This window comes from Hyaena hyaena, unplaced genomic scaffold (assembly GCF_003009895.1).
Source record: "Hyaena hyaena isolate Hyena2069 unplaced genomic scaffold, ASM300989v1 scaffold_332, whole genome shotgun sequence".
NCBI classification, from domain to species: domain Eukaryota; kingdom Metazoa; phylum Chordata; class Mammalia; order Carnivora; family Hyaenidae; genus Hyaena; species Hyaena hyaena.
The window spans coordinates 204,685-338,270 of NW_024080964.1; the positions used below are offsets into that span (position 1 = coordinate 204,685).

General features: G+C 38.9%; 5 protein-coding genes and 1 pseudogene across 12 annotated transcripts in view; 3 read left to right on the plus strand and 3 right to left on the minus strand.

The window, feature by feature from the left end:
• CCDC88A (coiled-coil domain containing 88A) overlaps window positions 1–10,938 on the plus strand; it is a 141,801-nt gene extending 130,863 nt beyond the window's left edge. The window contains exons 29-33 of the mRNA XM_039249199.1: window positions 482–562; window positions 2,815–3,083; window positions 3,278–3,740; window positions 7,273–7,372; window positions 7,923–10,938. Of these exons, the coding sequence (XP_039105130.1) occupies window positions 482–562; window positions 2,815–3,083; window positions 3,278–3,740; window positions 7,273–7,337 (878 nt within the window). The 3' untranslated portion in view covers window positions 7,338–7,372; window positions 7,923–10,938. The remainder of the gene's footprint in view (window positions 1–481; window positions 563–2,814; window positions 3,084–3,277; window positions 3,741–7,272; window positions 7,373–7,922) is intronic.
• A 1,934-nt stretch (window positions 10,939–12,872) lies between these two features.
• On the minus strand, window positions 12,873–14,945 carry LOC120243158 (prolyl-tRNA synthetase associated domain-containing protein 1). The gene is made up of 2 exons (XM_039249200.1): window positions 14,715–14,945; window positions 12,873–13,393 (listed from the first exon to the last, which is right to left on the minus strand). Exons 1-2 carry the CDS (start codon window positions 14,796–14,798, stop codon window positions 12,962–12,964), a joined length of 516 nt encoding a protein of 171 aa, XP_039105131.1. The 5' UTR covers window positions 14,799–14,945; the 3' UTR covers window positions 12,873–12,961.
• An 11,460-nt stretch (window positions 14,946–26,405) lies between these two features.
• On the plus strand, window positions 26,406–54,976 carry MTIF2 (mitochondrial translational initiation factor 2). Of its 2 annotated transcripts, XM_039249205.1 has the most exons (16): window positions 26,406–26,494; window positions 26,787–26,947; window positions 28,727–28,952; window positions 29,323–29,434; window positions 34,760–34,931; window positions 35,359–35,519; window positions 36,655–36,831; window positions 38,638–38,777; window positions 40,663–40,787; window positions 42,791–42,995; window positions 48,639–48,891; window positions 49,683–49,823; window positions 52,204–52,368; window positions 53,761–53,901; window positions 54,531–54,717; window positions 54,940–54,976. In XM_039249205.1, the coding sequence occupies exons 3-15, from the start codon at window positions 28,734–28,736 to the stop codon at window positions 54,701–54,703; spliced, it is 2,184 nt and encodes a 727-aa protein (XP_039105136.1). In that variant the 5' UTR covers window positions 26,406–26,494; window positions 26,787–26,947; window positions 28,727–28,733; the 3' UTR covers window positions 54,704–54,717; window positions 54,940–54,976. The 2 variants fall into 2 exon arrangements, with proteins under 2 accessions (XP_039105136.1, XP_039105137.1); XM_039249206.1 differs by lacking the exons at window positions 26,406–26,494; window positions 26,787–26,947; window positions 28,727–28,952 and adding an exon at window positions 33,622–33,673 and having other exon boundaries at window positions 29,350–29,434.
• Window positions 54,977–55,928: 952 nt separating this feature from the next.
• Window positions 55,929–59,478, minus strand: RPS27A (ribosomal protein S27a). Its single transcript, XM_039249207.1, has 6 exons — window positions 59,404–59,478; window positions 59,240–59,304; window positions 58,484–58,538; window positions 58,000–58,085; window positions 56,692–56,823; window positions 55,929–56,117 (listed from the first exon to the last, which is right to left on the minus strand). The coding sequence occupies exons 2-6, from the start codon at window positions 59,285–59,287 to the stop codon at window positions 55,968–55,970; spliced, it is 471 nt and encodes a 156-aa protein (XP_039105138.1). The 5' UTR covers window positions 59,288–59,304; window positions 59,404–59,478; the 3' UTR covers window positions 55,929–55,967.
• A 279-nt stretch (window positions 59,479–59,757) lies between these two features.
• CLHC1 (clathrin heavy chain linker domain containing 1) lies at window positions 59,758–104,812 on the plus strand. 7 transcript variants are annotated; one of them, XM_039249183.1, is made up of 13 exons: window positions 62,884–62,947; window positions 63,231–63,474; window positions 65,866–66,113; window positions 70,365–70,552; window positions 73,931–74,064; window positions 75,522–75,723; window positions 75,823–75,935; window positions 76,751–76,835; window positions 78,910–79,016; window positions 86,032–86,206; window positions 93,428–93,630; window positions 102,709–102,888; window positions 104,496–104,812. In XM_039249183.1, exons 3-13 carry the CDS (start codon window positions 65,937–65,939, stop codon window positions 104,690–104,692), a joined length of 1,761 nt encoding a protein of 586 aa, XP_039105114.1. In that variant the 5' UTR covers window positions 62,884–62,947; window positions 63,231–63,474; window positions 65,866–65,936; the 3' UTR covers window positions 104,693–104,812. The 7 variants fall into 7 exon arrangements, with proteins under 7 accessions (XP_039105113.1, XP_039105118.1, XP_039105115.1 ...); XM_039249182.1 differs by lacking the exons at window positions 62,884–62,947; window positions 63,231–63,474 and adding an exon at window positions 59,758–59,876; XM_039249184.1 differs by lacking the exons at window positions 62,884–62,947; window positions 63,231–63,474 and adding an exon at window positions 59,883–60,017.
• A 5,570-nt stretch (window positions 104,813–110,382) lies between these two features.
• Window positions 110,383–110,824, minus strand: LOC120243168 (annotated as a pseudogene).
• Between the last annotated feature and the right edge of the window lie 22,762 nt (window positions 110,825–133,586).

A 133,586-nucleotide genomic window follows, 5' to 3' on the forward strand; every position in this document is an offset into this window, starting at 1 on the left:
GGTAGGGTTGTGTTAACTGTGCAGTTGTTTCCCTTTTGCGGGTAGGAATACAGGACATGAACTGTGCAGATGCTCATGTTCCTCCTGTTCATGGCATTTCTGCAGTGTGCAAGGTTCCTTGTCTGATGTGTTGTGAGTGACCTAATCACTAGCACTTTTTTTTTTTTTTTTTTTGCATGTCACCCTGTTCAAACCAAATAGTTCTGGTATCCAGAAATCATTTCCAAATCTAAATATCCACTTTCTTTTCTTTTCTTTTCAAATCTCAACTAGTGTCTTAGAAGTATCTTATTATAAAATGTCTAACTGAACTATCTGTAAATGTCTTTGTTCTCTAATGTGTTAAGATTCAGCTCTGTGGGCATGCTTAGCTTGTGAAAGTGTGCATGATTGCTTCCTCAAAGCATTCTGTGATCAGAATGTAAAGTTCAATGTCATTAGCTGGAGGTTTATCACACGGTCTCCTGATTTTTTCATTTAGCTTCAAGACCAGCCAGCCTTGATAGTAGCAGAACATCCACTAGCAATAGTAATAATAATGCCTCACTCCATGAAGTCAAAGGTACGCTGTAGGTAAATTTACTAATATTGTCCACCCATTTCCAGATTTTATAGTAGAAGCTCGGTGAAGTTTTTGGGGTAAAGTGTGAAATCCAAATCATCTATTTTTGAAACATAGCCCTTGGAACATTTTATACTTCTTAGCATTGTGATAAAATGTATACCATGTATATAAAAATGTAAAAACAGGAGCAGTTATTTTGGTTTCCATTTTTCATCTCCACAGATAAAATATTTTTAACTTTAAAAAAATATGTAGGTCCTTATTTTTCTTATGTTTTGTCTTTGTCATGAAAATCGTTGTCCTTAATTTTCTCATGATGCATGTACATTGAACTGACATTATAGAAAATGCTTTAGAAATACTTTTAGCTTTATTTATTCATGAAATAGGGGGAAATAGGTTTTTTTTAATTTAAGAAGACAATTGTGTGTGTGTAGAATAAGAGCCGAATGGATGCACATAGTTTACATAAAGAATTCAAGGTTTTTTAAATTAATTTCTTAATTTGCATTCCAAGGTGAGGTTTAATGTAAATGTCTAGAGGCTCTGACTAATTCTTTTTTTCTTAAAAGTGTATTGCCTACTCAGATTCTGGAATTGTTTAATCGATTATCAAAGTTGGTTAAAGTATTCTCTACAGTCCAGAATTGTCCCATTATAATCAATGCATGTGTTCTATTGCTTTTTTGTATTATAAGTTTTTTTAATGTTTGTTTATATTTATGAGAGAGAGAGACAGAGCATGAGTGGAGGAAGGGGAGGGAGAGACGGAGACAGAATCCGAAGCAGGCTTCAGGCTCTGAACTGTCAGCACAGTACCCGACGTGGGGCTTGAACACACGAGCCATGAGATCATGACCTGAGCCAAAGTCGGACGCTTAACTGACTGTGCTATGCAGGCACCCCTGCTTTTGTATTATAAAATCATTTTGTCTCAGTTTTAATTTTATTGTTAATGCTAGGACTGTTGTAGTGGTCTGAGAAATCTGATCTCAAGAAGGAATTATTTTTTCATTTTTATAATCATATTCTTATATCCAGTAGAAGAATACAGTCTGAAAATTAAAGTATTTCTTTTCTGATTTGAAAATTTAAGAAAATCTTCTTTTTATAAAATGTTATGTAACTTGAGCCAAATTCTTTCATGACCCACTTTACTCTGTATGATTAGGAAACCATGGAACGTTGTGTTGTTCATCTTGATACTATATCTATGCAGTTTGCTATCATTTAGAATCCAAGGAATAACGTAACACTAGGGATTTTTTTCCCCAGAACTGGTAATTTGCATTCTGTACAGTTACTTAACCTCAGTTGAATCTTTTTTTTTTTAATGTTTAATTTTTTTATTTTTGAGAGAGAGAGACAGAAACAGAGCGTGAGTTGGGGCAGGGGGTAGGGGGATGGCAGAGAGAGGGAGACACAGAATCTGAAGCAGGCTTCAGGCTCTGAGTTGTCAGCACAGAGCCGGAGGCGGGGCTCAAACCCACAAACTGTAAGATCATGACCCAAGCCAAAGTTAGATGCTTAACCAACAGAGCCACCCACGACGCACTCCTCATTTGAGTCTTTTAAGGATTTATAGCCACCATACCAACAGTGGAAAGTAGGAACAATCAGATGATTCAGAAATTAAAGAGTAAAATAAAACATATTTGATTTTATATTTTTACTGGAATTTGCTAAGTATATCATATCCCCATTGATTTTCCTGTTTCAATTTTTAAAAATTTATTTAAGGTTATTCATTTAGGATGCATAGAAGGAACCTTCAAGTAAAGAATGAAGATGTCATAGAGAGGCAAGGAATTAGAATTTTTAACCTCTGAATTTTTATTCTGGTTTTAACATTTTGATATGATTTAAATTCATATAATCCTGTTCTGCTCTAAATTGTGAAGTGTTTTACAGTTACTTGATCTGAGGGTTTTTTTTAATGTATTATTATTTTTATATTAATTTACTCATCAAATGTATTGAGTGCCTGCTTTGTATATTAACTCTGGATGTAGTGGTAAAGGAAGTATTTGCCTTTGTGGAACTGCTATCTGTCAGTCTGACAAAATAAGGAGACTATGGTAGACAGTGTTAGACTGTTGAAAGATGAACACGGTTTACTAAGCATATGTAAATGAAATTTGAAAGTCATTTTAGCTATTCATAAGAATTCAGTCCACAAATGTTATTGTTTATGTAGTTTTAATCTCATTTCTGTTACGAGACTCCTAACACAGCATTTACTCCAAAAGCAGGTCCAGTTAATATCCAAAGCAGGCCACAAAGCCACAGCAGTGGAGAATTTAGCCTGCTTCATGATCATGAAGCTTGGTCCAGCAGTGGTAGCAGCCCAATCCAGTACTTGAAAAGACAGACCAGATCAAGTCCAATGCTCCAGCACAAAATGCCTGAAACATTAGAGAGTCGAGTACATCACAAGATCAAAACTGGTTCTCCTGGAAGTGAAGTTGTTACTCTACAACAGTTTTTGGAAGAAAGCAACAAGCTTACCTCAATACAGGTTAGTTTTGTCTATGGTGACATTAATTTAGATGGACATTACGAGTAAAATTCTTTGAACTATAACTATAGAGCTTCTTTTTAGGTCGAGGCATGTTTAGAGATACTAGCAATTTTATATAACACAGTGTGATATATCAGGAAAGTAAAAGCTTGGCTATATTCACTAATCTGCTGTGGTATCTTTTTTAACAGATAAAGTCCTCAAGTCAAGAGAATCTTTTAGATGAAGTAATGAAAAGTTTGTCTGTCTCTTCTGACTTTTTGGGAAAAAACAAACCAGTTAGCTGTGGTCTGGCCAGGTCAGTAAGTGGAAAAACCCCAGGAGACTTCTACGATAGACGGACAAATAAGCCTGAACAATATATGAGACCCAGTCCTCGAAAGACTGAAGATGCCTACTTCATTAGCTCTCCAGGAAAACCTACCTTAGGCACTCAAGGAAAGATAAAATTAGTGAAAGAAACTTCTCTGTCACGACAATCAAAAGATAGTAATCCTTATGCCACTTTACCTCGTGCAAGCAGTGTGATCTCTACTGCTGAAGGAACTACTCGAAGGACAAGCATCCATGATTTTCTGACCAAGGACAGTAGACTACCTATATCCGTTGATTCACCACCAGCTACTGCTGATAGCAACATCACTACAGCACCTCGTGAGTACCATTTACACCAGTGGTCCTCTCATGCACCTCACAGTCCAACCCATGCTGTGGGTTCTCATGCACAAGACGATTCAGCTACAGATAAGCCCAAGTCTCTATATGCCCAGGCTAGAAACTCAAGAATAGAAAAGTCACATTTTCTAAACGAAACTTTTGCCATTGCTAATATGTCTGATGATGCATTTGGAATATCAGCTAAAGATAGCGTAGAGTCATTTACTCTGGCTCATCCATCTCAGCCATTTTTATCCCTGAATACAGAACTAGTTAGTAACATAAGTGGGTTACCTCCCCGGCCAGTCACCAGAGTAACTGACCAGGCTTCTGCCATTTTGGATAAAGCTGCAAAGAAAGATAATGAACAGTTTTCTGATAATCAGAGCCCTAGTAACAGTAACCCACAGTCTTCTGCAGATAGCAGTAATCTTATCACTACTGCATGCCTCTATCCTGATGACACAGAATCTGCATTGTTGGTTTCTGAGGATAATCAAACTGTTTGGTATGAATATGGTTGTGTGTGATCAAAACTGCACAATATAATACTGATGTTACTTGATATGCAATGTGCTTCTCTAATCTGTTTTGAAGAGCTGCTGTTGAAAAGTATCATTTGGCGAGGCTTAAATTTTTATTTTTAAATTGTGGCATAGTGTTCATTTGTACATGACAGCATGTATATAAATATGAATGTGTAACCACACCAAAGCCTGCATGAAATGATAATTGCATTGTACATTTTCTGCATGACCTTAAAAACCTTAACAGTACATGCTCCCCTTTCACATTTCTAGTCACCTGATAAGAGATTGTTACTTTGATACCTGGAAGCATATTAAAATAGTTGCATGCTATAGTTACCAAGAAGGCATTTCCAAGTCATACTTACTTTGTTGTTCCCAAAAAAGAATGCTGATTTTCTGCTTCCCTCTTTTTTGCTCATCTTCCCTCGCTCTCTTCCTTTCACTCCTTTTTCTCCCCCAAATGTGCATTCACATTGCCCATGTTCAGTATTAAGGAAAGTATGTAAAAAGATGTCATTTTCTTTTGCCACTTAACCAAGTCTTCTGTCCTATTTTATTTTCAAAGAAATAGTCATTTTGTTAACACTTTGTGTAGCAGATATTAACTACTGCCCATATTTATAAACTTGTTCAGATGTAAAACATTACTCATAAATTTAATTTTTTAAAAACCCCATCATATTTACATGTTATTTACACAGTAACTAGGAGCATTTATATTAATTCTGTTTCTTCTTCTTCACTTTCCTTCAACTGATAAATGTAAGAGCTTAAGAACCATCTTTCCTTCAAGATGACTTTTTTATTGGAATCAATTAATACATTAGTTTTGGCAGTTCTTTTTTTTATAGAGTCAAAGAGAAATAAATAATACTCCGTGTGTTGAAAATTTGCATTTTTACTTCCTGTTCAAAAAGGGTAGCAAGTTTACAAAATAGTAAAGGTTGTTGCTTCTATAATCTATTAATTAAATTATGTGTCCTTTAAAACAATTTTTTAAAAGTGTACATTGTGCTAAAATAAAGTTAACATTAGAATTTAAAACCATTTAAATAAACAAGTGTGTTTTTAGTGGAACCAATTTTAGAAGTAAAAATAAATATAAACTTTTAGCTAACAAAGTAACTATATAAAACAAAGAAAATATTTCCCAACTCTGACTCCAGTGACATAAACACTAAAATTACCTTGCTGTGGTCAAAGCACTTTTAAAGTAAAACCCACTAAACCTGAATGTCTCTAACTCTCAGCATTTTACAAACAAAACAAACCCATTATCTTGATTCACTTACTTCTGGAGAAGTATACTTTAGATCTTTCTCTGGAATGTTTTTGACATTTTGATTCAGCCTAAATACTACTGCTAATAACTCAGCCCGGCATCTGGAAGTAATGTTTGAAGTGTAACTTTCTAAATGGGGTGGGGGTTGCTATTTCATACATGTTATATATTAAGTTAATATGGTTATTAATTGGTCCGTGGAAATAGAATCTGTAGAGAATCTTTGCTTAATGAAATTTGTATCCTTCTAAATTAAGCCATTCTCTTGTACTTACAAAGTGGATTGGGAGGACTAGGTCCTCCCATTTATCTATTTTTGTGCTTCTTTTCTCACAGCCAGATATTAATAAAGATAGTTCTACTACAGATTATCACATAAACACAATCAGAAAATTTTCATATTTTTTAGTACCACTTAATATTCTTTCTCCATCCATACATCCATCTGTTTTATTGCTGGTTGCCTAATAATAAAACTTAATAATAATAAAACTTAATGCTAAATACAAGTGAGATTAGATTGGAGCCAAATAGATTAAAATGGAATAATTAGTGTTACTACTTTTCCACTTTGAGTCAAGAATTATTTCATAACCATTTCAACTCTTTAGATACTATATATCTGGCCATACACTTTAAATTTGGGATATTAAATTTATTTATCCAAAATACATTGAGAAATCATTGTATCATTTAAAAATTGTGTGATTATTTTACATAATTAGGCTACAGGAAAGAAGTATTTCCAACACAAATGGCTATGGTTTATAATTTATAGTATAACATGTTTTCAAAAGGAAATATACACTGTGCATGTAAGACAGATCTATACCATGTCCATGTGTCTTGAGGATTGTGAGAATATAGGCTACAGTTCCTCTAGAGACCATCACCAGCTGTGGAGTCCTATAATTTTTTTAAAACACTAATTTCTTACTTGTGTTTCTTCATAGCACTTGGAATCACATTTTTAGCCTGGGAAGTACCTAGAAGTCATATGCAGCCAGCATTTCCCAAGCTTTAAAAAACAACATACTACTTGCTATAAGTCTTACAAAAAAGCACCAGTATTTTAACTTTTTTACTACTTTTTTAAAGATAAAAATGAAGCAACTCTGACTCAGTTGAACAGCTGTACTTTTTTCCTTTAAAACATCTCCATAAATATCTTGTGACTTCATAGGGGATTATTTGGAAAACTATTTGAGATTCACTACCCTGATTGTAGATGAAACTGGGTAGCGTTCACATTCCTGGCCTGGGTTTCTAGAAATTATACCCTTATTATTTGTCTGACATTGTAAACTGACTTTGTTAGGTATTGGGTTCCCTTTGACCAAAATAATTTTAGCTGTAACAGTGTAAGTAGGTATATTATTTGCCTATAAAATTTGCCTTAAGACCTGGTTTTCTCAGTAAATAAATATTTCATTGTGGATATCTCTGTTGCTACATGCAAGATTATTTTCTTACTTTAAAACTATTTGTGACCTTTTGGTAAATAAACATAGTAAGAGGACATAAGTATATTAATTCTGGCTTTTAAACTGTAACAATCAGTCCTTAAGTAATAAGATGTCTGTAAGTTTAATAAATTTCCCAGAGTTAGATTCTTTCTCCTTGCCCTACTCAACAAGAGCTCATTAGTGTCTTATCTTCATGAATTATATTATGTCTAACCTTTGATTAAATAATATGAAATGCTTTTCTCCTGCAGATGTGGACAAAGTACAAGAAAGCAGAAATTCAAAAAGCAGGTCTAGGGAGCAACAAAGCTCCTAATTCTATTACCCACTACATGACATGTGGGCCACGTGGTGAGTTTCTTGCTTAAAATGTAAATGAGATTGGTCTCATTTATACAAACTAACCGTGTTACGTGTTAACGTATAAGAACAAGTGCACATTGCATTAACGGATGTAAATATTGCTTGCTTAATTCACGACTTTCTGTCCTACTTACTAGTCAAGCAAGATTTATTGATTGTTGTAAGTTTTTGCCTGTCAGTGCAGGAAACAAACCTTTAAAAATTCTATTTTTTTTCTTAATTTAAATTTAATTTTACTAGTGAATAATGATTTAGGAATTCCTTTTTTAATTTGAAGTCTTTTTTTTTTTTCGTCTTGTTCGGAATCCACTTTTTTTCCCCCACAGTGTTCTTGATAATTGAGAAGAGTAAATTAAATACCTATTTTGTGAAGAGCCACTCAAAGAAAAATTGTCTCTTTCTGTCACTCTCTCATTCCTATAGAAGACATACCTGGTGCATGTTGTTCTTATCGTGGCTGCTCTATATTTTGTATCTCTCTTATCTTCAAGCTTTTCTTATATTTTCTTTCTTCTTTCTACCTTCCAACTGAATACAGAGAGAAAAGTGTCCTTCAGTTTCTCAGTGTGAAGCCTTTATTTCTGAAGTAACAAGACACCCAACTATAGGAATCATTTTAAAAATCTTTAAGGAGACTTTAAACAATCCTTCGTGACTAGAGCAGGCAAGAAATACAAAACCTTCATTCCTTCCTTGAATCAAGGAGCACTACTGGAGTCAACTGCCAACATTTTTAGAAGGTTTTAGGACTTACTATACATTGTATTGTTGAGATCTACTGAACAAAGGATGTTCTCTCGCTAAGGACCAAGTGTTTTAAGGTTTCAAGAAGTACTCCAAGAACAATCTACTTCTTTCGTCATTTGTTTATGAATTTATCCATGTTTGCTTAATGCTTCTGCTAAGTATTAGCCAGAATCTAGCCATTTACATTTAGTTGTGTAAATCTAAATTAAATGCTGTATGTTGTGGAATGTACTATATATCAAGATACAGAGAACATTGTTTGGGCATGTCAGAGCCTTATTTGTTCAGCAGACTGCATGTGTTGGTATTCTTTTTTTCTAACCAATTAATTTGATGCACTGCAAAAGAAATTCAGTTTATAAGATAAATCTGAAAAATAGGAGTTATAAAAATTTACAGTAATATTAATATTTCCATATTCCTCATTAAGCAACACTAAGCATTCACACATGGATCCAAGGTAATTAAAAAGAGTGTTTTTCTGAAACTTTTTTAGTAAGGTGGTTTTCCAGCAAATTGCATTTCCAAGATAAAGCTGTTGTGTTTTAATTCATTTCCCTTCTTTAGTATTGGGTTATGTATGTGTGTTTGTTTTTTTTAACACGAGAGCTGACTGTTGCTTAAGAAGTTTTCTTACGGCAAAAAAAAAACACAAAACTGTAAATAATTTACTATGATCTGCATTTTGCCAGGAACTCATTTATTTTTAAGGTTATCACATATTAATAAGAACTTTTCTGTTTTTGTCCTTTATAATATTACATTAAAGTTGGTAACTGTTATTGGTACTTTTGAAATATTTGTATGCATTTGTTACCTTAAACATTTGAAAGAAGCACAAAAAAAGTAGATTTAGTTAACCCAGGGAAACATCAGTTTTTTTGTAGCTCCAATTTTATATCACAGTTTTATTTTCTTATAAAGTCGAAAAATGCATTGATACTTATTAATGCAAATTCATTATTTAACATAAGTATCAGAATAATCTTAAAGGTCTAAAATGAGGATAGTGACTTTTTTATTTTAACAGTATACTTCTTAGGCTCTCATTACCAGCTCTAAAAAATCTTTTTGGAATAATTCCATATTCATGGTGTGTGGTTTAGGAACTGTGTGTTTCATCACTAACCTAGTAACTAGGAGAAATGTGTGTGTTCTCTCTCCCTCCCCCCATTTCCTCCTTCTCTCTCTCTCTCTCTTTCCCTTTTTCTCTCTCTCTCTCCCTTTCCCTCTCTGTTTTTGGTAGGCCAGTAGCAGTATTGTGTTCATAGTCTACTTTCAGAAAGACTATTAATGAATGGAAAGAAAGACAGCATGTATAGTTGACCAGAAATTAAAAAGGAATTTAGAGAACTTGGACTTACTTAATACCACCATTAACTTAGGTTTTGCCGCCAAATAATGCTGTAAAGTTAAATCACTTTTAAACTCTTGGATGAAAGGTGCTATATAAATGTAAATACAAAGGATTCTTACTAAAATACAAATATTGCACAACAGACATATTTAAAATTTATTCTCTAGACTTTGAAACATCTCTCTCCATTGTGACTCCCTAGATTCAAGTATCAAATTGATAATGGACATCATGGCAGTCTAGAGATACTTGCATGTAAAAAATGTAAATTCATTTTTAGGTGGATAAATTGAAAGTAAATATAGAAGTTATGTTTTAGCTAAATACAGTAAGTGGGTAACTTAGATTTATATTAACTAGCATCTAATTTGCACAACTAGGACACATCCCAGGACAGTTACTAAAAGTTGGAATTAAATGAGTAGGAGGTTGCCCAATGAGAATGAATCATACCACAGCGTGACCTCTCCAGAACACTAATGTCCTAAAATAGAGAACCTGTTGACTTAAGCAGTACATTATTGCTTCACATAGAAAATGCTTAGGGGCAGCCTATATAGTACTGAGACTCAGTACGCTGACCCTGAGAAAGTGCAGTTAGAGACAACCAAGGGAATACTTCAGACCACAAAAGTAGGAATATTCTCAATTATATTCATCACCTTTTTCATACCATTTCAAGAAAGGCCTAGATAATAACCTTATGAATATTTTACTTTCTCCAAAAGATTCACAAGCAAACTTAGTAGGAAGTTACTCTTTTCCCTTAAACTGCTTTTACCAAACAAAATGTATGGCCAACTAGAACCTAATGGGGCCACTCTCCTGACTGGGGCTTCACATGCTTTTGTCTGGCTGTCTTCTAAATCAACACCTAACCCCTTAGGAAACTGAAGAATTAATATACAGGGTAATAGCTTCGGCAGAGAGCTCCAATAAAGTGCTTCAGATCTGGCCATGTGGAAATGTTTGGTCCACATTTTGAACTGGTGGTTACCAAAGAATTCACATAACAGGTTTGTATGTAGCACCTTTCATGCAAGGCATGGTTAGAGCCTATTAAAAAAAAAATCACTGTGCATATTACAGAATTGCAGCCACCTCACAAATGAAGTATTACAGCCTGCACTGTCTTAACAGTTTATGTCAGGAAGTGAAAAAGATACTGTACCAAATCTGGAATTACAATGAGGAGTAATAATGTATGCTAAATGACTTTGTGTTTTAAGTGACTTTTTTATGAGAAAAGTAAATTTTTGTGTTTTTTCTTTTCTGCTACCTTTAGTCCTGAGATGTATTTTTTTCTTTAAGCCTTGAATGAGTATACAAAAGGCACCCATTTTGTGATAAAAAACTTTGATGTACATGTTGAGATATTGGGACAACAATGAAAATGCCTTAAAAGGAATGCTTATGGATAAAGTTGCACTTATAACACCCTTTAACAAAACCTGACTTTAAATTGTCTTTTTCATTTCTAAGGGTTCTCTTTCAATGTTTGCCATTGTACTTACAACTGTTATTAAATACCAAATCAAATAATACAAAAGCTGTAACATTTCCTTTAAAAGTAATGCTACTAAGGGATTTGGAGTTGAATGGCAGTGATTACTTGGCAATACTATTATCAGCCACAGGAATTCAGTTAGCAACAAACCATCATTTGGTTGACTTGTCTTTTTAAAAACGTATCATTATTTTTTAGTTTTTATTACTCCTAAAAAAATTAAGTTGGTTTAACATTCACTTAAACTGGCAGTTATAAAAAGAAGTAAAACAAAGAGGTGATTTTTATAAAAGTGGTTAATAATCATTTAAAAACCATAAGATATAATTTAGCTAAGTATTATCTTTCCTTTCCCTTTGCCCTGGAAAACTGGTTTTCAGACTTACCCTATAACCTTGTTTAGATGATTCTGTCTAAATCTTTTAGGGATGAATATTGGAGGTTTAGGAAAAGAACCGAATCAATCAGTTCTGTCAGTCCCCACATAGGTGTAAATACAGTAATATATTGCAGGAAGCAGTCTCTCATTTTCACTTATGTAAGACTTTGGAAGGCAGAATGTTGGAGAAGGCTCTGATTTCTTGGGCAGGTTAGTCTTTCTGAGCCTGTGTTCACTGTAAGATGAGGAGAAGGCTATCTACCTTCCTCAGTGTCTCTGACTCTGTTATTCATTAAACCTTTATTTCATGTGCAAATCAACCAAAAATTTCCTCTTAGAGATGTAGTAAACAGCAGGTGAAAAGTAACATGGCACCTTAGAGTAAGTTATCATTTAGGGAAAATAGTTCTTCCATATCTCTTAAATCCATTCTTTATAGAAACTCTGCCAATAATAGACTTGTAGTTCTAATCATATATATCAAGAAATGATATTTTTACTCTCATTTTACCTTTTATTAACACAAACTGGTACAAAGTACACTGTCACTACCAGATGGAAATTTGAATGACCCAACAGGAAAACATGGTTGCCTCACGACTATCCCATTTGCCTGTACTGGAGGAAGGAAAGTGTGAAAATTTTCATGACAAGATCTCTAGACTACTTGTGTAGTCTAGTCTACCTGAGACCTTCAACTAATGAAGGTTTTAAGTGGAAAAGTATGTTTCTCCACAATTGAAGGGGGAAATGAGTAAAATACAGAACAGAAAAAATTTGTTCCAAGGATGTTCTCATTTCTAACCTCTCAAAGACAAAACAAATCTTTACTTAATCTTCATTCCTCAAAGATAACCACTATCAATAATATATTCCTTTTTTTCTCTATGTACAATATAATTTTATATATGCTGTTTTTCCAAGTTGCTCTTTTCAAGTACAGTAAACACCCTAAAGATGTAAGGTAGTTAATTTTAGTTAAACTAACCTTAATCTTAATTGTTAATCTATTCTTAATTGTGGAAGCCATTCCTCTATTGAGTAGTTGTCATGGGAGATGGAAGGTGGAATCTCTGAGCTGACTAAATAACCTCAATACATCTCTCTCTCTTTTTTTTTTTAAGCTTTAAGTTTTTATTTATTCATGGTGATGGTAGGAGCAGAAAGAGAGGGGAGAGAGAATCCCAAGCAGGCTCATGCTGTCAGCATGGAACCCAATGCGGGGCTCAAACCCACAAACCTTAAGACCGTGACCTGAGCTGAAGTCAAGAATCATACACTTAACTGACTGAGCCATTCAGGAACCACTCAAGCTTTCCAAAAGCAGCTCCTTTATAGGGCGCCTGGCTAGCTCAGTCAGTAGAACATTTGACTCTGGATCTCAAAGTTCTGAGTTTAAGCCCCACATTGGGTGTAGATTACTTTAAAAAATAATTTCAAAAAGCAGCTCCTTTTAGATGAAATGTCCCTCCTAAAATTAGTCACCAAACCAAGGTGCTAAATATTCTTACCACTTTTAATGTTTTCTATAAATTACAAATAAGAAAAACAGATTGCAGAAATAACGTATTCTAAGTATCAGTCCAGTTAGTTTTTATCAAAATTTAGTATTATGGGATCATGTCCTGTCTTCTTCACAAATGTGAGAAAGTCTTCAGGGCTCAATCCCATAGTTGCAGCATTGGTCATTGGATGAAAGTACACCTTTTCATGTCCACCTTCCAAAAAAGCAGAATCCAGAACAAATTTCACATCTCCATCATCACAGAAGAGTGCCAAAGGTGTGGCACAGCCTTGGCCAACTTTTAGTTTTTCTAGCATGGCTGTTTCATCAGCAAACCGAAGATTTCCACTTCCAACACCTAACTGCTTAGCAAGATCATTTAAATTGACTTGTCTATCATGAAGAACTGTCACCAGCCAATATCCTTTTTTCTTCTTGTCTTTAAGGAATAAGTTCTTACTATGTGCTCCTTTCAGATGCTGAATATGAGTCATCATTTCTTCAACTGTAAACACCTGTAAAATATCACACGAAAAGTTTTAAAATAATGCACGTACACACACTGCACACATACACAGCTCTACGTACTCTGCTTGATGGGTGAAAACAGCAATGTTAGGGAGTACTCAGTGCCATGGATTATCACTGGTAGAGACCCATTTCCAGCCCGTTACCAAATAACAGTACACCTTGCTACCTCAGTCCCTCTGAGGACATATTAGGCCAGTTCTCTATTCAGTGTGCTGGCCAAGCCCTCACATTCTTTAAGTGATTCTTTCTTTACTTTAAACTTCTGGGTACTACTGAAAGTTTTACAGCAGCTCTGAGCCTTCCACTACATCCAGACCATGTGACAACCTCCACTTTACAAATATATAACCACAATGAGGCTGAGAGAACAGGGAAGGGAATAAGACTCTGGACTAATAACCTCAGAAGAGCTGGCAATATGCACAGGTAAAGAAGGCAGAGTACAGGGGCGCCTGGGTGGCTTAGTTGGTTAAGCGTCCGACTTTCGCTTAGGTCATGATCTCGCGGTTCGTGGGTTCGAGCCCCGCATCAGGCTCTGTGCTGGCTGCCAGCTTGGAGCCTGGAGCCTGTTTCAGTCTGTGACTCCCTCTCTCTCTGGCCCTCCCCTGCTCATGCTGTCTCTCTCTCTCTCCTAGAAACGAATAAAAAAAAAAAAAAAAAAAAGAAGAAGGCAGAGTACACTTATAAGTCTAAGTGTACTTCTATAGGAGAGAAGGTCAGAGACAATGATAAAAGTTTTGATGTTAAATGTGTAAGGTTGAAGCACTGTATTTGTCTACCCTTCCAAGGTCACCATATTTAGTTATCATTAGCTGTCATTCAGGCCTTGGGTAAAAATTATGTATGTCCCTGTATCACTCAAGTTCCCCTGGCTGCGCGAAATGTTTGCAAATCTTCACATCAATGCACTAAATTATGTTAATATCAAACTCTCAAAGTTTGGTGTCCTGCTATATGCATGAGGCCTGATACGTGGTAGGCATTACAGAGACAGTTTACTGCCTGGTAACTTAGCTACACATAAAGTGGGCACACTGATGCAACTTTCAACACCAGTTTAAGATGCACTAGTTTTCAGAATGTGATCAAGTCGCTCCAAGAGAAAAACGTTTAAGTTTTCCCACAATAACATTTTAGTCCCGAGAGGCCTTTGATGTTCTGTCGCGTCCCTTTGATGCTCTGGAACCTGGGAAATGTCCTAGAACGGATGCTTCTGCGGCACATCCCCGCTGGTGCCTCTGGTCTTCACGGCCTCACCCGAGAGACCCCGCAGCGGAGCCCACCCCTCCGGCAGCAGCCCCTCACCTCTGGGTGCTCCACTACCTCTGTGCGGATGGCCAGGGCGCCGAGCCGCTCCTCCAGCGCCGCCCGCAACTCGGCACCAGCCATGCTGCTGTAGTGGCCTGCGGACGCTGCACGGACACGCGGTAACCCAGCGTGGCTTGCCGCGCGGCAGGCCGACTGAAGACGAGCGGAAGTGCCCGGAGGAGGCGGCCCCGGAAGCCCAGTGCGGCGCCTTCCGGAGGCGGAGTCGTGCAGTCCTCGCCCGCCCTTCCGACGGACGCCACGCGTTTTGGAAGTCTACAGAGACGGTACAGCGAAACCTGCGGCGTTTCTCGTCCAGCGTTCCACGGGAGGAAGGCACTTGCATTTCATACCCTTCCCCAACCCTTCTTCAGGTTCCGTTGGTGCAGCGTATCTTTCACTTAAACAATATCAGGACCACCTAGCAAAGTTAAGTGTAGGGAGTTTGGGAGAACATCAGGAGAGGATGTCACCGAGGGCTGGCGCCAGGCAGAGGAACTCCTTACCTGTTCCCCTGCCTTCGAAATGTACTTTCTGCCCAGTGTTCCAGTCCTGGGAGCCACTTAAAGGGCATTGACTTGGGAGAGTAATGTGTTATTGAAACCATCGGGAGAGTTTTGTGCCTGAATTCCCCGTAAGGCCTCTGTATAAACTCAAGATGCTGGCAGGTGCGTGCAGAGATCCCCGCTGCCCTGTGGCTACCCAAGTCAAGCCTCCTATTAAGTTCCGTTGCTTATTAAACTTGTCACTAATCAGTATAGAATGGGCTGACCCTTTCTCCGTCTTTCTCCGTGCCTTTACTGGGTGTGGGGAAGGGAGCAGTTTCAGGTTTTACCTGAGGAACTTAGGTTTTAAACCAACAGGGAGAGAGGGGGGCTCCAAAATGCCTATTCTTTCATAACTTTCCAACTTTTCATTCATAAATTACAATTTTACACTTGACCTTGTCTGAAGTTACTTTCTGTATGATTCAACACAAATAACTCACGATGGCAGCCACAACTCAGCTTTTTCAGAGGCAGTTTGCCAACCTCTTGGTGGGATGTTTTCCATTATCCTGTGAAACACCACTTTTTTCCACCAGGTTTCTTTCTAAGAATGAAATTAGAAAGTAGAATAGGAAAGATCACCCATTTGAAGACACGGCATATCCCAAATAATCGTTCTTAAATACTTGAAAATGTTCAAGAAACCCCAAATCCAATCATGGTGAACTAAGGAAACGTGAAAGAAGAGTTGGAATCTGATTGTAACTAAGATATGTAACTATGTCAAAAGTAGGAAAACTGTAACCAAGGGTTACTCCATGACAGCTACAAGAGAGGAACACACAAAGAACAAAAACTGGCATTTGCATCCCGCACATTGTCTAGGCAATTGAGTTTTCTCTCCTACAAGTCTCTTTGGAAATGAACTGCCACCCATCAGTTATGCAAGACAGGAATCTCCCTCCAACACACCACACAAACACACACACATTCTATAGCTAATCCATCACAGTTCAATTTCTAAAATCCTTCCACTTCTCACCACTTTCATCACCCCAGCCTAAACTACTATCATTTCCCCACTTGGTTGATATAATGTTCTCTCTCTCTAAGCGAGTCTTAACAACTGAAGCTTCATTTTATTATAAAATGAAGCTAAATCTGTATGGTAAAAGAATTTTATATCACTGCTTTAAAACTGTCCTAACCCAGGGTTAATGCAATATTTATCGTGCATTTATGCCAGCATTGTATTAAATACAAAAATGCTATCCTTGCCATAGTCCTTTGTCTTTAAAGCAAATATAATCTCAGGTTTATGTCAGAAACAACATGAAACAGGTTACATTCAAAATGATCAGCATGAGCTTGAGGAAATTGATATCTAGTCACAGAACTTGAATTTAAAAAAAGTTATAGAAATCTCACAATTCTAGGAGAGGGTTAATATCTGATAAATACAGTTTACTGAATTATTTTACAAACAAAGATTTAATAAGCAAGAAGTCTTGTGGTTGTCTACAAGAATGTATTGAGGGAAAGGCTCTTTTTGTCATTAGGAAGAGTGTGGTTATTTGACAGAAAAGGACAGAATCTGATATAGGGAGGTGGAAAATGGAATGATACTAGGATCCATGAAAACAGGGGCCCACTTATACGTCTGCTCAAAGAAGTAACTATAACTGTAGCCTATCTGACAGACAGGAAAATAAAGGAAATAAAAAAGCCCAAACATTTATCAGCACCATGGGGACTGGGTATCATTGCATTTATTAGATGCAGTATATTAGAAACCTCCATTATTGAGTGAAACAAAGAGCAGTTCCAGGGCAAGTAAGCTGAAAGCCTAAGAAGCAGTACATACTCCAAAAAAGTGAAACAATAGGGAAAAAAATGTTTACTGCAATCTATGTCTCTTGAACATACCTTTTGGAACATCTTCTGTGCCATGTTTTCTGCTCTCAAAGACCTTAAAATCTGGCAAAGAGGACTGAAACATTCACAGAGGATAAATCCAAAAATGTGTGACTTGTGCAACAATAGTAGCATAATGTGGATGCTTTAGGAGACCAGAGGAAGGGTGCTAAGAGTAGGCAGGTGCATCAAGGAAAGAATTAGGGAAAGATGACACCAGTTTGAAGAATAAGTAGGAATCTGAGGAGATGAGGGATGGCAGAGGAAAAGCGCACTATGTCCTGGGGTAGTATGTATGATTCATTGTACCAGCACAGCAGAAGGAGAAGCCTATCCATAGAAGACAAGGCTAGAAGTAGGCACGAAGAATCTACCTGCTACATTAAGGAACGAGGTATGTCCCGCCATAAAGGGCCATGCAAAGTAAATTAGGTGACATCTTCCTACGGAATTCCATATTCTCAATCATGCTCGCAATATTTGAAAATATAGGGGCGTCTGGGTGGCTCAGTCGGTTAAGCATCCGACTTCGGCTCAGGTCATGATCTCACGGTTCATGGGTTCGAGCCCTGCGTCAGGCTCTGTGCTGAACGCTTGCTCAGAGCCTGGAGCCTGCTTCAGATTCTGTGTCTCCTTCTCTCTCTGCCCCTCCCCCACTCACACTCTGTCTTACTCTGCCTCTCAAAAATAAATAAATTTAAAAAAGTTAGGAAAATCTTAGATATGAGAATAAAGTTTTAAAACATATTTGAAAATATAGGGAAACAATTTACTAAATGGGGAACATGAATTACAGATAGACAACACAGCCTCAATTTTGCTTCAAAATATACATACCTATATAACAGAGTAACTTAAAAAGTAATTAGTATTAGAATCTTTCCCTAAACCTATTTGACAAAAATTGGCTTCAAAAGGTCTATCGAAGATGATTCTTCCTAGATCAGGAGAAGATGGAGGTTAGTTGCTAGAATAAAAGAGGGTCTAGGAGGAAACTGAAGTTTCCTCAGTCAGAAGGGAAGGTGAGGACCAGAGTGGGGAAGGATGGGAGGGTAGAGAACAGTCCCTTTCTTGGCATTTTGTCCCGCCGGTGGGTAGCAAGATAGAAACCCACTGTCAGTGGAAGGCAGTCCACCTGGGCCAGCATTGCCTATGCAAATAAGGCACAAGTATGTCTGAGCATGTTGCTCAATGAGGAGCCATGACAAAAAAGACAAGAACCCCACAGTCCAGTCCCCTGGCTCCCCGAGTCTCAGGTTCCTGGATGATTCCATGAAGAAAAGACGAAATCTCAACTGATAGCCTCAGGTTAATGTTCGTTGCAGCTCCAACATGTGGGGATATGGGCCACATTATGTTCAACTCAAAATATGATTGAAGGTTAGCTACAGGCTAAAGGTTTAGTGATGAGCAAAACCAGGCAGAGCCTCTACCCTGGTGGAGCCAACAGTATATTGCAGGAGACAGATATTAGTCATAGAATCATAGAAACTGCTGGAGTCCAGCTCCAGCAGGTCAAGGGGTCCCTGAAGGAGGGACGGTGTCAGCGAGAGAGAGAGTAAGAGAGCCCTGAGATTCTTTCTGGTCCCCAGGCAGGCATCTCTGCTCTGAGACTTAGCTTTATTTTATAATTAAGTGTTTAGGAGACAGCACAAAAGTGGCATTTGCCTTAGACAATGATTTCTGGTGATAAATTCTTTGATATGTAAAAATTTCCCAGAACATAGATTTGTAGAAGACTCATGCATAGCCTTTATCAATAGTGATTGAGGTAGGTGATTTAGATGCGTATCCTAAGGGGAAGGAAGGTATCATTAGCATTCAAATACAAGCAAGACAGTGTTTTTAGCGTAGCAAAGGCAAAAGTTAGTTCTTTGTGAACAAGGGTCAATAGCCTGTTTGCTTAAGAGAAGTGTTAAGAAAAACAAGTTTTTCAGGAAGCACAATGTTTGCTCTCATAATCACAAAAGAAGTTCCTACAATAGGTGCCATCAGCATATCAAGGCCAGAATAAGTCACTCTGAATACCAATCAACAAGGTGCCTTAGGGTCTTTCACAAGGAGTTTTCTCAGCTAGTGAGTTCAGAATGACTCCCAACAAGAAACAAATGTTAAATTGCACAGGCAACAAGTGCTAAGAAGGACACAGGTGATGCTAAGAGTCCATAATCAGGGAATCTCACCTCATCTGGGAACTGAGGAACAGATCAAGGAAGGCCTCTTTGAGGAAGTGAAGATTAAACAAATCTGAAAGGTGAGTAGGAATTAAGAGGGCAGAGAGAGGAGAGAAGAGTGAATCAGGCAGAGGAAACAGACCCTGAGTGCAAGAATGAGAGGAAGCAAACCAAGGAAGAGGCACTGGAAGAGGGTCAATGGGATTGGCGTGCAACAGGTAAGGGGAGGAGGGTCACACACCGAGTCTGGGAACTAAAATTCTCACCTGCTAAAAACACGTTTCTCGAAGTGGTTATCTCTGGCTAACAGAACTGCAGGTATTGTAAAAATGTTTCTTTGTATTTTCTATCTCTGAAAATTCCTATGTTGAGCATATGTTGTTTTTATAATGGAGGGGGGAATCAATAAGTTATTAAAGATAAAGAAATGTAAACCACATTTCCACAAATAAGATCACACTTGTATTTTCAACAAAAATTTCAAAACAGAAGAAATTTACAGTGTAAAAAAAAATAAGTGGGCACACTGAATTGAATTACCCCTAAATTAAAATATTAAATCGGTGAAAACATTCAGTTTTCCTGCCTGGAAAAATATTGGTTTCATACAACATAAAACACATGTAGTAGATGACAGCCGAATAAGCAGAGAAGTAACATGATTCCTTTTTGTTCACTTTCAACACTCATTTTAAGTTGAGTGGTCATAAGGAAGCTGTGCTCTGGACACGGAACTGCTTCCAGAGACTCCTGTGAGCCCCAGGCCTGCTGCAAACACCTGGTGACTAAGCCCAGGTGCCTCCTGACCCGAGGCAGCAATTAGTGTCATTCAGCTAGCTCCGTGCTAGCTGCTCTTCGAACCATTTCTAACTCTCCGGACCTAGTGAACCTTAGATCACCAGATTAATGAGTGGAGATGAAAAGAGCTTTATATTCAGTGTTATTACATGGTCTGCAGGCAGTTCTCACAGCAAGCCAACAAAACGGACTTGTCTACAAGAGTACCATAACAGAGATTAGTTTTTCCTACTTTGTATAGGGACTTGGGATATTTTAAGTCTAGAATTTTAGAATAATTAATTTGATTGGATACAGTTTAAGAATTACTTTGGGATTTCTGTCCTAGCCTTACTGGCTAAAAAGAGAAATTTCCTGTAATTTTAATACACTAAATTAACTTGCAGGTGGGATATGTTTGCAAAAATTTCAGTAACATTGAAATATAACATTGAGACCAGAAATCACATATTATTCCTCTACTCCTGCTGATTTGATTTACCTATTTATGGTAAATGCTGATTTGAGTAAATATTAATAAATACATTTTTGAAATGGACTGGATGTAATGTAAGGGCTTAATTGTGCTGTAGGATAGTAACCAATTTTGAATCTAAGTTAGCAATCTTGGGGTGCCTGGGTGGCTCAGTTGGTTAAGCATCCCATGGCTCAGATCATGATCTCACGATTCATGAGTTTGAGCTCTGTGTCTGGCTCTGTGCTGACAGCTCAGAGCCTGGAGCCTACTTTGGATTCTGTGTGTGTCTCTCTCTCTGCCCCTTCCCTGTGCTCTCTTTTTCTTTCTATCTCAAAAATAAACAAACATTGAAAAAAAATTTAAAAGTAAACTAGCAATCTTCAAGCATTCATTCTTTTGGCCATTGTAAATATATGGCACTCCTCAATTCTCTTTGAATAAGGCTTGCCATCTTTCTGGTTTCCTCATTAATGAGTCAAATACATCCTTAGGCACATGATCTCTTTATAGTTATGTAATATTTTTAAACTCTTCAAAAATAATACCCGAAAGGTTTAACCTTCTTAATTTTATAATGAAGATACTGATCACCAGAAAGGTTAAATGTCTTATCCAAAGTCTTAATACTAGTTGGGGGAAGAGATGGGACAAGAATGTAGGAATAATAAATGTAAGTTGGGAAAAGGGCACTGAGCTGTCAGCACAGAGCCTGACATGGGGCTCAAACCCACAAACTGCAAGATCATAACCTGAGCTGAAGTTGGACATTCAACTGACTGAGCCACTAAGTATTTGTATAAATACTGTATTTGTAATTGAAATTTGCTAAGAGAGTGGAACTTAAATATTCCCACCAAAAAAGTAAATAAATAAAAGTAAATAAGTGAGGTGATGGATGTGTTAATTAACTCAATAGAGGGAGAATACTTTCACAATGTGTATGTAAATCAAATTATCTCCTTTTACATTTTATATATCTTACAGTTTTGTCAATTATACGTCATTAAAGCTGGAAAGAGTGAAATCAAATACCTTATAGCAAAAAAAAATTTTTTTAAGAGATGTAATTGTGCATATAAAGAAACAGTGAAGTTGATAAGACTCAAGAGGAAACCCACAGAAAAGCTTTATGTAATTTGGATGCTAGTGATAAAGAGAGAACTATCTCACTGTTGATGAAAATCCAATGCAGGTATTTTTAATGAGTACTGGCATAGCTCTTATTAAAGGTTACTGGAGACTAATATGTTTTCCACAAGAAATATACAAAACTGCTTCTCTTACTGTTTTCCATCAAGAGCTTTAGTAGCAGTGGTAATACTAATGGAAACACAAAGATTTACTACATATAATGGAGTACAGGTTGATATCAAATTAAACTAAAAAATGCTTATATTCATATGTTCAAAGGTAATATTTCAAGGCTGAATAAGACCCTAAAGATCTTCAATTCAAGTTCTTCGAAGATGGAAGTGGTTAAGAAACAGCATTGGAATCAAACAGACTTGAATTAAGGTCCCTCTGACCAATCACTAAGGATGTGACCTGGACAGGTTACTTAAGTTTCCCAGGGATAATGCACCGCCTCTGGTCTGTTAAAGTTGACATGCAAAAATAAGACATTCAATCTTGCAGCACTGAATCAGATGATGACATTAAACATTACGAACAATGCCTCATCCTGGGGTGTCTGGGTGGCTCAGTCGGTTAAGTGTCTGACTTCAGCTCAGGTCATGGTCTCACAGTTAGTGGGTAAGAGCCTAGCATTGAGCCCTGCATCTGACAGTCCAGAGCCTGCTTGGGATTCTCTATTTCTCTGCCCCTCCCCAACTTGTGCATGCTCTCTCTCACTAAAAACAAACAACTCTAAAACAAATAAACAAACAAAAAAACCCAAAGGATATGAGATGAAGTGAAGTGAGAATAGGACCCCTTCTGCATCCCTCCCCTTTTCCAACAATTTAGTTCTAAAGCCACTAGGGATGAGAGCAAGGCAGGCATATAAAGATGTAGGGCAATAATCGGGGGCGGGGGGGTTCGTCTGGTGACTCTGCATGTATATAAATAGATTACAGAAAAGTTGCAAAGACGGGAGAGGGTTCCTAAATGTCCTTCATTCAGTTTCCCCTAATGTTAACATTTTACATCCAACCAGGGAGAAGAGGATATCCACTTCAAGCAGGGATTGGCCTGGGACTCCAAGCTGAAGAGAGGTAAAGAGAACATAAGCTCAGGGGAGGGGAGCCAAATTGAAGATTGGTTTCATATAAGGAAATTGCTCAAATAATTAAATACGGTAAAGTTGATGAAAGTCAGTTTCTCACTGCCAAAAAAGGAAGTTACAAATGTGGAAAAGGAAAAAGACTAGAGTGAACCTGTGGTCTTAGATTGGAATTGGTGATAGAAGTCATGGCTTTCAATGCATATGAATGGAAATGTGTGCATATATGTGTGTATATTCTCTAGCTTTATCCACAGAGAAACCTTGAGAGCAGTGAAACCCAGGAACTCAGTAAGATAATGAACATATCTGACATCCAGAATTTAGATTGTAAATACCATTATCTGCTGAAAGGAAACGGAACTTCCAGTATTAAGCATTATTCTAGAGAAAGAATTGAACTGGCACAAGACTATTTACTGTGGGACACCTGGTGGCTCAGTCAGTAGAGACTACAATCTTCATTTGGGGGCTGTTAAGTTCGAGTCCTATATTGGGCGGAGATATTACTTAAAATAAAATCTCAAAAAAAAAAGAGTATTTCTTGCAATTTTGTTTATAAGTTAAATACTAAAAACAACCCATATATGTAGCTATGTAAGTACGGCACTTATAGACAATGGGATCTTTCACAGTCATTTAAAAAGAATGATATGGGGCTCCTGGGTGGCTCAGTTGGTTAAGTGTCTGAGTCTTCATTTCAGCTCAGGTAATATTCTCACAGTTGATGGGATCAAGCCCCGCATCAGGTTCTGTGCTGACAGCACGGTGCCTGCTTGGGATTTTCTCTTTCCCTCTCTCTCTCTGCTCCTGCTCCCAAAATACCCCCCCCAAAAAAAAACCTTTAAGAAGAATGATATGAACCTATGTTCATCAGCATGGAAGGTTTCCCTTATATACTGTTGTAAAGATAAAAAGCAGCATTTATAGTATGAATCTTATTTATATAAAATTGTACATGTACTTATACACAGAGATAAATGGAATGATGTTCAACAAAATAATAAAAGTGGTTACCTCTGGATAGGTGAGACTTAAGATTTGATTCACTTTCTTTTTAAAAAATTAAAAATCCCACGTAGGGGGCTCCTGGGTGGCTCAGTCAGTTGAGTGTCCAACTCTGGATTTAGGCTCAGGTCATGATCCCAGGGTTGCGGGACTGAGCCACATTGTGATTCTCTCTCTCTCTTCCCCTCTCCTCTGCTTGCACACAGGCTCTCTCTCTCTCTCTCTCTCTCTCTCTCTCTCTCTCTCAAAAACATAAATGAGATATTTACAAAATACTTTAAAATTTGGGGTAAATTAAGATTACAGAAAAGTTGCAAAGATAGTAGAGAATTCCCAAATGTCCTTCACCCAGTTTTCTCTAATGTTTACATGTTATACAAACTATGATACATTTGTGAACATTAAGAAGGTAACACTGGGATATTACAATTAACTAAACTACAGACTTTATTGAGATTTCACTATTCTTTTTTCCACTAATGTGCTTCTCTGTTCCAGGATTGTGTCCAGGATTCCACATCGCATTTGGTCATCATCATGTCTTCTTGGTCTCTTCCAGTCTGTGATAGCCTTTTCTTGCTTTTCATGACCTTGATAGTTTTAAGAGTTCTGCTCACTGTTTCAGATTCTGTGCCTCCCTCTCTCTCTGACCCTCCCCTGCTCACACTGTCTTTCTCTCTGAAATAAATAAAATGTTAAAAAAAAAAAAAGAGTTCTGCTCAGATATTTTGTATATTACTCTTCAATTTGGGTTTCTCTGATGTTTCCCCCATGATTACAGAGTTGTGGGTTTTTGGAAGGATACTACAGAGATGAATGTCCCCATCACATCATTTCAGGGGACATGTGGTATCAATATGACATCACTGCTGATGTTTATCTTGATCAGTTCATTAAGGTGATGTCTGCCAGTTACTGTTTTTCCCTTTCCACATTCTATTCTTTGGAAGGAAATCACTACCTTTAGCCCTCACTCAGGCGGAGAGGAATTAAGCTTAACCTCCAAGTGACAATTATATACATGTATTATATAGACTTCTTCTGTAGACAGGATTTGTCCCTTCTCCCCTATTTATTCATTCAGTCATTTATTTATATCTGCATGAATATATGTATACTTATTTGGTACTTTGGGTTATACTCTAATACTATTTTGTTGCTCAAATGTTTCCAGTTTTGCACATTGCGAGGTCTTTCAGGTTAGTTCCTCTGCACTTTTAACTGCCCTCATCCTTTTGTTTGCTTTTAGCCACTTTCTTTCCATATTTGGGGGCCATTGTGTGAGTTTTCTACCTTAGTGTTATCTTCATGATTAAAAAAATATCGATTATTTTCACTTAAAATTGGGGAAAAAAGATATGACCCCTACTTTGGTATTCTACCAACGAATTTCTGCTAGATTTTCAAGTGCTTGGTAAGGCAAATAAGAGAGCAAAGTACAATTCCTTGCAGAAATTGCACTGCAGTGGGTGTTTGTAAATATATGTAAAATGATAGAAAATGGAATGGACTTTAATAGTTTTCAAGTGTTTGGGTGTCAGTTTCATTTCAAGAAATTTCCAGGACAGAGGTTTCCACTTAATCATTCAGCCACTAGTTGCACACCTGTGGCAGACACTGGAAAGACAAAAATAAAAAAGGGGAGAAAGGGCATGAGTTAGGAGGCCAGATTTCGGGAGGGATATAACAGTAAGTATGCTTTTGAGTCAGAAACTCTTCTGTACCATATCATTAGCCTAGGGTAGTGTTAGACTTTGAGGACAGAGATAAAACAATACTTATACACTTGAGAAGTGGTGGAGGTTGTGGTCAAGGGGACAGGCCAGAAGACATAATGTCCAATCAAGGTGTGGAAATGCTCTGGGAGGAGGCTGTAATATTCGCAACAGCAAACACTTATTATGAACCAGGTGCTCTTCTGAACTTTACTGCTATTCTAGCTGCTGTCATTATCGTAGTGCAGAACCGAGGCACAGAGTTTACATAACGTCCCCAAAGCCTACCCAACTGGGAAGGAGCTGAGACTGGACCCAACTCTGGCTACCCATAAACGAGGTGACATTTGAAAGAGAAAGTGCCTAACTGAAAATACTACCTGGTTCTAACACCGCATTCCCTCGCATTTTCCCCTTTTTGTTTAAAAGCATATTGTTTCAACTTAACTGAGGAACAAGGGGGAGAAGAAGGGGGGAAATGGTGGGGGAATGGGAGAGAGGCAAACCATGAGAGACTCTTGAATGCTGACAAAAACTGAGGACTGATGGATGTGGGGGGGAGGGGGGATGGGCATGGAGGAGGGCACTTTGGGGATGAGCACTGGGTGTTATGCGGAAACTAATTTGACAATAAACTATTTGTAAAAAAAAAAAAAAAGCATATTGTTTCTACCACATTTCAGCACCAAGCGTACAAGCGACCAACGACGCGCGGCAGATGCGGGAGACTGCCACAGACTGAAGTAGCGCCTAGTCCCCACCCCCCGCCCCGCCCCGCCCCGCCCCCGGGCGCTCAGCGGGGCACCTCGGACAACCCCAGTCGTGGATGCCGTAGACGCTATTTCGGATTCTGACTTCCGAATTCCGGGAAGGACCTCTTCCGGCGGCACCGGAAGTTCGACGGGGACAGTTTCGGGGACGGACCGTCGGACTGCAGTCCGGATCCGCAAGGTGATCGCCGCCTTACTCAGAATCCGGACGCCCCCGACCTAATGTAGCAGCGAAGTGAGTGGGCTTCCTTGGCCGGGTCGTCCCCGGGGGCGTGTATTATTTGCCCTGAAGTGTCCGCGGCACCGATCGTAAACACAGAGCAATCGGAAGCCTTTCCGCGTTTCATTTAATCCCTGGTGACCCCGCCTGAGGTTTAGCGAAAGCGTTATTCGTCCAGAAGCGGCCGGCTGCCTCCCCCTCCTCGCGCGTTCTGCTTGCCCTGGGCCCAAGGTTTTCCAGGCCCGGTTCCAGGCGAAGCCACCCCAGAGCCGTCATTCTTCTACAATGACTTCTTTTTACCTTTCAGATAAGTTCCAAGGCCGACGGCTATTACATTCAGACGTTTCCACCAACGCACCAACATCTCTTTTCAGATTCCATGACAAGGATATCCTAGCTGCGAAAGAACACCGAATTGGGAGTCAGACTGACAGCCTGGGTTCTAGGCCTGACTGTCATTAACTGGTGGTATGACATTTGAGAAATCTTTTTGACCTCTCTGGACTCCCCATTTTTCCTTTTCTATAAAATGAGGAGCGTGGAATAAGTAGTAAGTAGGGTACCTTTCAGTTTTCACGCCTGGATTATTGCCACCAGTGTGTTTTCTAATTCCTGCCTCAGTTAGCTCTCTGTTTTTTGGTTAATCTCCGTGTAGGGCCTTTCTTCCCATTCCATCAATCTATGCCCTTGTCACGCCTGGGTTTAGATTCATTTTGAAAATGTTTCCTAAAGGAATCCCTTCTTAAATAAAAAAAAATTTTTTTAAATGTTTATTTCTGAGAGAGAGAGAGAGAGAGAGAGACAGCATGAGCAGGGGAGGGTCAGAGAGAGAGGGAGACACGGAATCTGAAACAGGCTCCAGGCTCCGAGCTAGCTGTCAGTACAGAGCCCGATGCAGGGTTCGAACCCATGAACCGCGAGGTCATGACCTGAGCCAAAGTCGGACGCTTAACCGACTGAGCCACCCGGGTACCCCTAAAATTTTTAAATGTGCCATTCTTTTTTTTTTTCTTAATTTTTTTTTTATAGTTTATTTATTTTTGAGACAGAGAGAGACAGAGCATGAGGGGCAGAGAGAGAGGAAGACACAGAATCTGAAACAGGCTCCAGGCTCTGAGTTGTCAGCACAGAACCTGATGCAGGGCTAGAACCCATGATCCATGAGATCTGACCTGAGCCGAAGTCGGACGCCCAACCAACTGAGCCACCCAGGCGCCCCTAAGTGTGCCATTCTTGAGGTGTTTAATGTGCCTGAGAAACATTATATTGGAAGAGTAAACTCTGAAGGAAGGGACGCTGGTTTATTAAACTTTGAATCAACATCCTCATATACAATGTCTGAAAGATGGTACTCGGGAAATGTTTGCTTAGGAGAAAATGTACACGACACATTATTTTAGTTGCTTCTTTCCTCAAAAATTGTAAAGCAACGCTGTAGAAATGCAGCCCTGAGAGCGGAAAGAATAGAAAATTCAAATAGAAAAGTAATTAAACTACCGACTTCTGAATTACACTAATTGAGTTCTGTTGCAGTTTTTTCTCAAGTCTTCTTTCATTCCAAGAATAATATTCAAAAAGCATTATTCAATAGATATTTAAGAAGTGTCTTCTACCCACTCTAAAGCATCTTTTTTTGGGGGAGGGGATGATAGGAAGAGGGAAAAATGGTGAGGGTTGAAAGAAGACAGTTTGAGGTAGAGAGACGACATGCAAAGGTTCAAAATTAGATGACAAGCCATTGAAGATTACCGGTGGCGGAGTGTCAGAATAACAGAAGCTTGGAGATAGGAGTGAGGGGTTATAAGGGTGTAAACAATGAAGTAAGAGGTTAGCAGAGGGCAGATAACGAGTCCTTACATAGCATGTATTGAAGTTGCACATGAAGTGGATAATGGCCTGCTACTGGAAGATGTTCAGCAAAGAGCTGATGAGTTCAAATTTGCATTTTAGAAAAATCAGTCTTGTTGTGATTTTGTTAGGTGATGTTTCAAGAATGAGAAAAAATCCCTTTATAAGTTGTATTTCAGTTTTATCAGAGTAGAGACATTAACAATAATGGTGGTTAACATCTAGAGAGAGTAGCTACTGTGGAATTCCACCTATTAGACTGGATTCTTTCAGAGCAGAAGCCCCGCTTTGCTCATTGTTGGAAGTCTAACGCAGTGTTTTCATGTAGTAGATTTCCAATTAATACTTGCTAACTTGACTTTAATATTAACCCAAGTACTATTTTAAAACTTTTTCCAGGGGAAACATGAACCAGAAGATACTGAAATTGGAGAACTTGATACGATTTCACACTGTCCTTAGGCAGCTGCACAGCCTGGGTCAAAGAAGAATGTTAGCACAGTGGAGTCCTGTGTTTTCATCTGCCTACCCAGTGTGGACAGCTCAGCTCTGCATCCGGCCCTGGCAAACAGACCCACTCGTTGGGGTGGCTTTATCTCAATATAGGCTTCTAGTAACAAAGAAGGTAGTTACAGATTTCCATTAGTTACTGTATTATTTGATCTGAAGTAAAAGTTCCTATAGCCTTGAGTAGAAATTTATTTTGACTTTTTTGTCTTTATTCCTTAATGCTACACTTGAGGCAGTAAGTCTTTGAGAAGAAAGGAAGTTTTAATTTCTTGTTCAGTAGTGTGGATGAATTTGATTACTTGGAAATTAGTATATTATAGTGAATTAAAGATGCAGGATTTTAAATTTTAGTCTAAGATTTAACTACTTATGGGAGTGTTAGTTGGTAGAAATAGAAACTGTTATTGTGGTAGATATGCCAGAATAAATCTACATTGTCACTTAAAGTTTTTTCCTCCTTCTGTTACATTTTGGATTTTTAATAGGGGGAAAAAGCACAGAGATCTCCGTTATCTTCATCAAAATCCAAAAAGGAAGTGGAGGTATGGATTGGAATGACTGTTGAGGAACTGGCCAGAGCAATGGAAAAAGACATAGGTGGGTTCTTTATAAGGAAAAATATGGGCACATGGGATACCTGGTGTCTTATTTTCATTGAGACAAAGGCATTCAAAGATGAAAATTAGACTGATGGTTTAAAAAGATATAAAATCATTCTACTAGTTTGCACTTTAGGTCACAAACTCTAATTAGTTTCTTCTGTTTTTGCCAAAAATAGATCTCTAAGATTTTGCTTTTAATAAAAGTAGAAAAGATTTTATCTGAACTAAGCCTTCTTTTTTAGAAATTCTGTAGGCTTTTCAGTTTCTTTCCTTATTTTAAGAAGAGAGTGCATGAACGAGGGAGGTATAGAAAGAGAGAGGGGAGAGAGAATCCCAAGCAGACGCCATGCTGTCAGCACTGCGCGGGGCTCAATCTCACGGACTTTCAGTTCATATCCTGAGCCCAGCTCAAGAGTTGGTCACTTACCTGACTGAGCACTCAGGTGTCTCAAACTATTTAGATGAATTAATTAAAAAAAAATTTTTTTAATGTTTTTTTTTTTTGAGACCGAGAGAAAGCACGAGCTGGGGAGGGGAGGAGAGAGAGGGAGACAGGAACTGAAGGAGGCTGCACTGACAGCACAGAGCCTGACAGCGGAGCTTGAACTCACAAGCCGAGAGATCATGACCCGAGCTGAAGTCAGAAGTTTAGCCAACTGAGCCATCCATGTGCCCTCAGTTTTTTTTCTTTTTTTTTTTTCTGAGAGAAAGAGCGTACGCACGCCTACGAGTCAGGGAAGGGCAGAGACAGAGGTGGGGGAGAGAGAGAATCTTAAGGAGGCTCATGCTGACCACAGAACAAGTCCAAAGAGTATTTTTGGACTGAAGTACTCTATACTTACTATCCTTTTGTTGTCTATAATTTTCTGATTTTCTTTTTCTTTTTTTTTTAATTGTTTATTTTTGAGAGAGAGAGAGAGAGAGAGAGAGAGAGAGACAGAGCCAGAGTGGGGGAGGGCCAGAGAGAGTGGGAGACACAGAATCTGAAGCTGAGCTCTCAGCACAGAGCCCGAAGCAAGGCTCAAACCCATGAGTTGTGAGATCATGACCTGAGATCATGACCTGAGGCAAAGTCAGTCACTTAACCAACTGAGCCACCAAGCACCCCTGATTTTCTCTTTTCACTCATTGTGAAAATGTCTGTAGTGCCAGCAGAAAAATATTTGTAGTAGTAAATTTTTTTTAAAGTTTGTTTATTTTGAGAGAGAATGGAAGAGAGAGAATTCCAAGCAGGCCCTGCACTGGCAGTGCACAAAGTTGTGAACCGTGAAATCAGGACCTGAGCCAAAAGAAGAGCTGGGCGCTTAACTGACTGAACACCCAGGTGCCCCTGTAGTAATAACTTCTGATGATACTGTTTTTGTTTGTAAATGTGTAGCATCATTGTCATTGTTTTTATTCCTTCATTGCACTCTTGTATTTATTATCAACTTAAGATTATTGGAACACAATTTGAGTTTTCATTATAAACTGACAATAAAATTCAGTAAATAAGAAATAGCCATTATTGTAGTGAAAAAAATGACAAGTGAAGCAGACTCTTGGCAAAAAGAAAAACAATTAATAATAATAATAACTCATTATTGAGCTATTACCATGTACCAGTACTTTATATATATTAACTCATATAATTCTCATACTGCACAAGAGGTAGTTTTAATTATTATCCCCATTTGTAGGTTGAGAAACTGAGGCATGGAGAGAATGAATAATTGCCACAGTTAGTATGTGGTAGAGTAGAGTTTGAACTCAGGGAGTATGGCTACAGAGATCATGCTCTTATTCACAGACCAAATTATCTCAGGAACTGTTGTTTTGTAAATTAGAGCAGAGCTGAACTTTAATCCGTTTCCAGCTTAAAAGTGCTGCCAGTCTTTGTACATGTGCATCCTCACAAAGAATAGAAAATTTGCCCAGCCTTGCATTTTTATAACTTTGCAGTTCCGTTATATAATCATTTTATTAGAAAACTTTAAGAGACAAATAGATGTGGCTGTATCATTAACATTTTTTCCAAGGAAAACTATATTGGTACGATTTTATAGGTAATGTTGATAATCTACTTGATTTTTAAAACTTTTTTTGTTGGCAGTTTTCATACATATATGAAAGCCGAGAGAATGGAGTATAAGCATAATGTATGCAGAAGCAGTGACGATTACTAACATATCATTTAATCTGTAAATATTTCTGTATTTATCACTAAAAGATGAGGATTCTGTTTTTTAAACATTCCCCTGCCCACACTCCCATCACTGTAATAATTCCTCTCTATTACCAAATAAATGGTATAATTGAAATACACATTTAATCCTACAAATCATTGTTCTAGACCCAAAGCTGATATGCCATGATTTAAATAAAAGTTCTCTGTTTGAAGCTTACTTAATATTATATTCACTTCTCATTTGAATTAAAGACGGTGAATATTTTAAACTATTAAATTAGCAATGTGAGTAGATTTTTTTTCCCCCCCTTGCATCAATTAAAATAACTTAGAATGTAATATCTGTGGTTGAAATGCTTTGGGTGCTTTTCTATTTGTAAATATTTAATCTTAGATAAAGATAAAATAATATGTTAATACTAAATGCATTTAATATAGAGGGAAAGAGATTATTTTTGTATAAGCTAACTTTCAAAAGTTTAGGATATCAGAGGCACCTGGGTGGTTTGGTTGGTTAAGTGTCTGACTTTTGATTTTGCCTCAAGTCATGAGTGTCCTGAGATTGATCCCTGCCTAGGGCTTTGTGCTGACAGTGCAGAGCCTTCTTGGAATTCTCCCTCTCCCTCTCTATTACTCTCCCCTGCTCGTGTGCATGCACACTTACTCACTCGCACGCTCAAAATAAAGAAATAAAAAACATTAAAAAAAAAGTTTAGGATATCATTTGGAAAATTGTAGTTACTGGTTTATTAGGGATTTTAGCATTATTAGAAACAGAATTGTACTCGTTATAATTTATTATGTTTAGGGTTTTATTGTTCTCTGAGATATCCACATAGAAAATTTGCATTGTATGATTTTTTTAAAGTTTTATTTATTTCAGTAATCTCTACACCCCATGTGGGGCTTGAACTCATGACCCCGAGATCAAGAGTTGTATACTCTTCTGACTGAGCCAGCCAGGCGCCCCTGTACCATTCTTTTAAAATCTATTTTCTTGGGAAAGGATGTTGTGGGGATTATATATAGGAAAGGGTTTCTTGGCATTATTACAGAGTAGGATCGGTCATATGTGGAGCTGGCTTGCACCAACTTTTGAGGCAGTTGCTAATTTATAAGGAAGTATGTGCGCTTCCATTAAAAAAATTAGATCATAAAGGTAATAAATACTCATTAAACCCCTTCACTCTTGGGGCACCTGGATGGCTCAGTTGGTTGAGCATCTGACTCTTGATTGTGGCTCAGGTTTGTGAGATTGAGCCCCATGTTTATGAGATTGAGCAACGTAGGGCTCTGTGCTGACAGCTTAGAGCCTGCGTGGGATTCTCTCCCTCTCTCTTTCTCTCTCTCTCTTTCTCTTTCTCTTTCTCTGTTCCTCCCCTCCTCTCAAAATATGTAAATAAACTTGAAAAAGAATAACTTCTCTTTTCTTATTTTACTGGATTTTGCTGTCTTCTATGTTTTTGAGGTGATTTGTGCTGATGTACATATATGGTGGAAATTCTGTATAATGGTATGCTACTGCACGTCTTTTTACATCTCTGTGTTCAGTGACTTCATATTGATAGCTGAAATCAACCATCATGGGAGTATTTGCCCTGTGGAAATTAGGAAATGCTATAATAATCAGGGATTTTTTTTTTTTAAGAGAGTCTTCTGAGTAAACATTTACCTGCACACTACTGAATAGGATATTCTTTTAGTATAATGTTTTTATTTCATATATGTCTCTCAAAATATATATTTAAAATGTTTTAGTGTATATTTATTTTTGAGAAAGAGAGACAGACAGACAGGCATGAGTGGGGAATGGGCAGAGAGAGAGGGAGATGCAGAATCTGCAGCCCAATGTGGGGCTCGCACTCAAGAGGTGTGAGATCATGACCTGAAGTCAGATGCTTACTTGACTGAGCCACCCAGGTGCCCCTCAAAATATATATTTAAAGGGTGATTGAAAGTCTAGAAACATAAAACTATTTATTTTGTTAACAGATACATTCATTTATTTTCCACAGGGAAATATGACTGAAATGGAAACAAAGTACACTGTATAACGTAGAATACCAAGTAAATCTTTTTCTTATATTTCAAGACCTTTGGAGACCCTCAATAAATAAATAAATAAATAATTTTGTGTGTGTGTGTGTGTGTGTGTGTGTGTGTGTGTACATAACAGTTGATCCTCGTTATTTGGGGATTTTGTATTGGTGGATTCTCTAAAATGTATTTATAGCCCCCAAATCAGTGTTCACAATGCTTTTGCAGTCATTCCTGGACATGTGTAGAGCAGTGAAAAATCTCAGTTGCCCAATCACACATTCCTAGCTGCGGTTCAACAAGGCAACATTGTGCCTTCTTGCTTTAGCTCTCATGCTGTAAACAGGTGTCGTTTTGTGGCTTATTTCATGCCACATTTTTACATTTTTATGCTTTTCGTTGATTTGCCTGATTAAAATGGCTCCTAAGCATAGTGATGAAGTGCTGTTTAGTGTTACTAACTGCAAGAAGGCTGTAGTGTGTTTCACAGGGAAAATACATGTGTTAGATAAGCTTTGTTCATGCACTGTTTTCAGTGCTTTTGGCTGTGCATTCAGTGTTAATGAGTCAACAGTACATATTAAGTAAGGTTTCTTAAAACAGAAACACATAAAAGAAGGTATGTATCGATCGGCTAATGAAGATGTGACCAGGGGTTGAAGGAACCTACTAAGCCTATATTTTCCCTTGGAGTGATGGTTTAGTAATTACTAATTCAGTATTCATGGCGAGTTTATAGAACAGAACCGCTGCAAATAATGAGAATCAACTATATATACATACACATTTGTTTAGGCATGACATATGTTACTACAAGTTTTCAAAGAACTGCTCAATATTAAATGTGTACAACATGCCTTGTAATGTTTTATTGGTGGCTCAGATCGTTCATTAGGTACATAAATACTGAAATATTTATGAATATGCAGAAATGTTAATATAAGTGAATCATATCTTAAAGATTATTTTCAGCTTGTTTGTGGTTAACATTAGAGGAACAGCTTACATAGTTATTCCTCTCATTGAGTGTACTGTTTATGTTGAGCTTTATTAATAGAGGTCACTTTTGTGAACGTGTAATTCATGATCCTAAAAGATGTTTTGTGTCCCACCCAGATTGTGTGTATGAAGCTTTAATGAACACTGCTATTGACATAGATTCACTAGAAGCACACTCACATTTAGATGAAGTCTGGATCAAAGAAGTGATAAAGAAGACGGGGATGAAATTAAAATGGAGCAAATTAAAACAGGACAAAGTCAGAGAAAATAAAGATGCTGTAAGAAGGTAAAACTTAAATGTATACTGGAGAAAGGAGACCACTGGGTTTATTTACACTTTATATTGGAAAGATTTGCCTTAAAAAATTTTTTTTTGCAATTAAAATGATGTGGGAGTATTGATTATACTTCAAAGTGTCATAGTGTTTAAGTATATTCGGGTTATAAGACTCTTAAGGGTTATTTTTTTTAGTTTGCTGAGTGTATATATTGATTCTGAATTAAAAATTTTTATTCCCTTTTTGTTGTTTTGAAGATGCCAACTGTACATGGGCAGTCATTATATGTTTTGTCATAGGTTATTGTATGTGTGGAACGGGAAGATAATTATAGCTAATCAAAACTGAATGTTGGGTTTTATTGTTAGAGGTAGTTGACAGAGATGACTGCAAACCAGTTCATAAGAAATGAAACTCCTTTGCTGTTAATTGTAGGCCTCAGGCAGATCCAGCTTTATTAACCCCAAGGTCCCCAGTTGTTACTGTAATGGGCCATGTTGATCATGGGAAAACGACGTTACTTGACAAACTGCGAAAAACTCAAGTGGCAGCAATGGAAGCTGGAGGCATCACTCAGCACATTGGTGCCTTTCTTGGTATGACACAAATTACCTTACAATGTGCTTGGGAATCCCACATACTGCTTTCTTAAACCAAGTGTCCTAGCATGAGATATGCAAATTCAAAGTAAAAGGGAAGTGTAAAGGGTATTGGTCTGATGAAATATAGAGCCAGGTGGTTAATAAAGCTTATTTTGTACCATTCTATAAGAAGAAAATTATATTACTTTTTTTATTCTGGCTCATTCTTAGTTTGGTTTAATGAGCTTCAAAGTCTTCAATGCCTGGTTACACTAATGTTGCTAATAATAATTAAGTAACAGCTGCCATTACTGAGCACCTAGCATGTGCCCAGCACTGTGGTGTGTGGTGTGGTGAGCGCCTTATTTATATGCTTTATCTTCACAACAACATCACGAGGTAGGTATTAATACCCCTATTTACAGATAAGGAGGCTGAGGCTTGGATGGGTTATTTGTTCAAGACCTACAGCTAATAAGTGGCAATGCCAGGATTTACACCCAAGGCTGGGTTTGGGCTCAAATCCTGAGTTACTAACCATGTACTAAATTGCCTTTTGCTTAAGGCAAGTTGTACAGCTGATGTTTGCTAAGGAAGGAGAGACTGCCTGTATAACTATCAGTCTGTTCTCTCTCCAGAAGAGGTACCAGTTGGTACATTTATGAAAATATATTCTAAGAATATAAAGAGTTCTACTTTGAAATTATAACATGAAAAGAAACACTAAAGTCTTCACTGCTTTGTTATTATTTTTCATTGTGAAATGATGATTTGTATTGTTCACAATTAAGATTAATGGGAGGAATAAATTATTTTAAAGAATTATTGATTCTATTTGATAATTTCACATATACTCCTTTGTATTAAGAAAGTGCATATTTGAGGGGCGCCTGGTGGATTAGTCGATTAAGCGTCCGACTTTCGCTTAAGTCATGATCTCGTGGTTTGTGGGTTCGAGCCCTGCATCGGGCTCTGTGCTGACAGCCAGCTCAGAGCCTGGAACCTGTTTCAGAGTCTGTGTCTCCCTCTCTCTCTGACCCTCCCCTGCTCACACTGTCTCTCTCTCTCTCTCCTAGAAATAAATAAAACAATATTTAAAAAAAAAGTGCATATTTGAGTCCTTAGTGTTTTTGAATTTCTGTTTCCACAGTATCTATGCCTTCTGGGGAAAAGATAACCTTTCTTGATACTCCAGGACATGCTGCTTTCTCAGCAATGAGAGCCAGAGGTGCTCAGGTCACTGACATTGTCATATTGGTTGTAGCTGCAGATGACGGAGTGATGAAACAAACTGTAGAATCTATTAAGCATGCCAAAGATGCTCAAGGTACTGTGTGACTGGTTATGTGTATCAGGAAAGCAGTTGCTTTTTTTTTTTTTTTTTTAAAGAGATAATGCTAGTGACAAGAAATCACTGTTCTGGGGCCCTTTACATGTAGCTCATTTAATCTACCTGGCAATCCCAGGATTATTATACCTGTTTACACATACAGCTCAAAGACGATTGAATTGTTTTCCCGGAGATGTAACTACTAAAAGACTGTAGCAGGATTCAGATGGGGACCTGTGACCATAAATACAGTCCTTCTAATACTGTTTACTTAGTTGGCATGGTGTGAAACTTTAGTAGTGTAAAATGACTTCTTAAAAACTTTTTTGTTATGGAAACTTTAAGTAATTACAATAGTAAGAATAGAATAATAAACTCCTGTGTATCCACCACCTAAATACATTAGGAGTTGCAGTGTGGTGATATTCTAATTTTGTTATTCCTTGTTCATTAATTATCTGGAATTCTTCTTTAAAGAGAAACTTTTCCTTCATATGCTTTATATAAATTCTTATTTGGTCAAAGGTATAAAATTGAAACTTTTAGAAAATCATTTCTCCACTAAGAAACTATGGTAATAGCCACCCCCTCTATGCACACATACTTTGTTCATTCATTCTTCTGATATGACCCTACACTCACTGAGAAAATACTCCTGTTTGAGAAAATGTACCTGATGCAGTGCATCATATTCCCCTCTGTTGGCAAGAGAAAAAAGTTTGAGAATTACTATCTAGGCCAGCTCTTTACTTAAAACATGAAAACTAAGAACCAGAGAATGGCAGGAACTACCTCCAGTTACAGTTAATTTAAACATGTCCGCATTAGAAATCTGGTGTTTTAGCTTCCAGTGTTACTCTCTTTTCTTTTTTAATTCCTCAAAACTGCCTTTATGGAATGTACTAAGTTCTTAATGATTCTAGGGAATATAACAAAAAGAAGAGAGTGATAAATTTGCCAGGGATCCCATAACAAAGCAGTTGGTTGAGATAGGATAAATTTCTTACGTCCTGCTTTCTGTTCCTGTTCTCTTGTCCCTTAAGTTCCAGCTCATCCATATGGAATGTACTTTATCATAATAGTAGGTTGTGGATAACTTTTTTGTTTCTGTTTTCAATTTCTCTTCCTTTGATACCTGAAAAAATTGTAGCACAGTTGGTGAAATCCAACCAGAGAATGATCTCCTGGCATTTTATGTGATTTCTCTAACGAGGGACAAGTGGATTATAAGATTATTTGGTTCATTTATTAAGTAAACATTTATTAAAAATCTATGTGTCAGTTACTAAAGTGTATATGATTAAAGAATTGCTGTAAATCCTGAAAGAAAGTTTGCAATAATGCTACTTCATTTCACCCCAGGGTAAGATGTTAGGTTACAATGAGTAATAGCTACTCAAAAGACAAGGCAAGTGATCTAGTGGTGTTAGAATTGAGTTAGAATCTTTTCTTTACTTTTTTTTTCCCTGCAGATTGTCTACAGTGTAGTTGCTGATCTTGCTTTCAGGTTTAAATATAGGTCTTTCTCTACCTAAAAATTTTGTTTGTTTGTTTTTTATCAACTTAAGTGTCTATCCTTAATTCAGAATCTGCTTATAGTTACAGTTTTGACATCTCACATCCAGAGTCCTCTTTTGTGTGCAGAAAGCAGATGAGGGGTTCCATAGCAGATCTTTTAGGTGTTTCTTTTAGTTTAGTACATCTACTCAGTAAAGAGATAGCCAGAAAAGGTTGGTGTCTTTCATTGTGAATACCTGGAATTGAAGGTGTCGTCATTTGCACTCTTTTTAACTCTTTTTTCAGTTCCTATTGTCGTTGCTATAAACAAATGTGACAAAACTGAGGCTGATCCTGAAAAAGTGAAAAAAGAATTGCTAGCTCATGATGTGGTGTGTGAGGATTATGGAGGTGACGTTCAGGCAGTACACATCTCTGCACTCACGGTAAGTGCAGGTGCCTCAGAGAGGGTGTGTTCAGATGGGACTGCTCTTCATAATGCACATAGTGCGTTATTAACCATCTGGACATATATAATTTCTGGGTTTTTAAATTTTAATTAATTAATTAATTAATTAATTATTGAGACAGAGCACAAGTAGGGGAGGGGCACAGAGAGAGGGAGACACAGAATCAGAAGCAGGCTTCAGGCTCTGAGCTGTCACCTGAGCTGAAGTCAAACACTTAGCTGACTGAGCCACCCAGACACCCCTATTTCTGTTGTTTAAAAACCCTCTGTGTACTAGGCAAGGCTAGCATCATTATCTTGGTTTGGCAAATTAGAAATTACACTTTTTGGGGTGCCTGGGTGGTTTAATCGGTTAGGTGTCCGGCATTGGCTCAGGTCATTATCTCACAGTTTCGTGAGTTCAAGCCTTGCATTCAGCTCTCCTCTGATAGTCCGGAGCCTGCTTCGGAACCTTTCTGTCCCTCTCTCTCTGCACCCTCCTCCCTGCCCCCATCAAAAATAAATAGACATTAAAAAAAAAAGAAAAAAAGAAATTAGGTTTTCTTGAGGTCAGTCATCAGTTCAGGGTTATATACAGCTGAACAGTGGGGGATCAAGTCCAGACCCAGTGCTTTTCTTCTTTTTTTTTTTTAAATCTTTTCTTTTCTTATGTTTTATTTTTTATATTTTTGAGAGACAAAGGGCAAGCAGGGGAGGGACAGAGAGATGGAGACAGAATCTGAAGCGGGCTCTAGGCTCTGAACTGTCAGCACAGAGCCTGATGGGGATGGGTAAGCAAAGCATTGTTTTGTATTGTTTACACTTGTCTCCATTGTTTTATACTCTGACAACTGTGCAGTCTCTTAGCTGACAGAGAGTGGAAAGTCCCTTGCCCATCGTTCCAGTGCCATCGCCAGTTAATCAGCTGTGTGATCTTGGAGCCCTAGAAAGCATAGTAACCATAGGTCGTTAAAGGTGAGAGAATCATCTAATCTAGCTTCCTCATTTTACAATTGAGGAAAGGAGATCCAGGGAGGTGAAGTGATTCTTATGGTTGCACAGCTGGGTAATTACAGAGTGTATCTTAGACCCTGGGTCTAGTCCATACTTTTTCTTCTTATATATTTAATAGGAGTAAGTAATGGTTGATTTACTACTTTTACAGAATTCTTGAGTGGATCAAATGAAATAATAGACGTGAAAGCTTATTCAGTTGGATAGAACTTCAAATGTCAAGTAGCATGGTAAAGAAAGCGAGAGGAAGAAAACACAATGGTAGAGACAGAGGAGAATGCATGAAACATGTTTATGAAAGGGTATTAACAAGCACCACTAGTGACCTTCCTTTTAAGAAAATCACCCTTCTTGGGGTGGCCGTGTGGCCCAGTTGGTTGAACATCGGACTTTGGCTTAGGTCATGATCTCGTGTTTCATGTGTTTGAGCCCTGCATCAGGCTCTGTGATGACTGCTCAGATCCTGGAGCCTGCTTCAGATTTTGTGTCTCCCTCTCTCAATGCTCCTCCCCCACTTGCACACTGTTTCTTTCTCTCTCTCTCTCTCTTTCTCTTTCTCTCTCTGTCAAAAATAAATAAGCATTAAAAAAAAAAAAAAGAAAAGAAAGTCACCATTCTTCCTTGAAAGATAGGTCCCTGGGTCCATTTTCTTGTTTTTCTTTCCTTTGTTTTTTCCTCCCTCCCTCCTTCCCTACTTTCTCCTTCCCTGGCCTCCTTCCTTCTTTCTAACTGGATGATTCAAGCCTTTAATGCTTGAAGAGAAAAGTATAATATAACTGTCTAGGATTATTTAGCTTTCTGACACTGGTATTTACATATACATACAATATTTTATTAATGTATATTAACAGCCTTTTTTGTTGTTAAAGGGCGATAATCTGATGGCTTTGGCAGAGGCAACAATTGCTCTGGCAGAAATGTTAGAATTGAAAGCAGACCCCAATGGTCCAGTAGAAGGAACAGTAATAGAATCTTTCATGGACAAAGGAAGAGGGTAGGACTGTTAAAATGCTTGCTTTTTAATAATTTGTTTCATTGTTTTTGTGACTTGATTATATAACAATGCAGTATTTTTATTGCATATTATTGTTAGACATGAACAATATTTTCACAGCATTTGTTTTGAAAAAGAATTTATTGCATTAGCACACGGAACATAAAAATGCAGTTATCAGGGGCTCCTGGGTGGCTCAGACAGTTAAGCGTTCGACTTCGCCTTAGGTCATGATCTCCTGGTTTGTGAGTTAGAGCCCTGCATCTGGCTCTGTGCTGACAGCTCAGAGCCTGGAGCCTGCTTCAGATTCTGTGTCTTCCTCTCTCTCTGCGCCTCCCCTGCTCGCACTCTTTCTCTCTCAAACATAAATAAACATTTTTTTTTTTAATTTTTTTTAATGTTTTATTTATTTCTAGAAGAGAGAGAGAGACAGCGTGAGCAGGAGAGGGTCAGAGAGAGGAGTCACAGACTCCGAAACAGGCTCCAGGCTCTTAGCTGGCAGTCAGCACAGAGCCCGACGCGGGGCTCGAACCCACGAACTGCGAGATCATGACCTAAGCGAAAGTCGGACGCTTAACCGACTAAGCCACCCAGGCGCCCCTAAATAAACATTTTTTAAAAAATGCAGTTATCAGTAGACCATAGCAACTATCTGTATATATCTCCTAGTTTAAGTAGTTCAGTTTGTTTGGATATTTTTCCCCACTGGCTTAACTGAATTAGTAAATAAAGCCTCATAGACTAACAAATTGGAATGAAATAGCAATTGTTGCACTTCAGGGTTTCTAAATTCTTACCCACTGATATAATATCTAGAAAGATCTTTGGATTATTCTTCTTTTTAATTCTTCTCCCTATCAGCAGGAGGTTTCACTTCTTAACAAATTAGTTCCCGAAAGAAGATTAGGATTCTGTCAGAATACTCAGCTATCTGCATCCTCCACTACCATAAGCTGATAAGAAATGTTTTTTGCTGTTTTTTTTTTTAAAAAGTGTGATGAAAGAAGCATAATATTAAATTTACCATCTTAACCATTTTTAAGTTTAGTAATATTAAGTATTTTCTCATTGTTGTACAGCAGGACTCTAGAACTTTTTAATCTCGTAAAACTGAAACGCTAGGGCACCTGGGTGGCTCACTTGGTTAAGCGTCTGACTTCAGGTCAGCTTAGTGTCTTGCAATCTGTGAACTCAAGCTCTGCGCCAGGCTCTGTGCTGACAGCTGGGAGCCTGGAGTCTGTTTCGGATTCTGTGTCTCCCTCCTTCTCTGCCCCTCCTTTGCTTGCACTTTGTCTCTGTCTCTCAAAAATAAATAAACAGTAAACAAAAGTAAAAAACAAAACATGAGCCCCGCTTTGGGTGAGCCCTGCTTCTCTCCCTCTTTCTCTCTCTCTCTTCTTCCCTCCCTCTCTGTCCTTGTAGGTTTCTCTTTCTCTCTTTCTCTCTCTCTCTCTCTGCCACTTGGTCATTTGCGCCCTTTCTCTCTCAAAGAAAAGAAAACACCAACAAAAAACCACTGAAACTCAATACCCATAAAACACTAATTTCCCCTCCTTCCTCTCCCCAACCCTTGGCAGCTATCTTTGTTTTCTGTTTGTATGATTTTGACTACTTTAGATCCTTCATATGAGTAGAATAATACAGTATTTGTCCTTATTGACTGGCTTATTTCATGTAGCATAATGTCCCCGAGGTAGGTCCATTTCTGTTGCAGCATGTGACAGGGCTTTCCTTCTTTTTTAAGATTTCATAATGTTCAGTTGTATGTATACAGTACATTTTCTTTTCCATTCAGTTGATGGACAATTGGTTTGCTTCTACCTTTTGGCAAGTATGTAGAAATGTTTTTATAGTATGAAAAACTGCTTGAGAAGTAGTGGGATTAACCCTGTGTGTACATAGTATATGTTTAAGTCTCATAAAGATATCTGCTCTACTCAAGAAAGTGCTCTTATTTCCCGATTATGTCATTATAAATATATATATATTTATTTTCATTTTAGACCTGTTACTACAGCTGTAATTCAAAGAGGAACTTTGAGGAAAGGCTCCATTCTGGTTGCTGGAAAGAGTTGGGCAAAAGTACGCTTAATGTTTGATGAGAATGGAAAACCAATCCATGAGGCCTGTCCCAGCACGCCAGTGGGAATTGTAGGCTGGAGAGACCTCCCGTCTGCAGGAGATGAAATTCTTGAAGTAGAATCTGAGGTATATCAAGCTTAATTCCTATGTATTAGATGTGATCAGTGATTTTATATATTTAATTTTTCATTCATTAATAATGTATTGTCAAGTTAGCTAACATACAGTGTATACAGTGTAGTCTTGGCTTCAGGAGACGATTCCTATGATTCATCCCTTATATACAATATCCAATGCTTATCCCAACAAGTGCCCTCCTCAGTGCCTGTCACCCACTTTCCCTTCACCCCCTACTCCCCTACCCCTGTTAACTCTCAGTTTGTTCTCTGTATTTAAGAAAGTCTTACGGTTTGCTTCCCCTATCTGTTTGTAACTTATTTTTCCTTCCTTTGTCCTATGGTCTTCTGTTAAGTTTCTCAAATTCTACACATGAGTGAAGGCATATGGTATCTGTATTTCTCTGACTGACTGATTTCACTTAGCATCATACCCTCCAGTTCCATCCACACTGTTGCAAATAGCAAGGTTTCATTCTTTCTCATTGCCAAGTAGTAGTCCATTATATATATAAACCATATCTTCTTTATCCATTCATCAGTTGATGGACATTTAGGCTCTATCCACAATTTGGCTATTGTGGATAGTGCTGGTATAAACATTGGGGTACATGTGCCCCTATGCATCACACTCCTGTATCCTTTGGATAATTTCCTAGTAGTGCTATTGCTGAGTTGTAGGGTAATTCCATGTTTAATTTTTTGAGAAATCTCCACACTGTTTTCCACAGTGGGGCACCAGTTTGCATTCCCACCACCAGTGCAAGAGGGTTCCCCTTTCTTCACGTCTTCACCAACATCTCTTGTTTCCTGAGTTAATTTTAGCCACTCTGACTGGTGTGAGGTGGTTTCTCAATGTGGTTATGATTTGTATTTCTGATGATGAGTGACATTAAGCATCTTTTCATGTGTCTATTGGCCATCTGGGTGTCTTCTTTTGAGAAGTATCTGTTCATGTCTTCTGCCCATTTTTTCACTGGATTATTTGTTTTTTGGGTGTTGAGTTTAAGTTCTTTATAGATTTTGGATACTAACCCTTTATCCGATAAGTCATTTGCAAATATCTTCTCCCATTCTGTTGGTTGCCTTGTCTTTTCTTTTTTTTCTTTTTTTTTTTTAAATTTTTTTAATGTTTTATTTATTTCTGAGAGAGAGAGAGAAAGACAGCATGAGCAGGGGAGGGTCAGAGAGAGAGGGAGATACAGAATCCGAAGCAGTTTCCAGGCTCTGAGCAAGCTGTCAGCACAGAGCCCGAAGCAGGGCTCAAACCCACAAACCGTGAGATCTTGGCCTGAGCCGAAGTCGGACACTTAACCAACGGAGCCACCCAGACACCCCTGTTGGTTGCCTTTTATTTTGTTGATTATTTCCTTTGCTGTGCAAAAGCTTTTTATCTTGATGAGGTCACAATAGTTGATTTTTGCTTTTATTTCTCTTGCTTTTGGAGACATGTTGAGGAAGTTGCTGCAGCGGAGGTCAAAGAGGTTCCTGCCTCTTTTCTTCTGTAGGATTTTGATGATTTCGTGTCTCACATTCAGGTCTGTCAATCCATTTTGAATTTATTTTTGCGTATGATGTAAGAAAGTGGTCCACTTTCATTCTTCTGCGTGTTGCTGTCCAGTTCTCCCAACACCATTTGCTAAAGAAACTGCCTTTTTTCCATTGGATACTCTTTCCTTGCTTTGTTGAAGATTAGTTGGCCATACATTAGTGGGTCCAATTCTGTATTCTCTATTCTATCCCATTGGTCTATGTGCCTGGTTTTGTGCCAGTACCGTACTATCTTGATGATTACAACTTTGTAGTACAGGCTAAAGTCTGGGATTCTGATGCCTCCAGCTTTGGTTTTCTTTTTCAGCATTACTCTAGCTCTTCAGGGTCTTTTGTAGATCCATACAAATTTTAGAATTGTTTCTTCTAGCTATGAGAATGCTGGTGCTATTTTGATTGGGATTGCACTGAATATGTAGATTGCTTTGGGTAAGTATCGACGTTTTAACAATATTCTTCCAGTCCATGAGCATGGGATATTTTTTCCAATTCTTTGTGTCTTCTTCAGTTTCTTTCATAAGCTTCCTATAGTTTTCAGCATACAGATCTTTTACCTCTTTGTTTTTTTTGTGTTTTTTTTTTTTTTATTTTAAAAAAAATTTTTTTTTAATGTTTTATTTATTTCTAGGAGAGAGAGAGAGACAGCGTGAGTAGGGGAGGGTCAGAGAGAGAGGGAGTCACAGACTGAAACAGGCTCCAGGCTCCAAGCTGGCAGTCAGCACAGAGCCTGACGCGGGGCTCGAACCCACGAACCGCGAGATCATGACCTAAGCGAAAGTCAGACGCTTAACCGACTAAGCCACCCAGGCGCCCCGATCTTTTACCTCTTTGGTTAGGTTTATTCCTAGGTACTCTATGGTTCTTGGTGCAATTGCAAATGGGGTTGATTCCTTGATATCTCTTTCTGTTGCTTCGTTATTGATCTATAGAAATGCAACCTATTTCTGTACATTGGTTTTATATCCTTTGACTTTGCTGAACTCATGTATCAGTTCTGACAGTTTTTTGTTGGAGTCTTTCGGGTTTTCCATGTAAAGTATCATGTCATCTGTGAAAAGTGAAAGCTTGACTTCTTTGCCAGTTTGGTTGCCTTTTATTTCATTTTGTTGTCTGATTGCTGATGCTAGGACTTCCAACACTCTGTTAAACAACAGTGGTCAGGACAGACATCTTTGTTGTATTCCTCATCTCACAGGGAAAGCTCTCAGTTTTTCCCCATAGGGGATGATATTAGCTGTGAACCTTTCATATATGGCTTTTATGATGTTAAGGTATGTTCCTTCTATCCCGACTTTCTTGAGAGTTTTTATTAAGAAAGGATGCTGTAGTTTGTCAAATGCTTTTTCTGCATCTATTGATAGGATCCTGTGGTTCTTATCCTTTTATTAATGTGATATATCACATTGATTTGTGAATATTGAATCAGCCCTGCAGCCCAGGAATAAATCCCACTTGATCATGGTGAATAATTCCTGTAATATAATATTGAATTCGATTTGCTAGTATCTTGTTTAAAATTTTTGCATCCATGTTCATCAGGATGGTGTGTGTTCACATTTTCTATTTCTTCCCATTTGAGTTTTGGTAGTGTGTGAGTATCTAGGAATTTGTCCATTTCTTCCAGATTATCGAGTTTGTTGGCATATAATTTTTATTAATATTCTCTAATAATTCTTTGTATTTCTGTAGTGTTGGTTGTGATCTCTCCTTTTTCGTTTGTGATTTTATCTATTTGGGTCCTCTGTCATCTTTTTGAGAAGTCTGGCTAGGAGTTTATCACTTTCGTTTATTCTTTCAAAATACCAGCTCTTAGATTCCTTAATCTTTTTTTTATATTTTATATTGTTTATTTCTGCTGTAATCCTTATTATTTCTCTTCTTCTGCTTGGGGTTTCTTTGTGTTCTGTTTCTAGTTCCTTGAGTTGTGACGTTACATTCTGTGTTTGGGATTTTTCTTGCTTCTTTTTTTTTTTTTAATTTTTAAATGTTTATTTATTCTTAGAGAGAGAGAGACAGAGTGCGAGCAGGGGCGGGGCAGAGAGAGAGGGAGACACAGTATCTGACTGAAGCAGGCTGCAGGCTCTGAACTGTTAGTACAGAGCCCGACACGGGGCTCAAACCCACAAACCATGAGATCATAACCTGAGCCGAAGTCAGAACTCTTAACCAACTGAGCCACCCAGGTACCCTGGATTTTTCTTGTTTCTTGAGATAGGCCTGGACTGTGATGTATTTTCCTCTTAGGACTGCCTTTGCTTCGTCCCAGAGGGTCTGGACTGTTGTGTTTTGTTTTCATTTGCTTCCATACATTTTTTAATTTCTTCTTTAATTTCCTGGTTGACCCATTCATTTTTTAGTTTTTTTTTTTTTTTTAATTTTTTTAATTTTTTTGAGACAGAGAGAGACAGAGCATGAGCGGGGGAAAGGCAGAGAGAGAGGGAGACACAGGCTCCAGGCTCTGAGCTGCCAGCACAGAACCTGATGCGGGGCTAGAACCCATGAACCACAAGATTATGACCTGAGCCAAAGTTGGATGCTTAACCGACTGAGCTATCCACGCGCCCCAACTAGTATATTCTTTAACCTCCATGTATTTGGAAGCTTTCCTAATTTGTTCTTATGGTTGATTTCAAGTTTCATAGCGTTGTGGTCTGAAAATATGTATGGTATGATCTCAGTCCTTTTATTTTTGTTGAGGGCTGTTTTGTGACCCAGTTTGTGATCTGTTTTGGAGAATGTTCCATGTGCACTTGAGAATAATGTATATTCTGCTGTTTTTGGATGAAAAGTTCTGAATATATCTGTCAAGTCCATCTGGTCCAGGGTATCATTCAAGGCTGTTGTTTCCTTACTGATTTTCTGCCTACATGATCTGTCCATTGCTGTAAGTGGAGTATTAAAGTCACCTACAATTAACAGTATTAATGTCAATAAGTTTGCTTATGTTTGTGATTAATTGATTTATATATTTGGGTGACTTCAAGTTAGGGGCATAAACATTTATAATCATTAGCTCTTCTTGATGGGTAGATCCCTTAATTATGATATAATGGCCTTCTTCATCTCTTCTTACAGTCTTTGTTTTAAAATCTAGTTTGTGTGATAGAAGTATGGCTACCCAGGCTTTCTTTTGACATCTGATAACACGATAGATGGTTCTCCATCCCATCACTCTCAATCTGAAGGTGTCATCAGGTCTAAAATGAATCTCATGTAAGCAGCGTATAGATGGATCTTTTTTTTTTTTATCCATTCTGATACCCTGTGTCTTTTGATTGGGGCATTTAGTCCATTTATATTCAGAGTTATTATTGAAAGATAGGGATTTAGTGTCATTGTGTTATCTGTAGGTTTTGTGCTTGTGGTGTTGTCTCTGATCCTTTGTAGTCTTTGCTGCTTTCTACTCACAGGGTCTCCCTTAGGATCTCCTGCAGGGCTGGTTTAGTGGTCGTGAACGCTTTCAGTTTTTGTTTGTCTGGGAAAGCCTTTATCTCTCCTTCTATTTTGAATGACAGCCTTGCTGGATAAAGGATTCTTGGCTACATGTTTTTCCTATTTAGCACATTGAATATTTCTTGCCACTCCCTTCTGGTCTGCTGTGTTTCAATGGGCAGGTCTGCTACTACCCTTATGTGTCTACACTTGTAGGTTAAGGCCTTTTTGTCCCTAGCTGCTTTCAGAATTCTCTCTTTCATCTTTGTATTTTGTCAGTTTCACTATGATATGTCGTGGGATACAGTGATTTTAAATATTAATCTATAACGTTCTCCCAAATAAGTATATTTGTGTTAACAAATAATTATAGACTGTAAGGGCCTATGAGGGGGCTAATGGTGCCATTTTAGAATTTGGCTATTGAATTTTTTAAAATTTGAGATAATATTTTAAAATTAAATCATCTGTGTATACAAAGCCCCTAAAGTTTTATATGTTTACAATAAACTATAAAAAAATTAAGTTTTATAAGTCTATTAAAATTTATAAAATTAGTGGTTTCATGTAGGAGTTAGGCCAAGCTAAGTTGGGGAAAAACACCGAGCTTTTAATCCATAAGTTACTGGTTTCTATTTAGTTAATAATGCCTGTTTTTTCCCCTGTAAAGCCTAGGGCACGTGAAGTTGTTGACTGGCGGAAGTGTGAGCAAGAACAGGAGAAAAACAAAGAGGATCTGAAAATAATAGAAGAAAAGCGAAAGGAACACCAAGAAGCACATCGGAAAGCCCGTGAGAAATATGGCACTTTGCACTGGAAGGAGAGATCATTTCTAAAATACCAAGAAAAAAAAGAACAAAAACCCTTAAGGACAAAAGAGAAAGAAGAAAGGGATTCAAATGTACTTCCTATAATTATTAAAGGTAACTTTGGAAAGATTTACCTTACAACTCATTTTTAGAATGTATATATATCTCTTCATTCTCACAATTAATTTGGACCATTAAATTTCGGCTAAAATTATTTTGGTATTTTGGGGGAGATTTATTTTATTGATGTGTAATTGATACTTAACATTATGTGAGTTTCAAGTGTACGACATAATGATTTGATATTTGTATATATTGCATAAAGACTACCATAATAAGTCTAATCACCATAGTCACAAAAATTTTTTTCTTGTGATAAGAACTTTTAAAATCTACTCTTTTAGTAACTTTCACATTTGTAATAAAGTATTATTAACTATAGTCACCGTACCGTATATTACATCCCTGTGACTTCTTTATGACAGGAAGGTTGTATCTTTTGCCCTCCTTTTTGCTGATGTCTCACGGGGGGGAGAGGTTTTTTTTTTTTTATGTTTATTTTTTAGAGAGAGAGAGAACACAAGCAGGGGAGGGGCAGAGAAGGGGACAAAGCTTCCCAAGTAGGCTCCGTGCTGACAGCAGAGAGCCTGATGTGGGGCTCAAATTCATGAACCCTGAGATCATGACTCCCTGGAAGAGATTTTAATAAACTTGTTTCTTGATGATTTTGTTGTAAATGTACTTTTGGTTCATTATACTTAATATTAAGTTAAATAGATATTTATAATGCTAAACCTAAATGAAAGTGGTAAATGCCATTCCTATTATGACTTTAAATAGATTTTTGTCATTTTTGTGTCTGTTAATGCCTAACTCATAACATCAGTAATTTCAAACTGTTTTAGGTGATGTTGACGGTTCTGTTGAAGCCATTGTGAACATTATGGATACTTATGATGCTTCACATGAGTGTGAACTTGAATTAGTACATTTTGGTGTGGGTGATGTCAGTGAAAATGATGTTAACCTTGCTGAAACATTTCATGGTAAGAATTCTATTTCCTGTTTGTTTCGCCGTGTTCCCTAGACATACTGTGAACCATTTCCTTCAGTCTTTTGTAGCTTGGCTAGTCAGCCTGCCCTTTTTCCTTTATCAGCATCACCCTTCCTGCTCCAGTGGAGTCCCCGCCATTGAGTCGAATGGGATGTGCAGTATGGCAGACGTAGCTTCACTCAGGGTCCTCGCACTACAACCTTGGGGAACTCTCCCAAGCCCCAGAAGGTTTTTTGATTTTATTTTTGTTTCTTTTTGTTTTTAAAGATAATTACTGCCTTTCCCATTTCCCCGCCCACTCCAAGGTTGGTTCTCTGTATCCTTTATTTACTTTTGAATGCTCCCAGCACTGTAATCCATCTGTTCAGTATTTTACTTCATATTTTACTTTTGTCTACCTGTTTTTTGTTTATTGATAATTAATTTTATAAATCTATCTTTCTTAGATTAAAGGCTATTTTAAGTTTTAATATATGTGCTATGAAGCAGTCAGTTTTTAGCTTTCATTAAATGCCTAGAAGGCAGGGGGACTGGACTGTTTATTAGTTGAACTTACGATAATACAAAAGGTGACTCATGACTCACTTTAACTAAGTCTAATACCTAGCAAGACACCAACATTATATTGATGAATCACTTAGGAAGGAGGTACTTCATGACTGGAGTTATTTAGTTAGTTAGTTAGTTTTTAAATTTTTTAACGTTTTATTTATTTCTAGGAGAGAGAGAGAGACAGCGTGAGCAGGGCAGGGTCAGAGAGAGAGGGAGATACAGACTCTGAAACAGGCTCCAGGCTCTGAGCTGGCAGTCAGCACAGAGCCCGACACGGGGCTCGAACCCACGAACCGCGAGATCATGACCTAAGTGAAAGTCGGACGCTTAACCGACTAAGCCACCCAGGCGCCCCATGACTGGAGTTATTTAGAATTAGATGTTACTTCTTTTACTGAATAGTAGTGCTGGTTAATTTTTTATTTTTACTTATTTTTAATTTAAAAAATTTTAATGTTTTTATTTACTTTTGAGAGAGAGAGCGTATGAGCAGGGGAGGGGCAGAGAAAGAGGGAGACACAGAATCTGAAGCAGGTTCCAAGCTCTGAGCTGTCAGCACAGAGCCCAGTGTGGGGCTTCAATTTGTGAACTACAAGATCATGACCCGAGCCAAAGTTGGATGCTTAACCGACTGAGCCACCCAGGTGCTCCAGTGCTGGTTAATTCAAAGTATTTTCCAGGCATTGACCAGCCTAGCACTGTACTATGTAATGTAGATAATGTGTTGAATGATTTCTTAATGATAAAACTTTCAAGGTGGTTGTGTTTTTCTCTTGATTAACTTGTTTGCTTTCATTTTTATCACTTAGGGCAGGAGTGTTTTGCTTTTTATATACCCTCTATGGTATTTGCAGTTAAATACATTATTTGTTCTTTGGTAAAATGGTCAGCTCCATGAAACTTCTTTCATTTCTTAAATAACTTGTGAACTACCAATTTAGTAACTATTTTTGAGCATCTTTTGGCCAGCTGACCACAAAAAGTTGTAGACAACAGGTTTGTAATTTAGTAATATAATTGTTATTAAAATAATGTACCTTTATTTCAATTCTATTCAATTTTTGTCTTCTTATTTCTCTGGTATAAAAATCAAAGTTTTGTTTAGCATACTGCCTTACACAGTATGGGTACTTTTGTCTCTTAAATTAATGGGTTTAAAATTTATAAAGAAATTTTCCTTGTTGAACAAGCCACGATAGTATTTATAAAATCCTTTAATTTGAAAATTTACTAGTTTTCATGAGAAAAAATTACAGAATTTCTCATCTCCCCTACTTTTAATTTACATAGAAGGAAATAAAACTTTTAAAAAATTTATTTTTTAAATGTTTATTTATTCTTGAGAGAGAGAGACAGAGCATGAGAAGATGAGGGGCAGAGAGAGAGGGAGACACAGAATCTGAAGCAGGCTCCAGGCTCCAAGGTGTCAGCACAGAGCCCAGCGTGGGACTTGAACCCACGAACTAGAAGATCAGGACCTGAGCCAAAGTCAGACACTTAACTGAGCCACCCAGGCGCCCCTAAAACTTTTTTTAAAAAAGTTTGAGAGAGAGAGAGAGAGCACAAGTGAGCAGGGGAGGAGCAGAGAGAGAGAGAGAGAGAGAGAGAGAGAGAGAGAATCCTAAGCAGGCTCTGTGCTGTCAGCATGGAGCCAGACAACGGGGCTCAATTCCACAAGCCAAGAGTCCAACACTTAGCTTAATTAACTGAGCGACTTAGGCTCCCTGAAATGAAATTATTTAGATTTGAGTTTCTGCTTGAAAGAAAAGTCCTTCATACAGTATTTGTGCTACTTTCTTGATTCTGTTTCTACTTGCCAGGTGTCATATATGGCTTCAATGTGAATGCAGGCAGTGTTATCCAGAAGTCTGCTACAAAAAAAGGAGTAAAAATTAAACTTCACAAAATCATTTACCGTCTAATTGAAGATTTGCAGGAGGAACTGAGCAGCAGATTGCCCTGCATTGTGGAGGAGCACCCAATTGGTGAGTGTTCACTAAATATTAAACATTCATATCTTAGGTGCTATAAAGAACCCTTGAAAGCAAAGTTTAGAGGAATTATCGTTCACTGTTGAAATACCTTCAGTGTTCCAATAAATAGCCGGTGTCCTAAGAAAAAAATCACTACTATAGATATATTCAGTATAACTTTGTATGTATTATAAACACCTGCCTCTGCAGCCTGAGAATACCAAGGCAAATAAGGCAGGCAACAAGAACTTGCTCTTACGTTTATACATCAACAACTAATTATAACCCAAATTAGACTGGGCTGGGAGGCATGAAGATTATATATAGTGTTCTGGAAGGAGTCACTGATTTTGTCCTGGAGTTGGCCGAGAAATCCACAATGAGAATCATTAATTTTACATTTAAGTATCGTATATTTAGATATTCTTTCTAGCATATCCCTTGGCCAGATGGAAGCCTAAATTTATTTGAGATGGATTGAATCGTTTTATCTGTTCTTATGGTCCAGAGATTTATTTTATGCTTTTCTGATCTGCTAACCATGGTCATACAGAGATTTGTATGTTCTTACACTAAGGCACAATTTGGAAAACTTTTGGGTCGTACAAGGGTTTCCATCAGCCAAATAACACTAACTCCAGCGAATCGGTATATTATAGTGTATGATACCATGTCATTATTGAAATTTAATTAAAAAGATTTTTTTTAAATGTTTTTATTTCTGAGAGAGGCAGACAGACAGACAGACAGCATGAGCAGGGGTGGGTAGAGAGAAAGGGAGGCACAGAATCTGAAGCAGGCTCCAGGCTCTGAGCTAGCCGTCAGCACGGAGCCCAACGTGGGGCTCAAACCCACGAACCTTGAGATCATGACCTGAGTTGAAGTTGGACGCTTAACCAACTGAGCCACCCAGGTTTTAATTTTCAGTGAATTTAATTTTCAGTGAAAACAAATAAGCTTTAAGCTGAGTCACAGAATCCGTACTCTTAAATGTATATAAATTACTAATGGGGAGATTAAAAACAGGTAATGACAGATGTTCTCTTCAAGAATATATATTGAAGGAAAGCTGAAAACTGGGTTTTCATGGAGTAGGCAGTAAACGGTTATCTTCTAGTGCCTTTTCAGCTAAAGTGAATTTCCACTTTTTCCCTTGTTCATTTTTTCAGGCAAGCAGGTATATTTTTGTGATTTTCTTTTCCAAGAAAACCCAAGGATTTTCATGTTTATGTTTCTAATAATGGTCAGGAAAGTGAAGTTGGTGGAGTCAGAGAAAACCAGGATTTCTTTCAATGCATGAGTTTGTATTTTTCTCACACCTTTAAATCTTGCTCGGCAGAATGTATGAAAGTATGTATTTCTCAGAATCTTTTGTGTACACTTAATGTTCTCTTCTTTCTAAAGGTGAGGCTTCTATACTCGCTACTTTCTCTGTAACAGAAGGGAAGAAAAAAATTCCTGTGGCTGGCTGCCGAGTCCAAAAGGGTCAGTTAGAAAAACAAAGAAAATTTAAATTAATCCGTAACGGACATGTTATTTGGAAAGGTAAGCAACATCACAATCTGTAATATTAAATCCAGCCACCCAAACCTGATTCCGTGTAACCATCTAAATGAAATCTTTCACTCCCATATCCTAGAGTTCAGGCTATTCCTTCTTGTTAACTCAGACCTCATCTCCAGTTGACAGACTGCCTTCCTTACTAGTCCTGAGGTCTCCTCCAGGATTTTTTACTCTTGCCTGGTAATCTGTATAACCTGGAATAATCCTGATAAATCAGTAATCTCATTTCCTACTTATAAAAATTGACCCCAAATTACCTTTCCAGCTCTGTCCACTACACTTGATTTACAGCATTGTACTGGCTTACCTTGACCTTTTGCCTGCAATGTCTTTTATCCCGGATTATCTCATTCAAGTCTTGAGTACAGTGCCATCCTCGGCAAAGTCTAACCTTTGAAATGGGCGATTTAGTTCTTTCCCTATAAACTGCATCTTGTTTACAGCAAACCAATTTTCTTTGGTTTCCCTAGTATTTAGTTCCATCATTTAACATGATAGGACTGTAAAATTTAAGAATTTCAGCGTAACTTAATTTTCCTTTTAACACCAGACTATATAGCAGTTAGCAGGTATTATTTGTTGAATGTGTATACTTTTTGTATTTTATTAAGGTTCATTAACCTCATTGAAACACCATAAAGATGACATGTCAGTCATCAAAACTGGAATGGATTGTGGTCTCAGTTTGGATGAAGAAAAGATAGAATTTAAAGTGGGAGATGAAATTGTTTGTTATGAAGAAAAAGAAGTTCCAGCCAGGACTTCTTGGAATCCAGGATTTTAAAACTGTATTAAAAAATGTAAACAGGGGTGCCTGGGTGGCTTAGTCGGTTAAGCGTCCGACTTTCACTTGGGTCATGATCTCGCGGTTCGTGGGTTCGAGCCCCGCGTCGGGCTCTGTGCTGACTGCTGGCTCAGAGCCTGGAGCCTGTTTCAGTCTGTGACTCCCTCTCTCTCTGACCCTCCCCTGCTCACGCTGTCTCTCTCCCCTAGAAATAAAACATTAAAAAAAAAAAAAAAATGTAAACAATTAATGGGGTGCCTGGCTGGCTCAGTGGATACAGCATGTGACTCTTGATCTCAGGGTCGTAAGTTTGAACCCCATGTTGGGTGCAGATTATTAAAAAAAAATAAATGTAAAAACAAATACCTTGGTTTATTATAGAGTAGCTAGTTTTGCTTTAATCAAGGGAAGAATTCACTTCTGGTCAGAAACTACCCAAGTAGTTTTACCAAGTGTTAACATGGATAACTTGTCAAAATGCTAGAGATAGAAATAGAAACCTTATTTAAGGATGCATCCAAGTAGATATCCTGTTAAGAATGGTATGGTAAAAGGGAATTGTTCATTATCAGTGCCATTGAATGTAATAAGTCAGTTTATAATAAACTTCAACTGCATGTTTTTGCTGAGTGGTATCAAGACCAGCAAATCTCCCTGAATTTAGCTCGCGGGCAAAATACAGTGCCAAATATTACTTAAAACTTTCTCAATGTGTATAAACTATTTGTTCCCTAGTACTGTTAAGTTCTAAGATTTCATACAACATTGAGCAAGAATATCCCCATGAACTGTGTACTGCAAATATACCAGCCAAACCACCTAGGGGCTCAGGATGTTACATTTCTTATGTAGGACCCAAGTATGTTATCTTTTTGAGGCAAGGTGTAATATCCGTTCTTACCAGTGGGGACAGCCCCCACCCTACCACCCCAGGGATCATTTGGCAATGTTTGGATATATACTTGGTGGGAATGGTGTGCTACTGGCATGAGGTGGGTAAAGTCCTATGATGCACAGGACAGCCCCCACAACAAAGAATTATCTGGTCCATAATTTTAACAGTGCTAATGTTCAAAACTGACAATACAAACTGGCTTGTATCTAGACAGTCGATATTAAACACAACCTAATTCTGCCAAAGTATGTGTAGTTTATTAAAGAAAATGGTGCGTTCTTCAATTTGATAAAGACCACTCTTTTAAGTGACTGGAAAAAAATTCAACAATTAAACGTTAGTTCATGTCTTTTATTGACCCATATATAATTACTTGTCTTCGGGTTTGTTGAAGCAGTAGGTCAGACAACATTTGCCACAATAATGTCTATCAAAGTGGCTAGCCATAAAAACTCCAGCACCACATTCATCCGAAGGGCACTCCCGACGAAGGCGACTGATTTTGCCATTCTCATCCACCTAAAAGGTACAAACCTGCTGTCAAGGTAATTTTACAATGTATTCTGAAGTCTAAGTTAAGGGACTCAAAATACTCAACCTCATTAAAGTTCACTCACTCATTAAAGTTCAGCCTTGCAAATAGTGGACAGATCGAAGTCCAGATAGGACTTCAAAATCAGAACTTTAATTTGGAACAAGCAGCTTAAAGTGAACCCCATCATATGAGGCTTGTTCAACTACCAAAGAGGAAAGAAAGCTCTTAAAGAGTCTGATACCACAAAACAGATGAACATATGGGAAGGGGGCAAAAAACCAAGAGGAAGCAAATTCTTTAACTCTAGGGAATCAACAGGATTGATGGTGGGAGATTGCCTAAATGGGTGATGCGCATTAAGGAAGGTACTTGCTATATGATGAACAACACTGGGTGTCATATGTAAGTGATGAATCACTAAATCCTACTCCTGAAACCAGTAATATACGTTAACTAATTAGAATTTAAATCAAAATTTGAAACAGAATTTGAAACCAGAGGTGTAAACAAAATTTACTAATCTACAAACAGAAACTGATTTTTACTAAATCGGCTCACCTTATAGTATTTCAGGACTGCCAGTTTAACCTTCTTTCTCTTATGCTTATTCTTCTTGGGAGTGGTGTAAGACTTCTTCTTCCTTTTCTTAGCACCACCACGAAGTCTCAACACCAGATGGAGAGTGGACTCCTGTTAATGAAAGAGTATGAAACAGGCTTTAAAATGAGTACATTAATGTTCACATACCATTAAGAATGGGCAACTAGCACCATCATCATCTAACCGGATGGCTAGAAAGTTCACAATTCCGTAGAACAAAGTTGTGGAGGAAAAATTAACTTGTTTCTAGAGAGATCAAAGAACACATTATACCACACCATGGGATGCAATCCACAAAATCCAGAATGTGAGAAGCTATAGCAGTGTTTCTGAAATGTTAATGCAGGGGTCACATAGGAACCTACTGCTAATCTAATGCTCTTCTTTCTCCCCCACTTTTGTGTGGTCAAAACTTACAAAATAAGATTTACATTTAAAGGACTGCTCTGGAACACTGTGGAAGTCCCTCAAAAAATTAACAGAACTCCCCTATGACCCAGCAATAGCACTGCTAGGAATTTATCCAAGGGATACAGGAGTGCTGATGCATAGGGGCACACGGACCCCACTGTTCATAGCAGCACTCTCAACAATAGCCAAAACGTGGAAAGAGCCTAAATGTCCATCAACAGACGAATGGATCAAAAAGATGTGGTTTATCTATACGATGGAATACTACATGGCAACGAGAAAGAATGAAATCTGGCCATGTGCAGCAACATAGATGGAACTCGAGAGTAATATGCTAAGTGAAATAAGTAAGGCAGAGCCAAACGGGTACCATGCTTATTACACTCATGGGGATCAGGAGAAACTTAACACAGGAGAGGAAGGGGAAAAATAGGGAGACGGAGAGAGGCAAACCATAAGAGTGTCTTAAATACTGAGAACCGAGGATTGATGGGGGTGTGAGGTAGAGGGAAAAATGGGTGATGGACACGGAGGAGGGCATTTGTTGGGATGAGCACTGGGTGTTACGTGGAAACCAACTTGACCGTAAACTATATTTATTTATTATTATTATTTTTTAAATTTTTACCCTTTATTTTTGAGAGCCAGAGCACGAGTGGGGGAGGGGCAGAGAGAGGGAGACACAGAATCCAAAGCAGGCTCCAGGCCCAGAGCCTGACACGGGGCTCGAACCCACGAACCGTGAAATCATGACCTGCGCTGAAGGCGGTCGCTTAACCGACTGAGCCACCCAGGCGCCCCATACCATAAACTATATTTAAAAAAACAAAAAAAAGACTGTTCTGTTCTCCAGACCTTTTGAATGTTGTAGTCAGACAAAGTACGCCCATCTTCTAGTTGCTTGCCAGCAAAAATCAATCTCTGCTGATCAGGAGGAATTCCTAATAAAACAGAGTAAGTCACATCATAAACACATCTGCCTAAAATTTATAAATAATCTTTAATCAAGTAAAGGGTACTAATAGCAGTCACTATAAGCTCGGCATGGTTTTAAATGCTTGCATAACCAACCCTTTAATCCTAAGGACAATACACGTCAATAGTATCTTCATTTTACAGTTAAAGAAACCCACGTAGAGAATTAAACAGCTAGCTCAACTTCACACAGGTGAAGCACACCCCTTTTTGGCTCCATGCTCAGAAACATTTGTTTATTCTATCTCAAAAGCATTTGACTTTGTCAATTCGACCTCTTCCCACCCCACCCACAGCAGGACTGCCTAGTAAGGAAACTGGCGCCAGTACAGGTTATTTCTCTGAAGTGGACAATATTACTTGCCTTCCTTATCCTGAATCTTGGCCTTCACATTTTCTATTGTATCCGAGGGTTCGACCTAGGAATTTTAAAATGCAAATATACTGGTAACACAATAGGAAACTAGAATAAGTGCCCAATTTAACTTCAATGTTTATTTTCCGAAAGCTTGAGAGAGACAGAGTGCTAGCGGGAGAGGGGCAGAGAGGGAGGAAGACACAGTCCGAGGCGGACTCCAGACTCGGTGCGGTCAGCAGAGCCCCATGCCAGGATCGAACCCGTGAACCATGAGATGACCTGAGCCGAGGTCGGAAGCTTAACTGATTGAGCCACACAGGCACATCTTACCTAATTCAACTTCAAAGTTACCCCAGAATCAAGCCAGTGGAAGGCAGAAGCCTACCCAACAGAGCTGATCACTCTCCCAGGGTGCAGGCAACCTCCCTCCCCCAGGACTGCTGCTGGCGAGCACACTTCCTGAACCCTGCCCAGGGCCGGCGGCGGCTGAGCCACACGTGCTCGCCCCTAGCCGTGGGAGCGCCTATTTCCCCACCGCAGGAGCTCTGCTTTGAGTACCTGGCGAGAACCACTGGAGAAGAGAACCCACACCGCAGGCATCCAAAGACGGCCCTAGACCCCTACTCAGCAAAACCTCAATTCAGGGCCAGTTTTAGGAACCCAGACTCCTGAACAGATTCTACTGCAGAAAGCGGCACGGGTCCCTAACTCCACTTCAGGCCCACATTCAGGCCTTGACTTCCTAACGCCACCTGGCCCTACCTCAAGAGTGATGGTCTTCCCCGTAAGAGTTTTCACGAAAATCTGCATCTTGGCGGCGGTTCCACCTGAAGTTGAGCAAAAGAAAGAAAAGTCAGACTTGGGGAAACAGGACAGACCGCCCGGTAAGCCACTGGGCGGAGAGAGGACCCAGAGCACACACTCACCGCAGATGGCGGATCGGAAAGGAAAGCTACGCGCCGGCCCACGGGGTTTCCCGGCGCCCCCACCAGAGGCCCCACCTCGTAGGTGACCACACCAAATGCCGGACTCCTGTCAACGAGGCTGTCTAACCACATGCCAGACTAGGGCGCGAACCTCATTTTTTCTCTCTAGCCTGAATTTATTTCTCACTTTTCCCTTCAGAATGCTCTCGGAATAGTAGATTTAAACAAATAAAAATGGCTTTTAAAGGCTTTTTCCATATAAGCCACGTGGCTTGTAGGGTCTTCAACAGGGGGTGGAGTTGAGGGGGCCTCATTGAGGAAGTGGGAGGAAAAGAAAGTGTCTTCTGGGAATTGTAGTTTTACACTGCTTTCTTTTAGTTTGGACTACTTGTCCCAAGATGCAGTTCCACATCTGCAGTTCCTTAGTTACTGTCTCCAAGCACTGGAGTCAACATTTGGAGAAAGGGATTAAGGTGAGGAGTGAGCAAGGCTGAGGCGGAGTACTGCTTTCGGGGAAGGTGGCGACGGGTCTCGGAAATGACTAGGAGAAAAGGTTAAGAGGCGGGAGAAGAGTCGGGGAACAGAGATAATCGTTCCCTCAACATACTCAGGCGGTAAGAGGCGGAGGATCAGCGACCAGATAGCAGATGATTTGGCCTCCAGGGAAAGGGAATGCCTGTGGCTGGCTCCAGGCCGACCTTAGGATAGGTAGTGCCTTAAAACCCTTGGGTTCATCTTTTTCTGTCCTCGTCTTCAATCCCCAAATCTGCCCTAGTCTGAGTAAGATTCTGGGCATTGTGTAGCTGTAGGATTCCTTAGTGTGCAACAACTTGACATGTTGAAAATCTCAGGAGTTTTCACATTTTAAAATGAAGTCATGTGGGAAAGAAACCTGCAGAATGATTATTTAGTTGTAGAATTTCCAAGTTGGGACATTTCACTTGTGAAGGTACCGAGAGGAAGGTTTGGGAGTATGTGTAGGATTCTCTCGTAACACAGCGGGCCAATTAGACCCAAGTTACGCCTTCCTCTGGCCTTTCTTCACTGTGCAAACCACGGAATCCTTTCTAATGTACCTTCCTAATGTCTTCTCTGTTTATCTCTCTATGCCCTCTCCTCTGTATCCCCATCCTCAACCCCCAACTCAGGTCGTCCTTAATTTTCTCCTGGAAGAGTTAATCTGACTTCTTCTTCTCCTCCTTCTTCTTCTTCTTCTTCTTCTTTTTTTTTTTTAATATTTAATGTTAATGTGTTTTAGAGTGAGACAGAGCACTATGGGGGAGGGGCAGATAGCGAGAGGGAGACACTGAGTCTGAAGCAGGTTCCAGGCTCTGAGCTGTCAGCACAGAGCCTGGGTTGGGGCTCAAACCCAGGAACCATGAGGTAATGACCTGAACCGAAGTCGGACATCCCACCAACTGAACCACCCAGGCGCCTGGAGTTAATCTAACTTCTAACCTGCCTTCAGTCTTTCTCCTTTTGTAACTGACCCTCACTTTTGCCCCAAAACCATTCAAAAAAGTAAACGTAATCATGTCATTATTCTACTTCACTTTCAGGATAAAATCCAAATTCTTTAGTATGATATTCGTGCTTTGCCTTCGTTACAGCCTCATGTATCAAAAACCAATACATGCTTTACATTTTAATGACTGGGCTGGTTGAGGTAACTAGCTTATGCTTTCTCTTGCTTTGGCGCTTCTAAAACATCCATTTCTTCTTCCTGGAACATTCTTCCTCCCTTTTGCTACCAACTAGTCCCCGTCTTTACAACAAAACTCCTTCAAAAGGTTATGTATGCTCATTGCTTCCAGTTTTCCCCTTCCATTAACTGAATCTACTATCAAGATTTTGTCCCTACCAAACAATGAAATAGCTATTATGGTCATTAATAACCCCCATGTTGCTAAATTCACTGGTCATTTAATCTTATTTGATCAAATCAACATTTGACACAGTTGATTACGCCCTCCCTCTTTGAAGCCCTTCGTTCCCCTGACTTCCAGGATGCGTCTCTCACTTCTTCCCTTGACACTCTTTTCCAGGCTTTTTTGCTGCTTCCTCTTGACCTCTAAACTTTGGAGTGCTTCCAAGGCCCAGTCCTTGGACCTCTGCTTTCTTGACATTTCCCAGGTCATTTTCATTCTGTCTCATAACTTTTAAATACCATTTGTATGTTCATGACTGGTAAACTTATCTCTCACTCAGACAGCTCATCGGAACTCCACCTTCACATATGCAGCTGTCTGTTCAACACCTCTTATAGGCAAGCCCAGACTCCTGATCTCATGAAGTTGCTCTTCCCATCTTCATAAATGGAAGTTCCCATCTTCTCATCACTAAGCCCAGAAACTTTATGGTCATCCTTGACTGCTCTCTCATATCCCCGTACCCTCATATGCACAGTGAATCTTCTTGGCTTTATTTTCAATATACAGAACACTTCTCACCACCTCTACTGTTACTGTCCTGATTCAAGCCACACTTTTCTTTTGCCCGGATTATTGCAGTAGCCTCCTAACAGTGCTTCCAGCTTTGACACTTGTCTTCAAAGAGCAGCAGGAAGGATTCTTTGAAAATGTACATCAGCTGTCACTCTTCTGCTCACAGCCCTCCGGTGGCTTCCCATCTCACTCAGAGGTAAGCCTGAGTTCCTCTAAGTGAGGGTGTTGCCCCAGCCCTGGAACAACAATCCAGCTCATTGTTCCTCTTGCCAAGTCTGCCTGGTGGAAATGGCACCTTTTTCTCGCCTGCGCAAAGGTGCCGCACGGGCTGAGAGTGGCCCTACATTCAAGGCCTTATATTCTACGTGATCTGGCGGCTACTTCTCTGACCTTATCTTTTCTGTCCCTTTCCCATTCTCTTCTAGCCCCACTGGCCTTCTTGCTGTTTGTCACACATGCTGTCCTGCTTTGAAGCCTTTGACTTACTGCTCTGTCTGCATCAGCCACTCTTCTCCCGGGAATCTTCAAACTACTTTTTTCAGATTTCTAAAATGTTACCTGTAAGGTAACAGGTAAAAGTGAGGGCTTTCCTCTTCCCCGACTTCATGCCTTGCATAAAATAGCACCCTACCACTCTCCTTTATAGTTCCCGTTCCTTGTTTTATATATTTATACAACTTACACCTATGTGTCATCTGCGTCTTGTGTGTTGTCTGTCTCTCTGTTTGGATGTAACCTCCAGGAGGTTAGGGACTTTGTTTTGTTTGATGCTGTATCTCTAGTGTCTACAACAGTGGCAGACACAGTAGGTAACCCCCCCACCCCCAACATTTATTGAATACATAAATGCAGCACAACATAAAGATTGCACTAGGTAGTATTCCATTAGGTGTTTTTCCTGATGTTTCCCTGCCATCTTCCACAGACTAGTGATGTACCCCTCCGGGCTTTTGAAGTGCGTTGTGTCCACCTCTGTCACAATGCCCTCTCTGCTCTGTAGCAATGGCTCATTTAACTAGACCCAATAGATTTGACTGGAAACCTTTGTCACTTGTTTTCTCTGTATCCCTCTGTGTCTAATATGAATGAGTGAGTGAAAGGTAATCTGAGTTGGTTTATGTGACTCTGGGGGATTTGTAGATGCTGAGGAACAGTCAGTTTAGCCGTGTTCTGGTTTGAGGGCACCACAAGTCATGTCTTCTGACCAGACCAGATTATTGCTAAGTGATTATTGATTATTAAGCATTTTTTAAAGTATATATCCTGCTAGAAACTACTATGCACTGCAATGCATGTAGGTAGGGAAGGATATTGGGGAATGAGAACATTTTAGTTCCTGCCTACTGGGAGAGATAGACTGTAAACAGAAAGTCTCTATTACAGAGTGGCTGAGTGATAATACCATGATAGAGGAAGTTCACAGTACGATGGGAGAATGTAGAACTCGACCAAGTTTAAGGGAGTTCAGGGCAGCTTTCCTAGAGCTGTATAAACTGAAATCTGAAAAATGAGTAAAAGCCAAGTGAATGAGAGTGGTAGTATGAGTGTAACTTGGTGGGAGCAAGGCGTGGTAAAGGATGGAAAGAGGAAACAGAGAAATGGGGAGAGAATTACTCAAGACCCTCAGGTAAGAGAGCAAGCTCATGGGAGTGGGGATTGGGGTTAAGGGGAGGACAGGAGCAAGAAAGGCTGGATTTGGACAGAGAGAAAGGGGGTACCTGGTTCCTATAGGGCATATAGGCCAAGTAAAGGAACTTAGATTTTATCCTAAGGATAATAGGAAGCCACTCATGTTCAGATGTAACTACCCAGTCCCCAGTGGTCACATCCAGTCCTTCCTCCTTTTACTGTTATCTTTTACTATTTGAAATTACATTGTTTATTTATAGTCTGTTTCCACTGCTAGATTGTAAGTAAGCTCCAAGGAGCCAGGAATTTTATCTTATTTATTACTGGATCTCAGCTATAAAACAATGCTGGCATTTAGGAAACACTCAGTAAATATATTTTTTAATGTTTCATTTATTTCTGAGAGAGAGAGACAGCGTGAGCAGTGGAGGGTCAGAGAGAGAGGGAGACACAGAATCTGAAACAGTCTCCAGGCTCTGAGCTAGCTGTCAGCACAGAGCCCGACGCGGGGGCTCGAACCCACGAACTGGGAGATCATGACTTGAGCCGAAGTCGGACGCTTAACCGACTGAGCCACCCAGGTGCCCCAAACACTCAGTAAATATTGACTGGATGAATGAATAAGGAAATAGATTTTTCACTTGGGAAAACTGTTAATCCATTTGTGGGTTATTTCCTTTTTGGAACTACTTTATGTTATTTATAAATTGGTTTTTCATTATCCAGTTCATCAACATAAAGATAAATTAGATTTTTTAAACTTTGAAATTATTTTGATGTCTCCCTCCCCCTGTGTACAACCTGTGGGAAAGATTTAATAGGCCATATATGTTATTTCAGATAACGGGGTATCAATTGTGTTGCTAAAACATGGTAAAGTAGATTTAGACATTTATTTATCACAGAATGTATTCATCACAATCATTAGAAGTCATATTTTTGGAAGCTAACAACATGAAAAAGTGCTTTTGTTTGTTTTTTATTTTTTATTTTAAAAAATTTTTTATGTTTATTTATTTTTGAGAGACAGAGTGAGACAGAGTATGAGCAGGGGAGGGGCAGAGAGAGAAGGAGACAGAATCCGAAGCAGGCAGCGGGCTCTGAGCAAGAGCTCAGCACCGAGCCCGATGCGGGGCTCGAACCCACCAACTGTGAGATCATGACTTGAGCCGAAGTCAGACACTTAACCAACTGAGCCACCCAGGTGCCCGGAAAAGTGCTTTTAATATTAAGTGAAAAACGAGGGGATACAAAGCTGAGTGTAGAGAGTGATCCTGATTTTTATAATATCAGGATTATATATTTTATATATAACTAGATTTTTTATAATTTTATAACTAACTAGAAGGAAATATACCAAAATATTTAAATCATTGTGTTTGGGTGAGGGATCCTGGATGATTTTTGGTTTTTCATTTTCTTTCATTTATATTTTCCAAATTTTATATCTGAATATACGTGAATGAGGGAAAGATTGGGAAGAGTTAGACATTTTTGAGCAAGCTATGGGTTCTGTTTGATGTTAATGTGAATAGATTTCAGGAACCAACTTCTGTATCTAACTAAGTGGGTAATGATTCTTTTTTTTAAATTAATGTTTACTTCTGAGAGAGAGAGAGAATGCAAGCAGAGGAGGGGCAAGGAGAGGGAGAGACACAGAATGGGAAGCAGGCTTCAGGCTCTGAGCTGTCAGCACAGAGCCCTATGCAGGGCTCAAATCCATGAACTGTGAGATCATGACCTGAGCCGAAGTTGGACATTTAACCAACTGAACCACCCAGGCGCCCCTTGGTTCTACTAAAAGAGCAATGGAATGTAGCTGCTTGAAACTGTACTCAGAAAAAGATTGTTTGTTATCTTTGATATCGCTGATGGATGGATGTTAGCAGAAATTCTGACTTCTTACTTTTAGTTAGTACATTTGTATTAAAGATAGAATTACGGTAAAGTTTATCACAAAATAAAGTCATGAGTTATTTGTAGCTATCATGATTGTGCCTGGGCCAACTAAGCACATGGGTAGAGAAATAGTTGACCTTGTTTGTGTCATGAGGAGACTTCCAAATTAGTTTTCCCACAGGAAACAAACAAAATGGTAAAACTTCTGTTAGAAATATTGAATTAAACATGATACATAGGCTTGGTTACTAAGAAAAGATCTCTTTATTGACTGGTGTTTGGTGTTTCTATCCCAGAGGTATAGCACTTGACAGTAGAATAGATTAGACTTTTTAATTCATAGGTTGAAATATTTATCTAAGAGACTCATGGGAAATATTTTCCCATGAAAAATAAATTTTTAGACCAGATTTAATTTTTCATAAATTTATTAGAAATGAATTAATTTACTTTAAGCTTCAGATTAATTGTTGGTCTCTTTTTCTTTCAGGCTTACCAAAGTTTTGGCTTTGTTGCAAAAGCAAATCAAGACTTGGTGAACAAGTGTGCAGATTGTGACGTATGTCGGTCCAAGAAATAAATAAACATGCAGTTCTCCCTCCTATCATTAGTAGAAGTGACAAGGAATTTTTGGAAAGTATGCAAAGATACATAATTACAGAAACTGAAAGAGTGGGCTGTAATGAGGAAGGACCTGCTGATGAATATTACATCATATACCGACACGTTTTTGATAAGGTATCATAATGATATCTTAAGGTGATGGAGTTTTCCTGTGGTAGAAATGGTCTATCTTGACAACTAATATTCCTGCCTTAGTCACGTCACTGATTGATTACACTTCATTTGTCAATTTTGAGAAGTTCGTGCAGTGTATTGGAAAGGGATTATGGGGAAAGTACAGTGCTGGATTTCTATCACTAGATAGTTATCGAGTGGTTCGATTGATTTAGCTTAAGTGCAGACTCAGTTTTTGAACAATAACATAGTTGTGCCTTCTAACATCATCTTGGTCTTCTATCTGAAAATATCTTACTTGTTAGGCACAAGGCTACAAAGCAGGAACCTGGTAGTTGTTATTTCAGGTTTGTGGTATCATTAGAGTGTTGGCTTAGATTTGATTTAGCATATTAAATTGGAACCTCTTGTGAGTCAGAGGGCTAGATAGGTCCGGTAAACGAGAGGTTTGACTGGGCTGAACACTGAAAATATACAGATGAGTTTAATTTTTTTAAAAAGAGAATTCATGCAGATCCATAAGAGTATAAAATAAACAGTCTTTTTTTTTTTTTTTTTAAGTTTATTTATTTATTTTGAGAGGGAGAATCCCAAGCAGGCTCTGTACTGTCAGTCTGGAGCCTATCTTGGGGCTCGAACCCAGGAACTGTGAGATCATGACCTGAGCTGAAATCAGGAGTCTGATATGAACCGACTGACACAGCCAGGCACCCCAGAAACAATTTTTTTTCCTGAAAAAAAATTTTTTTAATGTTTATTTATTACTGAGAGAGAGAGGGAGCGAGAGAGAGGGCATGTGTGTGCAACCCGGGAGGTGCAGAGAGAAGGGGAACAGAGGATCCCAAGTGGGCTTTGCGCTGGTAGCAGTGGGCCTGATGCTGCTCTTGAACTCACAAACTGTGAGATCATGACCTGAGCTGAAGTCAGAAGCTTAACTGACTGAGCCACCAGGCGCTCCAGAAAGAAGACTTTTCTTTTAAGTCATCTAGAAAAACTACCTTTCAGAATTTGTACGTTGGCAAATTAATTTCATTTTGTATGTTGTTATGATCAATGATACTGCTTTTGGTGTTTGAGTCATTAAGGAATATATTGGATAAATGTTTTAAAGTAGTGTTTTGAATGGGTTTCATAAATATCAGGAGTCAATGCTAAGACTCTACTTACCTGAAATCAGCAGAGGAAAGTTGTCATAACTGTGACATGTTTATCTTTGCATGCCCAGCTGCTGACACTTGTCAGAAGTTTTCTTCTTTTTTTACTACCATTTTTTTAATGTTTATTTATTTTTGAGAGAGAGAGAGTGCGAGTAGGGAAGGAGCAGAGAGAGAGGGACAGAGGATCTGAAGCAGCTCTGTGCTAACTTGTCAGAAGTTTTCTTACATGAAGAGATGTCTGTTCCAAATTAGTATAGTTCTAGTGAAATCATTCTGGAGTTGGTGTTGGTAAATTTAATTCTTAGAGAAAAGACATGGGATTATATAAAAGATAAGAAGACTACATCTATAGTCCTGTTCTCCCTAGTCTTTTCAGTTCCTCTGAAATCTGTTGTATTCTAGCAAGATTTCCATGTGGACTCTCCGTCCGTTGTACAATTATAAATTGTACATTTGTGCCTTGTAAAGAATCCTGTTCTTCAAGACTGAGAGGGTATCTGAAATAGAAATTATTTGGTGCTTAAAGAAACTTCTCTTCCAGTTTCTTGAGATAATCTGTTTTTCCATTTTCATGTTATTCCGGCACATTAGATTGTTAATAAACTATTAATGACTGCCTTCTCTACTCTTCGTTCCCTCTTGGAAGGATCTAATCGGGTAGAGATGAAAGTATTAACTTGCATCTCTGAGTACTTGGAATCAGAGAACAGCTACGAAATTCTGCTTACAATCACAGATAGAGGGTTTGACCTGGAGAACTGTGCCTGAATCCAAACAGGGAGCACCTAAGATTCTGATAGTAGGACTTTAGTGTGGGTTATAGAAAGAGGGAAAGACAGTAAACAAGGAAGACCAAAGCTAGGAGGAGTGAGCTTCTACAGAAGTGGTGAATCATGGAGGCAGCTGGCCTCTGGAAAGTGGCCAGCTTTTGTGTGTCTGGTAGCAGGTACAAATAGTCTATGTCCATCTGTGGGAGCTGAGGTAGAATGGCTGCCACTCCTCTTCTCCCTCAAATTCCTGTTGTTGGTAAGTATAGCTCTGGTTTCTTGAGTTAAATGCAAATCTGAGTGCCAACTTGAATGATATAGAGGCCAGGAAGGCCCTATAAAAGAGTTAAGTGGGTTGGCTGTAAGAGAAGAAGGAATCATGAGGACTGTGGTAAAATGAAGAACAAATCCGATTGAAAGCTGCCGCTCATTGTTGCCGTTAAGGAATGATGGTTCATGCTGGTAGATTTTTCAGAGTTTTCAAGAGAGGCTAGAAATACAGTTTTTGGTGAAATTTCCTACATTTTAAAATATTTTGTGAGTCAAGCAAAACTGGATTCTACCTATAGCATGCCAGTGTGCTTCCTTTACTTTTATGCATTTTCTGTGTATTCTTAAAGGTTCCCATGAGCGTTCCTCTGAAATCTGTGTCTTGTAGCAACAGATGTGGGAGCCGATTGTGGTGTCTTGATGTCTGTTTTCTCTCCATTAACTTATCTTAGTTATATTGGATTATTGTGGCATATCCTAGCGGCGTGGGAAGTGGAGGATGGCCAGGAACAGCAGGGTATTTAATTTGGAAGACTAGACAAATGGCCTCTATTTTATTAAAAGTTCTTGGGTGGCTGTCCTCCTGACTTGAGTAGATGGATAATATGGTCAAGTCAAAAAGACAATCAGAGAGCACCTGGATGGTTTAGTTGGTCAGGCCCCTGACTTTGGTTCAGGTTGTGATCTCACCATTCCTGAGTTCAAGCCTTATGCTGGGCTCTGTGCTGATAGTTCAGAGCCTGGAGCTGGCTTCAGATTCTTGTGTCTCCCTCTCTCTCTGCCCCTTCCCCGCTTGCACTCTCTTTCTCAAAAATAAATAAACATTAAAAAAAAAAGACAACCGGGGCGCCTGGGTGGCTTAGTCGGTTAAGCGTCTGACTTTCGCGTAGGTCATGATCTCGCGGTTCGTGGGTTCAAGCCCTGCGTCGGGGTCTGTGACTCCCTCTCTCTCTGACCCTCCCCTGCTCATGCTCTCTCTCTCTCTCTCTCTCCTAGAAATAAATAAAACATTAAAAAAAAAAATTAAAAAAAAAAAAAAAAGACAACCAGTATCTTCCACTCACATATCCTCTCCTGGTATTTACCAGTGATCAGTAATCTCCTTACACTATTTCTTGATAGACCAGATCTCTTCCAGACCAGGTAATTTTTCTAGATATTGTTTAACTAACAGAAAACCAGTGGAGAATAACAGAGAATAGAGATGTAGCAGGGATAGATAGACAGCATAATTATAGCTTTCAGAGAAAATTATGGATTGATCACATCTCTTACCTGTACATAGAATTTGGAAACCATAAATTATAACTTTTTTTGTTTTTTAACTTTTTAAAAATGTTTCGTAATTATTTACTTTTGCATGGGTAATGCATACACAAGATTAACAGAAAGAAAAAAGGAAAGAAAGAAAGAAAGAAAGACAGAAAGACAGAAGAAAAAGAACTAGAGAACCAATAAAGAATAAACAGTGGAAAGAAGTCAAATCCTTTTCTTTTCAGACCCTGCTTCCTCTTTGTTTCTCTCTTCTTCTATTATCCTTCTTGAGATATTCTGTACTTATATACACCATAGGAAATCATGAATATGTAATGGGTTTTCTACAGTTGCCATTTAGTAATTGAGAGTATTGATTAGCCAATAGGAGCTAATAGGTTAGAAAAACAAAGACGTAAAGGGAATCCAAGATTTTAAGGTCTGAGTGGTGTCAGAGACTAAATTTAGAAATAGTAAGGGATGATAGGTACTTATATAAAATATCTATAATTGAAATAATTAGAGCTGGTATTGGCTTTAACTGACATATAATATTTGTGTTCATACTAAGTAAAGCAAAAATACTGAAGCTCAAAGTATTATAATGATTCACAAAATACATATTCAGTAAATAATAATTGTCTTCAATATCCAGTCACATTTGACTGGATGTTAAAGTTTAAGACTTCTAATTGCTCATCATATTTTATTTAAAAAATAATATACAATGCTGTTTGCAAGGGTTTTGTTCCATAGTCTTCTAGAAAAAATTCAGTACCATAGGCAGAAAAATCATATTTCAGGTAATAGAGTATGTCACTGCATACAAATCCATTCTTACTTCAATCAAAAAAGAATATGATGCCTTTATTGAGACAATAAAGGAAAGCCAAAGAACTGCGTTTTGTCTTCATGGAAAACTTAAAGCTTTGGCAGCAGAGCCCATAGCATTGGTATATCACAGGAAAAGAACAATCCAACTTGAAGCAAAGTAAGTATATTAGTAAGTAGCCCAAAAAGTGATGTTACTTGGTTATATTAACTAGTCACTGTAACTAAAACCGGTGTTTCTTAGTCTGTGAATTTCTGTTTTATTTATTTATTTAAAACAGATATGTTTTTATTTAGATATGACTGTATTTATTTATTTTAATGTTTATCCATTTGAGAGAGAGAGAGGGAGAGAGAGTGAGAGCACAAGCGGTGGAGGGGCAGAGAGCGAGACACACAAAATCTGAAGCAGGTTCCAAGCTCTAAGCTGTCAGCATAGAGCCAGACTTGGGCTTGAACCCATGAACCACGAAATCATGACCTGAGCCAAAGTCAGATGTTTAACCGACTGAGCCACCCATGTGCCCCTCAATTTTATTTTAAAGCTGTATTTTTATGTGACCTTTCCTACCAACTTGAAATAACTATAATTTTACTTCTTTCAAGTGAAAAAATAATAATTCTGTTTGAGAATTTTTTAATATCTCTTAGGATAGTTGGAAGTACATTGTAGTATCATAAAATGAAGGATGCAGGTAATTGCTCCAGGTAATTTCTTGTGTGGAAGATTTGATAGTAAACTTTCATGATTACTGTCTGAATTAGAGCACTTAATCATCTGATGCACAACAGTAGGTAATCTTCTGGGAGAGGATAAGATGCTCTCGTGTTGAGTAGTGTTATATTTTCTGTGTTCCATTTGGTAAATGGTGGGTGTATTATTTTTATAGATTATTTCAAATCATCTATGCAAAATTTGACCTCCATTTCTGGAAATAAAGTTGGCTAGATGTTGAGATTTTTTTATTCGGGAAAAATGCTACATAAAATATTAAAAATCTAAAAGCAGTAGGAAGCTGGCAAATGAGTAAGAGATTATCAGGGCAAAACTGTAACAAAACGTAAAACGAGCAATAATGCTTCTTTGACCCTAAGAGCCCTTGTTAAAACTAGTGACTAAGCTTCAGGGGGACAAAAGACGAAGCCTAGGATCTACCCAAGGGTGTGGTCTACTGGGAAATCCTCCTCATATAAAGCTGGGACATTAAAGGGCTATACCCTCGTAGAGTGAACCAGAGGTAAGCTGCTCAACCCTTGGGGACTGCATAGAAAATTGTGTTCTGTTCGGACTGCTAATGAGTATGGGTCTTATTTTGGGGTGACGAAATATCCTGGAACTAGAAGTGGTAGTGGTTGTACAACTCTACATATACTAAAATTCACTGAGTTGTATACAAGGGTGAATTTAAAGTATATGAACTATATCTCAATAAACCTATTTTAAAAAATAAAAAAAAAGAGGAGGCTCCATCCATGGAGGATGGAGTGAGAAAGTCATGTCTAATCAGAATTGAGAAGAGAAGAGAATACTTGTGATGAGCAGTGGGTGATGTATGGAATTGTTGAATCACTATATTGTACATCTGTGACCAAATAACTCTACTGTATGTTAACTATAATGGAATTAAAATTTTAAAAAAGGAGAGAATATTGGGACAATGTTTGAAGAGATATTGGCTGAGAATTTTCTAGAACTGGTGGAAGAACAATTCACAGATTAAAGAAGTCTCCAAACTCCCCAGCATTATAAATAATAAGGGATTCTCAACTAGATTTATCACAGTGAAATTGTCAAAGATAAAAAATATCCTAAAAGTAGTTATAGAAAGGAGCAACAATTAGATACCTTTGCATTAGTATTGTAACATATATTAGAATCGCATTCCTTTTTATGGTTGAATAATATTCCATTGCATGAATATATCATATTTTGTTTATCTGTTGATGGATAATTGGGCTGTTTCTACCTCTGGCTATTGTGAACAATGCCTCTATGAACATTCATGTACAAGTGACTGAGTCCCTGCTTTAAATTCTTTTGGAAGTCTGTTTATTTTTAACACGCTCTTCTTCTGCAAGCCTAAGTTTATTGGATGAAAGCTAAAGGATATTTTATTTCCACAGTCCCTCTTTCATAAATACTGCAGGCTCTTACTCAGCCATCTGTAGTCACCAGGAACTCTGTATAGTAATCAGATGTAGGCAGCAGTTCTCTACTGACAAAAATGTGTTTTTAATTTGCCAAAAACCCTGATATTATGTATCTAACTTATTTTAATCTGTTATTTCTTCCCTGGGTCAACATATCAGTGATAAACTAGGCAGTGAACATCCAATAATGCTCAAAAGAAATTTATATCTAAGATCTTTAAGATCCCCATCACTGGAGTGAGTCAGTTTTATCTTGAAGAAGTGCTACCATTCCTCCAGCTCTAGGATCTAAATTACTATAGGAGGCTGAAGAGTGGCCTTAAAGATGATTGGGTCCTAAGCCTGGGAACCTGGAAATGTTATTTATTTGGAAAAAGGGTATTTACAGATGTTATTACATTAAGGATCTTGGGATAGGGAGATTATCTTGGCTTATCCAGGTGGACCCTAAATACAGTCACAAGTGTTCTTCTAAAAGAGGCAGAAGGAGTGTTGAGAGGCAGAAGGGGAGAAGGCAGTGTGACCACCGAGGCAGACATTGAACTGATGTAGCCACAGAAGGCCAGCAGCCCCCAGAAGCTGGAAGAGGCAAGGAATAGGTTCTTCCCTAGAGCTTCTAGAGGAAGCATAGCCCTTTGACTTTGCCCCAATAATGCTGATTTTGGATTTCTGATCTCTGGAACTGTGAGAGAATAAATTTCTGTTGTTTTAAGCTACCAGGAAGTTTTTCTTGTCAATGTGTTATAGCAGCCACAAGAAACTAATACAATTACAAATATAATTTTAATTGCAAAGGTAATTTTCAACTATTGGGAGTAAACACAGTACTTGTGGCCAGATTACTGTGTTTTACACATACAAATTTCCATCACGATTATGTAAATCATAGTGTAAGATTTTTATTGATGCTCTGAAAAAAAGCTGTTCCTCACTAGTGAGGTTGGTTAACTTTTTTTTTGAATTTTTAAAATTTATTTATTTATTTATTTTTTACAAATAGTTTATTGTCAAATTGGTTTCCACATAACACCCAGTGCTCATCCCCACAAGTGTCCTCCCCCGTGTCCTTCCCCCCCCCACATCCATGAGTCCTCAGTTTTTGTCAGCATTCAAGAGTCTCTCATGGTTTGCCTCTCTCCCTTTCCCCCACCATTTTCCCCCTTCTTCTCCCCCTTGTTCCTCAGTTAAGTTCCTCCTAATCCTCCTATACGTGCAAAGAGGTTGGTTAACTTTTTATGGGCATTGTTTTATAAACCTCTACCAAAGTCCATAATGGTTCAAAATTATAATCATCCAAAACAATGATTTAACCTGTTTTACTTTAAATCTTATAATTAAGTAATTAAATTCATTGAAAGAAATATAAGAAAGCCTTTCTGTTTTTCAGAATGAGGGTTATTGAAAATAATTCCTCAAAAATTCAATTGCAAATAGACCAAATGAAACAACTTAGGGCAGAGTATGACAGAAAAGAAGTAAAATATCATACTTTCTCCAAAGATCCTTCAAAACCTATTCCAGGTACTGTATTTTGTTCAAAATATTTAAAATTTCCCACTGTTTTCAGTTATTATCTATTACACAAATTAGTATATATGTGCTGCAATGTGTATATTTGAAATGCATCAGGACTTGAGCCCGACTTTACAAACAGCTTTTGTCAGGACTCCAGGTGGATACAAGAGGATGAGAAAACTTCAGCAACCCTCAAAGGCTGAAGGACAGCTCCAGAGTGACTGGATTATATAAAGTATAATGGAGTGGCTGTTAAAGTTTGGCTCCTGCATCAATATCAACATTACCTGTGAACCTGTTAGAAATGCAAATTCTTTGGCCCCACTGCAGATTTACTGTGCTCCAGGCATGGGTGTTGGGTGGGTGTGGGGTGGAGCTCAGCAGTGCTTTAGCAAGTCCTTCAAGTGGTTCTAAAGTTAGAGAAGCCCTGATAAATGAAAAAACTGTGGTGTATTAAATTCTAGTGAATGCTGTTGATTAACATTGATGTCAGCATTCACTGGTTCTTCACCTTCAGCTAAATCACATTTTAAGAAACTGTGGAGTATATCCTGCCATTCATCAGGAGTTGAGAAGTTTGTATGATGAATGGATAGAAGAATTGCAAATATTCATCCTAGAGAAAAGGAAGACTTTCGGAATAGATAACTGTATTAAGAATTTTTAAGGGTTTTAGGGTCTTAGCCACTGTTTATCCAGAGGCAGAATCAATAAGGTAGACATTTTAGGAAGGCAGTTTGGTTTCAATAGAAGAAGCTATGTCTTGAAGATAATGAGCTGCTCCATACCAGAGCATTTCACCTGAGTTTGGATGATCATCCTGTGTTTGGTGGAAGCAGGGACTAGATTTACCTTCAAATATAAAATTATGATTATCAAACTACAAATAAGAAACATATAAATAAGGAGAGAATAAGTCAAATTGATTAAATGCTGAGAGGATTCAGAGTAAGGGAATGATTAAAAATTGAGTAGGATTAATCCAGGGGATTAATCTGGGAGAGAATTTTGAGGTATGCCTTTTAAAGGCAACAATTTGGGGCACTTGGGTAGCTCAGTCAGTAAAGCATCCAACTCTTGATTTCTGCTCGTCAGCAGCTGAAATCTACTTTCAGGTTAGAGAGAAATCTTTGGACAAAAATCCTGACTCGTTAGGCAGAAACTCTTAGTGGTATTGAGTAACAATGGTATTTAAGAGGTTTGCAAGTTATGTCAGTGAGGTTATTAAAACTTAGTGCTTAGGTTTGGACAATCAGATTTCATTGACGATATGTTTAAAACTGCTACACACTTAAAATTGTATGCTAATTCATTTATGTTCATGCTATAAGTAAGTTGTAAGTTCATGCTGCCATTTCTTAATTATTTCATAACATCACACTATGATTTTGCTGAAACTTGCTGTTTGAGCACAAGAGTCCGCCATATGGTTTGGCTTGTTTGATTTGTTTCCTTTTCCCTAGGCATGACTGTCCAAGAATCCGTCAATTTAGATGCTCTCACTAAATACCTGAAACATCTTGAAGATAAATATGCTGAAGTTAAACAGGTTATGCTGAAAAAATATGTACCAGTTCAGAGGAAGGAGGATTTAGATGAGGAAATGATGGTGACATTAAAACGGAGAGATTTAGCTGAAATTTTAAACAAAGAATTACAGTTTCGGTATATACAATTTTTAAGTTTGAAGCTTTTATTGTGTTTATTCTAATATTCTATTTGATTTTAAGTTCAGTGCATTGTTGATTTTTTTTTTCTTTGTAGTCATCAGAGACTGCAGATTATTTCACATGCATTTACTTCATGGGTAAAATCTGATATGAGCAGCTCATTTCAAGATTTTGTGGAGCAAATTCAGAAAACTAAAGATTTCCATGGTAATTTACCTGTATTTTTTAATTAACAAAAATAATGGAAAACATTTTTCTCCCAGAAAGCTAAAGAGTGATGATTTTCCTAGGCTCAGTTTAAAGAAATAAAAAATGTACTTATTCTGTTAGCTCTCAGTTACCCTATGGGCTTCTTCCTTCAACAGTCAACACATAATTGGTAAATAATGGATGTGGTAAGCCAAAGAGAGAATATCTAAAAATGTACCTGAAAATAAGGGATAGAGGGACAGGGAGGCCACTCAGTTTAAAAAGAGGTTGGAGCCTGGGTGGCTCAGTTGGTTAAGTGTCCAACTTCAACTTAGGTCATGATCTCATGGTTCATGAGATTGAGCCTTGCATTAGTCTCTGTGCTGACAGCTCAGAGCCTGGATCCTGCTTCAGATTCTGTATCGCCCTTTTTTTCTGCCCCTCCTCCACTCACACTCTGTCTCTCTGTCTCTTAAAAATGAATAAGTGTTAATTAAAAAAAAATAAACATTAAAAAAGTTAAATACTTTGACTTTATTTCAGCTCAGGTCATGATCTCATGGTTTGTGAATTTGAGCCCATGTTGGGCTCCATGCTGACAGTGCAAAGCCTGCTTGGGATTCTCTCTGCCTGTCTATGCCTCTCCCTCTTTTTCTCTCTGTCAAAAAATAAACTAAAAAAAAAAAAAAAAAAATACCCCCAAAGATGAGTTAATTAAAAAAAAAGAGGTTGATGCTGTTAGAAACCATAGCATTAAGTTGCTGACATTAAACATACTGTATTTATTATTTTCTATTAATCTTAATATCCTGTGGTGCTTTCAATATTTATAGGTGACCAAGGCATTGTTGAGGAACTGCTTGAAGATGACCCAGGCAAGGCAAAAGAAGCTGAAATTTTGCTTCACTACATTGAAAGGCAAATATTTAATTAATTTATTATTTCTAAAATATTTATTTAAGTAATCTTTACACGCAACATGGGGCTTGAACACATGATCCTGAGATCAAGAGTTATATACTCTCCTTTTTTTTTTAATGTTTTATTTATTTCTGAGAGAGAGAGAGAAAGAGAGAGAGAGAGAGAGACAGCATGAGCAGGGGAGGGTCAGAGAGAGAGGAAGACACAGAATCTGAAACAGGCTCCAGGCTCTGAGCTAGCTGTCAGCACAGAGCCCGACACAGGGCTCGAACCCACAAACTGTGAGATCATGACCTGAGCCAAAGTTGGGCGTTTAACTGACTGAGCCACCCAGGTGCCCCAAGTTACATACTCTTCTAACTGAGCCAGCAAGTCATGCTATGAAAGGCAAATTATTTTAAAAATGTTTATTTTCCATGTGAAAATGTTATCACATTTATTTCATATGTATTTAAATATTTTAAGTAAATGTTTAATATTATTTATTAAATGTATAGCACTTATTTAGCATCTTAATGAGTTATAGTCTTTAGATTTTGTATTTTTACAATCTTACTCTACTAAAAAAATTAGAAAATAAATTAGAATTTAAAAAAATACGTTGATTGTATAAGAAATATTAGGTTGGTAGTCTAGGAAATTTTTCAAAGATTATTGGTGGCCCTTAGTGTTGATTTAAATTTTGCGTATACCATATTTTTTTGCATTTCCTAACAATCAGCCTGATGTTACAAAATTTTTTTGAGAGTATCTTCTTGAGTCAGATTATCCTAACCAATTTAGTCATTTTTCCCCTTCATCATTTCTATCCTATGATATTTTAAAAAGGTATATTTCTTCCTCATACTTAAGTTATTATATATAGTGCACAATAGAGGCTTAAGGAGATCTAAGACTTTATTCTTTAAGAGATTAATTCATACGCTATGAGGCCAGTATGTAAGGAACATATGTAATATTCCTTGTCTCATATGTTAAAGAATTTTGTTTTAAATTTATTTCTAGGAGAGAGAGAGAGAGACAGCGTGAGCAGGGGAGGGTCAGAGAGAGAGGGAGTCACAGACTGAAACAGGCTTCAGGCTCTGAGCTGGCAGCCAGCACAGAGCCCGACGCGGGGCTCGAACCCACGAACCGCGAGATCATGACCTAAGTGAAAGTCGGACGCTTAACCGACTAAGCCACCCAGGCGCCCCTGTGTTAAAGAATTTTTAATTGATTGATATGGTACAAAGAAGGGGCAAAGATCATTTTGGGACAGCACCAAAGCCTCTTTTATTTCCTTACACTGTATGCTTCTTCAAGTCTACCAGCTTTAAACAGGAGAGAAGAAACCTTGTTGAAGCTAAAAGTTTTATGTATTTTGTTTATTAGTATTACTTTGGTGTTTTTTTCCTCTAGGGTTCAAATTTATTTGCAGCACTGTAAATCCTGTTTGCCATAGTTTTATTAATTGTAGCGTAAGGATTGGTTTGAAGACATTTTGTCCTGGGAAGAAGAGTAGAGATTTAAGTTACCTGAACTATTATTTTTTTCTTCTTGTGTTAGTCTCATATTTAATTGGGAGTCTGATGCCTGGCAGAGCAATATAGGCTTCCGAATACCAAGGATACCTCTTGGTCTCCAATTCTGTAGCTGTTGTGTTTCAGTTACTATTTCCCGTATGTTGAATCTCTAAGCAGGTTGTCCTTCTTTCCCCAATATCTCTTTTCATCTAGAGACAATATGAGAGGAAAAAATCTGAGTTCATTGTAAATTCAGTACAACTTCTTTCCATTTTCTATGTCTTGCAATATGTGCTATAGGAATAAAGTACAGGTGAGGTTCAAAGTTTACAAAAAATGACAGAATATTACAGAAAGAAGTGAAAGAACATTTTTCAGAATGAATGAACCTAGTTGTAGATTTTTGTTTTTACAAATAGTTTATTGTCAAGTTAGTTTCCATATAACACCCAGTGCCCATCCCCATAGTTATAGATTTTCTATATTACTGTGTTTAGTCTGTTATAGAGATTTCTAATCATGTTTTTGTGTGTACTATTACAATGTCTAATGAAATGCAATGGTTGTAGGTTCAATGAATTAATGTCACTTGGTGAATATGAAAAGGCAGCTTGTTTTGCAGCACACAGTCCTAGAAGAATTCTTCAAAACATTGGGACAGTAAATAAATTTAAGGGTAAGCACTTTTATTTGAACTTTATGTACGGATACAAATTGTACTTTCCCCCCCTGATAGAATGGAGAGAATATGGAACTAGGAAACTAAAGATCTAGGCTTCCAACCTTATTTCTGCCATTTACTCAGTATCTTTAGCTGTCACACTGAAGAATTTGATTAGATTTTCTAAATTAAATGAAGAAACATTTCAAATATACAGAAATGTATGAAGAAACATACAGCAGCCATGTACTTACTGTCAAGATTTAATAAATGTTAATATTTTGTCAAATTTGCTCTAATTCCTTTTAAGACATCTTTGTTGTTGTAAATTGACATACATACAACACATTGTACATATTTATAGTACACAGTTTGATAAGTTTTGACATTTGTATCACCCAAAAGTTCCCTCATTGCTCTCAGTTATCTATCCCTCTCTCTGACTCATCCTTACCCCTCCCATCTCCCTCTCTCCAGCCACTTCCCCTTAGTGGCAAATGTTAGTTAGCTTTCAGTCACAGTAGATTACTTTGCATTTCCTAGAATTTTATATAAATGGAATTACATAGTATGTGATCTTTTTTGACTGACTTCTATTCAGCATTATTATTTTGAAATTCATCCATGTGTTGTATCTATCAATAGTTCATTCTTTTTTATTGTTGAGTCGTTTTCCATTGTGTGAATACAAATCCTTTATCAGATATATGATTTAAAAATATTTTCTCCCAGTCTGTAGTTTGTCTGTTCATTCTCTTAGAAGTGTCTTTTTAAGTTTATTTATTTATTTTTGAGAGAGAGCGCACACATGCACTCCTGTGAGTGTGTGTGCGCTGGAAAAAAGAGCGAGAGAGATTGAGAGAGAGAGAGAGAGAGAGAGAGAGAAAGAACAGGAATATGGGTGGAGCAGAGAGAGAGAGAGAGAGAGAGAGGGAGAGAGAAAATCCCAAGCAGGCTCCACACCGTCAGCACAGAGCTGGACATGGGGCTCAGTCTTACGAATAATGAGATTATGACCGGAGTTGAAATCAAGAGTTGCACACTTCACTGACTGAGCTGTCCAGACACCTCCTAGGAGAAGTTTTAAATTCTGTTGAAATCCAATTTGTGAATTTTTTTTCTTTTATTGATTATGTTTTTAGCATTGTACATAAGAAATCTGTGTCTAATCTACAGATTTTAATTCCTATTACTTCTTTTGGTAAGGATTTTATGATTTTAAGTTTACATATAGTGTACGTATGATTCAGTTTGAGCTAATTTTAATATGTGATGTAAGGTATGGTCAAAATATTTTTTTGCCTATAACTATCCAGTTTGTTCCTGGATAGTTGACTTTTTTCACATAATTGCTTTTGTACCTTTGTTGAAAATCAATTGTCCATATATTTTAGGTCTAAACTGTCTCATTGATCTATTTGTTTATCTTGATGCTATCACTAAATACAACATCTTGATTACTATTGCTTTATAGTAAGTGTTGAAATCAGACAGTGTTAGACTTCAAACTCTGTTTTTCTTTATCAAATTTAATTTGGCTCTTCTGTTTCTTTCATATTTCTATTTAAATATTTAGAGTCAGATTGTTAATTTCACAAAAAGTTCTGCTGGGGATTGCATTAAATCTATAGATCAATTGGAGGAGAATAGACACAGAACAATATTGGTTATTTGGTTCAATGAACCCATAAACTTGGTATATGTCTCCATTTATTTAGTCTTCAAAACTTTCTTTCATAATTGTTTTATAATTTTCAGTTTTCAGGTCTTTTTTTTAACATTGCAAATTTTAGTATTTTACTTAAAAATTTTCAGATATCCGTGGGGCACCTGGGTGACTCAGTTGGTTGAGTGTCCAACTCTTGATTTCAATTCAGGTCATGGCCCCAGGGTCATGGGATGACCCTACATCAGGCTCTGTGCTGAACGTGGAGGCTGCTTGAGATTCTCTCTCTTTCTCTCTCTGCTTCTGTCCCCAACTCACACTTTCTCTCTCTCAAGCTTAAGAAAAAAAAAATATAGACATCTTACAAATACCCAGGAACTCTTTCTTGGGATATGTTTTGAAATTGGTGAAGTTAAAAGTGATATTAGTATATTCCTAAGGTTTTTTCCTCCTTCACTGGATCTGCTCAAAGTATGGGTTATAAGTTTTAGTAGAAATCAGAGATTGCAATTAATACTCTAATAGATGTAATTACCAGCTAAATTGGAAAACAGCCATCTGTTATTACTTTTCTAAGTATGTGGATGTTATACTGAGAAATTCACCAATATTAAAAAAGAGAGAGAAATTCACCAATATTAGACAGGTGGTACTTAATTGAGTGTTGCTCAGAATTTAAAAGGTCCTTTTATTTTAAAACTACATTACATTTTTAAAAGAGGAGGTGCTCAGAAGGAAATAAAGAGGTATAAATAGAGGAGACATAAACTCAATGGAGCTTACAGATACAGATAGTTTTTCTGCTTACCTTCATTTTAAGTGGAAGTTTTTGATGTCAAATATATACAGATTGTTTTTCATAGATTTTCCCCTAAAAACCCTTTAAATTCAACAGTTTGAAAATAATGTTCTTTTATGTTTATCTGAACATGAAAAATTTGTTGCCCCACACATAATGCATATGATCATATATATTTATAGATTTTGCTTGGCTGTGAATTGTGTGTAAATGGCCCATCTCATACTTTTAAAAGCACAATTTTCAGTATTTTATCCTAGTGGATGTAACAGAGTCTAATTTTATAGTTTTTATTCAGTGAACTCAAAGTCAAGAAACCATTCCAACAATCACTTACAATTTGATAACTGATTATCAGGTCATGTTACCCTGCAGAAGTGTTCTTACATCATGAATGATGACATTGTGCATTTTGGGCATTAAACTTAAGATTTATAAGTCTGAGATTTAAATTGGTCTTCATAAAAGTAGCCAAAGCCTAAAGAATGTGATGACAGAAGAGGATGCTACCACAGAGCCTTTGCAGTTTTGTGAGAGACACAGGAACAATGAAAATTAAGTGATTTTTTAAAATCTGTGTTTAGGACTTGTGCATCTTTTGTTAGATTTATTTTTAAATATTTTTGTTATATGATTATAATGTTTATTTCACATTCCAAAGTTGTTTGTTGCTAGTATACAGAAATATAACTGACTTTTATATATTGATCTTTTATTCTGTGACCGCTTTAAAGTTACTTATTCTAATGCTTTTATTGTGTATTCCTAGAATTTCTACATAATCATGTCATCAGCTAAGAAAGAGTTCTACTTCTTCGTTTCTAGTATGGATGCTTATTATTTCTTTTACTTGTCTTAGTGCAAATAAAAGAAATTCCAACACTTTCATTACAGTGTTGAATAGAAGTGGTGAGAGCAGATATTATTGCCTTGTTTTTGATCTTAGAGATAAAGTATTTAGTTTTTCATCATTAAGTATATTAGCTATAGATTTTTCATGGATGCCCTTTATGAGGTTGATGAAATTCCTCTCTATGGTTGGAGAGAATTTTTATCAGGGATGAATGTTAGGTTTGCCAAATACTTTTTTTGCATTTATTGAAATGATTGTGTGGTTTTTGTCCTTTAGCCTATTAATATAACTTATTACCTTCCTGGAGAAAACTCCCTGATTTTTAAATAATTTTATTATAACTGCAGAGTTGCGTAACCATTGCCATAACTTAATTTTAGAACATTTTCATCCTTCTAAAAATAAATCTTGAACCATTAACTCCTCATTTTCTATCCTCTCCTAGCTCTCCAGACCCTAAGTAACCATTAATCTACTTGCTGTCTGTATGGCTATCCTTATTCTGGACCTTTCATATTAATAGGATTATACAAAACATGTCTGTTTGTTTGTTTGTTTATTTAGGGATTGATTTCTTTCCCTTAGCATGTTTTTGAGGTTTGTTCTTGCTGGAACGTGACTATTCCATTGTAGGATACATACTGCATTTTGTTCATCCATTTGCCAGCTGATAATAATTTGGGTTGTTTTTACTTTTTGGCTATTATGAATAATGCCGCTGGGGACATTTGTGTACAAGTTTTTATGTGGAAATTTGTTTTTATTTCTCTTGGGTGATTCCTAGGAGGGGAATGGCTGGGCTATATGGTAAGTTTGTGTTAACACTTTTAGGAAGTGCTAAACTGTTTGCACTATTTTTCATTCCATCAACAATATATGATGATTTCAACTTCTTCACATTCTTACCAGCATGTCTGTCTTTTTGATTATAACTTTTCTAATCCATGTGAAGTGGTATCTTGTTGTGGATTTATTTACTTGTTTGTTTATTTTTAAAAAATTTGAATTCCAGATAGTTAACATACATTGTTATATATTAATTTTGAGTGTACAATATAATGATTCAACAATTCTATATATTACTCAGTGCTCATCAAGATAAGTCTTCTGTCATTGTGATATTGATTTGCATATCCCTAATGACTAACAGTGTTGAACACCTTTTCATGTGCTTATTGGCCGTTCTTTGGAGAAATGTCTATTGTGTGTCCATTTTAAAATTATGTTATTTGTGTTTTTATTATTAAGTTGTAAGAGTTCTTTTTATATTGTGGATAAATATATCAGACAGATGATGTGCAAATACGTTCTTGCAATCTGTGGATTTTCTTTTCACTTTCTTTTTTTTTTTTTTTAATGTTTTTTATTTATTTCTAGGAGAGAGACAGCATGAGTAGGGGAGGGTCAGAGAGAGAGGGAGTCACAGACTCTGAAACAGGCTCCATGCTGGCAGTCAGCACAGAGCCCGACGTGGGGCTCAAACCCATGAACCGTGAGATCATGACCTAAGCGAAAGTTGGACGCTTAACCAACTAAGCCACCCAGGCGCCCCTTCTTTTCACTTTCTTGATGGTGGTTTTTGAAGCACAAAAGTTTTTAATTTTGATGGAGACTAATTTACCTTCTTCTCTTCTATGGCCGTGCTTTTGGTCTTATATCTAAGAAATCTTTGCCTAACTTAAGATCCTGTGTTTTCTTCTAAGAGTTTTATGCATTTAGGTCTGTGATCTACTTTGAGTGAATTTTTGTGTATGGTGTGAGGTAGTGGTCCAGATTCATTCTTTTGCATATAGATACCTACTTATCCCAGCACCATTTGTTGAAAAGACCATTCTTTATCTGCTGAGTTGTTTAGCCCCTTTGTCAAAAGTCAATTGACCATAAATGTTTAGAGTATATTTCTGGACTCTATTATATTTCTCTAGGTATCCATCCTATGTCCATATCATACTATTTTGATTACTGTAGCTTTGTAGTAGGTTTTGAAATTAGAAGTGTGACTCCATGTTTCTTTTGATTAGTTTTAGCATGGTATATCTTTTCCCATACTCTTACTTTTGATCTATTTTTGTCTTTGTATTTAAAGTCATAGTTTTCTACATGGACCCTGATGTTTATAGCATCATTATCAACAATAGCCAAACTATGGAAAGAGCTCAAATGTCCATCAACTGATGTGGTATATACACACAGTGGAATATTACTCAGCCATCAGAAAGAATGGAATCTTGCCATTTGCAGTGATATGGATGGAGCTAGAGTATATAATGCTAAGTGAAATAAGTCACAGAGAAAAATACCATATGATTTCACTCATGTGGAATTTAATAAACAAAACAGATGAACAAGGGCAAGGGATAAGAAAAAGAGAGGGAAGCAAACATGAGACTCTTAACTATAGAGAACAATCTGAGGGTTGATTGAGGGAGGTGGGCAGGGGATGGGCTAAGTGGGTGGTGGGTGTTAAGGAGGGCACTTCTTGTGATGAGCACTGTGTTATTTTTAAGTGATGAATCGCTAAATTCTACACCTGAAACCAATTTTACCATATGTGTTAACTAACTAGAATTTAAAATAATAACTTGAAATAAAAATAAAAAACAAGCAAACAGAAAAATAAAGTCAGTGTCTTCCAGGTAACATATACTTACTTGGGCTCTACTTTTTTTATACACTCTGACAATCTTTGCTTTTCAGTTGGGGTGTTTAGATCACTTACATTTAATATGATTGTTGACATGATTGCGTTTTATTTGTTTTCTATTTTTTCTTATTTCTATTTTTCCCCCTCTTTTTCTGCCTTTTTTTGGATTAGTTGAATTTTTTCATGATTCCAATTTTCTCCTTTGCTGATTATAAGCTATAACTCCTTGTTGTTTTATTTTGGTTGTTGCTTCAAGGTTTATAGATCATAATGTTTACTTCTCATACTCTACCCTCAGATGATGTTATATCACTTCATGTATTATATAGAAACAGTATGCGTATAAATACTTAAATTCATAGGATATACAATTTCTGGTCTTCATTCTTTTGTGCAGATTCATATTTCTATCTGGTATTATTTTCCTTCTGCTTGAAAGACTACTTTTAACATCTCTTACAGTGGTCTGCTGGTGGTATATTCTTTCAACTTTTAAAAGTTCCATGTGGTACAGCGACTGGGTGGCTCAGTTGGTTAAGCGCCCGACTTGGGCTCAGGTCATGATGTCACGGTTCATGGGTTCAAGCCCTGCATCTGGCTCTCCGCTGACAGCTCAGAGCCTGGAGCCTGCTTCAGATTCTGTGTCTTCCTCTCTGTCTGCCCCTCCCCCGCTCATACTCTCTGCCCATCCCCACTCGTACTCTCTCTCTCTCTCTCTCTCAAAAATAAACATTGAAAAAATTTTTTAAAAAGTTCCATGTGGAGGCTCTTAGGGAGATTACACTGTATATTTCTCTCCTATTTGCTAGGTTGCTATTGACAACTTTTTGCATTCCTTGGTTGAACCACATCACTCCAATCTCTGCCTCTGTTTTCATATAGCATGTAATATTTAGTTGTTATCAACAATGTAAAGTTTAATTCATAAGCATTATTAAACATTATCAGTATGTAATTTTAGATTGAAATTTTTTGAAACTGCAAAGAGATGAAAATAATAATATGAAGTAAGAAAAAGCAAACTGTTACTTAAAGTATTCAACTCAAAAAATTTTCTTCTCTCTGTAGCTATTGGAAAAATTAGAGGAAAGCCTTTTCCATTACTCTTATTTTTTGAAGCCATCTTTAGCACAAGTCAAGCATGCAGACGTCCTATTAATGCAGAACTGACCGTGGAAGGAATCAAATGTGGATTATCTGAAAAACGTTTAGATTTAGTTATCAATTGGGTCACCCAGGAACGGTAAGCAAAATTAAGCTTTTGACTTAATTTTGATATTTGGTTAATAAGGTTGTTAGTTCTCAAGATTTCAATAGTTTTTATCAACATATTGTTTGAACATTTAGCTTAGGTCTTTATTGCACTTAATCCATTAGAAAGGATTTACTAAGCAATCATGGAGTAATGGGGCCTAGTCACATAAGCCCAGATCAGGAGTTGAGTAATGGTGGTTCATGGGATGATTCATGACCCGTGAATTCATCAATCAGAATAGAAAAGGATTAATCAGTATCATGCTACTCAGAGGGATAAGTCAGGAACCTAGATCCAGATAGGTTATGGGTACATGTAAAGGATATACCTAGGAGAAAACTTATAAGCAGGATGGATGTGGACCAAAGTTGCATTTAGAATATACAAACCAGGGGTGTCTGGGTGGCTCAGTCCATTAAACATTAAACTCTTGATCTCCTAGTTCATGGGATTGAGCCTGGTGTCGGGCTCCATGATAAGTGTATAGAGCCTACTTGAGATTCTCTCTCCCTTTCTCTCTGCCCTTCCCACCCATCTCTTTGTCTCTCTCTCTTAAACTAAATAAATAAACATTAAAAAAAATAAATAAAAAGAACTATATACCAGCAAGGACACGCAGGAAACAGCTTCTTGGAGTTGGGTTTCGGTATAGATTGGCAGTTTGTACTAGAACTTCCTTAGGTTGGATTTCCTAGAGCTGAAGCCTCAGACAGGAATTTGTGTGTACATGATTGATAGTGGGTGAACTTCTCAAGAAAACCCTATAAGGGAGTGAGTAAAGCAAAATAGGGAAGAGTGTGTTTGCTTGTGTGTTCGGGAAGCCAAGAAAGGATGTGGTCTCAGGCAAGTTCTAACCTTGGTCTTATTTGTCGAGGGATGGATCTGGAGCATAAACCACACCAAAGAGCTATCCCCTCTGAGGCAAGGGACCAGTCTTTTGTGTCTCTCTATTAGTTTCTATTAGGGCTGTAGGCTGCCTGGATAGAGTGTAACTTCCTAGGCATGGTGGCTCCCACCAGCAAAGGGCAATTTGCTATAGAAGGGAAGGACATGCTATAGAAGTGAGCCACTGACAGCCAACACCCCAAGCAGCTGGGGAAGGGTATGCTCTCTCAGTAAGGAGTGTCTTAGCAGGACATTAAAACAGCATCCACTGTAGTCAACCATTTGTACAACACAAATGTATTTTCTTCTCACATTAATTTCACTCCATCTGGGCACAACTTCTCTAGGATTCTGTGGTTATAATTCTGGGGGAACCTTATAATAGGAGGGTTAGTGGAATGAACTATAGCCCTTGTCATGACAATTGATCCTAGGGCTGTAATTTGTTTTTTACAACTTTATTAAGATAGAATTTATGGACAATAATCTCTACATATTTAAAGTGTACAATATGATAAGTTTTTGGAAAATGACATTGTGAGGATATAATTGACATAAACAGTACATATTGATAGTGTACAGTTTGACAAGTTTAAAAAATTTTTTTAAATGTTTTTATTTATTTCTGAGAGAGAGAGAGAGAAACAGCGTGAGCAGCGGAGGGTCAGTGAGAGAGGGACACACAGAATCTGAAGCAGACTCCAGGCTCTGAGCTAGCCATCAGCACAGAGCCCAACGCGGGGCTTGAACCCACAAACTGTGTGATCATGACCTGAGGTGAAGTCGGACACTTAAACGACTGAGCCACCCAGGTGCCCCAAGTTTGACACATTTTGACATATATATATACACCCATGAAATCATCACCACAGTCAAAGATAATCAACCTCATTCCAACCCCCACCCCCATCTCCAGGTAACCACTGATCTACTTTCTGTCACCTTAGATGAGGTTTCATTTTCTAGAATTTTATATAAATGCAATTATACATTATGTATTCTCTTGTTGCTCTGGCTCTTTGGCTTTAATTGAGATTCATCTACATTAATTGTTACTCATCTTTCTCCTCTATCATCCAATTTATATTCTTCTCACTCTTACACTTTTATTGGTCTTGATGACTTGTTTGGTAGGATGACTGTGGTTGCCATGCTGTCAAACCATGATTTACCCACTAACAGTTCTTAGTTGGCCTGGGACTACCCAGTGATACCCCAGTAGATCATCTACCACCTATAACAAGCAACTATATACTATTCCAAAAGTGCCTACTGAGTCCTGCTAAAGTTGGAGTGTTTATCCAGGGAACATCAATGACTGTGGAACTAGAACTGCTCAACATGAACTGGATTCTGACAGAAACACCAAGTCATGAGGTCAGGTGGGCTCTGAGAGTCCATCTAAAATCAGGTACAATCAAGATGATGCTCAAGCAGATCCAGAGCACACAAGTTAGCTTCAGGAATAGGTGGCCCAGAACTCATGTCAACTACCACCAACTGACCAACACTACTTCCACACTCACACATATGGCCTCATGCAGGGGTGGGGTAACCTAAAACCAGCAGGCAAGGAAGAAAAAAACCAGACTTGGTTCACGGGTGGTTCAGGTTGTGTCCAGGTGATGATAGCTTGTCATTCCGTCTTTTGAAGACGTAGCAATGTCCTTCAGGATGAAATGTACACTTTAAACCAGTGACGTTTATATGGGGTATCTCCAGTAGGTAGAATACTTGCCTCTGGGAGAGAAAAGAGTGGCTCTGCTCAGCTGTCATTCTCAGTAACCCACTTGGGGGAATCAGGGTTCTCCACAGAAACAGAATCAATAGGATATATATAAATACACACACCAATGAAGAAATTGGCTCATGTGAATATGGAGGCTGATAAGTCCTAATATCTGCAGTCAGCAAGTTAGAGACCCAAGAGAGCTGCCAATGGTGTAAGTTTCAGGCTAATCCAGACCCAAGAAGAGCCAATGTTTCTGTTTGAGTCCAAAGGTAGGAAAAGACTGATGTCCTAGCTAAGCTGTCAGGCAGGAGGAGCTCTCCCCTTATTTGAGAGAGGGTCAGCCTTTTTTATACCCTTCAGGCTGTCAACTGATTGGATAAGAGCCATCTACATTCACAACAATCTGCTTTATTCAGTCTATTGACTCAAATGTTACTCTTTTTCAAATACATCCTCACAGACTCACAATGAATAGTATATAACTAAATATCTGGGTACTCTGTGAGCCAGTCAGGATGACACATAGAATTCCCATGCCTGCAAATTTAGATTATGTAAGTCATAATCAACTTTGATTATCATGAGAAGGTACGATTGTTGTTACATAACAGGGCAGAGAGGAATATATTTGGCATTCAGGTTCCCTGTTCCCTTAAAGAGAGAATGATAATTGGATTTGAGTGCATGTCATTTACTGATAGACTACTTGAGAAATACTGTAAGGGAAGGAGTGAGAAGAGATAGGGAAGGGGAAAGAGCCAAACAAGGATGTGAACTCAGGTAAAGTCTAGTATTAGCTAATATAACAGGGAGAGGACTATGGAGCATAAGTTATACCAGAGTTGCTTCTTTTTGAATTATGGTACTGGCCTTTTATATTCCTTACTAATCAGTTGTCAGTTCTGGACTACTTGAAGGTTGAAAGATAGGCATAATTTTCTGGACAAGATAGCTAGTCAGCTGAGGGCAATTCTCTAGGGAAGTCAACAGCTGTGATCTGTTAGTAGTCATTTGGGGAAGAGTAACTGGTCCAGTAAAGAGGACTAAAACAGTGTCTGCCTACTTATGAAGATCAAGCTACTTTTGCTGGGTTTGTGTGGACGTGGGTTGGGCTATGAGTATGGAAAGGCAGAGTGAGGAAAGGCTTGTCATCTGTCTGGTAGCCGTGGCCTGCTTATTTTGCAGTCTAAGAGGTATGCTTACTTGCTTCTGGATGCATACAGACATAGGCTACATATTAGAGAGTAGTTACAGTTCTCATCTTTTTTTTTTTTTTTAAATGTTTTTTATTTATTTCTGGGAGAGAGAGAGACAGCGTGAGCAGGGGAGGGTCAGAGAGCGAGGGAGTCACAGACTGAAACAGGCTCCAGGCTCTGGGCTGGCAGTCAGCACTGAGCCCGACACGGGGCTCGAACCCACGACCCGCGAGATCATGACCTGAGCGAAAGTCGGATGCTTAACCGACTAAGCCACCCAGGCGCCCCCCCAGTTCTCATCTTTAATAAGTATGTCATAAGGGAGATGAAAGGACTAATGTAAGCACTCCCTAAATAAAAAATTCATGATTTCGAAATGTCCCAGACCTAAAATGGCAAGTTTGCATACTGGTGCCTACTGCCACTCGTTCCAAGTTCACCATTTCCCCTGCATGACACAGGGGAGTCCTAAACTGTGCTGGATTGATGGCACTATTGTTTACCAGTGTAAAGTATCTTTTTTCCACCCCGTCTTGTATGGCCTTCATTAATTCTGTTTTAGGAAACTTCTTCATACATATACCTACATATACCTTTTTTTTTTTTTTTTTTTACTCTTTCCCTCTTTTTCTACCTGGTCACAGCTTCTATACCGTCTACAAAAAGTACTTGTCAGGGAGCACTGGAAATGGTTCAGACATGAGAACACCATTAGAAAGTATATGTTCATTAACACCTAGTGCAGAGACATTTGAGACAAGATTAATTTTCCTACATATACTAATGGTTCTTGGCCAATTCTACCTCTTAATTATAAGAATTTAAATTCTTATGCAATTCCTTGATGGCATAAATTTGGAAAATATCACCACTTTGAAGGATCCTGAGATGATATAACAGAATCCTGAAGATAGTTCACATTCTTTATTCTTAGCCTCTGTCCTCTGGTCTCTGACTTCAATGACCTGACCTCTACCATATGGCTGCCTTAAAAGCTCTACAATTCTTTTCTCAAAGCCATGCACAGAGCCAGCCCTAAAGCAGCCTGGGTTATAGACTAATCTTGGCTCTCTTAGTCATTTTTACCCGGGGGAAAGTCTAATCATTTGTCTCAGAAAGCCTAAATTTAAGAAATGCTATTTTACTGGCATTAGCTCTCTAAATTGCAGACCTTGCTCCCAGAAGAGGAAAACTATCTTCTGAAATACTAACATGACAAACCTAATCCTACAAAATAACAGTAAATAAATATCAAGAATAGATTTAGTGATTATATATTACCTTTATTTTGGCTTTTAAAAATCCATAATCTGGAGCACCTGGCTGGCTCAGTCAGTTAAGTGTCTGACTTGGGCTCAGGTCATGATCTCCACGTTCTTGGGCTCCAGCCCCGCATCAGGCTCTGTGCTGACAGCTCAGAGCCTGGAGCCTGCTTTGGATTCTGTGTCTCCCTCTCTTTCTCTGCCCATCCCCCACTTGTGTTTTTTTTTTCTCTCTTTCTCTCAAAAATAAATAAACATTAAAAAAAATCTACAATCTGGTTTATAATCAAATATACCTTAGTTTACTAATTGAGTTAAACACATTTTATTTTTAGTCATTTGTATTCTCCAGAGCCAGTCTAGAGATCTTTTTAGAATTGGAAGAGAGAGCCAGGAACGTGGCTTTGAGAAAACAGAAAGAGGGGCATAATGAGGTGATTGGGGGGAAAACACAGATGGAGTTTCCCAGGCTCATTTCCGACCAGTGCAGTGTGCTTGACTACCTCCCTTTCCCCAGGGCTAGAATTCCTGTTTTTCTTTCCCCTGTTTTCCTTCAGGGCCAATTCCATTCTTTTGGGGCTTGACCCTCTTCCTCCCATTTGATAATTTTTCTTTTTAATCATACATCATTCTTTTGGAAAGTGACAAACCAAGACAGCAATCTCAGTCCTCAGCTCTGGCTTCTCTCAGGTGGAACAGTGCATGATAGTGATGACCTCTTAAAAAAATAAAATAATAGTAGTAATAAGAGAAAGAAATACTAAAATACTGGTATTATCATCTTGCTCTAATTATACAGTCACTAAAAAGACTGAAACAATTCATTGTTCAGCCATAGAAAACATCGTGGCTATAGCTACCAAAACCTATGTTTTGGTACTAAAATGTAGAAGTCAGGTGAATTGCTTACTAAATAATTGACTTATAGTTAGAAGCTGCCTTTTGATTTTAGACCTACTTCTCTTTGGCCCAATAAACAACCCCCAATAAAGATGACAGTTTTCATTTACTGAATTTTCAGTAAACAGACATTTTGTAGGGATTTCAGGATTTCATTTTAATGTGACTGGTATTTTGTTACATGTGAACAGATACCAATATTATGTCATTGCTGTAGCTATTAATTAAAAATATAACTAAAGCACAGTTTCCATACAACCAGTGATTGGAAGTAATATCATTAATCATACCCAAATGTGTTTTGGCCTATGCTGATCATTTTTAGGAGTTAATGTGCAGATGGTTCACTCCCATTGTGTTTGAAGATGGTGCATTAAAATGTGGACAAGGGTGGGGGCGCCTGGGTGGCTTAGTCGGTTAAGCGTCCGACTTTCGCTTAGGTCACGATCTCGCGGTTCGTGGGTTCGAGCCCCGCGTCGGGCTCTGTGCTGACTGCCGGCTCAGAGCCTGGAGCCTGTTTCAATCTGTGACTCCCTCTCTCTCTGACCCTCCTCTGCTCATGCTGTCTCTCTCTCTCCTAGAAATAAATAAAACATTAAAAAAAAATAAAAATAAAATAAAATGTGGACAAGGGAATCCTATTCAATTGAGCCATCTCAAAAAAAACTACTTCTTCAGTCTATCCCAATTGGGACATCTTAAACCCTCCCCCCCCCCAGTTGTTTTTTATAATTCTATAACAATTTAAAAAATAACACTGATGTCACACATTTCTTGCAAACACTTGCAAGATCTGTCACTAATTTTGAGCTAAAATTTGTTGTCACTATCTTTAACCAACATTTAATGAGTTCTTACATTCTCCAGGGTTTAGAATCTGTGTAACTGCTGAGAACATTGAGATCCTCAATTATAAAATAATGTTTGTTTACCTTGTTATTTTAAGTCCCACCAGTATTTTTAGGAGAGTTTAAGCCATGTTTGTAGATTTTTGAAAAAACTTGAGTTCCGTTTCCCCACTCCCCTCAACACAAAAAAAATATGTGCTGATTATTTTTGTTCTTGTTGTTAAATCTTAGATGTGTTTAATTTCTCTTACATCAATTGCCTATTAACTTGAAATTCTTACAGACCATGGAAGATCCAATTCTACTATGCTGAATTTTTAAATATTTTATTCTCATCGACTCACCATGAACTCTCTCAAGTATCCCTATTGATGTGCTTGCTCTAGGCTCACATTTTCTGAGGAGGCTGGGGATGTCATTTATGATTACGGGGAGCAGGATACTTATAACAAGGCCAAGTGCCTGGCTTTAGCTCAGATTATCTACACTGAATGTGGCCTACACAAGAAAGCTCTTCATTGCCTATGTAAACAGGGTCAGATTTATGGGGCCATGGAATACATACAGCAGTTCAAGGACTTTACTTCCGGTAAGTGAAAAAGCCTACTTATTAGTATACATTTGAATTCTAGACTTTACTTGTAAGATCACACATGACAGTAGGCAATATTTTGGATTTACATTATAAAAATCTGTTTTGGGGCGCCTGGGTGGCTTAGTCGGTTAAGCGTCCGACTTTCACTTAGGTCATGATCTCGCGGTTCATGGGTTCGTCTGTGCTGACAGCCAGCTCAGAGCCTGGAGCCTGTTTCAGAGTCTGTCACCCCCTCTCTCTCTGACCCTCCCCAGCTCACGCTGTCTCTCTCTCTCTCCCCTAGAAATAAATAAAACATTTAAAAAAAAATCTGTTTTATGTAGACTAATGAGTAGATTTTTGTAATTTTCAGTGAAAACAGTTAAGCTGGAACTGATTGTCTTTCATGCTAGACATTCAAATGCATTATATATTTCTTCAATATGTAATCCTGAGACATACAATTTTTGTCTGCTTGTTTGTTTTTAACAAAATCCTAACTTTTATTGAGTACCTACTATGTGCCAGACTCTGAATGGGTTGTTCTCACACCGTTCTAGCCAGTCCTCACAATAGTCCCATCAGGTAGTCATACAAGTGGAGATGCTGAAGCCCATTGAAGGAAGTGAGCCAAGGCTTACACAGAAGGAACACTGAGCCATGGGAGTGAAGTTCGCCAAGTCCTCCATGCTGATGGAGGGTCCTGGGTAGCTGTGGCCAGCCCAGTCAGAGTGGTCTTTGCCATAAGGTCTGTTGTTGATGAGGAGATCTTGTTTTTCTCCCATGTCTGGCAGAGGCATGAGGGACTGAGCCTCAGGCTGTCCTGAGGGGTGGCCCTGGCAGCCTTCAAGGTGGGTGTCTGGGTGTTGCTGCTTCTCTCCCTCTGAAGTACACAATTTATTTTGCAGATATTTTAGACCATGCTACTTAAAGAATTAAAAAAAAAAATAGCTGCACTTATTTGTTACATATAATATTCTAAGCTATAATATGAGCATTAAAAAAGAAGAACTAGTAAAATAATGTTCATTTCAAAATTTTGAAACACCTAGGTTACAAGTAGGCAGTGATCTGAGAGCATTGTCGACCGTAGGGTAACTATAGTTGAATGAGCTGATCTCTTAAGAATCTAGTTCAGTACCAACCTAAATGTACAGGCAGCCTGACCTCTCCCATATCCCAGGTCTATGTCTGAATTCTTATTTGCAGGCTATGTACCTCAATTCTAAGAAGTTACAAATAGCACAAAATACAGCACTTTTGGTTCATATTTTTCTGGGAAAGAGGATCATTTATGGCAGTTGAATCTGATTATTTTCAAACAATAAATTAAATTTTAATTAGAATCTATTTTTTAAAGTTATGAATTTCTTCATTTGTTATATAACAGCACACTTAAGTGATTCTGTAGTTTGGCTTTTTACTTGCACTATCTTAATTAATACTTACATTAACTATAAAGTAGGCTTTGTTATCATCCCTGTTTTATAGATTTAAAAAAAAACTTGCCACAGAGAGGCTAAGGCTCAAAGAGATAAGTAATTTGCCTATACACACATACGCACATAGCAATAGAACAGAATCTGGCATAGTAGGTTCTACTCAATATTATTCAAAGAATTATATATTTTATTTTTATTATCTAAGTATACAGATTCAGTTTCTGTTTTAAGTATTATTTTTCAACAGGTAAGAAATGATTTTAGTCAGTTGGGGTTTTAAAACTGGATGGAATATAGGTTTAATTTTTCTAGAATTTATATTGAGTGAAATGTGAAGTTTCTGTTTTGCTTGCAAAATTTGCCTTGCGTAAGTGCTTAGAAATGTGATTGGCTCATTATTGTATTGTTATATTCATGTTATAACCTAAAATAATCAAATATGTTATTATAATTTAAGAAGTAATAACACACTATATAATTAGAACCTTGATATTTATTCTCAGAATTTATTTAGCATGTCATAAGATAAAAATAATAACTTGAGAAAAATTAAGCTTACACAATAGAAACAATGTTTGAAACATTACTTTGCTGATTTTACTTTTTAATGGGAAACAACTACAGTTTTCCATGATATCATGGGGCTTTGGGGGACAGATTCAATTTGTTAATACTTTCTGTTTTCAGAAAAAAATGTTCTTTCTTAGATTTAGACTATCAGTTATACATTTTAAATTTAAAAACCAAAACCAAAACCACAACAAAACAAAAACAGAAGAATTCTAAGAAAGTTTTTGTTCCAAAAGTATAAATCTGACTAGAAGAGCATCTGTTTTAGGAATAAAAATTCTTCCCCCCTAATAATTTTTAGAATAAAGCCTGAAACGATTTGTTTGTTCACTTCCCCATTATCATTAAACAAGTGAATAAACCATATTTGAAACTGAGTTATTCTAGATGTGAGACTCTCAAACTTTTTAGTATCAGGTTTCTTTTACACTTCATTCATTCATTCATTCATTTATTACGTTTATTTATTTTTGAGAGAAAGAGAGTGAGAGAGCAGGAGAAGGGCAGCAAGAAGGGGCCAGAGGATCCGAAGAGGGCTCTGGTGCTGAAAACAGAGAGCCTGGTGAGGGGTTTGAACTCACAAACCATGAGATCATGACCTGAACTGAAGTTAGATGCTTAAGCCGCTGAGCCACCCAGCCGCCCCTCTTTGGCACTTTTAAAAAAGCATTGAACATCCCAAAGAGCTTATATTTATATAGGTTATATCTATTGACATTTATCCTATTTGAAATTAAAACAGAAAATTTAAAAATATTAATTCATTTAGGGGCGCCTGGGTGGCTTAGTCGGTTAAGCGTCCGACTTTCGCTTAGGTCACGATCTCGCGGTTCATGGGTTTGAGCCCCGCGTCGGACTCTGTGCTGACTGCCAGCTCAGAGCCTGGAGCCTGTTTCAGTCTGTGACTCCCTCTCTCTCTGACCCTCCCCTGCTCACGCTGTCTCTCTCTCTCTCTCTCTCAGGGAAAAAAAAATATTAATTCATTTAGAAATAACAATAAACCCATCACATGTTATCATAATAAAATATTTTTTATAAGAAATAACTTTTCTTTGGGGCACCTAGGTGGTGTAGTCAGTTAAGCATCCGACTCTTGATTTTGGCTAAGGTCACCATCTCAAGGCTTCGTGAGTTCAAGCCCTGCATCTGGCTCTGTGCTGACAGTGAGGAGCCTGCTTGGGATCTTCCTCTCTCCCTCTCTGTTCCTCCCCCATCTGCATGTGCTCTCTCTCTAAAATAAATCAATAAACTTGAAAAAAAAACATTTTTCTAAAACCAAAGAATTTCATAAAAAGTTGCATTTTCTACATTTTTGCAAATCTCTGTAGTATCTCGATTATTGTAAGATAGTTGATGTCTGATATCTGCTCCTATATTTAGTCTGCTGTAATACCACGTGTCATGTAGTCTTTGGAAAGCGCCACTGTGTATTTGTGAGAGAATGAAAATGAAAAGGTCAGTGTGCTTGACTACCTCCCTTTCCCCAGGGCTAGAATTCCTGTTTTTCTTTCCCCTGTTTCCCTTCAGGGCCAATTCCATTCTTTTGGGGCTTGACCCTCTTCCTCCCTTTCGATAATTTTTCTTTTTAATCATACATCATTCTTTTGGAAAGTGACAAACCGAGACAGAGCAGTCTCAGTCCTCAGCTCTGGCTTCTCTCAGTTGGACCAGTAGCAGGTGCTCCAGATTATGGATTTTTTTTTTTTTTATTTTTAATATAGTTTATTGTCAAGTTGGTTTCCATATAACACCCAGTGCTCATCCCAACAAGTGCCCTTCCCCATGCCAACAGCCCCCTTCCCCTCCCCCCCATCAGTCCTCAGTTTGTTCTCAGTATTCAAGAGTCTCTCATAGTTTGCCTCCCTCCCTCTCCCCCAACTGTTTTTCCCCCTTCCCCTCCCCTATGGTCCTGTTAAGTTTCTCCAGTTCCACATGAGTGAAAACATGGTATCTTTCTCTGCCTGACATATTTCACTTAGGATAATACCCTTGAGTTCCATCCATGTTGCTACAAATGGCAGATTTCATTCTTTTTCATTGCCATGTAGTATTCCATTGTATATATAAACTGCATTTTCTTGATCCATTCATCAGTTGGACACTTAAGCTCTTTCCATATTTGGCTATTAGCACATTCTTATCGATGTTTGTGATTGTCTTATGTATTTGGGTGTTTCTGAATTCAGTGCATAGACATTTATACTTGTTAGCTCTTCCTGATGGATAGACCCTGAAATTATTATATAATGCCCTTCTTTGCCTTTAAAATAAAAAATAAAGTCCAGTTTGTCTGATATAAATATGGCTACTCCAGCTTTCTTTTTGATGTCCAGTAGCATGATAGATGTTTTCCCATCTCCTCACTTTCAATCTGAATGTGTCCTCAGGTCTAAAATGGGTCTCTTGTAAACAGCAAATAGATGGATCTAATCTTTTTAATCCATTCTGCTACTCTGTCTTTTGATTGGAGCATTTAGTCCATTTACATTCAGTGTTATTATTGAAAAATACAGGTTTAGAGTTATTGTGTTCTCTGTTAGATTCATGCTTGTAGTGGTGTCTCTGGGACTTTGTGTTCCTTGCAACATTTCCCTCATAGGATCTCTTGTAGGGCTGGTTTAGTGATGATGAATTCCTCCATTTTTTGTTGGGATAAACCTTGATCTCTCCTTCAATTCGGAATGATAGGCTTGCTGGATAAAGGCTTCTTGGCTGTATATTTTTCCTGTTCATCACACTGAAGATTTCCTGCCATTCCTTTCTGGCCTTCCAAGTGTCAGTAGATAGGTCTGCTACTACCCTGATATGTCTCCCTTTGTATGTTGGGGCCCTTTTATCCCTAACTGCTTTCAGAATTCTCTCTTTGTTCTTGTATTTTGCCAGTTTCACTGTATGTCGTGCAGATCGATTCAGTTTACGTCTGTGGGGAGTTCTCTGTGCCTCTTGGATTTCAATATCTGTTTCCTTTCCCAGGTTGGGGAAGTTCTCAGGTATTATTTGTTCAAGTACACCTTCTGCTCCTTTCTCTCTCTCTCCTTCTGGAATTCCTATGATATGGATATTCTTCCGTTTGATTGTATCACTCAGCTTTCGAACTCTCCTTTCATGTTCCTGGACCAATTTCTCTCTCTTTTTCTCGGCTTCCTCTTTCTCTATAATTGTATCTTCTAATTCACGTATTTTTTCTGCCTTTTCAATCCGTGCAGTAGCCAACGCCTCCATTTTATTTTGTGTTGCATTTTTTAGTTCATCAGTATTTGCAACAATAATGGCTCGGATGTCATCCAAGCCCTTTTGAAGCCCAATGAGTAATTTTATGAGTATTATTCTAAATTCTTGTTCAGTTATGTTGCTTAGATCGGTTTTGAGCAGTTCTCTAGCTGTTATTTCTCCCTCGAATTTCTTTAGAGGAGAGTTCTTCTGTTTTGTCATTTTGGCTAGCTTTCTTTCTCGTTAGTTTTAAAAGCTTGTGATGTGTTCTGCCCGTGTGAGTGCTGCTATATTAATATTAAAGGAGGCTCATACACTGTCCAGGGCCTGGCCGTTCAGGAAGTCTTCTTTGAAGGGTGTCCCTTGGTCTCTCTTGTGACTTTGGTTTTATTTCTCTACTCGTAGTGATGTTTTGAACTCTCCACGATGTGCACTTTAGGTTTGTTCCTTGAAGTAGCCTGTGCCACAGGCGCAGAGGAGGCGGGCCGTCTCCCGTGCCTCACGCCCTCACTCCGTGCGTTCTTAATGATGCCACCCAACTTGCAATCCCACAAGCCAAGGCACTTCAGGGCAGGGAACTGGTTCCTCCTGATGCCGACCGCGTCCCTGGGGTACCACCTAACCTGGAGGGAACTTCCACTGTCCAGTGCCAGACCGAGGCCACCAGTCCAAGGAAAGCCCCACAGTTAGAGGTGGGATATCTCTCCGAAAGCCCTGCTTCTCCGCGAGCGCAGACGGGAAAGCCAGATTATGGATTTTTAAAAGCCAAATAACAACTTGGTATTTTTATGACCACAGTTTTGAATTTATAAACCCTAGACTGTATTTTGAAAACCATTGCTCTAGTTGTTTGTGATATATCACACTTGGCAAATTGGCCTTTATAATCTTATTAAAACAGAATATCTATGAAAGGGGAACCCTCTTTGTACTGTTGGTGGGAATACAAGTGGCTGCAGCCACTTTGGAGATCAGTATGGAGGTTTCTAAAAAAGTTAAAAAATAGGGGTGCCTAGGTGGCTCAGTCAGTTAAATGTCCAACTCCTGGTTTCAGCTCAGTTTAAGACCTCATGGTTTGTGAGTCTGAGCCCTGTGTCAGGCTCTGCGCTATTAACTTACCCTCTCTTCTGCCCCTCCCCTGCTCACACACACACACACACACACACTCTCAAAATAAATAAATAAACTCTTAAAAAATGTTAAAAATAGAACTACCCTATGATCTAGCAATTTCTATAGTAGGTATTTATCCAAAGGATACAAAAATACAGATTTGCAGGGTTATATGTACCCCAGTGTTTATAGCAGCATTTTCAACAATAACCAAACTTTGGAGAGAGCCCAAATGTCCATTGATTGATGAATGGATAAAGAAGATTGGTGTATACACAGTATATATACACAATGGAATATTACTCAGCCAACCAAAAGAATGAAATCTTGCCATTGCAACAATGTGGATGGAGCTAAAGTGTATTATGCTAAGTGAAAAAAGTCACTCAGAGAAAGAGAAATGCCGTATGATTTCACTCATATGTGGAATTTAAGAAACCAAGCAGATGAACATATGAAAGGGAGGGAAATAAACCACGAGAGACTCTTAAGGATAGAGAACAAGCTGAGGGGTGATAGAGGGAGGTGGAGGGGGGATGGGCTAGATGGGTGATGGGTACTAGGGAGGGTACTTGTTAGGATGACCACTGGGTATTGTATGCAAGTGATGAATCACTGAATTCTGCTCTTGAAACCAATATTCCACTATTTGTAAACTAACTAGAATTTAAATAAAAATGTGAAGAAAAAAACCCAGAACATCCATGAGATAAAAAATTATTAATAACATATGAAACTGGGGAAGAAATGATGAAATGGATTACAAAGTGTGGTAAGCAGAGGAGAAAGTTCATAGGATTTGAACTGTGTTCTTTCTAACTAGTTAGAGACCATATGATGCACATTTTTGAGTAAATATCAGTTAATTAATCAATTCAAAGAGAAGGGGATTTGAATACCTGATTGAATGAAACAGCAAAATGTGTGAGTTATGAACTGTTGGAAGCTGGGGGATGCTATATAAATAGCTTCCCCTTAGTGGAGGCCAGTTTGAGTGACCCAAATCATAAACTTCTAACTCTACTCTAGGGAAATTTTTAAAAAATTGTTTGACTTTATTGATCCAGAATTATATTCTGCTATTCCTTGCTTATTCTTTTATCATTTTTCTCTGTATTTGTGTGGTGTGCATGTGCATGCATGTGTATATATAAATACATACAATGCATGCACATGTATATTTATTATTTTGGAGGAGCATCACTAAAGATTGGAAGGTCATGGACTCTGGGGGATCAGATGAACTGTTCTACTTTATGTCATGTGTATAATTCTGGGAAAATTAACTTCTCAAAGCCTGTTTCCTCACTTTTAATGTGCGAATAATAATATCTCACTTATACTGACTATTAAATACAGTGATTTAATATAAGTAAATTCCCAGTAGAGTAAGTATGTGTTTAATAAACACTAGATTATCTTATATTGCCTGTGAAAAAAATTGCAAATTATGTCTGGTAGTTCTTAAAAGGCTTTCAGAAATTATTCTGAATACTGTCTCTGTTGTGACCAAAGACTATTTTTACTTGAAAAATTTTAGTAAGTTAATGCAAAGTTAATAAATTTAAGAATATAAGTCATGCCTATAGTACTAAATGAACTCAGTAGTTAACTAGTATATTAAACTGTTGCAGACTGTAGAGAATTCTTAAACTCATTTTCCACATTAAGCCATATGAAACTTCTTTTTTTTGAAGTCAAAAATGGTCAAATGTAGGCAACTTCATTCATATGGCTCAGCCTGTAGCTACTTGAACTGGCTCATGGTTTCTTAAAGTCTTCATTTTTGAGTTTCTAAATATTTCATATTTTTAGGGAAAAAAATCCAAGTCCCTTTTTCTGTGCTTTGCACTGAAAGAAAGAAATTATACTCATTGGGAGTTGGCCCAAGTATGAGCAACAAGATATAGACAAACACAATGCCGTTAGTTGGAACCTTAGAGATTGGAGATGCTAACACTTTTTTTATTGTTTATTTGTTTCTGAGATAGATAGAGAGAATGAACTAGGGTGGGGAGGGGCAGGGAGAGAGGGAAATCTAAAGCGGGCTAACAGCAGAGAACCTGCTGTAGGGCTCGAACTTACAAACCATGAGATCATGACCTGAGCTGAATTCAGATGCTTAACTGACTGAGCCACCCAGGCGCCCCAACGCTAGCACTTTTAAGATGCATAAACTGAAATCCAAAAGAATAAGTGACTGATGGAACTGTGGTTAGTTTACCAACCTAATTCTCTCCATTCTACCACAGTTCTTTGATCATTTGTTTTCCTGCTAGTTCTTGTTATAAGTAGTTTTCTTTAATTTTTTGCTATGCTGAGCATGATTTAAAAAAAAATTTAATGTTTGTTTATTTTTGAGAGAGAGGAAGAGAGAGAGAGAGAGATACAAGAGTGTGAGTGGGTGAGGAGCAGAGAGAGGGAGTCACAGAATCCCTCTCCAGGCCCCAGGATCTGAGCAATTAGCACAGAGCCTGATGTGGGACTCAAATTCAAGAACCCTGAGATCATGACCTGATCAAACTTAAGAACCTGAGCCGAAGTCAGACATTCAACCAACTGAGCCACTCAGGCACCCCATGAGCATGATTTTTTTTTTTCTTCTTGATTGAAGATAGTACTGTTGAATTCATTGAGAGCTTTAGGAGGACTGGAAAAAGAAATGTTGATTGGCAGGCATAGATATTAGCTGGTCCCAGTTTGTAGTTGATGTATCATATTAAGATGTTGAGACATAGTTTTTAAATTTTGCTTTCAGATGACCTGATGGAGCTAATAAAGTTATGTCCTCACACTGAATTAATTCACTGTCTCACTAGAGAATGGAACGGGAAACCACCATCTTTATCTTTCGGTCTTGCCATACTTCATCTATTCTCTATAGATATGAAAAAAGTTGGTATTGAGCTACTTCAAGACATAAGTAGAGGTGGAAACGGTAAGTATAGTAAACTGTTGTTGTAGCTGTTGTTGTAGAAGAAAAAGTAGTGGGTCATTTAGGGGAAGGTTCAAGATTACTATGTTTCAGTTAACTCATTCATCCTGAGTTCCTTGTTTGGAATTGACTTTAGGAGTTTATAAGTGTAAAATTACCGTGTCAGTAATAGTCTGCTGACAATAGTATTTGTTCTCGAGAGAACTACAAAGTCTCAGAGAGAATCTTTATGAAGCTTTAGGGGACTCTCTTAATAATTACACTAACACTACTACTAAAACCTTTACATATTTTAATAAATGTGTATAATTAGTAATTCTGTATATATTTTAAGTGTTATTTAGATATAATCTTTTTAAAAAAATGTTTATTTGTTTTGAGAGAGAGAGAGAGAGACTGCGAGTAGGGGAGGGGCAGAGACAGAAAAGAGAGAGAATTGCAAGCAGGCTCTGGGATGCCAGTGCAGAGCCTGGCATGGGACTTGAATTCACAAACTGTGAGATCACGAACTGAGCCGAAATCAAGAGTCCAGTGCTTAACTGACTGAGCCATCCAGGTGCCCCTAGAAATAATCTCTCTGTCTATATTAATCTTAAACCAAATATATATATATATTTATATATTTATATATATATATATATAAATGTCATTTACACATGATATTTACTCTGAACATAACTCTATAGTGGGATCAAGAATTAACTAATTACATCTCAAATTTCCTTCCCTTTCTCTAATATAGGAACCTGAGCAGACACCTTGATTTTAAATTATTATGTGGGGTTAAAGAATGAATAGCAGATTACATGACCATATTTGGGATGATAATTTTGAAATCATTATAGACATCAACTAAAATATTTTATTTGACAAAACTAATAATCATGGTAGAAATAAAATAAAGTGATGACAATATTTTAAAAAGGTATCTTCTTTCATTAAGTATCATAAGTAATGCAGGTAGATAAGAAATGAGTTCCCTAAATAAGTATATTCCAAAGGGGGTCACTGTAATTGATTTTCAAAAGTAAATAATCTCATTCATTTTCTTTAATAAACTCTTTCTTTTATATCCTTTGAAAAAGTATTTGTTATAGAAGTTCCATCATTAAGAGGTCTCTCTCCAGAGATAAGATGGAGGGTTTGCCAAAGAGATTTTTAAGCCCTTGGGCCAGCACTACTAGGGAATTTATAAAATAATTTGAAGGATCATGAAAATTAGACCTATAAGCCCTCAGTTACATGACAGTGTCTGATGGGACCTTACACATTCTGAAAAAGGCTGAGCCCTTATTCTTCTTTTTCTGAGCCCCCTTCCTTGTAACCTTCAACATCTGCTAACCCTACCAAGAAGGAGATGAGTAAAGGTGTGGGAATGTGAGAGATGGTAGAGGTTGACATGAGGCATAAAGAGGCTAATGAAAAAGGAGAAACTAACACTTGATTACTTACCACAAGTTGGATAAAGCACTCCACATTAAACTTCTAGGGAGCAGGTTTAATAGTAACTGAGTTGAAATGATATCCCTTTCTATTTTGGAAGAATTTTTAAATGTGGATTTTCAGATAAGAATAAGTACCATTCTATAATATTATAATTTTTTCCTTAGGTATAGTTGAACATCTTATGATAAATGATCCATTTTGCTCATTAGAAAACTGGCAAGAAGTGGCAAATATATGTTTACAGAATGGCTTTGACAAAATATCTAAAGACATCATGTCTGTTCTTCGATCTCAGGCTGGAGTTACAGAAATTTCTGAAGAGGATGATACAGTCAACTTAATGGAACATGTTTTTTGGTAGTGCTACGTCTTAACCAGTTGAGGGAGCTTGTATAACATTTTATGTGTATTGGTTGGACAATTTGATTTTGGCATAACTAACTTATAAATAAATCCAAAGTATGAAGCTCTCAGAAATAAATCATGCTTTTGTTATGTTGACATTTAGATCTGTCCTTGAAACATTTATACTATTTCATTTCCCCCCCCCAATATGGTCATTTCTTATATTGAATCTTGATAAAATCCAAGAATATAACTCAGTTTAGATACATACTTCCATCTAAGGGCATAAGCTAATATCTAGATATATTCCTTTCTGGTGATCTGATTTCAGAGCAAGAACGGGAGAAGGTGTGAGTAGTATCCTGTCAGACTAATATCCCAAATATTGAATGCTATGAGCCTGCTTTTTAACAAGAAAAGAAGGTTGTCATTTCATGGTTGGACTCACTGGTGAAATCCTAAGTATAGTAATTTTGTAATACTGATTTTAAGATGTGCTCCATGCTTTGGTATATGTAAATAGCAAATGTTAGGCTTCTACTCTAAAAGTTGGGAATCTAGCATGTTACTACCTAGAGAGAAGACCAGCCAAATTTTGCATGGAAGAAGACCTGAGACACCTGTAGGTATGGAACATATATCCTAAGATGTAGTTTGGGATGATTTCAAATGTCTAAATAAGTATTTGATGGAATACTCAGGTTCTGTGTCATGGACAGGTAGGATATGCAACATATTTAGTGATCCACATGGCATGGGCACCACCAGTCAAACAGAACAGATCCCCAGCTAATCATAACAGCTTCCAGCCCTTATGCCACAGGAGAGCATACCAGCTAAATGTCAGCCTAGATCATGGAATTTGGTAACAGTGAGCTGCTATGAGATGGAGTTAAGAGTCAAGCTTTCCACTCCTAAATTTAAATTGAATGTCTCTTTTTTACTCTATAGTGGAAAGAATATGTACTTGAAGTCAGATAGTGCCATATTTAAATTCTTGTCTTACGTCTTCTTCTTTGTAAAATATAGGCAGTAATACCTCCTCCAAAGGTTTGTCCTAAAGGTTAGTGATATGTGTGTTTGACATAAGCATATTACATAATGGAGGAATTTCATAGACGATAACTATTACTTCTGTGTAAGAGGTCCCAGAAATCTATATTCTTCTACTTGGCTTAAACTTACTAAATCCCACGTATCTGTCTTGTAAAATTATCCTTCTTTGGAGTATTCTATAATATTGACACACCTTATTTCCTATGTAGTAAGCTATCTGTCTATGCTAATATTAGGGTTTCTTGGCTTATCTTAAGTCCTGAGGGTACTGGCTGAATTCTCAGTTTTTCCATATGTTGCTAAACACTGTACTGCATAATTATAATTTAGTTTTCTAAAATATATTTTAAAGTAATATATGCACACAATTTAAAAAAATGTATTACTACAAGGCTTATAATAACTAATAATATTTTGATTTCTGGCCTTTGCATTAGCTATGATTTTTGAAAAGAAGAGACGAAGGATGGGAAAAAAGGAAGAGAAAGAGAAAAGACATTTCAGCAGCGTTTATTTTTATTTAAAAATTTAAAAAAATTTTATTTATTTTTAGCAGCATTGGTTTTTAATGTACGAATGGCTCAAAACCTTTTTTCTTTGAGACTTGTATGATTGATAGAAAGCTATTACGTGTCCATTGACAGAATGTAGGGAAATTTAGTGTCCATGAAAGCCAGAAGGATAAAGTAGGAACATAAATGTGAAAAAAGCTTGGAACAGCAGCTGTTGTTGTTGTTACTGTTAATTTTGCTTTGATTTTAAAATGTTTTTCCTCCACTCATTATTATTCCTCCTCTGTTTAGCATTATTTTTGGCAGTTTTCCCAAGGAATGTGAAACTTGTCAAGTGAATATAAATTAAAACGTCTAGAGATGAAGTTGGGAGAAAGAGCAAGAAAGAATATGAAGTCATGTGGGGGAAGGAAGAGTGGAGCTGTGAGCTACATAAGGTTTGGAAGCAGTTGGAGCCTTCTGTAGGCTGCATTGAGAGATGCATAACAGGAGCCTCTTGGCATAGGATCCTGCATTCGAGACCAGCTATACCACAATCTGGCTTTTTGTCCTTTTCTTCATAAATTTATTTTGACTAGATAATTCCTCATCATTTATAACCCAAAAATTCTGTAATTCTGCAAAGGTACAGATGATTCCCCAGTACTTTTTAAGCTTCTGCCTAAATTTGAAATACCAAGATTCAACATCAAAATCAATAATACATTGAATGCCTACTTTGTGTATGGTCTCTGCTATCAAGATTATAGCTTCAGTGGAGACACAGTATGCTTTTAAAAATAATAATTCCTCAGTATCATCTAATATCCAGTCCATATTCAAATTTCACCAATTGCTTAAATATACCTTTTTATAGTTGATTTGTTCCAATTAGGATCTAAACAAGGTTCGTTGTGTTCTGTTTGGTTGTTGTATCTTTGCATCTAGAGTATGCCTCTCCCCTCCCCCTTTTTTCTTTCTCTATTGACTGGTTGGACTGGGTGTTACCAGTCCATTTTGTTACCAAAAATGTTCCCCCTGTTAGATTTGTCTGACTGGTATTTGTCCTTTATTTGTTAATCTATTTCCCATATTTCCTATAAATGGAAGTGAGTTCTAAAGACTTGACTAGCTTTAGCTTCAGCTATTTTGACAAGATTACTTACAGGTATGTTGAGTACTTCACATTCTATCATATTATGATGCACTAAGTGTTGGGTTGTCTCATTGCCTCTTGAGATACATGGCCTGCAGGGTCAGGATTCCAGCTGCCTCCTAGCCTCTTTCCTACTGTACTCCTCACTTGCTTCCACCCAGATGTGTGCTTGCTCTTTGTTCCTCCTGTAAGGTGTGGTGGTTAAACGTAGTGTCTCTCCTGATCGGATGGAGGGCCCAAGTGTGGGATGACAATCTGGTGGAAGCTAGTGGCACAGGAGGTGAGAGGATTCACCTGAGGCAGAACAAAGGAAATAGAAGTTTATTGAGTACACTGCAGGGGAGCAGCGGGCAGGACAGCAGAGGAGAGGTGTCTGCCAGGAGGCAGTGGAGTGGGGAGCAGTGCTGTATTTAAAGCTGGAGGGTGAGGTGGGGTGAGGAAGTATGGAATTTTCCCTTTTTTGGTGACTGCTGGTTGTAAATAGCCCACTCATCAGTTAAGGCCTATGGATATTTTGACATGAGTCTCCTGATGGCCCTGTCTGTATTCAGCCAGGGGGTCCCTGGGGGCCCTTTCTACATTCTGTTGCTCAAGCCTGCTTGCCTAAAAGTGGCCTCTACATGAGGGGCTTTAAAATATGCTGTTTCTTTTACCTGGAAGCCTCGTCCCTTTCTTCTTACCTAGTTAATAATTTCTTTTAGGGGCGCCTGGGTGGCTCAGTCGGTTAAGCGTCCAACTTCAGCTCAGGTCATGATCTCACGGTTTATGGGTTTGAGCCTGCATGGGCCTCTGTGCTGCCAGCTCAGAGTCTGAAGCCTGCTTCAGATTCTGTGTGTCCCTCTCTCTCTCTGCCCTTCTCCCACATGCACTCTTTCTCTCTCTCAAAAAAAAAAAAAAAGGGCACCTGGGTGGCTTAGTTGGTTAAGCGTCCGACTTTCGCTTAGGTCATGATCCCGTGGTTTGTGGGTTCGAGCCCCGCGTCGGGCTCTGTGCTGACTGCCAGCTCAGAGCCTGGAGCCTGTTTCAGAGTCTGTGACTCCCTCTCTCTCTGACCCTCCCCTGCTCACGCTGTCTCTCTCTCTCCTAGAAATAAATAAAACATTAAAAAAAAAATTAAAAATTTTTTAAATAAATAAAAACAAACTTTTTTTACTTCAGTTTTTAGTTTAGTTAAAACTTCCTTAGGGAAGCCTTTCTTGACTTCCTCAGTTAGGCTAATTTTCCCTTTTATAGGCTGTCCTTCATTGCAGTTATCCTCGTTGTAGTTGGGGACAGTACTTTTAATTGACCCTTTTGAGGGTATGGGAAATGGACTAGGGTTAACTGTATTTGTCTTCTAGGGCTGCCAAAACAAAGTACTACAAACTGAGTGTTTTAACCAACAGAAGCAGAATGTCTCACAGTTGTGAAAGCGACAAGTGTGAGATCCAGGTGTTGGCAGGGCTGTTTCCTTAGCTTGTAAGGGAGGAATCTGGTCCAGACCTCTGTCTCTCTCCTTGACTTATGGGTGGCCATCTTCCTCTGTCTCTTAGGTCATCTCCCCTTTATGCATGTCTGTGTCCAAATTTCCTCTTCTTATAAGGACACCAGTTATATTGGAGTAGGGCCCACCCGAATGACCTCGTTTTATTGATTACCTCTGTAAAGACCCTGTCTCCATATAAGGTCACATTATGAGGTACTGGGGGTTAGGGCTTCAACATGGGGATTTGGAGGAAGTCATAGTTCAACCTATAACATTCACCACTGTATCACCAAAATCAAACACTGTGCTGGGTACAAAGTCAATTTCAATAAATAGTTGCAGGAATAAATACCTGGTATCTCCCATATTTAATGTTCATGTTATGAATTTACTGTTGCTTTATTTTTCTTTGGTAAATTTTATTGATATGTAAACATACATATACCCAATAATACATTCTGAAAAATGCACAAATTATAACTCTAGAGCACAATAATTTTTCACAAAGAGAACACATTGTGTAACTAACTCCAAAGTGAAGAAACAGAATACCCCTGTCATCCAAGAAGCCCCTTTAAGTCACTGTGATCCCTCTCCCAAAGATAGCCACTATTCTGACTTCTCATATCATTGATAAGTTTTATCTGATTTTGAATTGTATATAAAAGAAATCATAATGAATTTTTCTGTGTGTGTTTGGTTCTTTTGCCCTTTATTATTTTTGTGAGATTTTTTCCACCGAGTATACTTGCAATTATTCATTCTCAAAGCTGTTTATCATTCCAATATGTAAGTACACCAGAGTTGTAGCAGGAATGGATATTTAAGTTGTTTCCAGTGTGAGGCTAATACACATAGTGCTTTCATGAACATTCTTATCCGTGTCTTGTATACAAACATAAGTGTGCATTGTTGTTGGATTCCTGCTTTGTTTTTAGGTTGTATTTTGAGTGTATATTAAAAGTCATACTGGCAGCCATAATTTTCAGGATCAGCACCACATTAATGTTTGATTTATAACATTATCCTGTGACAGCTATAATGAAATAGCTATAATAGAAATTCTGCATTTGGTTAGAAATAGTCAAAATTAGTCATTTCTCTAAACCCATTTCTCTAAAAAAAGAGATTTTGTTTTGAGCAGCTTTAGGTTCACAGCATTATTGAGGAGAATATACAGAGATTTCCCATATAGCCACCTGCTCCCACACATGCACGACCTCCCCCACTATCAGTATCCCCCACCAGAGTGATAGATTTGTTACATTGGATGAATCTCCAGTGACACATCATTATCACCCTGTCCATTGTTTACAAGAGGGTACACTCTTGGTGCACATTCTATGGGTTTGGACAAATTTATAATGACAAGTATCAGAATAGTTTCACCACCCTAAAAATCCTCAGTGCTTTGCCTATTCATCCCACATGGTTTTTCTCATTTTTTATATGGAGAATGTATTTGCCTACCATGTATGAAAAGAATAGGAAAAAAATTTTTTAGGTGTATAAATGATTAACAGGCAAGGCCTACAGATTTATTTCTTCTTGGACACATCCATGGTGAGGCCACGGCAGCCTGCAGTCTTGGCGTGCTGGCCTCAGACACAAAGTCCTCTGTGGGCCTAAGTCTTCTTCAGTTGCTCCAGATCTTCACAAAGTTTGTTATCCAGACCACTGGCCAGATCATTGGCTGTATTTTTTATCCTTCATGTCCTTTTGTCTGTTCAAAAATCAGTTGGAGAACCTATACTGGTGTGGATTCTGCATGATGGTGATTACATGTTCCACCTCATCCTCAGTGAGCTCTCCTGTCCTCCTAGTGAGATCATTGTCTGCTTTCCTCATCACCACATGAGCATGTCTTTGCCCCACACCCTTAATTGCAGCGATGGCAAAGGTTACTTTCCACTACCCTTTGATATTGGTGTTAGGCACTCACAAAATATGCTGGAACTTCTCAGGGATCACTAGAGGCATGATGGTGGCCCCAGCAGTGGCCTATAGACCTCCTGTGGAAGAGGAGAATACTAATGTTTTAAGTGCTCTCTGTCTGCCACACACTGTGATAGCTATTTTGATATATATTCTCATTAAAATCCATACAACAATTTTGTGAAATAGAGATTATGATCCCCATTTGTATAGGCAAAGGAAAGGGACCAGAAGGCAAAGCAATATGCTGAAGATCCATAGCAAGGGTCATGATAAACTAATGTATGACTTCAAATTAGGTGTTCTTTCTGCCATACCAATGAAAGAGAGAAAATGTTTCTTCTAGAGTCAGAAAGATTTCATTGTACTAATATGCATTTACATTTCTGTTTAATTATTGTAGTTAAGCATTTATCAAAGTGAATTTCCATTATTTTTGTTTATTTGTAAAGGCTTAGAGATTTTCTGAAACAAAAATTTAATCTAATGAAGTTATTCTTAACATTTTTCTAAATCCTAGATTAGTTAAGAAATAACCATTATATTGAATAACTTTAAAAATTTAATAGATAAAAATGTTATTTTAGTTGCCTTCAATTCTATTAGGCTGCTAAAGTATAAGGTAAGTTAAAAATCAAAGTAGAGTCCTCATTGGTTATTTTTTTTGAACTTTCTCTATTTCATGGAAATTTCTTCCATTCCTTCTTGGAAAAAGACCATATTAAAAAATTCCAGTTAAAACATAGTGTAATATTAGTTTAAGGTGGAAAAAACAGCATTTTAACAGAGTTGAACTACTGTAGCACTACTGAACATATAAAGTTGTCAATTTGCTAGTAGTTATAATTTGTTGTGTTCTTGAAAAAAAATTAGGTAACTAATAAAGGTACTATCATTTATGTAGCAGTTTCTTTGTGTTTTTTTATTGTCAATTATCTACAGGTACCCTACATGTCTTGGAATCTGTGTCAATCTCTCCGTGATGTTTCAGACTGCAAACTGAAGGTCACTCAAGTATCTGTAGAAGCCAGGTACTACTATAAATTAGTAAGGCATTTCATAATCAGGCATAGAAGAATCTGGGGACTTTTCGAAAGGAATTATTGTAAATTCCAGTTAATTTTTGTCATGCAGGATTATGGACTCAGAATTACCCTATCAGAAGTTGGCAATGTAGATTTGACATGAGCAATCCTGATTTTCAGGGTACTGTGTAGGTCAAACAAAACACATCTACAGACCAAACTTTACCTGTAGGCCTCCAATTTGAAACCTCTTTCCTAAACTCAGAAAGCCAGATTGAATTTCTTGTTTCCATTAATTTTAAATGAAGCTTTTTGAGTAGATAAAGGAAGTAAAGAGCTACGATGTTTTCTTATTCAGGAAAAGCTGCTGCAGAATGCCTAATTTACTGATGCCATGGTAATAGAAGGCAGGATTCTTTAACCTAAAAGTTAAAGCTAGTCTATATATTGCTGGTCTAGAATGGAGGCCGTTTCAATTTCTAATGCAGAGGAACTTGGAAAGTAGCACAGATGTAATTTGTATATAAAAGAAGCAAAAGTAATTTTGATGCCCTTTTCTCCCATGCTAAATAATTAATCTGTCAGTATCCTTCCTCAATTGTATTGCCATAGAATAGTTAAAAAAAAAAAAAAAAAGCCCTTTCAAAAGAGGCTATTAAGATACATTTTGAACAATTTCCTAAATTGGTCCCTGTTTCTATTTAGTTGGCTCTTTAGTATAAATTCCATTATGGCTGTGTGGCTGCCATTATGTTGTATTTTCAAACTGCCTGTGGAAATAATTACCACTAAATGTTTTCAGTCCTCCATTGAGTTAATAATCTACCACCAAGTTACCACATGTATTGATGTGTTAAGGCCACTGAGGAGGATCTACCTTTTTCATCTAAGAGGTTATATTCTGTTATCTTGTTTCCTGGCATCAGATCATACAGAGCCAGCTTTAGTTGAATTTGTGCTTAACATGAAGTGTGTGTCAGCCTTAAACTCTTTGGTGATACACAGATCAACATATCTAATAACAAGCCCTTGGCGCACCTTGGTGGCTCAGTCGTTTGAGCGTCCAACTTCAGCTCAGTTCATGATCTTGTGGTTCATGAATTTAAGCCCCACGTCAGGCTCTGTGCTGTCAGCTCAGAGCCTGGAGCCTGCTTCTGATTCTGTGACTCCCTCTCTCTCTGCCCCCACCCCCCTGCTCATACTCTGTCTGTCTGTCTCTCTCTCAAAAATAAATAAAACATAAAAACAAACAAAACCAAGCCCTCATCCATTTCCTCACCACAAACATGCTCACACAGTTTGAAAGCACAGAATCAACCTGAGAATGCACATTTTGGAAGCAGCTCCCACCAATGGGTCTTAATTATCAAAGATCTCTGTCAAGTTGCTTAAAGATCTAGGCATTTATAGGTTAACAATCATGGGCTTTGAAATGCAAGCCTTGAGGAGTCCAGAGAACAAACAGTCTGTTTGTAAAGTCTGTATGCTATTTTATTTTTGCCCAGCTTGTCTGGGGTGAGGACTTAAATTAATCAGTTCCTGAATAACATCACAGTCACAAAAAGACAAATACTGTATGATTCCATTTATAGGAGGTACTTAGAGTATTAAAAAATAATAAAAAAGAAAGTATGATGGTAGTTTCCCCCCAGGGGTCAAGGGGAGGGGAGAATGGAGAGTTATTTAATTGTTTAATGGATATAGAGTTTCCATTTTACAGGATGAAAGAGTTACGGGGTTGGATGGTGGTAATGGTAGCACAGTATGAATGTATTTAACGTCAATAAATTGGGCACTTAAAGATGGTTAAGGTGATAAATTTTGTTTTTTGTATTTCACCAAATTAAAAACAAAAAACAACTCTGCTCCTGTAACAGCTCTGTCCTCTTTCCATATAGCTGATGTCACAAAATTACATCCTTGAACATTGTGTGCCCAAAACTATAATCTAATTCTTATAAATGCATTAGTCTCTTTTTAGGTAGAAAACAAAATTAGAGTTAACCAAACTTACATTAATATTAGCTTTTAGACTAGTAATTTTTAGAAAATGTATTATTCTTTTAAGTCATGCAGATAACAAAAAGTAAAGTTACAAACCACTGTTACAGTAATAATAGCTCTTACAATTGCCTATGTATTTACCTTTATTGAGATCTATATTTTGTTATAAGCCTTCAAGTTACTGACTAGTGTTCTTTTATTTTATCTCGCAGTAGTCCCTTGAGCATTTCTTTCAGGGTAGGCCTAGTGGTAATGAACTCCTTCAGCTTTTGTTTAACTGGAAAACTCTTTTTCTTTTAAATGTTTACTTTTATTTTTCATAGAGAGAGAGCGTGAGTGGGGGAGGGACAAAGAGAGAGGGGGACAGGGGATCCAAAGTGGGCTCTGGGCTGACAGCATGGAACCCAACGTGGGGTTCAAACTCAGGAACCGTGAGACCACGACCTGAGCCAAAGCTGGACGTTAAATTGAGTCACCAGGCACCCCTATTTAGGAAAGTCTTAATTTCTCCCTTATTCTTGAAGGATAGTTTTGTGGGATATAGGAATCTTGGTTGACAGGGTTTTTTAAAATATTTTTTAAATTTATTTCTAGGAGAGAGAGACAGAGAGACAGCGTTAGCAGGGGAGGGTCAGAGAGAGAGGGAGATACAGACTCCGAAACAGGCTCCAGGCTCTGAGCTGACAGTCAGCACAGAGCCCAACGCGGGGCTCGAACCCACGAACCGCGAGATCATGACCTAAGCGAAAGTCGGACGCTTAACCGACTAAGCCACCCAGGCCCCCTGACAGTTTTTGTTTTTTTTTTTTTTCCTTTTAGCACTTTGAATAGCACTGCCTTTTTGCCTTCAAATTTTCTGATGAAAATTTTGCTGATAATCTTATTGAAGACCCCTTGTATAATACAAGTCTTTTTTCTCTTGTGGTTTTCAAGATTCTCTGTTTGGTTTTTGAAATTTAATTATAATATATTTCAGTCTGGGTCTCTTTGAGTTCATCTTATTTGGAGTTTGTTGATCTTCTTAGACGTTTATTTCATGTCTTTCATCAAATTTGGGAATTTTGTAGCTATTATTTCTTCATATATTCTCTTGGCTGCTTTCTCTATCTCTTCGTCTTCTTTTAGGACTCCCATGATGCATATGCTGGTCCACTTCATGGTATTCCACAGGTCCCTTATGTTCTGGTCACTTTTCTTTAATTTTTTTTTTCCTTTCTGTTCCTGAGACTTAATAATTTCTTTCTTTTTTTTTTTTTAAATGTTTTATTTATTTCTAGGAGAGAGAGAGAAAAAGAAAGAAAAGGAGAGAAAAAGAGAGAGAGAGAAACAAAAACAGAAACAGGCTCCAGGCTCTGAGCTGGCAGTCAGCACAGAGCCCGACGCGGGGCTCGAACCCACGAACCGCAAGATCATGACCTAAGCGAAAGTCGGACACTTAACCGACTAAGCCACCCAGCCGCCCCTAGACTTAATAATTTCTGTTGTCCTGTCTTCAAGTTTGTTGATTCTTTCTTCTGCTGAAATCTGAAATCTGGATCCCTCTAGTGAATTTTTCATTTCAGTTATTGTACTTCTCAGTTCCAGAATTTCTTTTTGGTCTTTCTTTCTTTCTTTCTTTTCTTTCTTTTCTTTCTTTTCTTTCTTTCTTTCTTGTTTTTGTTATAGAGGAAGAGTGAGCAGGAGTTGGGGAGAGGGGAAAAGAGAGAAGGAGGATCTTAGGCAGGTTCCACGACCAGCAAAGAGCCTGACATGGGGCTAGATCACACAGCCAAGATCATGACCTGATCTAAAATCAAGAGTTGGATGCTTAACTGATTGAACCACCCAGGTGCTCCTCTTTTTAGTTTTTCTATCTCTTGGTTGATATTTCCATTTTGTTCAGGCATCATTTTCTTTACTTTTTTCAAATCTTCCTTTAGTTCTTTGAATATCTTTAAGTCAGTGGTATTGAAGTCTTATCTAGTAGATCTGCTATCAGTTCTTTTTCAGTTTCTGTTGATTTATTTATTCCTTTAAATAGACCAGACTTTGGTTTTTCTTTATATGCTTTGTGATTTTTTGGTCGAAAACTGGACATTTGAATCTATTAATGTGGTAACTCGAGATCAGATTCTCTCCCTTCCTTAAGATTTTCTAGTTTTTGTTTTAGTTTATTGTTTGGGGGTTTTTGATTGTTGTAGGCTGTCTCTGTGCCAATAACATGCCTGAGGTGTAAACTTAAGATCTCAAGTCTTTTCTGAGCCTGCACCTTTCCCTGGGTGTGCATGATGACTTTCTAATTTTCCTTGTATATCGAGTTGTTTTTGAACATCCTACTCTTTCACGTCTGGTTCCCAAAAAGGGAAAATGAGAAAAATGGAGGGAGGAAAAGAAGAGAATACTGATCCTTAAAGTCCCCTGAAAGTTACTTCAGCTGGAAGGGGGAGAAGCTTGCAACAATGGAGGGAAGTGCAACAACAATGGCCAACATCCTCTTTGTTGGCATCTCTGAGATCATAAGCAGCAATCAGTAATCAGAGCACAGATGCCCTATATTTGGAAGGTAGGGTTCTTTTTTAACCACCTGGATCCTGCAATCTATGCACACTGCTCCAAGAACAGGTGCACAGTTGCCTGCTTTGGGGCTGGGGATGTGAGAGGGGTACCTGCTACTTTGTACTATAGCTGAAATTGACTCAAATTAACCAGTTTGCTGTTCAAGCCTTCCCCCTAGAAGTTACAAGCCTACAGTAGACTCTAGAGTCCCCAGATAGTTAGACTGTCAGACAGGTTCTGCCAGAGCAATTGTTGATTAGGAGGAAAGATAGATTCCTGGTGCTTTTTACCTTTCTCAGAATCTTCCTTGAAAACTATTCTTGGGGGGATTTGCATTCTTAAGAAAATGGCCCTTTATTTAAAAAAAATTTTTTAAGTTTACTTATTTATTTTAATGTTTACTTATTGTTGAATGAGAGAGAGTGAGAGAGACAGAGTGTGAGCAGGGGAGAGCAGAGAGAGAAGGAGACACAGATCTGAAGCAGGCTCCAGGCTCTGAGCTATGATAACAGAGCTTGATGCCGGGTTCAAACCCATGAACTGCGAGATCATGACTAGAGCCAAATTAAGACGCTTAACCGACTGAGCCATCTAGGCATACTTAGAAGATGGCCCTTTAAAGAAAAAAAAAAAAGGTTACTCTGTATTAAAATATTATGAAATTCTAGCACTTTTTCTGTTTTTGAGCTTTTTTCATTCAGTTGAAGCAGGGATAAGGGTGGGATGAGTGGGGTGAGTTGGTGCCTGGAAATGAGGGCTTTGTTTTCTAGACATAGGATTTCTTTTCAAGACATTTCAAAGGCCATATTGTAGTGGGATCCTGCCCATTGTGCAGTGATCCTACATTGTTATATGTTTGACTGGGCCCTCATGACTTGGCTGACTTTTCTGTTTATGCTACCCTAGGTTGGGGCATAGGCTGGCTGCAAAGCTGTTGCTTATATCATAATTTTACCTTCAAAAGTTTTTGACATGTTAAATCTATTCTTCAGAAAAGTAAGCAATGTATATACAAAAGCAGCCCAGGCTGATCAATGCTGTGGAAATCTATTTTCTCAAAATCACTGGGATGGTTTCAGAACCAGTTGAAGAGGATGCTTGGTTATTCTGTTTACATTGTGTTGAATCCTTGAGTCAAAGTGAGATGATGAGATTATTACACAGTTGAGAGCAAGAGGCATTTCTCTGTGCCTTGAAATAAGACTCTGACCTAGGAAGTAATTCTGGGAAGTCCTTGTTATTTTTCTAACTAAGTTTCTATTTAAATTCCAGTTAGTTAACATGTAGTGTTAGATTAGTTTCAGATGCAGAATTTAGTGATTCTATACAACACCTGGTTCTCATCACAAGTGCCCTCCTTAATACTCATCACTTAGTTAACCCATACCATCATCCACTTCCCCTCTGGTAACCATCAGTTTGTTCTCTATAGTTAAGAGTTTGTTTCTTGGTTTTCCTCTCTCTTTCCCCCAACTATATTCATTTGTTTTATTTCTTAAATTCCACATGAGTGAAATCATACGTTATTTGTCTTTCTCTGACTTATTTTGCTTAGCATAATACACTTTAGATCCATCTGCATTGTTGCAAATGGCAAGATTTCATTATTTTGGATGGCTGAATAATATTAGTAATAATTACTAATAATGATAATATTAGTAATAATTAGTAATAATAATAAATATGTACTTCCTATATATTTCCATCTATTCCTAATATAATAATAATATTCTTGTATACACATACACATGCACACACACACACACACACACACCACATCTTCTTTATCCATTCATCAGTTGATGGATATTTGGGCTTTTTCCATTATTTGGCTATTGTTGATAATGCTGCTATAAACATTGTGGTGCATGTATCCCATCAAATCAGTAGTTTTGTATCCTTTGGGTAAATACCTAATAGTGCAATTGCTGGATCATAGGGTAATCCTATTTTTAACTTTTTGAGGAATGCCCACACTGTTTTCCAGAGTGGCTGCTCCAGTTACATTCCCACCAACGGTGTAAGAAGATTCCTTTTTCTCCACATTTTGCCACCACTTGTTGTTTCTTGTGTTTTTGATTTTAGCCATTCTGACAGGTGTGAGTGAGGTGATATCTCATTGTATTTGATTTGTATTTCCCAGATGATGAGCAATTTGGAATATCTTTTCATGTGTCTGTTGGCCATCTGTATGTCTTCTTTGGAAAAATGTCTATGCATGTCTCCTGCCCATTTTTTAAACTGGATTATTTGTTTTTTGGGATGTTGAATTTTATAAGCTCTTTATATATTTTGGATACTAACCCTATATCAGATATGTCATTTGTAAATATCTTTTCCCATTCTATAGGCTGCCTTTTAGTTTTGTTGATTGTTTCCTATGCTGTGCAGAAATTTTTATTTTGTTGAAGTCGCAATAGTTGATTTTTGCTTCTGTTTTCCTTGCCTCAGGAGACATATCTAGAAAGATGTTGCTATGGCTGATGTCAAAAAGGTCATTGCCTGTGTTCTCCTATAGGATTTTGAGGGTTTCCTGTCTCACATTAGGTCTTTAACTCATTTTGAATTTGCTTTTTTGTATGGTATAAGAACGTGGTCCAGTTTTCCCAACACCATTTATTGAAGAGACTGTTTTCCCCCCTTTGGATATTCTTTCCTGCTTTATCAAAGATTAATTGACCATATAGTTGTGAGCTCATTTCTGGTTTTTCTATCCCATTCTATTAGTCTATGTGTCAATTTTTGTGCTAGTACTACACTGTTTTGATCACTACAGCTTTGCACCATAACTTGAAGTCTGGAATTATGATGACTCTAATTTTGCTTTTATTTTTCAAGGTTACTTTGGCTATTTGGGATTTTTTATGGTTCTATGCAAATTTTACAATTATTCTAGTTGTGTGAAAAATGCTGTTCATATTTTGATATGAATTAAATGTGTAGATTGCTTTGGAGCCATAGACATTTTAATAATATTTGTTCTTCTGATCCATGAGCATGGAAAGTTTTCCCATTTCTTTTAAAAAAAATTTTTAATGTTAATTTTTTAAAAAAGTTTTTTAAACATTTATTTTTAAGAGACAGAGAGAGACAGAGTGCAACAGGGGAGGGGCAGAGAGAGGGAAACACAGAATCCAAAGCAGTCTACAGGCTCTGAGCTATCAGCACAGAACCTGACAAAGGGCTTGAACTCACGAACTACGAGACCTGAGCTGAAGTCGGAGACTTAACTGATTGAGCCACCCACGCGTCCCTAATGTTAATTTTTAAGAAAGCAAGAGACAGGGTGTTAGGCGGGGAGGGGCAGGGAAAGAGGGAGACACAGAATCCAAAGGAGGCTCCAGGCTCTGAGCTGTCAGCACAGAGCTTGATGTGGGGCTTGAACTCAAACTCTGAGATCATGACCTGAGCTGAAGTCAGACACTTAACTGAGCCACCAGGCACCCCTGTTTTTCCATTTCTTTGTGTCATTTTCAATTTCTTTCATCACTGTTTCATAGTTTTCAGAGTACAGATCTTTTACTTTTTTGGTTAGGTTTATTCCTAGGTATCTTAAGGTTTTTGGTGAGAATTCCTTGTTATTTTCTGACTTGGTCTGCTTGTTCACAGGTGCCCACATAACACATAGCTTTTGAAGGGAGTCCACGAGCCAAGATCAGGCTTGTTTTCACTTTACATTTGGGGTTTTATTTGTCTTTGTTCCTCAGCCCTGCCTTCATCAAGGGGGAAAAAAAAGGATGAAAGGAAAAGACTGTAAGCTTGTTGGTCAAGCAGCTTGTAATTTCTCCAGCCCAGAGGAGGAGAAACGATGCCTGAAGCTTCCCGAAGAGGTAAGTACATTTAGGAGGACATGCAATTATTTGTAAGTCAGGGGTTTTCTCAACTCAGCCCTATCTATCATCATTTTGGGCCAAAGAATTCTTTGTTGTATGAGGCTATCCTGGGCTCTCCAGGACAGTTAACAGCATTCTGGCCTCTATCCACTAGATGTCGATAGAGTTCCCTGCTCCCCTGCAACCACTCCTGACTAGCAGAAATGTCTACAGGTCTTGCCAAATGGTTGAACATCATTGGCGTGAGTTTTCCTAATGAGTATAAAAACTCTACCAATCCATAGTTAAAAATAGTAATTACTGGGTTGTTTTACAACAAAGAGGATCAAAGATACAGCAAAGTAAGTGAAGGTACTCCTTTATAAATTGTTATTTACCATGCAGATCTGGAAAGCATCCAGAGGTGAGCACAGGGACACAAATAAAAAAGGGATTCTTTCACTTTAAATTCATAGCTCAGAAATATAAATAACTCAATGATTTTTGGCCAGAAGGAAATAACTATTGTGCTTAGGTTTCTCTCATAGGCAGAAGTACCTTACCGTCAAAGGTGAGCTGCCTGCCTCTGGCTAAGTTCTGTTGATTCCCCTTCCTTCCTGTTCTCCAGGGTACAGTGGCTTCTCTGTTCCTAGGAACTATGGGGCCCCAGGTTTAACCTTTTTCTTCCTGTCTCTTGATGTCTTCCTACTTCAGTGAGAAGCTCTGCGAGGATCTCCAGTCTGTCGGAATGTCTGCTTTAAAGAGTTGAAATCTAAGAAAAGTGCCCTCGCTTGCTTATGGATGGTGGCTTGTTAAGTACTGAATGCCATATTTCACATACAATGATTAAGGTAGCTCTAAGAGGTGAGAAATTGGCATTGTCCTTAAACTGACCAACATTCAAATGAAGGTTTGAAAGAGGGTTTTTTGTGACCTTCACAGAAAGCCATAGAGAGGATAATAGGATTGAAAGCAGGATCTTTGGTGGGAACACTAGTGGATATGGGATCATTCACCTTGAAGAAAAGATTGGAGATGAATCATAAAGGGTTACTAAACAAAGAAGCTTATAAATGTTTTCTCTCTGCCTAATATAACAAAAACATTAATACAGGTGTGAGGAATTTAAATTTATTTCAGGGGAACATTTCTGATCGTTAAGGGTTATCAACTTTACAAAGGGTGCCAGTACCAGAGGTGGTTCTGGAATCTTCTTTAAAGGTCTTTTAAGAATTGCCTGGACTTGTTTCTGGCTGACTGGCTCAGATAAGGTGTGGTTCTACAAGGGAAGGAATGGCCTTGTGAGTCTCACTGCTCTGGCACTTGAATGACTCAATACACATGTTGCAGTTGGCAGTGAGGTGACAACCTGTAACCTACAGAGCCTTAACTTCATTCTCTAAATCAGGACGTGGGCAATGTTCTTTTACAGGGATGGGCTACTTGGCCAGACTCAATGGATGGGGGGTTTTCTCTGTGCCTTCAGTGGGGCTCTGTATATTGATTTAATGAGCAGTCTTGCCATATGGGTTCTCCCCTTAGCTGACTGAGATGGGGATGGATCTATGTGCAGGCTGCTGTTCACTAGGGAGTGCTTTTGGTATCAACAGTGTGGAAGGCAGGGGGAGAAAGTATGGCAGGGAGAAGTTAAGCCGTGAAGCAATCCCAACAAAGAACTCAGCTGACCAGGAGAGCTCAGAAGGTGGGAAGGTGTGCCCAGATGGGGCCAGAGGGCCAGGCCTTTACACTCCTGTGGATGGGTCCCTGGATGGGTGCTGCCACCGGAAGAAGGCATGACCTTGGGTGGGGCAGCTTCCTTTGGTCCAGGCATTTCCAAAGAGGGCTGACAGCCAGGAGTCTTCTTCCGGCAGTACCCCACAGGGAGGGGAACAAATCCTTCATTTGAGAAAGGGAATCTGGGGAGCATATCACTGCATTCACCACAAGCAGCTTCCCCTGTCTTGTACTCACATGTGAGAATTGCCTTGACCTTTATTTATACAAGAAGCATTTTCCCTTTTGCAGGGACATATTTCCCTTACCTCATTCTGAGCCAACTGTGGCCACCCTAGAACACGGAACAAATGCAGTCACAGATTCTGTTTGTTCTGAAATATATTCGTTTCCTCCCCCCTCCCTCTTCCTCACTTTCCTCTTTCAGCTCCCATCAGGCAGATTCACCCGCTTCCAACTTGAGCCTCGTGACAGCCAGCCTGGATGGCGAACTAGAAGTCAGCTGATTGCTTCCTCTTCAGAGTTTCTTCATTCTTCCCCGAGTGGCCACATGACCCCCTCTGCCCTCTGCCCGTGCCTTGTGCATGAATTCCCAGGGCAGTAGTGCAGCCAGCAGATGGCTGGCCTGGAGCCTGGGGTTAGCTCAGCCACTGGCTTGTGGAGTGTGATCATGGCCTGTGTTCTCCATTAGCTCTCTAAAACGAGGAGGGGCCATTGGCCTGAGCAATCCCCAACATCTTTCCTAACTCCAATAGCCAATGACTGTTTGATTTAAAGGGTTTTCATGAAAGGAAATGGGAACAAAAAGGGATGGCAGATTTCCTATTAGTCTTTGCTTCCTGTCTCACCCACACAGACTACTGGAACCTCCTCTCCCAGATAAACGCAAAATGTAGGATTCATTATGGCCTAGTCTGAAGTGTTTGGGGGAGTGAAGGTTTAGAATTCCCGGAGCATTTTGGAAATCAGTCTGAATTGAAATCAGAAAGTTCCTAGCAGTTGAACTTCGCCTGTGGCTGTGAGGTGAGTGAAGGTGAAACAGGACTAGCGTTGAGCTGCATTTGAAATGCGCAAGGCAGTTCACTGCAGCAAAATCGGTTTCCTGCTGGGTTCCTTCTACTGGCTTTTCCTTTCTCTCCCTTTCCTAATCTAAATGGATTTAGCTATCTCTGCTGGTGCTTTCTCTAGCAAAAGCAGGAGATAGGCCAGGGTAAACACTGGCCCTCCAAATGAACTCAGGCGGAGGGAGACCAGATAAAGACCCTTCAAACTGTCCTTTTTCACACTTTTTGTCTCATTGGGTAATGACAGGCCATGATAAATGAGCACCATAAAGTCAAGATAGCACAGAGGGTGGGAGCTGGAGAGAAACGGCTAGTGGAAAAGTGAACCTGGCTGTTGAGAGAGCAGAACTGAGCTGATTTGCATAGTAACTCAGGTGTGGTTACTTATTGATGAAGGGCGTGTTCTCCAAGGTGTGGAAAATAGCCTGGCTGTGAACCTGATCCCTGCCCTAGAACGCTCATGGTCAGGAGGCAGAGCCCAGGGGGAGTCCCCATCCTCAATCGCTACCTCATCCCGTGTTTTCTATGAATTCCCTGAGGCTTTTCTTGCCTTGCCTTATGCTAGACTATGAGGTCCTGGAAGACAGGACCTCCTGTCTTTGGTCAATATTGTTATCCATTTCCCTAATCTCACCTGGCAAGTGTCAGGCCTTTAATAAATAAATGTGTAATGGAGAGCACTTGGCAGTGAAGCTTGCAGCTACTTGGGAGTTAGAGTGAGATAAATACACAAGAAGAAGGCAGGACATGTATTTCCCAAAGTAGACACCCACCCTGAAAGGTGAGGGGGAAATAATGTTGGGGACCAAGGGACAGAAGAAGGGGTCAGCTGTGGACCTACTGCAGGAGAAAATCCCGAAACAAATTTAACCTTCTTCCCAGTGCAAGGTTTAAGTCCTCCCAAACAAGGGGGAGAAAACCACCCTCTCCACCCCCAAAACACCCACCTCAAACAGCAATTCCTCCAGACTCCTAGTGGTGCCCTAGTTACACAGCAGAAAGAAGTGATTTAAGCATCTCGACGTTGAAAGAGCTATTGCCAAACACCAGAGGATCAGCAAAATCATTAGATATCAGAAAATGCAAAACTTCTGAGGCCTCTGTATTCTTCCATCCTGATGTCACACTGCTGGCAGCCCATGCTGAGCTGCTGTATAAGAAGGTGCCGCTAAAATGACGGGAGGAAGAAGGAAGGGCAAGGTTGCCTTGCCGGAAACTTGGAAGCTCATCTTGAAGACAGCTTAACCGTCAAGGGACATGGGTTTCTCTGCTCCCAGTGATGGAGGAACACAAGTATGGCCCTTTCAGCTGACTGGACACAGATGTGGATGTGTCCGAGTTTATCAGTCACGGGCCTGACAAGAAAACAATTTATCCCAGGTAGCTCAAATGAAGAACTTTAAGAGGTTAATAGAGATGCAGGCAGGGTTAAGGAAACAAATAGGGAAGTGCCCAGAGACTTCCATCAGCTGGGAGCCATTACCTCCCTGAGGTTAAAAGGCAAAGGGGAGAAGGGAATTTTGGTGCGTGAATCGCTCTTCTTGCTGGCTGGCTTCCGGTGGTCAAACCGGAGACAATCGGATAGCATGCTCAGAAGGATACCTTTCTTGGGGGTCGGCTTCCTGGGACTCGGAGCACATGGGGGTGAGTCAAGAGGGGAATAACATGGATAACTAACCTCATTACCATTTGGCACATATATTTTAAACATTTCGTATAGCTTCTTATGCATTACCTCATTTAATCCTCAACACTAAAGCAAATCTGAGCTAGGGGCTCTCGAGAACACAGAGCCTGGTGCACACGATGCTCCCTCACACCTGAGGGCTTGTTCAGGCTGGGGTAAGGAGAAGGGAAGAGTGCTGAGCCCATTGTGTGGAGCTCGAGGTGACAGGGGCTCTAAAACACCAACTAGGAAGGAAGTCACTGGGACAGTGTGTGTGGGCGATCTCTCCGCTTTCTTCAGCCTTCGTAGTGTCCCTACATTCCTGCATTTTATCCTGAAAGGTTCCCAATAACAGGAAGGTTGTCTTTTTCTCAGTGGGCAGTCCTGAAGGGGAGAGATCCTGCGGGTTGCTGTGGGCAGTGGCAGTGTTCCGAGGAAAGAAGAGGAGGCTGACTCCCTGGTGACATCACTGAGGGAGGAAAGGGAAGCAGAAAGGCCAGAAGCCAGATGGTCCAGGGGAGGGGTTGTGGTTGGAGATGAGGGGCTCTTAGCCTGTGCTCTGTGTTGCTAGATTCTCCTCCTGGTCCTTCTGCTTCTCTGCCCAAGGGTTTGGGGCGGGGAGCTGTGGGCCACGACTCACATGCAAGCTGGCGTGAGTGACCCTTCAGCAGCTCAGGCCAGCAGGAGGCAGACACTGACACTGGGTCTACTTTATTGTAAGGTAATCCAGGCCGGAGTGGCCATTTGATCTGAAGGACAAGGTCTTATCAACAAATAAATATTTCATTATTCTCGGCCTCTGGTGAGCCAAGGCATGGACAGGACTTGAGTGCCCTGCCCCCTCTCCGATGTCCATTGCCCAGGAAAGGGGGAGGCCAGGAGCCTGTGGCTGAGCCATTAAAGGAGGTGGGAGAGGGGCAGGCCAGCAGCCAGAGCTCCTGGTTCCCCTCCCGTGGGCTCCACCAATGTGCTGAGTCACTTAGTCAAGCCATTTTTCTGTGTCTTAGTTTTCTCCGCTGCAAAATGGAAATGATGTCCCAGCCCAGCTCTAGTGCCCTTTTCTTGTTGCAAAGATCAAAAGTGATAAGGCATGAAAGCATTTTGGAGGGCAGAAAATGACACACCAAATGTACTAATTATTAATGCCGACCGTGCCTTTTCATAAAATATTCCTCAAGTGGCTTAAATCACAGCTGAATTTTGCTTTTATTCACTTACTCATTTAACAGATATTTACCGAGCCCCTGCCCTGTGCCAGGGGCTTATTTTTTGCCTAATGGATTGGCCGGGTTCTTTGTATATCCTTCATTTACCAGTCCTGTCCTTTAAGGTTTTATTTTAACCTTGCTCTCTAGGGTTGACAGTATAAAAGGAAGTTGAATGTTTGTTGGGGGTGATGAAAAATATATTGGCTGAAAGGAAATTTTGTTGGCCCTGCTCATGATTTCATTTTATTGACCTTCTGCCTTTTTGCCTGTGGAGTGGCAGGCTGGGTCCTCTTCGGGAGCTGAGTGGCCCTGTAGGGCACCATGGCAACCACACACATCCGCCACCAGGGAGTTCATGTCAGGTGGTGCTTTGCAGCTCATCAGCTGTGGGCTCAACAGAAAAGAAACCCTTTCCCACTCTCTGAGGTGTAGAAAAGGGGAAGAGAGGCAGGCGTGCTGGATACAGCTCAGGCAGGCCACTGTTAGCAAGCTGCATTCGTCAGGCTAGGCTTTTCACCTGGAGCAGGACCCGCTGGCTGGGGACATTAGCCTCAAGCCAAGAAGCCTAGGGGTAGAAGGGCTCCCACTTGGTGGGCAGTTTAGGATTTCTTGCCTGTCCTGAAGGAGAACCATCCTGAGTTGGTCCTAGATAAACCATACACAGCCTCCAGGCCCTGGACCTGTTGTCTGTGGGTGTATAATTTTTTGTTGCTGTTCCTTTCTTTCGTTAACAAAGCATTGATTTATTATTTAAAAACAATTTTTAAGTGTTTTTACTTATTTTTGAGAGACAGACACAGAGCGCAAATGGAGAAGGGGCAGAGAGTGAGGAAGACACAGCATCCCAAGCAGGCTCCAGGCTCAGAGCCCCGTCAGCACAGAGCCTGACTTGGGGCTTGAACCCACTAACTGTGAGATCATGACCTGAACTGAAGTTGGACACTTAACCGACTGAGCCATCTAGGTACCCGACAGCGTTCATTTTTTAATAGGACATGTTGGTGGGCACCCAGTAGATGCCTGGATTATCTGATAAAACCAGGACTCGTCCAGAAGACCATTATCTGCGTAGCATCGCTAAATAAGCAAAAAAAGAGTGCCCTTCTTGAAATAGAAAAGGAAGAGAAATGTGTGACAGGGTCTGGGGAACGTAGTGTCCCTGGATACTTTAAAAATATCCTCCAACTCTAGGACCGGGGGAAGGGAGCTGCTGGTAGGGGAGCAGACATCAGGGAACACCTTGCATGGGGCCCCCCCACTACTTCCTGTTTCCTGATGGGCTCAGTGGAGTCTCCAACACTTGGTAGCAGGCTTTGTCTGCTAGGAATTTGTGCTTCAGCCTCTCTTTTAGCTGGCTTTCTTACCGCCAAACAAATCTAGCTTCCTTATTTAAGTCATCAAGCAGCAGGCAAGCCCAGAGTAGGAGCTGTGTCCCATGGGGAAGGTGAGCCATTGTTGGATGATGAGGGTGATGATGCCTTGCAGCCAGCAGCCTCCTTCCTGCTACCTCCTCGCCCCTACCATTAGGTGATATGGGCCATTACGGACGATGACAACGATGATGGTGATGATGATGATGGTTGACAGTCCTTCAGGGGATTGGTCTTATTTTAGCTTCTCTTTATTTAGGTGCATTAGGACTATGTTAAAACCTCTCCCTGTGCTTTTGTGATTTGTCTTTTATTCTTTCTCAGACCCAGGATACTATTTTGATTGAGAAAGTTTGCTTGTGCTGCAGCTGGTGGTGGCCTCCAGATCCTTGGAGGAGAGCACCCGATGGTTGTCTGTTTTCATAGCTGCTGTGTCGGCTGTCTGTTCAGTATTGATTTTTACCCTGCTTTCTGTAATCACCCCGCATTATGCTGCATTGGCCCAGGGCCGGTGCAGAGATTTTAACCTGAAATGTCTTGGTTCATTCTGTGGAAGCTGCTGACACTCCGGCCTTTGGCTGTCCCCACCAGGTCTGCTGGGGCCCCCAGCTTGCCACTGACCTCCTTACTGTTGAGTTGAAAAGGTCTGGGAAGAGTGTCCATACTCATAATTGCTAGGCATGGCAATTTGGCTTCAGCTCCTGAGATTGTTTCAGTCTTACAACATAGGGGAGGGGCTGAGCCAAAGAAAACTCTCAAAGAAAGATAGCGTGCATTAACATCAGAAATCTGCAGAGTAAGGCTTTGAAAAACCTCCCATAAAAAGAAGTATACTGTACCTGGAAACTCAAATAAGGGTTAGTACCCTGCAAAATGAGTACCTGGTATGTGATTTTGAGAGCATTGGATGGATGCTGTGATGGTCAAAGGAGAGGGGCTGCGCACAGGGGCTGAGTTTGCTCCCACCCACTGCCCGAATGCTATGTGAACCTTCTCTTTGTTCTCTGTCCCCATGCAAACTTAGGTCTTTACAGGTCTTACAGTGCTGAGCATGTGGCAAATGCTATACATGCTTGGTAAAGAAAATATACAGCCGAACTGTGGGCCACAAATGGGCCTGGAGGACATGGGAATAGGCAGCTGGGGTGGAGAGTACTGTCTTCCAGGTTTAGGGGAAGTTGTAACTGGATACAGAGCAAGACTTGTGAGGGGCCAGGCTATAGGAGAATCAGAACTGTTCTTTGGAGGAAGGGGCAAATGACTTACTTGAGTGCCCACTGTGTATAGTCCTTTACACACATTTTGTCATTTAATCGCCACAGTATTCCAGGAAGAAGGTGTTGCTGTCACTTTTTTACACAGGAGGAAACTGCCCAGGGCCACAGAGCTGCTGCAGGAAGATTGGTGGGGGCACCTCTTCCTCTCTAAGGAGAAAATAGGAGTAGAGAACTGGTTTGGGTCTGTTCTGTGGACACTGGGTAGGGGGTGGGGCAGCCCCTTAGCACCCACTTCCCTGGGGAAGGAGGAGGGGCCCAGGCTGTGGAAAGGGTGTCTCTGCCTTGTGGAGGTGGAAGGGGGGTACTGAAGGGAGGGCCAGGCCACAGTGGCAGTGCTCTCGCATGAGCTCAGAGGGGCTGAGTCACTACTCCCTACCTCCCCATACACTGAGCCCCCGAGCCTCTGTGGTGGGGACACAGAGTTCACAACAGCTTCCCTGACTTCTCACTCTTCCTTCTCTCCAGGGCCTTGTTGGCCAAAGGCCCAGGCTATGCTGATAGAGAACGGACAGATTTCCTAAAATAGGAAGCCTTGTCACCCACCCATTATCTCTCTTTGGCTGAGCTGGGTGGAGCCTCCTCAGTAGAAATCTCTTTATAGATTTGTTTAACCAGAGAAAGCTTTGGCATGAAAGCTGGCTGACTGGATGCCTTTGGTTTAAGGGCCAGTTTAAACCCCATTGAAAGTCTGTTGAGCCCTGGGGGTTAACTGGAATAATTGGGCAGGTTGGGGGTTGGACAGGAGTCTGTGCTCTCACTTCCTGTTTAAAAGGGATGAAAGCAGCCCAAGGGACTTCACTGACTACCCAGCTGAGTTCCTTCCCTTCCTGTAGAGGCCCAAGGCCCGTGGGACATTGCAGGTAGTTCTAAGCTTGGTGTTAGAACAGCCAAATTCAAGTTGTGATTACATTATTTTTCTAATTAGAAGACGTGGAGCAAATCTTTCTGGGACTTGGTTTTCTTATCTGTATAATGGATGGAACAGTCCCTGTCCTGTCTACCCACTGGGTCGTAGTTCAGGTCCAGAGATGGAGATCTCTGTGTGGGTCAAGTTCTGGGTCAACCCTGTCTGTGTTCCACCTGATAAGAGACCAGCTTTTTGTTTGCTCAGAGATAACACCTAGGGCCTGGAACAGGAAAGGTGAGCTGAGGCCTGCCTGCCTGCCTAGTCAGAAAGCTTGCTTCTCTGTGGCTGTGACTGGGTCAGCCCCTCTCTCCTATAACCTCTCTTTCACACTGATTATAAAAATAACCACATGCTTTCTCCATTTTGCTATTTGGATTTTCCTCAGCAGCTTTAATTCACTCTTGGGTCACATGGGCTTTTTCCTCCATCTACACTCCATTGATCTGAAATCAGATTTCACCTAATGGAGCAGAATTTCTCATTCTTTTGTTGGTGAGGAGTGCAGGTTTTGTTTTTTAATCTTGTTTTGTTTTTATGGCTCAGAATTCTCCTGATACACACAGTTTTCCGATTTTTGCATGTGATTAGAGGGAGAGACCATTGTAAGAACAACAGTATGATAGTAACTTTCCTTTCCCCTGGGTGTGTTTCTGCTCGGAAAATAGTAAAGAGGGAGACAGGGCAGACCTATTTCAAATCCCAATGGTGCTCCTGCCGAGTCCATTCCAGGGCCGCAGACATGGCCCTGTTCTGCTAGACCCTGTTTGTCTGCTGATGGCCATGGGAAGGGCCATCATTGCACACTTACCGCTGCCTCTGAATAGGAAGAGGCCTGGGGAAGGCTAATTGGAGTGGGGAACTCTGCTTCTCTCTTGGCATGTTGGCTTTGGGTGTTTTGGGTGGGCATAGAGGAAGAGAAGAGTACAGTAAACTACACAGTGACACAATGGCTGAACCCACAGGAAGTGTCTCAACCACCCATGCTTCACTGCAAGCAGAATCTTGCCCCAAGCCCCTTGTGAGCAGTGCCTTGGGGCCCTCCATGCCCACCTTGGAGGCTGAAATCATGCCTGTTCTTCAGTGATAGATCTAAAAAAGAGCAGATGAAGTCCTTGTGCTTGAAGAACTCAAGACCTACCAGAGAGATTAAAGCCATCCCCAGATTCGGGGCACCTTGCTGGCTCAGTTGGTAGAGCATGCACTTCTTGATCTCGGGGTTGTGAGTTTGAGTTCCACGTTGGGCATAGAGATGTTTAAAAAAATTCATTAAAAAAATCCCTAAATCATGAAAGATGAGGCAATTATTACAAAACAACTGGGTATGTGGATTTGAATGTGAGTGGGTGGGTGTGAGGATGGCAGTTTATCTAGGCTCCCTCTGGCCTTCTAAACTGGCAGAGAGGAGGGGATTAACAATTTGCTTGTCTTTGTTCTTCCCTCTTTACCTCCCTTCCTCCCAATGGAAAACCTGCTATTTGTGTAACCCTGTGCTAGGTCCTGGATGAGGGTGGATGTTATAATAAGGGATTTGACAGTTGCTATGCAAGAGCATCTTGCCAGAGTTGGGGAGTACTACCTTAAGGGCCAAACTATCCTGCCTGAAGGGGCAGGATCTAAACTTGAACTAAAAGTGTCAGGGCAAATAAGCCTCATCCAAGAGCATCACTTTGGAGTGACCACATGCTAACCTCTGCTTCTTCACCTGTTCTGTTCCTTTGCTCCTGCCTTTGAGTCTAAATCATTCACATAGATTCTGCCTCTACATAGGTGTCTTTCCCATGATTATCCCAGTGCCTGAATTGGAAAGACCGCTCATCTCACCCCTGAGGAAACATTTTGGTACTGGGCTCCCTTTCTCACCTTGACCAGCCTACTGGTTTTGGTTCTGGGAAGTGGCTTCAGCTCGGTTGGAGCATACAGGATCTCTGATTAATTGAGGAGATAAGACTAGAAACAGACTACTACTATGTTAATTGCCAAGGGAACAGTTCTATAAACTCTCCAAGGTCTTGGTTTCAGTCCTGAGGGAGAGTCAAGATTTGCACAAATGGAAAGGAGAAGGGAGTGCATTCCTGGCAAGAGACAGGGCTTTAGCAATGGCCCAGGGATGGAAACGTGCCTCATGAGTTGAGGGAGCAATGAGTAGACTGGTTTGCTTAAAAATTTCATTGAGTGCCTCCCATGTGCGAGACACACAGAAGATAGGAAGGAAGGGTAATGAGTGATCTCTGTCCTCTGGATTCTGTAGGGCTCTGAATCGGAAGTGCTCCCTTCAGGACAGAAAAACCTGGGTGTGTCTAAGGAATAAAGCAGAGACCACAATCGAGGGAGCAGGAAAATGTCCACTTTCCCAGCACAGAGGTTCAGATGACTAAAAAAATGTGTGCTGGGGACATAATCTTAGTAAAGCTGCAGATTACATTTAAAGCAAACATTTGCAAAGAGGATTGGCATGAGGAATGTGCACTGAGGGGGAGTGGCTCTGCATTGTGGAGTTTCTGAATTGTGGTAGAATTAGCCAGCAAAAGAGGAAAGAAGACCAGCTGGGGGCCAGGCACAAATGTGTTTTGTATTAAAAAAAATTTGTTTTTAATGTCTGTTTATTTTTGAGAGAGAGAATGGGGGAGGGGCAGAGAGAGAGGGAAACACAGAATCTGAAACAGGCTCCAGGCTCCCAACTGTTGGCACAGAGCCCAACGCGGGGCTCCAGATCAAGAGCCTTGAGATCATGATCTGAGACAAAGTTGGACACTTAACCAACTGAGCCACCCAGGTGCCCCTAGACACCCCAGTTTTGAAGCAATCTCTCCAGCAGGGGAGTGATGTTTGTTACGTTGTTATTGTCTTGGTGACCCTGGCAGCAGTCTTCGAGGCCCAGGGAAGTTTTTCTAGGTTGCTAGATTCTTTGGTTTTTTGAACTTGTCACAAGAAGTTGATTTTCCTTTCACTGCACGCAGAGGAATGCCTGTGGTCCCTGAAATAGAGTAACATTTAACAGATCTCTGTGTCCTCTTAGCTGGAAAAAAGCTGAGGAGATAGGTGATTTTTGGTCCTTGCCTTTGGTCACCTGAGCATGTCCTGAACCTAGCTGAATTCTAATGGTTTCTCTGAAGGAACATTTACAAAAGCTGGTACATCATCATTTGAGGTACAATTACAAAATAGCTAGACATGAAATAAACACAAAGGAGTACCGATAAAATGAATATTCATTTGTTCAACAGGTACGTTTGTCCCTATTATGTTCAAGTCCCTCTGCTAAGTACAAAACCAAGTGCCTGTTTATAAAAGCTTTCCTTGCACTATCCTCCTGAGTGCACAAGATCAGAACACTCTCCAGCTGAATGAACAAGGAATTCCAGGCACTGTTTTTCCAGTGGAAGTACAAACTGTCCACCGAATAGGAAGGACATGCCGAGAAGGGATTTCTTCCATGGTCTCTGGCAGCCATTTGGCCACACAGGCTTTAGCTTCATCCCCATTTTGGGACTTTGGAGCATACTAAGTTTCAGAAATAAAGGCTTCAGTCCAGACGTGTGTGTGTGCAGGAGGCATAATTCCAAGAGAGACAGGGAAACAATCTAACGAAGCAGGAAACAAAACCAATGTGGAGCCCTGCAAAGCGGGAGCTCACCTCTGAAGAAGCTGGCTCCTTTAAACAAGCAGGGACGCTCTGTGTGTTCTCAACCCAGGCTTGGTGAGCCTCCTTGGAATTAGCCTGCTGGCTGAGAAGGTGTATTCCCAAGAACTGGTGGGTGGGGTACAAGAGCCAAGATCTGAGCATGTAGTTGCCTGGAGTCGACACCATCCCCTATGGGGCAGGGTGGGCCCCTGCTGGTGGAGTCCAGAAGGCCCTAGGGAGAAAGTGTGCTGTGGGGGTTCAGTCTATCTGTGTTCCTTCCTGCTCCCTCTCTTGGGAACCAGACACAACCAAGATAAGAGAGATTGACAGGGGACGGTGTCAGAGCATGTGCTGTGGAAGACAGGCCCAGGGCTTCTGAAGGTTAGCTTCTGGGTGGCCAAAAACATGGGACTCTACTATAGGACTGTTGTTTTAAATCATGATATCTATCGGGGCGCCCGGGTGGCGTAGTTGGTTAAGCGTCCGACTTTCGCTCGGGTCATGATCTCGCGGTTCGTGGGTTCGAGCCCCGCGTCGGGCTCTGTGCTGGCTGCCAGCTCGGAGCCTGGAGCCTGTTTCAGTC

What these genes read in the sequence shown, in the direction of transcription:
- LOC120243158 (XM_039249200.1), bottom strand. Translation starts at nt 14,798, where the DNA reads ATGGCTGGTGCCGAGTTGCGGGCGGCGCTGGAGGAGCGGCTCGGCGCC. An exon ending in AGGTAGTGGAGCACCCAGAG is followed by an intron (nt 13,394 to 14,714) that starts GTGAGGGGCTGC and finishes GATATTTTACAG; the next exon opens with GTGTTTACAGTTGAAGAAAT.
- MTIF2 (XM_039249205.1), top strand. Translation starts at nt 28,734, where the DNA reads ATGAACCAGAAGATACTGAAATTGGAGAACTTGATACGATTTCACACT. An exon ending in AATAAAGATGCTGTAAGAAG is followed by an intron (nt 34,932 to 35,358) that starts GTAAAACTTAAA and finishes TGTTAATTGTAG; the next exon opens with GCCTCAGGCAGATCCAGCTT. An exon ending in GCATGCCAAAGATGCTCAAG is followed by an intron (nt 36,832 to 38,637) that starts GTACTGTGTGAC and finishes CTCTTTTTTCAG; the next exon opens with TTCCTATTGTCGTTGCTATA.
- RPS27A (XM_039249207.1), bottom strand. Translation starts at nt 59,287, where the DNA reads ATGCAGATTTTCGTGAAAACTCTTACGGGGAAGACCATCACTCTTGAG. An exon ending in CAAGATTCAGGATAAGGAAG is followed by an intron (nt 58,086 to 58,483) that starts GCAAGTAATATT and finishes CTGTTTTATTAG; the next exon opens with GAATTCCTCCTGATCAGCAG. An exon ending in CAGTCCTGAAATACTATAAG is followed by an intron (nt 56,118 to 56,691) that starts GTGAGCCGATTT and finishes TGTACCTTTTAG; the next exon opens with GTGGATGAGAATGGCAAAAT.
- CLHC1 (XM_039249182.1), top strand. Translation starts at nt 65,937, where the DNA reads ATGTCGGTCCAAGAAATAAATAAACATGCAGTTCTCCCTCCTATCATT. An exon ending in AATTGGGTCACCCAGGAACG is followed by an intron (nt 86,207 to 93,427) that starts GTAAGCAAAATT and finishes TGCTTGCTCTAG; the next exon opens with GCTCACATTTTCTGAGGAGG. An exon ending in GTTCAAGGACTTTACTTCCG is followed by an intron (nt 93,631 to 102,708) that starts GTAAGTGAAAAA and finishes TTTTGCTTTCAG; the next exon opens with ATGACCTGATGGAGCTAATA.